This window comes from Scyliorhinus torazame, chromosome 5 (genome assembly GCF_047496885.1).
Source record: "Scyliorhinus torazame isolate Kashiwa2021f chromosome 5, sScyTor2.1, whole genome shotgun sequence".
In the NCBI taxonomy this organism is placed as follows: Eukaryota; Metazoa; Chordata; class Chondrichthyes; order Carcharhiniformes; family Scyliorhinidae; genus Scyliorhinus; species Scyliorhinus torazame.
Window position 1 is genome coordinate 147,328,007 of NC_092711.1, and position 144,179 is coordinate 147,472,185.

Below are 144,179 nucleotides of genomic sequence, written 5' to 3' on the forward strand. Positions count from 1 at the left end.
GGGAGGGAGGCAGCTGATCGATTGTCTCAGTCTCAGTGACAAAGAAGCACCACGAGCTCCTCACACCTGGGGGTGAAGATGGAGGAGACAGGAGAGGGACAGCACTTCAAACTTATGTTGGAGACATTAAAAAGACATGTCACACTACGTTTAACATAAAGCTGATTTATTTATCCTTTATCCAGAATATTAACCCCTAATTGAGCAGGAGTATATTAGCATCAGCAGAAACAGACCCAATGAACACAATTGCATCCTGGATGTTATCCACTGCAGAATCCAATCACAGTAATTACATGTGAACTTGCTGATGTATTAACAGGCTGGACAAACAATCAATCCCTTCCCACACACTGAGGAGGTGAACAGCCTCGCTCCAGCATCAGCACATTGGTGTGTAGTGAGTTGAGCTGATCGCCTGAACCCAGTCCCGTATGAGAGCACCTGAACGGTCGCTTGTCAGTGTGAACACGTGGATGGGATATCAGTTCTCCCAAACCTCTACAGCACTCCCTGGAGGTGAGCGTTCAAACAGGTTATCAGTGTGACTGCGCTGGTGTTTCCGCAGTTTGGATAAATGAGTGAATCCTTCCCCACACTCGGAGCAGGTGAACGGCTTCTCCGCAGTGTGACTGCGTTGGTGTTTCCGCAGGTTGGATAAACGAGTGAATCTTTTTGCACACTCGGAGCAGGTGAACGGCTTCTCCCCAGTGTGAACCCGCTGGTGTGTCAGCAGGTTGGATGAATGAGTGAATCCCATCCCACAGTCAGAGCAGAGGAACGGCCTCTCCCCGCTGTGAACTCTCTGGTGGTTCAGCAGGTTGTATGAATGAGTGAATCGCTTTCCACACTCAGAGCAGATAAATGGCCTCTCCCCGGTGTGAATTCGCTGATGTGTCACCAGAGTGGATGACTGAGTGAATCCCTGCCCACACACGGAACAGTTGAACTGCCTCTCCCCAGTGTGATTGCGCTGATGAGCTTGCAGTTCAGATGGGTATCTGAATACCTTCCCACAATCCCCACATTTATATGGCCTCTCTCCAGTGTGAATGTGCTTGTGTTTCAACAGGCCAGAAAATCGCCTGTAGCCTTGTCCACACTCCGAGCACGTGTACGGTTTCTCCCCATTGTTAACGGTGCTTTTTCCTTCCATGTTCAAAATCTGATGATACTGACTTTACGATGAATTGGGCGACTCTGTCAGATCCTGATGGGAGGTTCAAGTTTCCCGACTGCAAATCCTTCCCTTCGAACACCCTGTCAAATTGATTTAAAACAGAAAAAAAGGGAGTGAGAGAGAACCCACAAAAACAGAAAGGCAGGTTGTGAAATTGAGCTGAATGAATCTGGTCATTTGTGGGGCCGGCACTAGGAAAAGTGACCACGAAAACTGGTGGATTGTTATAAAAACACAACTGGTTCACTAATGTCCTCAGGGAAGGGAAGCTGCCACCTGGTCTGGGCCGAGAGAAGACTCTGGGGGGGGGGGGGGGGGGGGGGGGGGGGAGGGAGGTGGAAGACATTTTTAAAATATAAATTTAGAGTACCCAATTCATTTTTTCCAATTAAGGGGCAATTTAGCATGGCATATCCACCTACCCTGCACATTTTTGGGTGGTGGGGGCGAAACCCACACAAACACGGGGAGAACGTGCAAACTCCACATGGACAGTGACCCAGAGCTGGGATTGAATCTGGGACCTCAGTGCCGTGAGGCAGCAATGCTAACCACTGCGCCACCGTGCTGCCCCAGGGAGGGGGAAGACTTGAGGGAGTGGATTTTATATATCTTAAACTCGACCAGAGCTTTCATGTTACATCCAAAACCCTTCACCTGGAGGTTATGTGAATGCTATCATCTACAAGTGTCCCTCCAAGTCAAAAAACTCCCCGAATTGTCTGACTCAGTACTGGATAAGCAGAAATGCCCTCCATTTAAACATTGGAAAGAGGAAAGCAATCATCTTCAGTTTCTGTTACAAACCCCACTCCCTAGCTATTCTCTCGATTGCAACTCTGAGGCTGAACCAGTCTGTTCATAATCTAGTTGTCAAATTTCATCCCAAACTGAGTTTCTGACTACACAGCACGAACATTGTCTATTTCCACCTCAGTAACATTGTCCCGATTTGCTGCTGCCTCATCCCATCAGCTGCTGAAATTCATTCATTCCTTTGTCACCTCAAACCTTAACTACTCTAATGTTCCCCTTGCCAGCCTCTCAGATTCAACTCCACATAAGGTCACACCAAACTCTGCTGCTTGTGTGCGTATTCACACTAATACCTGTTTATCCAGCACCTGGAGTGACCAACTCCAATGGAGAAACATAGAAAATAGAAGCAGGAGGAGGCTATTCGGCCCTTCGAACCTGCTCCACCCTTCATTATGATCATGGCTGATCATCAAGTTCAATACCCTGATCCCACCTCCCCCCCCCCCCCCCCCCCCCCCACACCCCACCCATATCCAGCCCCAAGAGCTCTATCTCATTCTTTTTTCAACATTTCACAACGTTTTGGCCTCAACTATTTTCTGTTGTAGTGAATTCCACAGATTCACCACTGCCTGGGTGAAGACATTTCTCATCTCAGTCCTAAAAGGTTTACCCCTTATCCTCAAATTATGAACCCTACTTCGGTCTCCCCCACCATCCGGAACATTCTGAATCTATCCTGTCTAATCCTGTTAGAATTTTCTAAGTTTCTATGAGATCCCCTCTCACTCTTCTAAACTCCAATTAATATAATCCTAACTGACTTATTCTCTACTCATATGAAAATCCCGCCATCCCAGGAATCGGCCTGGTAAACCTCCGCTGCTCTCCCTCCATAGCAAGAACATCCTTCCTCAGATAAGGAAACCAAAACTGCACACAATACTCCAGGTGTGGGCTCACCAGTGCCCTATACAACTGCAGTAAAACATCTCTATTCCTACACTCGAATCCTCTCGCTATGAAGACCAACATACCATTTGCCTTCTTTACTGCTTGAATGCCTGCCACTGCCTTGCGAGGTGGGGTAGATGGTGGGAGGTCTTAATGACGAAACCTTTGTCAGGGGGAAATGGGAAAAATCTCTTGAGACTGGACTGTGGAAGGATTGTGGAAACTGGAGCCATGAGCGTTTTAGGGGTGCCAAGTGGATACCATTTACATGGTGGAGGAGGCCAAAGAGTTGTCCAAAAACAAAAATATACTCTTGTAACATTCCAGATATAAATATTTGACTTACACTCTGCCTATTCTACCTGCCAACAGTGTGCACACAGCTCCATCGGACCTCATGCTGTTCCCAGACACTCCATGCTGGTCCCCAACATATAAACACTAAACCTCTGTCCAGCTCCACTCCCCTGAAGCCTACCTCCCTAACCCTAACTACCTGCACAGTCAGAAGTCCCTCTCATCAAACTTCCTCCCCACTCACTCAGAAGCCCTTCAAACCCCCTCCCCTTCTCACTCAGAGGTTCCTCTCTTCAGAAGTGCTCCCCCACTCACTCCAACTGCCCCTGCGTGCTCACAATCTACTTTCCCCAATCTTTGTACCCCATTCCCTGTGGCTATTATTTAGATCCAAAACATTAACTGTTTCTCTCCACAGATGATGCCAGCCCTGCTGAGTTTATCCAGCATTTTGTGTTTTTATTTCACATTAGGGCAGCACAGTAGCACAAGTGGATAGCACTGTGGCTTCACAGCGCCAGGGTCCCAGGTTCGATTCCCTGCTGGGTCACTGTGCGGAGTCTGCACGTTCTCCCCGTGTCTGCATGGGTTTCCTCCGGTTTCCTCTGACCGTCCAAAGACATTCAGGTTAGGTGGATTGGCAATGATAAGTTGCCCTTAGTGACTAAAAAAGGTTAGGAGGGGTCATTGGGGTACGGGGACAGGGTGGAAGTGAGGGCTTAAGTGGGTCAGTGCAGACTCGATGGGCCGAATGGCCTCCTTCTGCATTGTATGTTCTATGTCCTATTACCAACATCTGCAGTATTTTGCTTTAGTTTGAACCTTCTGGGCAACCAATCCGGGAAGCCAAAGGCCAACCAATAAAGGCAGTGAAAGGCCAATCTGGGCAGTGGAATGTTCTCCAGCTGGCTCTTTCCAGCTGTTTCGTTTTGAGGGTTGTCATCATCCGGGTCGCTGGCCCCCTGAAGCCCCGCCCACTCGTCCCGCAAAGCCGCGCGTGCGCATTGCTGCCCACCGAAACAAGATGGCGTGCGCTAACTCGGGCCTGTTCCCGGGAACAAAGCCCTGGAGTAGAAAGTACGGGATCTGCAGGCTTCTTCCGGGTCTTGCAGCCTGAGCGAGTATTTTATAAAGCCTCTGCTCCCTCCTCACCCGGACTCGTCTCCATTCCTCCCTCCGCCACACTGACTCTCACCTACCGAAAAATCTATCTACTGCATCCGCAGGGTTCCGAGCAAAGTGACACTGCGCCTGCGCACATTCACATACGCCGGGGATGCTGGGTAATAACAACACCATTGAAACCGAATCGAGAGTAGAAAATGTTACCTAATTGAAATAATTCTGCTATCTTCTATTTACCAATGTGATTTAAATGGCTGCTCTCCTAAGAGAGTACATTGAGCTTTTAAAGGTTTCCCTCGGCTCCCCTCCAACGTAAAGTAAAGTCTCACTGCATTCAATATCAGAATAACTGGTTCCTCTCCTTATTCCTTGATACTGAATATTTTTTCAAAGCACCTCCCAAAGTCACCACCTCCACTACCTAGAAGGACAAGATGTGGAGATGCCGGTGTTGGACTGGGGTGAGCACAGTAAGAAGTCTCACAACACCAGGTTAAACACGTTTGTTTCAAATCACTAGCTTTTGGAGCACTGCTCCTTCCTCAGGTAGAAGGACAAGGGCGGGAAACACATTGGACTTGCAATTTAACTCCAAGCCACACACCAAGTTCCTTCCCTGTCGCTGGGTCAAAATCCTGGCACTCCCATCCTAACAGTCTGTGATTGTACCTTCACCACATACACTGCAGTGGTTCAAGAAGGTAGCTTGACAGCATCTTCTCAAGGGCAATTAGGGATTGACAATTTTAAAAACTGGCCTGGCTAGAGATTCCCACACCCTGTGACAAAACAAAAATAAAAATAATTCACTGTATTATAGAATGAGGCAGCATAGATGGAAGTTACTTGGCTATCATGTCTGTGCCAGGTCTATGGAAGATCTATCCAATTAATTCCACAACCTAGCTGTCACTGTCAAAACAATATATCTCGCTGTAGCAATGAAAATTATGGAAATGTTTTTTCAATTGGATACTTCTCAGACACACTCACTCTGTGTATTAAGCAGAAATCAAGGGTTCACTGGTTAGTTGTTTTTTTAAATTTAGAGTACCTGATTATTTTTGTCCAATTAAGGGGCAATTTAGCATGGCCAATCCACCTAACCTTCACATCTTTGGGTTGTGGGGATGAAACCCACGCAGACACGGGGAGAATGTGCAAACTCCACACAGGCAGTGACCCGGGGTCAGAATTGGTCCCGGGTCTTCAGACCATGAGGCAGCAGTGCTAACCACTGTACCACCATGCCGCCTGTCTAGTTACTTAAGCATAGTAAAGGGAGTGACAGAATAGATTAATTATGGAGTTACAAAACACATACCATTCAAGTAGGGGCAGCATGAAGACAAGTGGTAGTTGTAGGGAATTCTATAATTACGGGATAGAAAGCATCCTTTGAAAGCAGGATTGAGAGCCCCACATGGTATGTTGCCTGACCGGTGCTAGGGTGAGGGACATCAATAACCAGCTTGAAAGGATATTGGAGAAGGAGGGGGTGGATCCAGTTGTTGTGGTCCACGTTGGGACAAACAACATAGGCAAGACTGGGAAAGAGGACCTGTTGGGGGAATATCAGGCACTAGGAACTAAATTAAAACAAGTCCTCAAGGGTCATAATCCCTGGATCACTATCTGAGCCATGTGCAAATTGGCATAGGGATTAGAAAATTAGGGAAGTAAACACGTGGCTGAAGGAGTGGTTCGGGAAAGAGCGGTTTCATTTCATGGGGCACTGGCATCAGTATTGGGACAGGAGGTATCTGTACCATTGGGACGGTCTCCACCAGAACCGGTCTGGGACCAGTGTCCACATGGAAAAGATAAATAGGGAGGTCACAAGGACTTTAAACTAGCAAGTGGGGCGGGTAGAGAAACGGGAAGTAAATGGTTAATGTAAAGCAAAGCAGCAGGTTAGCACATGGGAAGAACTCAATTGTTATTAATGGAAGGTGCCTCAAAAATAAGGTATTATAACTAGCATTCAAAACAAGACAAATGTGTTGACGGCACAAATCATCGCAAATGAATATGATTTAGTGGCCATTACAGAGACACGGTTGCAAAATGCTCATGACTGGGAGTTAAATATCCAGGTGTATCAGACTATTCGCAAGGAGAGACAGGAAGGTAAGGTGTAGCTCTGATATGTAAGGATGGCATCAGGGTGGCAGAGAGAGATGATATAGAGAAAAAGGTTGAATCCATTTGGATAGAAATTAGAAAATAATAATCTTTATTATTGTCACAAGTAGGCTTACATTAACACCGCAACAAAGTTACTGTGAAAATTCCCTAGTCGCCGCACACTGGCGCCTGTTCGGGTACACAGAGGGAGAATTCAGAATGTCCAATTCACCCAACAGCACGTCTTTTGGAACTTGTGGGAGGAAACAGGAGCATCCGGAGGAAACCTATGCAGACCACAGAGAGAACGTGCAGACTCTGCACAGACAGTGACCCAAGCGGGAATTGAACCTGGGACGCTGGTGCTGTGAAGCAATAGTGCTAACCACTGTGCCACCATGCCGCCCATAGTAAGGAGTAAGGCGAATAGTAAGGAGAAACGTTCACTGATAGGCGTAGTCTATAGGCCACCAAATAATAACATCACAGTGGGATGGGCAATAAACAAAGAAATAACCAATGCATGTAAAAATGGGACGACAATTATCATGGGGGATTTTAATCTACATGTTGATTGGTCAAACCAGTCGGCCGGGGCAGCCTTGAGGAGGAGTTCACCGAATGTATAGTTTTCTCGAACTGTATGTAATATAACCTACGAGAGAGCAAGGTATCCTAGATCTGGTCCTGTGTAATGAGACAGGATTGATTAATGATCTCATAGTTAGGGATCCTCTCGGAAGGAGCGATCATAGTATGGTTGAATTTAAAATACAGATGGAGTATGAGAAGGTAAAGTCAAAAATCAGTGTTTTATGCTTAAACAAAGGAAACTACAATGGGATGAGGGAGGAGTTGGCTAAGGTAGACTGGGAGCAAAGCCTTTGTGGTGGGACAATTGAGGAACAGTGGAGGACTTTCAAAGAGATTTTTCACAGTGCTCAGAAAAAATATATACCAGTGAAACCGAAGGGCTGTAGGAAAAAGGAAAATCAGCCATGGATATTTAAGGAAATAAAGGAGGGTATCAAATTGAAAGAAAAGGCATACAAAGTGGTAAATATTAGTGGGAAACTAGCGGACTGGGAAATCTTTAACGGTCAACAGAAATCCATGAAAAAAGCTATAAAGAAAAGTAAGATAGATTAGGAGAGTAAACCAGCTCAGAATATAAAAACAGACAGCAACGTTTCTACAAATATATAAAACAAAAAAAAGAGTAGCTAAGGTAAACATTGGTCTTTTAGAGGATGAGAAGGGGGATTTAACAATGGGAAATGAGGAAATGGCTGAGGCATTGAACATGTATTTTGTGTCAGTTTCCAGGCATAATCACATTGAATAGCAGAGCTGGCTCGAGGGGCCAGGTGGCCTACTCCTGCTCCTAGTTCTTATAGGTGGGCCTTATATCCAGGTAGACATGCTGATTAGATATCATTTAGACTCCAAACTTCATTCTATCTTGAAATTAAATATACAATTAAAGTAAAGCCATTTTAAAATACTTTCTTTTTTTTTTTTAAAACATGAATTTAGAGTACCCAATTATTTTTTTCAAATTAAGGGGCAATGTAGCATGTTCAGTCCACCTACCCTGCACATTTTTGGGCCGTGGGGGTGAAACCCACGCAAACACGGGGAAAATGTGCAAACTCCACACGGACAGTGACCCAGAGCCGGGATGGAACCTGGTACCTCGGCGCCATGAGGCAGCAGCGCTAACCACTGCTCCACCATGCTGCCCTCCATTTTCAAATTCTAATATTCTCAACACTTTCCTGGGACATTGGAAACCAAAAGTCGAACCACTTTCAGCAGAGCAGCCTTTCCACTTGTCGACACAGTCTTCCCAGTCAAATAACCTGAGGCTCCCTTTAATCATGAACCAATCAGGTCACTTCAGGTTTGATAGCAGCAAAATTCAGAGAAGGTCACGTTACTCCCCCTTAATTCCTCCATTTTAATCAAAATTAAAATCAGTTGTACAATATAACAATCTTAGAACACATCACATTTGTCAGTCAAATACATATTGTTTATACGGAATATGTTTATTATGAGATTTAGGCACTGGAGGCAAAGGGTGGGGGTTTTAAAGAGTAACCTTCCCTTCCTAACTCTGTATGTCTATAGTGTCAGCCGCGGCTCAGTGGGTCGCTCTCTGACCTTGGTGTCAGAATGTTGTGGGTTCAAATCCCAGTTCGGGGACCCGAGAAGAAAAATCAAAACCAATTGTATGAGTGCCATCACCGAGGGAATGCTGCACTGTCAGAGGTGCCGTCTTATGAATGCGTTGTCAAGCAGAGAACCCATCTGCTCTCTCAAGGGGTTGTTAAATAAATTACGGAGCCAACATTTTTGACTTGTCGCCAACTATCAGAATGAACAAGTTGCAGTCCTGGATGTGATTAACAGCAGCAGGAACAGCAGAATCCAACCCCTGTCATCACTTGTGAACCCGCTGGTGTGACAGCAGGTGGGATAACTGAGTGAAGCCCTTCCCATATTCAGAGCAGGTGAATGGTCTCTCCCCAGTGTGAACTCGCTGGTGCCTCAGCAAGTGGGATGAATCAAGGAATTGCTTCCCACATTCGGAGCAGCTAAAAGGCTTCTCCCCAGTGTGGATTCGCTGGTGTGTCCGCAGGTCAGATAGCTGAGTGAAACTCTTCCCACACTCAGAGCAGGTGAATGGCCTTTCCCCAGTGTGAAATCGCTGGTGTGTGAGCAGGTTAGATGAATCAGTGAATCCCTTACCACACTGAGAACAGATGAACGGTCTCTCTCCAGTGTGAAGTCGATGGTGTCTCAGCAGGCTGGATGACTGAGTGAATTCCTTCCCACACTCTGAACAGGCGAATGGCCTCTCCCCCGTGTGAACTCGCTGGTGTTCCCGGAGGGTGAATGAAACACTGAATCCTTGCCCACACTGAGAGCAGGTGAATGGCCTCTCCCCAGTGTGAACTCGCTGAAGTGTCTGCAGATTGGAAGATGTACTGAATTCTTTCCCACATGTGGAGCAGGTGAACGGCCTCTCCCCAGTATGAACACGTTGATGTGTTTCCAGGTTAGATCGGGATTTAAATCCCTTCCCACATCTGGAGCAGGCGACCGGTCTCTCACCAGTGTGACTGTGTCGATGAATTTCCAGCACAGATGGGGATCTGAATCCCTTCCCGCAATCCCCACATTTCCACTGTTTCTCCATGTTCGGGTGCCCTGATATCGCTCCAGGTTAGACAATCAATTGAAGTCTCAAACAAAACATGGGTACGGTCTCTCTCAACTGTGAATGGTGCGGTGATTTTTCACGCTGTCTAACTGGTTAAAGCTCTTTCCACAGTCAGTGCACTGGAACACTCTCACTTGGGTTCCTGTGACTCAGTGCTTTTCCAAACACACAAATCTTTTGAGACAGGCAGAACTTACAAATATTCTTCCTTCTAGGTTCAAAGGCGATTATATTCCGTTCCTGATTAATTGAGTGACACCGTCAGGAGGTGATATTTGTGTTTTGAAATTCTCGTCTAATATCCTGTAAAAGGAGTTTTCAAAATTAATTCACTGTCAGTACAGGATAGAAATTAGAACAGACAATTCTAGTTTCTGCTGAAGATTCTTTCCTCTATCATAAATCACCGTCCCACACACTCTCCCTCCATTCTCACTCTCCTGTATCTAATATTCACCCTCCCAGTTCTCTTGAGGGTGCTGATTCAGGTTGATTGACAGATCCCTGCTTCCTATCCTGGACACAGAAACCCAAAAATCTTTGCGCAGGCTAGCCAGACAGATATATGTCTATATTACTGGACTAAAATGATTAATGTATAGAATTGTTTCAGTTGGTTGAGATACAGGGGATTGTCATTGATCACGACTTTGAAATTGCTGCCTATAAGGGTAGTCAAGCAAAGACAATCAATAATTTCCCAATTAAATTGGATGGGTGATACAAGGTTGCAGAATTGGACCCACTCGAGACTGACAGAATTGCTTGACAGAGTTGGCATCGACTTGAAGTCTGCAATAGACTCCTTCTGTGCTTCAATTACTCTATAACTGGAAATATATAACGCAGCTACAGTACTATATTACTGGAAGACTAGAAATAATAAATATATTTTATTACACAACCATAAACATCTAATTTGTACCAGGGGCAGCACGGTAGCATTGTGGATAGCACAATTGCTTCACAGCTCCAAGGTCCCAGGTTCAATTCTGGCTTGGGTCACTGTCTGTGTGGAGTCTGCACATCCTCCTCGCGTGTGCGTGGGTTTCCTCCGGGTGTTCCGGTTTCCTCCCACAGTCCAAAGATGTGCAGGTTAGGTGGATTGGCCATGATAAATTGCCCTTAGTGTCCAAAATTGCCCTTAGTGTTGGGTGGGGTTGCTGGGTTGTGGGGATAGGGTGGAGGTGTTGACCTTGGGTGGGGTGCTCTTGCCAAGAGCTGGTGCAGACTCGATGGGCCGAATGGCCTCCTTCTGCACTGTAAATTCTATGATAATCTATGATATAACAACACTGGACATATCACCGTCCAATATTAATTTACCGTCCCCCAGATATGGTTCTGGGTTTAGGGAGATAGGGCGGGGGGCGCAGGTAGGTCTAGGTAGGGTGCTCTTTCATTGGGTCGGTGCAGACTCGATGGGCCAAATTGCCTCCGTCTACACTGTAGGAATTCAATGGTTCTGTTCTATTCTATCTCCTGGGAAAACCAGCCCTTTAAATGTGAAGATTGGGAAAGAGACCATCCTTTTAGCCAGAAAAATAAATGTGTCACGCTGAGGGAGCAAAGGATGTCAATGTCTTTAAGAACGAGAGAGACCTGGGCCAAGCTTTCCGGAGTCTGCACCCTCCCTGGATTCACTTCCTTTCCCTTCAGTTGCTGCAAGTGACCAATAGGTGAGAATGAGAAAAGAAATGGAAAGGGGGAGAAAAGAAAGTGTTTTACTCACAGATGTTGGAGACAGGAGGAGGTTTCAGTTTCTGTGACGCAAAATCATTTGCACAACATCCGCGCTCTGATTGGCCGAGGACCAGAGTCCTTCTGGTCCTCCGACATTTCCCATTGGTCAACACCTCAGCTGGAAGGTCCGGGAGTCGGCTCATACCTGCACATGCGCAGCTTCCCCTCTCCCTTGAACATGCGCATCACTGCTTCTGGGCTGGGACGCGAGTGCGCAAGCGCTGTTGTTGAATTGTTTGGATCAAGCACGTTGGGCCTCTTCGTCCCGGAAAAACCGGGGGACAGCGGCGAGGTGAGTGGGAGGCTTTGGAAACAGTTTGTGGATCCGCAAAAACAATGTAATAATTGGTAAGTTCCTGGTTCGGAGCTTCTCCCACCCGGTACCAAGCCCAGGTTAACGATCGCCATCTTTATTCAGCGAATGGAGGATGGTGGCCGGGAATAAATAATTCACTCTGATTGGCTGGAGGACCAGCCGCCTGTTTTAGTCCTCCAGATCCGCCCCTCCGTCCTAATGTACCAGCTGGGGGAAGAGAACAAACAACCAGAATAGGCCCTGCCCCTCATTCACTCTGATTGATTGGAGGACCACGTAACGGCATCAGTCCTCCAGCCCGCCCCTGGACCACTTTGGACTCAAATCAATGAGGATTCTGATCTCTGAGAAGGATGGAAACCCTGGGAGGTGGGCGGGGAAATTTCAAAAACACCCACTGTTGGCCCCCAACTAGACTCATTCATTTTATTTTCAGTCTGCAGACAGGAGGTGGAGAACTGAACCCAGGGAGAGGGAAGGAAAAAAATGGTGGACATGGTGACATGGGTTTGGATTTCAGACCAGAGAGGAGAGAGTGTGTGTGGGATGGGGATTTCCAGCTTTGAGGGAATGAGAGGAAAAATGCTACATAGAAACGAGCGAGAATTGTGTGTTCTGAACTTTTTTTAGAATTTACAGTGCAGAAGAGGGCCATTCGGCCCATCGAGTTGGCATCGGCCATAAGACCATAAGACATAGGAGCGGAAGTAAGGCCATTCAGCCCATCGAGTCCACTCCACCATTCAATCATGGCTGATTTCAACTCCATTTACCCGCTCGTCTCTCCATAGCCCTTAATTCCTCGAGAAATCAAGAATTATCAACTTCTGTCTTGAAGACACTAAACGTCCCGGCCTCCACCGCCCTCTGTGGCAATGCATTCCACAGACCCACCACTCTCTGGCTGAAGAAATTTCTCCTCATCTCTGTTCTAAAGTGACTCCCTTTTATTCTAAGGCTGTGCCCCCGGGTCCTAGTCTCCCCTGCTAACGGAAACAACTTCCCTACGTCCACCCTATCTAAGCCATTCATTATCTTGTAAGTTTCTATTAGATCTCCCCTCAATCTCCCAAACTCCAATGAATATAATCCCAGGATCCTCAGACGTTCATCGTATGTTAGGCCTACCATTCCTGGGATCATCCGTGTGAATCTCCGCTGGACCCGCTCCAGTGCCAGTATGTCCTTCCTGAGGTGTGGGGCCCAAAATTGCTCACAGTATTCTAAATGGGGCCTAACTAGTGCTTTATAAAGCTTCAGAAGTACATCCCTGCTTTGATATTTCAAGCCTCTTGAGATAAATGACAACATTGCATTTGCTTTCTTAATTACGGACTCAACCTGCAAGTTTACCTTTAGAGAATCCTGGACTGGACTCCCTTTGCACTTCAGGATTATGAATTTTGTCATCGTTTAGAAAATAGTCCATGCCTCTATTCTTTTTTCCAAAGTGCAAGACCTCGCACTTGCCCACGTTGAATTTCATCAGCCATTTCTTGGACCACTCTCCTAAACTGTCTAAATCTTTCTGCAGCCTCTCCACCTCCTCAATACTACCTGCCCCTCCACCTATCTTTGTATCATCGGCAAACTTAGCCAGAATGCCCCCAGTCCCGTCATCTAGATCGTTAATATATAAAGAGAGCAGCTGTGGCCCCAACACTGAACCCTGCGGGACACCACTCGTCACCGGTTGCCATTACGAAAAAGAACCTTTTATCCCAACTCTCTGCCTTCTGCCTGACAACCAATCGTCAACCATTGGAAAGAGCACCATACTTAAGGCCAAACCTCCACCCTATCTCCGTAACCCCAACTAACGTTTTGGGACTCTAAGGGGCAATTGTTCATGGCTAATCCACCTAACCTGCACATCTTTGGACTGTGGGAGGAAACCGGAGCACCCGGAGGACACCCATGCAGACACAGGGAGAACGTGCAGACTCCACATAGACAATGACCCAAGCTGGGAATCGAACCTGGGACCATGGAGCTGTGAAGCAATTGCGCTAACCACCATGCTGCCCTAACACCTTTTTGTAAACGCCTTTTACAGGATATTACGAGGGGAAGATTTACAGATGGGAAATTCAAATAAAACTTCACATCAACATTTAACAGTTTCTCTCTTTCATCAGGACCTGAATATCATTGGCCAGTGAATCTGGAAAGATAATTTTTATTCTGTGGGAAAAGATTTTGAACATCTGTGTAACTGGAAAAGCAACGAGACACAGAAATCCGAGTGAGAGTGTTCCAGTGAACTTTCTGGAAAGAACTTTAACTAGTCTCAAAAATTATCGCACCATTCACAGAGGATAGAGCCTGTACCTGTGTTCTGTGTGTGCACAAGGTTTTAACTGATCGTCAAACCTGTAGAGACACAAGCACACCACAATCATGCTGAAAATGGGGACTGTGGGAAGGGATTCAGATCCCCATGTGCGCTGGAGATTCATTACCGCAGTCATACTGGCGAGAGACCATTCACCTGTTCTGACTGCAGAAAGGGTTTCACTCAGTTATCCATCCTGCAAATCTACCACTGAGTTCACACCAAAGAGCAGCCATTTACCTGTTCTGAGTGCAGGAAGAGATGCACTCAATTATCCATCTTGCAAAACTACCATCGAGTCCACACCAGAGAGAGGCCATTTACCTGTTCTGAGTGTGGGAAGATGTTCAGTCATTCATCAGCCCTTTGGAGACACCAGAGAGGTCATACGGGGATGAGGCCATTCACCTGGACTGAATGTGGGTAGAGATTCACTCAGTTATCCAACCTGCTGAGACACCAGCCAGTTCACACTGGTGATAGACTGTTCACCTGCTCTGTGTGTGGAACATGATTCACTCAGTCATCCAACCTGCTGAGACACCAGGGCAGACACACCAACAAGAAACCCTTTAAATGCTCTGATTGTGGGAGTGGATTTAAAAGCTCTGAAGGCCTAATGGTCCAACGGCCCATCCACACTGAGGAGAGGCCGTTCAGCTGCTCTCACTCTGCAAATATTTTCCAAATGTCATTCAAGCTGCTGACACACCAGCGGGTTCACACTGAGGGGAGACGCTTCACAGATTCTGAGTGTGGGAAGGGATTCACTCAGTCATCCAGCTTGCTGCGAGACCAACACAGTCACACCAATGAGACCTTTTAAATGCTTTGATTGTGGTAATGTCTATAAAATCTTAACGCATCCCCCAGTACATTCACACTGGGGAGAAGCCACTCAGCTGCTCTCATTGTGCCAAGAGGTTGAGAAGGTCAACCCCCTGTGGACACACCAACAAGTTCACAAGTGATGACAGTTTCTGCTGTTGTTGCTGCTGTTAATCACATCCAGGACTGAACCTTGTTCACTCTGATACTTGGTGAAGTGGGAGAGTCAGAGGGTTCCTTCCTGCTGGACTGGCCAGTCTCACAACTTTGCTCCCAGTGGGCTGATGCTCTTTGACCCTGGGAGAGCACATTTCCACTGAAATGATCCACAAAAGCTGATGAAGGACATTTATTTCATCCTGGACAGTAAATAGTGCTTTTCCCCTCACTACAGGTAGATCTAAAATAAATACATTTGTCTCTGTTCCATTGAGTCTACAGCATAGGGCCAGGCGAGTCGGCTCAATTTGCCTGTCAGTATTTACGCCCCACATGAGCCTCCACCCACCCCTTTTCATCTCCCCCATCAGTATCTCCTTCTATTCCTTTCTCCCTCACGGTAAGAAGTTTTACAACACCAGGTTAAAAACTTCTTACTGTGCTCACCCCAGTCCAACGCCGGCATCTCCACATCATTTCTCCCTCATGTATGTATCTAGCTTACCCTTCAATGTATTCATGTTGTTCACCTCGACCACTCACTGTGGTAGTGAGTTCCACATTCTCCCCACTCGCTGGGTAAAGCGGTTTGTCATCAAATCCCTATTGGATTATTGAACCCCTTCATCATCTTAAAGACTTCCATCAGGTCACCCTTCAGTCTTTTCTGGAGAAAAGCAGCCCCAGCCTTTCCTGAGGGTAAATGCTCTCAGTTCAGGTATTATTCTTGGGAATCTTTGTTGCATCTTCTCCAGTGCCTCTGTTTCCTTTCTCTAAATGGAGATCACAGATGTTGACAGTGCTCCCAGTGGAGTCTAACCCTGGTTCCAAACATAATCTCCCTGCTCTTCAATTCTGTCCCTCTAGATTGGGACCCTACATGTAACCCTATACCCCCTCATCCTTGTTCTATCAGCTAATGGGAACAGCCTTTCTTTATCCACCTGACCTAAACCTGTCATAATCTTGTCCACCTCTCTCAAATCTCCCCTCAACCTCCTTTGCTCCAAGATCAATAACCCCAGCCTGACATCGACAATAAAGAACAAACAGAATATGTTAATACCTGGGATCAGATGAGAATGTTTAATTTCTGTTTTAAAGATATTGGGATTATATGGTCCTGGACAATAAATGATTGGAATACTTTACCTTGGGTGTGGGTGAATGGAATATATCAATCTGGTATTCACCTATGTTCCAGTGAAATTCTGGAATGTGAAGACAGGATGAATAAGTTGATCACTTTCTCCTGGAAATATTTACATCTTAGCCCATGAACATAAGAAATCCACATTTGAAAGCCCGGCCACTACATGAAATATCAGCACCATAACAGGGGAGATAAGAAAGACAGACACTCACTTTGATCTTCAGAGCATCTGAGAGTTAAGAATATGTGACATGATTTTGGGATACCGGTGTGGGTGTGCAGATGTGATTTGCTACATGTGAAAAATAACAAGCCTAAATTCATGATGAAATGGACTGAAGACCGGGTCCCAAACACACACAGCTACTGGAGACACAGCAGGAGATGAAATGGTTAATGTGGCCAGGGGATTGAGACACCATTGTGACATCATCAAGACATTGACACACTCCAGAGAGAAACTGACTTTAAAACAATCCGGATAGAATTAAACACACTGGACATGGGCAAAGTGGGAGTGAAATTAAAGCGATAATGGGACAATGAAGGGCTTGGGAGAAATAATACGGAGTAAGAACTGTCCACAAAGAGAGAGCTGGGGAATCTTTTACATCCATGTTTGATCTGTTGCTTGAAGCATCTGTCCTTATGAACCAGTAACCTAGAACTCACCGCACAAGAAGAAAATATGGAGTAGATGTTACCCCAGGCGGAGCCATGAACAGAACTGGACAATAATGGAGTGAAATTGAGTGAGGATTTGTGGAAAGTTTTGTAAATTCTTAATGGGATGTGGGAGTCGCTGGACCAGAATTTATTGCCCTTGAACTGAGTGGCTGCTCGGACATTTCAGATTTTAACCGGGTCTCCCCGATTTCTAGTCTCTGCCACAAGGGAAACATCCTCTCCGCATTCTCTCTGTCAATTCCACTCAGGATCTCACGTGCTTCAATAAGATCATCTCTCATTCTTCTTAACTGCAATGGATACAATCCCAACCTGTCAAACCTTTCCTCAGAGGATAACCCCCTCATTCCAGAATCTGAGAGTCAACCTCCTCTGAACTGCTTCTAATGCAATTACCTCATTTCTGAAATAGGGAGACCCAAACTGTACACAGTGCTCCAAGTATGGGGTGGGATTCTCCGTCCTGCAGCGCATCCCTGCCAGCAGCGGGATTCTCCGTCCTGCGACGGGTCCCTGCCAGCAGCGGGATTCTCCATCCTGCGGCGCTTCCCTGCCAGCAGCGGGATTCTCCGTCCTGCGGCGCATCCCTGCCAGCAGCGGGATTCTCCGTCCTGCGACGGGTGCCTGCCAGCAGTGGGATTCTCCGTCCTGCGGCGCATCCCTGCCAGCAGCGGGATTCTCCATCCTGCGGCGCTTCCCTGCCAGCCGCGGGATTCTCCGTCCTGCATCGCATCCCTGCCAGCAGCGGGATTCTCCGTCCTGCAGCGCATCCCTGTAAGCAGCGGGATTCTCCATCCTGCGGCGCATCCCTGCCAGCCGCGGGATTCTCCGTCCTGCAGTGCTTCCCTGCCAGCAGCGGGATTCTCTGTCCTGCGGCGCATCCCTGCCAGCCGCGGGATTCTCTGTCCTGCAGCGCATCCCTGTAAGCAGCGGGATTCTCCATCCTGCGGCACGTCCCTGCCAGCAGCGGGATTCTCCATCCTGCGGCGCATCCCTGCCAGCAGCGGGATTCTCCATCCTGCGGCGTGCACCTGCCAGCAGCGGGATTCTCCATCCTGCGGCGCGTCCCTGCCAGCAGCGGGATTCTCCGTCGTGCGGCGTGTCCCTGCGAGCAGCAGGATTCCCCGTCCTGTGGCGTGTCCCTGCCAGCAGCGGGATTCTCCGTCCTGCAGCGCATCCCTGCCAGCAGCGGGATTCTCCATCCTGCGGCGGGTCCCTGCCAGCAGCAGGATTCTCCATCCTGCGGCGGGTCCCTGCCAGCAGCAGGATTCTCCGTCCTGCGGCGCGGCCTCACCAGCCGCAGGATTCTCCGTCCTGTGGTGCATCCTTGCCAGCAGCGGGATTCACCGTCCTGCGACGTGCCCCCGCCAGCAGCAGGTGTCTCCATCCTGAGGCGCCTCCTTGCCAGCCGCGGGAGTCTCCATCCTGTGGTGTGCCCCGCCAGCAGCAGGATTCTCCATCCTGCGGCGTGCACCCGCCACCCGTGGGATTCTCCATCCTGTGGCGTGCCCCCACCAGCGGTGTTATTCTCCATCCTGCCAGCTGGCCAATGGGGTTTCCCATTAGGGTTCGCTGCCGGCGCAATGGAGAATCCAGCCAGTGGAGAATCCAGCCCATGGTCTCACCCAGGCCCTGTACAACTGCAACAAAACAGCCCAACTTTTATATTCCATTCCCTTTGCAATAAACAACAATATTCCATTCACCTTCCTAATCACTTGCTGTACCAGCTGGAAGGGCCCTTTCTTTTCATAACCTTATTTCCCCCTTTCTTTCATTTCTGCCATTACATTTTTGGTCCATGGATGATTAATGGACAAGTCACTTTAAGGCAAGCAGCCTGTATCTTTAATTCAAGCAGAAGAATCCAGGCGTCTGTGCCGGTTTAAACTGGAGCTGCAGATCCTTAGGCACCAGTGTAAGAATTGGGGTTGGGACTCGGTTTGATTGATTCGCTGGTGGCCAATGAATTGGCCCAAAAGGCTGTGCTCCTATGTAACAGGCGGTGATTGGATCCTATCCCACTGGGATGCTTTTCAGAGACCAAGCTTTCAGTTTGATTCTAGCAACACATGGCAGAACTGATTAACTCTCTCCAGAAAGCAGCTGTGAGTGCTATCTCTCTTCCCAGGTAGCCTGTGGGTGCTGTATTCCTGAAATCATGGAGATCCGAATACAAATCACAAACTGAAAGAAACGTTTGAAAAGAGGTGAGGTGCCTCTCCCGAAAAGTGTGAGTACTGCATTTCTAAACTACAGAGAACCTGAACAAATTAATCTACAGAGAAGATCACTTCAGGCTGTAAACTAAAGACTTTAATCTGCAAGCTTGCGGTGAAGAAAAGTGTGCGAGAAAACATCATTTGAAAAAAGGGATTTCTTTCACTTATGATTTTATCCCTTTCCACCCCTCTGTGTTTGTCTGTCTATGTGTGTCTAGAGGCTGGGGGCAGGTTAAAGTGGGAATTAGGAATTGGCTTATAGTTAATCAGTTGTGTTTGCTGCATATTTTATTATTGTTCTTGTTATAAATAAACAGTAATCGTATTTACATTTGCAACCATGGTGACTGATTACTGAGCAGCCAAGGGCCAAAGACATAGGGTATTTTTATAAGAATTATTGGTTAATTCACTAGTGCTGTGACTCCGGGGCACGTGGGGCTGGAATTGACCGCGCACTAGCCCAGGGTGTCGTAACACGGCAAACTAACTTGTGATTCCTGTACCAGGACACCCAGATCCCTCTGTACCTCAGAGTTCTGTAATCTCTCTCCATTTAAATAATGTTGTTTTATTTAATCCTTTCTGCCAAAGTGGGCACGTTCACATTATGCTTCATCTGTCAATTTGTGCCCACTCACTTAATCTATTTGTTGGCCTTTGCATTCTCCTGAAGTCCACTTGACAAATTAATTTCCAATCCCTCTTTGTGTCATCAGCAAATTTAACCACATTCAACTCATTAATATAAAAATATATATAAATAGTTGCAAGTAGTTGAGGGCCCAGCACTGATCCTTGTGATACTCCACTTGTCACATCTTACCAACCCAAACATGACCCATTTATACCCACTCTCTGCTTCCTGTGAGCTAACCAATCCTCTATATGTTGCCCTCTAGTCTACACCATGAGCTCTTATGTTGTGCAGTGACCTTCGATGTGGCACCTTGGGAAATACTTTCTGAAAACCTAAATAAACCACATCTGCAGGTTTCCCTTTATTGACATCCCATGTTACTCCCTCAAGGAGCCTCAATAAATGAGTCAATCATAATTGACTCCCCGAACCCCATTTTATGTGTCAAAAGAAAAATCATAGGGCCGGCATGTGGCGCAGTGGTTATCATAGAATCATAGAATTTACAGTACAGGTGGCCATTCAGCCCATCGAGTCTGCACCGTCTCTTGGAAAGAGCACCCTACCCAAGGTCAACACCTCCACCTTATCCCCCACCCAACACCAAGGGCAATTTAGCATGGCCAATCCACCTAACCCGCACATCTTTGGACTGTGGGAGGAAACCGGAGCAAATCCACGCACACACGGGGAGAATGTGCAGACTTTGCACAGACAGTGACCCAAGCCGGGAATCGAACATGGGACCCTGGAGCTGTGAAGCAATTGTGCTATCCACAATGCTACCGTGCTGCCCGACTGGGACTGCAGAGTGAAGGACCCAGGTTCGAATCCTGGCCCTAGGTCACTGTTCGTGTGGAGTTTGCACATTCTCCCCATGTCTGTGTGGGTTTCACCCCCACAACCCAAAGATGTGCAGGTTAGGTGGATTGGTCATGCTAAATTGCCCTTAATTGGGAAAAGAAATAATTGGGTACTCTAAATTTATTTTATAAAAAAGAAAAATCAAATCTACTCTTCCCCTCTGGTTCCTTTGCCAATCACCTTAGAGGGACTTGTATTCTGTGAAAGAGCCTGTCAACTCCTCTCACTCACTTTCCCTGAGCTACATCAATCTAATCATGAAAAATCCAGCAAAATCAAATATTGCTACGATTAATTGTTTATTAATGAAACAACATGGTTAAAAAACCTAACAGGAAATTACTTATAGCAAGCAGAGTAAAAGGATGTTCGCAATGTTTAGAACCCAAATGGTTTTTCTGTTCCCGTGATTCCCCACTTTGGACACAGGGGCACTGAATACCGGGGGTCACGTCACTACCAGCCCTGGTCACCCTGTCCTGTGTCCTAATTGGTTGGATGTCCATTTCCCCGTCAGTCCTCCAGCATATTCCGGTCTCTCTTAGTGCGACATCCATGGCAGTTTCCCAACTGGGGTGCAGGCCCCATTGTTCTCAACTAAATTCAGCCCTCAGCTCCATCTCCTGGTTGTCACTGACACGAGAAGTGAGCCAGAAAGCTGCCTGAGGCTCAAATGGGAAGTCAAAACTTGTGGATTAGGATCTCTGTACAGATCAGTAACTTTAAAAAAAAATCAATTCCAAGTCAACAGTTGAAAGGATCACACAACAGGCCTTACGGTTTAATGGGTTTTACTGCAGCAAACAAACCAGAAGCAACATTTTGTTTTTAATTTTTCCAATTAAGGGGCAATTTAGCGTGGCCAATCCACCAAATCTTTGGGTTGGTGGGGGTGTGAGCCACACAGACACGGGGAGAATGTGAAAACTCCACACGGACAGTGACCCGGGGCCGGGATTGAACTCGGGTCCACGGTGCCGTGAGGCAGCAGTGCTAACCACTGCACCACTGCGATGCCTCAGAAGCAACCTTAACGAAACACTATTTTTGCCAGAAACCTACATCTTTATTTATAAAATAGAACTTTTGTCCTTTTACACAATCTAAAATTCCACACCACGGTTATACTTTACTCTGCACCAGAAATCCAAACTGAAGTCGCCGCATTATAGGAAGGATGTGGAAGTATTGGAAAGGGTGTGGAGGAGATTTACCAGAATGTTGCCTGGTATGGAGGGAAGATCTTATGAGGAAAGGCTGAGGGACTTGAGGCTGTTTTTGTTAGAGAGAAGAAGGTTAAGAGGTGACTTAATTGAGGCATACAAGATGATCAGAGGATTGGATAGGGTGGACAGTGAGAGCCTTTTTCCTCGGATGGTGATGTCTAGCACAAGGGGACATAGCTTTAAATTGAGGGGAGATAGATATAAGACAGATGTCAGAGGTAGGTTCTTTACCCAGAGAGTAGTAAGGGCGTGGAATGCCCTGCCTGCAACAGTAGTGGACTCGCCAACACTAAGGACATTCAAATGGTCATTGGATAGACATATGGACGATAAGGGAATAGCGTAGATGGGCTTTAGAGTGGTTTCACAGGTCGGCGCAACATCGAGGGCCGAAGGGCCTGTACTGCGCTGTAATGTTCTATATGTCTCAGAACCAGTCAAAAGTGATGATATAAAGATTGTGGATACATTGATGATCATCTTCCACAATTCTATAGATTCTGGAATGGTTCCTGCAGATGTAAGGTAGCAAATGTCACCCCACTGTTCAGGAAGGGAGGGAGAGATAAAATGGTGAACTACAGAACTGTTAGCCTAACATCAGTATTGGGAAAATACCAGAATCTATTATAAAGGATGTGATAAATGGACACCTGGGTAAGAATAAACATGCATTTAGAGGGCAGCATGGTGGTGCAGTGGTTAGCACTGCTGCCTCATGGCACCGAGGTCCCAGGTTCGATCGCGGCTCTGGGTTACTGTCCGTGTGGAGTTTGCACACTCTCCCCGTGTTTGCGTGGGTTTCACCCCCACAACCCAAAGATGTGCAGGTAGGTGGATTAAAAAAATCAAACATGGATTTCGGAATCGGAAATAATGTTTGATGAATCATTTAGGTTTTTGAGGATGTTACTATCAGAATTGATAAAGGGGCGTCTGTGGATGTAGTTCACTTGGATTTTCAGAAAGCTTTTGATAAACACCCCACAGGAGCTCATAGAATCAACAATCCCTACAGTGCAGGAGGCCATTTGGCCCATCGAGTCTGCACCGACCCTGTGAAAGAGCACCGTACCTAATCACAATACCCCAACCTATCCCCGTAACCCCACCTAGTGACAATTTAGAATGGCCAATCCACCTAACCTGCACATCTTGGGTCTGTGGGAGGAAACCGAAGCACCCGGAGGAAACCAACGCAGACACAGGAAGAATATGCAAACTCCACACAGACAGTTGCCCAAGGTTGGAATCGAACCCCGGTGTCTGGCGTTGTGAGGCATTGTGCTAACCACTGTGTCGCCAGAGGTCAGTTTGCAAAATGAAAACACATGGGATAGGAGGTAATATACTGGCATGGATTGAGGATTGGCTAACAGGCAGAAAACAGAGAGGAGGAATAAATGGGTCATTCTCCCCTTGGCAGGTTGTGACTAGTGGGGTATCACAAAGTTCAGTACTTGGGTCCCAGCTGTTCATAGTTTATACAATGATCTGGATGTGGGAACCAAATATAATATTTCCAAGTTCACAGATGACACAAAGCTGGGTGGGAATGTGTGTTGTGAGGAAGATGTAAAACGGCTCCAGGAGGATTTGGACAGACTTAGTGAGTGGGCAAGGACATGGCAGGTGGAATATAATGTGGAAAAATGTAAGATTATTACTTTGTAGGAGGAACCGATGAGCAGAGTATTTCTGAAATGGTTAGAGATTAGAAAGTGTAGATGTACAAAGGGACCTGGGTGTCCTCATCAATAAGTCACTGAAGGCTAACATACAGGCGCAGCAAGTTATTGGGAAGGCTGACGGGATGTTGGTCTTTATCACAAGAGGATGAGAGTCCAGGAGTAGTGAAGACTTGCTTCAATAGTATAGGACCTTGGTTAGACCCCAGCTGGAGTACTGTGTGCAGTTTTACTCCCCTGACCTTAGGAAAGGTATTATTGTCACAGAGGGAGGGCAATGAAGGTTCACCAGACTTGTTCTGGGGATGGCAGGACTGTCCTATGAAGAGAGATCGAGGAAACTGGGCCTGTATTCTCTAGAGTTTTAAAGAATGGGAGGTAACCTCATTGAAATCTATAAAATACCGAATGGAATAAACAGGGGAGGTGCAGGTGAGATGTTTCCCCTGATTGGGGAGTCCAGAACCATAGAACCTAACAGCGCAGTACAGGCCCTTCGGCCCTCGATGTTGCGCCGACCTGTGAAACCACTCTAACCAGGGGACACAATTTCAAAATAAGGGGGAAGTCACTTAGGACAGGTCTCGGAGGAGACATTTCTTTACTCAGAGGGTTGTCAATTATTTGGAATTCTCTACCCCAGAGGGCTGTGGGAACTCAGTCATTGAGTGTGTTTAAAGCAGAGACTGACAGATTTCTAAATACCAATAACACAAAGGGATATGGGGATAGTGTGGGGAAAAAGGCATTGAAGTGGATGGTCAGCCATGATCGTATTGAATGATGGAGCAGGCTCGACGGGCTGAATGGCCAACTCCTGCTCCTATTTATTGAATGGTGAGCAGGCTCGATGGGCTGAATGGCCAACTCCGGCTCCTATGTTCCAATGATCAAAGATAGGTAGGAAAGTAAATTGTGAAGGGGACAGAAGGAGACGACAAAGTGATATAGATAGGTTAAGTGAGCGGGAAAAGATCTGGCAAATAGAGTACAATGTGAGAAAATGTGAAATTGTCCATTTTGGCAGGAAGAATAATAAAAATTATGTAAATGGTGAGAGATTGCAGAGCTCTGAGATTCAGAGGGTTCTGGGTGTCCAAGAGCATGATTCACAAAAGGCGAGTATACAGGTACAGCAAGTAATTCGGAAAGCTAATAGAATGTTATTGTCTATTGTGAGGGGAATTGAATACAAAAGTAGGGAGGTTATGCTTTATTTATACAGGACATTGGTGAGACCACATCTGGAGCACTGTGTACAGTATTGCTCTCATTTAAGGAATGATGTAAATGTGTTGGAAGCAGTTCAGAGAAGGTTTACTGAACTCGTACCTGGAATTGGAGGCTGGTCTTATGAGGAATGATTGGACAGGCTGGGCCTGTGTCCAATGGATTTTAGGTGACTTGATTGAAGCGTATAAGATCCTGAGGGGCCTCGACAGGGTGGATGTGGAAAGGATGTTTCCTCTTGTGGGAGAATCATTTACGGCAGATGAGAACTTTTTTCTCTCAGAGGGTTGGGAGTCTTTGGAACTCTCTTCCTCAAAGGGCAGTGGAAGCAGAGTCTTTGAATATTTTGAAGGCGGAGCTGGATAGATTCTTGAAAATCAAGGGGGTGAAAGGTTATTGGGGGTCAGCGGCAATGTGGAGTTGAGGTTACAATCAGATCAGCTTAGAACTTATTGAAAGATGGAGCAGGCTCGAGGGGCCGAGTGGCCTACTCCTGCTCCTAATTCGTATGTTATCACATCCTTTATAATAGATTGCAGCATTTTCCCTCAGACTGATGTCAGGCTAATGGGTCTGTGGTTCTCCGTTTTCTCTCTCCCTCCTTAAATATTGGGGTTACATTTACCACCTTCCAATCTGCAGGAACCATTCCAGAATCTATAGAATTTTGAAAGATGATCACCAATGTATCCACGATCTCTACAGCCGCCTCTTTCAGCACTCTGGGATGTAGAGCAGCAGCTTTTGGGGATTTATTAACTTTCAACCACATTAATTTCTCCAGTTCCACTTTTTACAAATATTAATCCTTTTCATTCCCTCGTGCTCACTAATTCCTTGCTTCTCCAGTGTTTTGGGGATAATTTCTGTATCTTCCTCTGTGAAGATAGACATATTGTTTAGTTTCTTTGTCATTTCCTTATTCCCCATGGTAAACTCTCCTCTCTCTGCCTGGAATGGACTCACCTTAGTCTTTGCTAATCTTTTCCTTTTCACATTCCTATAGGAGCTTTTCCAGTCAGTTTTTACGTTTCTCCCCAGTTTGCTCTCATATTCTATTTTCTCCTCATCAGTTTCTTTTGGTCCTCCTTTGCTGAATTCTAAAACAAGTTCCCAATCCTCAGGCTTTACAACTATTTTGGCCACTTTATGAGCCTCTTCCTTTGATCTAATGGAATCTTTAACTTCTCTTGTTAGCCACGGTGGCATCACTTTTCCGGTTGGATTTTTGTTCCCTGAAGGAATCTATATTTGGTGTATGTGTGTGAAATGAAAGTTGCCAAAGTCCCAGAGGACCAGAGGCTGATCTCCCTTTTGAGAGAGAGAGAGAGAGATAACTGGTGATTTAACCTGAGGGTAACCACACCTCAGGCGAGGGGCAATGTTGAGAAGGTGGACCCTTAATGGATAACCTCAGCCAGTACAACAGTTGAACCCCGGCTATTGGAGGCACTCCGCATCATGAACCAGCCATCCAGCCAACTGAGCTAACTGACCCCCCGGTAGATATATAATTCCTTAAATATTAGCTATTGCCTGTCTCCCATTTAATGTGGTTTCCCAGTCCACCTCCGACAACTTGCCCCCCACACCCTGATAGTTTCTTCTGTGCGAAACACCCAGAGAAATTAAACAAAAAAAAACATGTAACCACCAGGGCCCATCTTCATGGCAATGTGGCAGGATTTGGGGGGCATCCAAACAGAAATGCAAACTAAATATCTTCTCACTTCCAAATACCCCTTCACTCTGTGATCCTTGTGAAATTTAAAACAAGGTAGTCGCAACAAGGTTCGAAGAGCATCAGCCCTCTGGAGACAAAGCCATGAGACCGGCATGTCTAACAGAAATAAATCCTGCGACCCTCCCCATTGACCAACAGTTAGAATGAACAAAATGCCGTCCTTGATGTAATTGAAGCAGAAACAATAACAGCAGAATCCAACCTCTGTAATCAACTGGGAACTTGTTGGTGTGTCAGCAGGTGCGATGAATCATGTATTCCCTTCCCACATTGAGGGGTGAACGGACTCTACCCAGCGTGAACTCGCCGGTGTCTCTTTAGGTTCGATAAGTCAGTGAATTCCTTCCCACACTGAGCGCAGGTGAATGGCCTCTCCCCTGTGTAAACTCGCTGATGTGTCCGCAGGTTGGATGAATCACTGAATCCCTTCCCACACTGAGAGCAAGTGAATGGCCACTCTCCAGTGTGAACGCGCTGGTGTCTCTTAAGGTCCGGTAACCGAGGGAATCCCTTCCCACACTGAGGGCAGTTGAACGGCCTCTCCCCAGTGTGAAATCGCTGGTGTGTCTTCAGGCTGGATAACTGAGTGAATCCCTTCCCACACTGAGGGCAGGTGAATGGTCTCTCTCCAGTGTGAACTCGCTGGTGTGTCTTCAGGTCTGACAACTGAATGAATCCCTTCCCACACTGAGAGCAGGTAAACTGCTTCTCCCCAGTGTGAACTCGCTGGTGTCTCTTCAGGCTGGATAAGCGAGGAAATTTCTTCCCACACAGAGAGCAGATGAATGGCCTCTCCCCAGTGTGAACTCACTGGTGTGACTTCAGGCTGGATAACTTGGTGAATCCCTTCCCACACTGAGAGCAGGTGAACGGCCTCTCCCCAGTGTGAACTCGCTGGTGTGACTTCAGGCTGGAGAACTGAGGAAATCCTTTCCCACACACAGAGCAGGTGAACGGCCTCTCCCCAGTGTGACTGCGTCGATGAATCTCCAGCTGAGATGGGATTCTGTATTCCTTCCCACAGTCCCCACATTTCCACGGTTTCCTCATGTTTTGCATCTCCTCGTGTCTCTCCATGTTGGACATGAAGTCTCGTCCACAGACACAACCCGTGTACAGTCTCTCCCCGCTGTGAATGGTGCGATGTGTTTTCAGGCTGTGTAACTGTTTAAAGCTCTTTCCACAGTCAGTGCTCTGGAACACTCTCACTCGGGTGCGTGTGTCTCGGTGCTTTTCCAATCACACTGATGTTTAAAATGTTTGATGCCGACAGATCGGGCAAACATTTCTCCTTCGAGATTCAAAGGCCGATGATATTCAGATCCCAAGTATCGAGTGAGTCTGTAAGACCGAGACGTGACAATTGAGATTTCTGTCTGTAATTCCTCGTCTTCTAAAATCTGTAAAAGGAGTTTACAAAAGTTAACGCTCAGTCCAGGATAGAAGTTCAGAACAGATAATTCTAATTTCTTTGGACCATTCTTTGTTCTCTCTTTCCCCAATACCGCGGTTCCAATACCACAAGACCATAAGACATAGAAGCAGAATTAGGGCACTCGGCCATTCGACTCTGCTCCGTCATTCAATCATGGCTGATACTTTTCTCACCCCATTCTCCTGACTCCTTCCCATAACCCTTGACCCCCTTATTAATCAAGAACCTATCTATCTCTTTCTTAAAGACATACAATGATTTGGTCTCCACAGCCTTCTGCGGCAGAGTTCCACAGATTCACCACCCACTGGCTGAAGAAATTCCTCCTCATCTGTGTTTTAAAGGATCGTTCCTTTAGACTGAGATTGTGTCCTCTGGTTCTAGTTTTTCCTACAAGTGAAAACACCCTCTCCACGTCCACCCTATCCAGGCCTCGCAGTATCCTGTAAGTTTCAATAAGATCCCCCCTCATCCTTCTAAACTCCAACGAAAACAGATCCAGAGTCCTCAACTGTTCCTCATACGACAAGCTCTTCATTCCAGGGATCATTCTTGTGAACCTCCTCTGGACCCTTTCCAAGGCCAGTGCATCCATCCTGAGATACGGGTCCCCAAACTGCTCACAATACTCCAAATGGGGTCTGACCAGAGCCTGATGCACTTATTCCCCATACCTAGTCTCCAGGGAGCGGACAGAGGGACCGAGTTTCGGAGCTGTGAATACAGAAACCTTATCTCGGGGATTCACAGCTGAGTCTCCAGGGAGCAGACTCGGAGGGGCAGAGTATCGGAGCAGTGACTGTAGGAAGGATGAGCTTGCTGACCACTGCACCCTGGTACAGGAGGCCATTCAAGTGGGGGGAGGAAATAGTCGTTGTCGGGGATTCTATAATATCCTTTGGAAGCAGGACCGAGAGTCCCACATGGTATGTTGCCTGCCCGGTGCCAGGGTGAGGGGCATCTCTAACCGACTTGAAAGGATATTGGAGAGGGAGGGGGAGGATCCAGTTGTTGTGGCCCACGTTGGGACAAACAACATCAGCAAGACTCGGAAAGAGGACCTGTTTGGGGAAAATCACGAACTAGGAACAAAATTAAAGAACAGTTCCTCAAGGTTATAATCTCCAAGCCACGTGTAAATTGGCCCAGGATGAGAAAATTAGGGAAGTAAACACGTGGCTAAAGGAGTGGTGTGGGAAAGAGGGGTTCCATTTCATGGGGCACTGGCATCAGTATTGGGACAGGAGGGATCTGTACCGTTGGGACGGTCTCCACCTGAACCGATCTGGGACCAGTGTCCTCGTGGAAAGGATAAATAGGGAGGTCGTCAGGAACCTAACGGCAGCTAATGACAAAACTACAAGTAGTATACTGGTTAAAGCAAAAGTAACTAACAATCAAATAACAAACAAGCAAATAACAAACAAGCAAATAACAAAGAAGCAGTGCTGAGCGAGCGGTCGGGGGAACAGCCCGATTAAGAGTTCTATAGACAAATACACGGAGTGTAAGGAATAAACTAGATGAGCTGCAGACACAAATGCAAGTTGAAGATTATGATGTTGTCGCTATTGCAGAGAATTGGCTGCAGGATGGTCAGGACTGGGAACTAAATATACCGGTTATAAAGTTTACAGGGGGGACAGAGAATATGGTAGAGGACGTGGATCAGCCTTACTGATTAGAAATACTACCACCTCAATGGTGAGCGAGGAAACAATGAGGGGAAAGCATCCAGTGGTGACCATAGGAGTGGAACTGAGGAAGAAAAACAATCTAAAACTGTAATGGGTGTTGTGTATCGATCCCCTCGTAGCAGTTCTGAGGTGCTGGATTGTATAAAGGCAGAAATTTAGCAAGTGTGTAGTAAAGGCAGAGAAGTATTAATGGGGATTATAACTGACACAGATTGGGAGAGGCAGACAAGCACCTGTCAGAAAGGGAGTGAATTTCTGGAATGTGTCCGGGATAGTTTCTGGGTCCTCGGCGCTGGGAGGTGGCAGTGCTAACCCCTGCACCACCCTGCTGCCCCCTCATCTGCCCATGAACCAGCAAATCCATATTGTCCTGTAACCTAAGGTCTTGTTCCTCACTATTTACCACACCACTAATTCCTGTGTCAGCTGTTAACTTCCTAATTATACCTCCTGCATTCACATCCAGATCACTGATGTGTACTACAAACAACAAGTGACCCAGCACTGATCCCTGCAGAACACCATTGGACCCAGGCTTCCAGGCACAAAAACAACCTTCAAACATCACCCTCTGCCTCCTACGACTAAGCCAGTTTTGGATCCAGTTTGCCAAATTGCCCTGAATCCCCTGGGCTCTTACCTTCTGCATCAGCCTCCCATGTGAGAATTTGTCTAAAGCCTTACTAAAGTCCATGTCGACTACATGAACCGCACTACCCTCATCTACAACCTAGTCACTTCCTCAAAAAATTCAATCAAATTTGTAAGACATGCTCTCCCTTGTTTAATCCTTGCCTCTCCAAGTGGAGATTAATTCTGTCCCTCAGAATGTATTGCAGTAGTTTCCCTGGCAGTGAAGTTAGACTCACTGGCTTGTAACTTCCTGGTTTGTCCCTACTTGCCTTCTTGAATAATGGCACCACATTAGCTGTCTACCAGTCCTCAGACACCTCTCCTGTGGCCAGAGAAGATTTGAAAATGTTTGTCAGAGCCTCTGCAATCTTCTTCTTTGCCTTCCACAACAGCCTGGGTTACATCTCATCTGGCTTTGGGTATTTATCCACTTTCAAACCTGGTGAAACTGTTCATACCTTCTCCCTCTCAAAGTCAAGTTGTTCAAGCAAATCACAATGTGCCTCCGTGATTTCTATACCTACATCATCCTTCTCTGTAGTGAACACAGATGCAAAGTACTCATTTAAAACCTCACCTGTATCTTCCAGTTCCATGCACACATTGCCACATTGGTCCCTACTCCTACCCTAGTCAACCTCCTGCCCCAAATATACTTATAAAATTTTGTTGGATTTTCCTTTATTTTGTCCAACAGTTCATTTCCAAGCTCCCTCTTTGCTCTCCTAATTCCTTTCTTAAGTAATCCTTTGCACTTTCTATGTTCCTCCAGGACATCCACTTTGAGCCCTCGGTATCTGTGATAAGACTCACCTTTAATTCCTTACCCAACCCTGGATATCCCTTGACATCCAGGGTTCCCTGGACTTATTGCTCCCATCCTTCACTATCATGGGAACACAGAATCATTGAATTTACAGTGCAGGAGGAGATCATTTGGCCCATCGAGTCAGCACCGGCCCTTGGAAAGAGCACCCCACTGAGGCCCACACCTCCACCCTATCCCCGTGACCCCACCTAATCTTTTTGGACACTAAGGGCAATGTAACACGGCCAAACCACCTAACCTGCACATCTTTGAACTGTGGGAGGAAACCGGAGGAAACCCATGCAGACACGGGGAGAACGTGCAGACTCCACACAGACAGTGACCCAAGCCGGGAATCGAACCTGGGACCCGAGAGCTGTAAAGCAGCGGTGCTAGCTACCGTGCCGCCATGTGCCTTTTGATTGAACCCCACTGCTCTGATGTAGATTTTTCTACAAGTGGCTGCTCCCAGTTAACGTTGTACAGATCCTGTCTTATTTTTAAAAATTTGCCCTCCCCATTCTGCAACGGATGAGACCCCAACCTCAAATTCAGATGTTTCAATTTTATTGGCTTGCTCTTCCTGGGCTTCCCATGAGCGAATTCAATGTATCCATTTCAAGTTTGACTATGTTGTTAGTCAGTTCCCCAATACTTTGGGGTGTGTGAGCTGCATTGTTATCCTCCTGTTTTTATAGAATCTAACCCTCTTTCCCCACTCACTATGTGAACATGTTGACTGGTTGTTGAATTGCTGACATTTCATCTGGAGGCTGTGCTCCCTCAGATATCCTGTTCTGAATGAATTCTCAATGTCTGGTTGTATTTCTGCGGCAATATCTCTTGTTCTCTGGGCCCATTTCCCGCCAGTTTTTCTGCTGCTTTCATTGTTTGAAAAATGGTGAAAAGAAAAGTAATAAAAATATTGACATTTGCGGGTGTCTGGCGGGAGGTGCGCGGCTTCCCTTCCGACAGGGAGTCAGGGAGCCGCTTCAGCTCTTTCCGTGCAGCCTGGTCGGTGCGCAGGGTCTGACGGGGGGACAACCCAGTCAGTGACCTTCCCCTCCAACCGAGCCCGGGGCTGCGCATGTGCAGGGAAGAAAGGAAGCTGCGTGTGCGCGACGGAGCGCCCACCCCTGACCTCCCTGTGACATTTTGACCAATGGGAAGAGCTGGAGGACCGGAAGGTCTCTAGTCCTCCAGCCAATCAGCACGCGGGCTTTGTGTAAATGATTGAACTTCACACAGACTGAAACCTCCTCCTGTCTCCAACATCTGGGAGTAAAACACTTTCTTTTCTCCCCCTTTCCATTTCTTTTCTCATTCTGACCTTCAATTGGTCACTTGCAGTAACTGAAGCGAAATGAAGTGAATCCAGGGAGGGTGCAGACCCTGGAAAGCTTGGCACAGGTCTCTCTCTTAAAGACATGATGTGGAGATGCCGGCGTTGGACTGGGGTGAGCACAGTAAGAAGTCTTACAACACCAGGTTAAAGTCCAACAGCTTTGTTTCGATGTCACTAGCTTTTGGAGCGCTGCTCCTTCCTCAGGTGAATGAAGAGGTATGTTCCAGAAACATACATATATATATATATATATATAGACAGATTCAAAGATGCCAGACAATTTGAAAGAAAGGTTGAATCAGATGTAAAGGTGTTACAGTTAAATAAAGGTAACTACAGGGACATGAGGGAGGAACTGACGAAAATCGACTGGGAGCAGACCCTAGTGGGAAAGACAGTAGAACAGCAATGGCAGGAGTTTCTGGGAGTAATTGAGGACACAGTACAGAGGTTCATCCCAAAGAAAAGAAAGGTTATCAGACAGGGGATTAGGCAGCCATGGCTGACAAAGGAAGTTAGGGAATGCATCAAAGCAAAAGAGAAAGCCTATAATCTGGCAAAGAGTAGTGGGAAGTCAGAAGATTGGGAAGGCTACAAAAACAAACAGAGGATAACAAAGAGAGAAATAAGGAAAGAGAGGATCAATTATGAAGGTAGGCTAGCCAGTAACATTAGGAATGATCGTAAAAGTTTCTTTAAATACATTAAAAACAAACGGGAGGCAAAAGTAGACATTGGGCCGCTCCAAAATGACGCTGGTAATCTAGTGATGGGAGACAAGGAAATAGCTGAGGAACTAAATAAGTACTTTGCGTCAGTCTTCACAGTAGAAGACATGAGTAATATCCCAACAATTCAGGAGAGTCAGGGGGCAGAGTTGAATATGGTAGCCATCATAAAGGAGAAAGTGCTAGAGAAACTAAGAGGTCTAAAAATTGATAAATCTCGAGGCCCAGATGGACTACATCCTAGAGTTCTAAAGGAGATAGCTGAAGAAATAGTGGAGGTGTTAGTTATGATCTTTCAAAAGTCACTGGAGTCAGGGAAAGTCCCAGAGGATTGGAAAATCGCTGTTGTAACCCCCCTGTTCAAGAAAAGAACAAGGAAAAAGATGGAAAATTATAGGCCAATTAGCCTAACCTCGGTTGTTGGCAAGATTCTAGAATCCATTGTTAAGGATGAGATTTCTAAATTCTTGGAAGTGCAGGGTCGGATTAGGACAAGTCAGCATGGATTTAGTAAGGGGAGGTCGTGCCTGACAAACCTGTTAAGAGTTCTTTGAAGAGATAACAAATAGGTTAGACCAAGGAGAGCCATTGGATGTTATCTATCTTGACTTCCAAAAGGCCTTTGATAAGGTGCCTCACGGGAGACTGCTGAGTAAAATAAGGGCCCATGGTATTCGAGGCAAGGTACTAACATGGATTGACGATTGGCTGTCAGGCAGAAGGCAGAGAGTTGGGATAAAAGGTTCTTTTTCGGAATGGCAACCGGTGACGAGTGGTGTCCCGCAGGGTTCAGTGTTGGGGCCACAGCTGTTATCTTTATATATTAACGATCTAGATGACGGGACTGGGGGCATTCTGGCTACGTTTGCCGATGATACAAAGATAGGTGGAGGGGCAGGTAGTATGGAGGAGGTGGGGAGGCTGCAGAAAGATTTAGACAGTTTAGGAGAGTGGTCCAAGAAATGGCTGATGAAATTCAACGTGGGCAAGTGCGAGGTCTTGCACTTTGGAAAAAAGAATAGAGGCATGGACTATTTTCTAAACGGTGACAAAATTCATAATGCTGAAGTACAAAGGGACTTGGGAGTCCTAGTCCAGGATTCTCTGAAGGCAAACTTGCAGGTTGAGTCCGTAATTCAGAAAGCAAATGCAATGTTGTCATTTATCTCAAGAGGCTTGGAATATAAAAGCAGGGATGTACTTCTGAAGTTTTATAAAGCATTAGTTAGGCCCCATTTAGAATACTGTGAACAATTTTGGGCCCCACACCTCAGGAAGGACATACTGGCACTGGAGCGGGTCCAGCGGAGATTCACACGGATGATCCCAGGAATGGTAGGCCTAACATACGATGAACGTCTGAGGATCCTGGGATTATATACATTGGAGTTGAGGAGGTTGAGGGGAGAGCCAATAGAAACTTACAAGATAATGAATGGTTTAGATATGGTGGACGTAGGGAAGTTGTTTCCATTAGCAGGGGAGACGAGGACCCGGGCACAGCCTTAGAATAAAAGGGAGTCACTTTAGAACAGAGATGAGGAGAAATTTCTTCAGCCAAAGAGTGGTGGGTCTGTGGAATTCATTGCCACAGAGGGCGGTGGAGGCCGGGATGTTGAGTGTCTTTAAGACAGAGGTTGATAAATTCTTGATTTCTCGAGGAATTAAGGGCTATGGAGAGAGAGCGGGTAAATGGAGTTGAAATCAGCCATGATTGAATGGTGGAATGGACTCGATGGGCCGAATGGCCTTACTTCCGCTCCTATGTCTTATGGTCTTAATGCTTGGAATGCGAGCATTAGCAGGTGATTAAATCTTTACAGATCCAGAGATGGGGTAACCCCAGGTTAAAGAGGTGTGAATTGTGTCAAGCCAGGACAGTTGGTAGGATTTCGCAGGCCAGATGGTGGGGGATGAATGTAATGCGACATGAACCCCATATCCCGGTTGAGGCCGCACTCATGTGTGCGGAACTTGGCTATAAGCTTCTGCTCGGCGATTCTGCGCCATCAGTCTCGCGGCAGACACGGAGGAGTTCATCAGGCAAATGAGGCTCTGGGAATTCTTCCATAGACCCCAAGAGGCCAACAGCGAACACAAGCAGACTACCAATGAACCAGAACAGCAGACCGAGAGATCTGCGGTGCGGCAACCGAAGAGGAAAGAGTCGAATTGGACCCCTCCAGAATGCTGCTGCCCTCGACTCGACATGTATGCTCAAGCCGTCAGGAGTCGCGTCAATGCCAGATTCATCAGTCGCATTCACAAGACAGCCCCGAACGTCACCCAAGCACAACACAATGCCATCCGCGCTCTCAAGACCAACCGCAGCATCGTCATCAAACCAGCAGACAAAGGGGGGGCCACTGTCGTACTGAACAGAACGGACTACTGCAAAGAAATGTACCGACAACTCAACAACCAGGAACACGACAGGCATTACCTGCAGATGCAACCAAGGAACACACCCGCCAACTCAATAGACTGATCAAGACCTTGGATCCAGACCTTCCCGCGTTGGAGATCTCTACTGCCTCCCGAAAATAGACAAGGCCGACACACCAGGCCATCCTATCATATCAGGCAATGGGACCCCGTGTGAGAACCTCTCTGGCTACATCGAGGGCATCTTTGAAACCCATCGTACAAGGAACGCCCAGCTTCTGTCGTGATACGGCGGACTTCTTACAGAAACTCAGCATCCATGGACCAATTGAACCAGGATTCCTCGTCACAATGGACGTCTTGGCACTCTACACCAGCATCCCCCATGATGACGGCATTGCTGCAACAGCCTCAGTACTCAAACACCGTTAACTGCCAATCTCCAGACGCAATTCTGCAACTCATCAGCTTCATTCTGGATCACAATGTCTTCACCTTAGACAACAAGTTCTTCATCAAGACACACGGAACAGCCATGTAGACCAAATTCGCACCTCAATATGCCAACATCTTCATGCACAAGTTTGAACAAGACCTCCTCACCGCACAGGACCATCAACCAACGTTATACACCAGATACATTGATGACATTTTTTTCCTTTGGACCCACAGCGAAGAATTATTGAAACGACTACATGATGACATCAATAAGTTCCATCCCACCATCAGACTCACTATGGACTACTCTCCAAAATCGGTTGCATTCTTGGACACACTCATCTCCATCAAGGACGGTCACCTCAGCCCTTCGCTTTACCGCAACCCCACGGATAACCTCACGGTGCTCCACTTCTCCAGCTTCCAGCCTAAACATATTAAAGAAGCTATTCCCTATGGACAAGCCCTCCGTATACACAGGATCTGCTCAGATAAGGAGGAGCGTAACAGACATCTACAGATGCAGAAAGATATGCTCGTACGAACGGGATATGGTGCTCGACTCATCGATCGACAGTTCCAATGCGACATAGCAAAAAAAACGCACCAACCTCCTCAGAAGACAAACACGGGACACAACAGACAGAGTACCCTTCGTCGTCCAGTATTTCCTCGGAGCGGAGAAACTACAACATCTTCTTCACAGCCTTCAACATACCATCAATGAAGACGAACATCTTGCCAAGGTCATCCCCACACCCCCACTGCTTACCTTCAAACAACCGCGCAACCTCAAGCAAACCATTGTTTGCAGCAAACTACCCAGCCTTCAGAACAGTGACCACGACACCACACAACCCTGCCATGGCAATCTCTGCAAGATGTGCCAGATCATCGACATGGGTACCACCATTACACGTGAGAACACCACCCACCAGGTACACGGTACATACTCCTGCAACTCTGCCAATGTTGTCTACCTTATACGCTGCAGGAAAGGATGTCCCGAAGCACGGTACAGTGGCGAGACCATGCAGACGCTGCGACAACGGACGAAGGGGCATCACGCAACAATCGCCAGGCAGGAATGTTCCCTTCCAGTCGGGGAACACTTCAGCAGTCAAGGGCATTCAGCCTCTGATCTCTGGGTAAGCATTCTCCAAGGCGGCACGGTAGCATTGTGGATAGCACAATTGCTTCACAGCTCCAGGGTCCCAGGTTCGATTCCGGCTTGGGTCACTGTCTGTGCGGAGTCTGCACATCCTCCCCGTGTGTGCGTGGGTTTCCTCCGGGTGCTCCAGTTTCCTCCCACAGTCCAAAGATGTGCAGGTTAGGTGGATTGGCCGTGATAAATTGCCCTTAGTGTCCAAAATTGCCCTTAGTGTTGGGTGGGATTACTGGGTTATGGGGATAGGGTGGAGGTGTTGACCTTGGGTAGGATGCTCTTTCCAAGAGCCGGTGCAGACTCGATGGGCCGAATGGCCTCCTGCACTGTAAATTCTATGAAAGCGGCCTTCAGGACGCACGACGATGCAGAATCGCCGAACAGAAACTTATTGCCAAGTTCCGCACATAAGAGTATGTCCTCAACCGGGACCTTGGATTCATTTCACATTACATTCACCCCCCACCACCTGGCCTGCGTTTGCGAAATCCTACCAACTGTCCTGGCTTGAGATAATTCATATCTCTTTAACCTGGGATTACCCCTCTCTCCAGATCTGTAGACTTAATTACCTGCAAATGCTCGCATTCAAAGCATTGTCTTGCATCTTTGACTTTGTCTATATATATATATAATATATATGTTTCTGGAACCTACCTCTTCATTCACCGGAGGAAGGAGCAGCGCTCCGAAAGTGATTTGAAACAAACCTGTTGGACTTTAACCTGGTGTTGTAAGACTTCTTACTGCGCTCACCGCAGTCCAACGCCGGCATCTCCACATCACTGTCTTAAAGAGAGATACTTTAAGAGAGAGTGAGAGACCTGGGCCATGATTTCCAGAGTCTGCACCTTCCCTGGATTCACTTCCTTTCCCTTCAGTTGCTGCAACTGACCAATTGAAGGCCAGAATGAGAAAATAATTGTTTTATTCACAGATGTTGGAGACAGGAGGTATCAGACAGTGTGAAGCTCAATCTCCAGTCACACAAAGCTCGCGGTGATTGGCTGGAGGAGGAGAGTCCTTCCGGTCCTAACTCTTCCCATTGGTCAACGCCTCAGCAGGAAGGTCAGGGGATGGGCTTTCCCTCGCCTCTCTCTCTCTCTTGGACATGCGCAGTCCCGGGCCGGGGGGAGGGGAAATAACCGAGAGGCTTCTCTCTGGCCGGAGATGTCAGCCGGTTGCCTGGAAACCTTGTCTGGGGAGGAGCGGGAACAATGAGTGGGGCGGAGCTGGTGTGTCTGCGCGCCGGACCTGCGCACTGGACTTTGAGACGTCACCGCGGATTCCTCTGCGTGCGCCGGAAAGTTGTTGACCAATGGGGCGAGTTAGTGAACCGGAAGGACTCTCTTCCCCATCCAATCAGCTTCCCCGTTGTCTGAATACGGAAGCTGGACACTGAGCAAAACTGGGGCCTCACACAGACTGAAAACTTCCTCCTGTCTCCAACATTTGTGAGTAAAACAATTTCTTTTCTCCCCCTTTCCATTTATTTTCTCATTCTGAAGGGAAAGGAAGTGAATCCAGGGAGGGTGCAGACTCTGCAAAGCTTGGCCCAGGTCTCTCTCTTAAAGACATTGACATCCTTTGCTCCCTCAGCTTGACACATTTGTCTGGCTAAAAGGAAGGTCTCTTTCCCAATGTTCACAATTCAAGGGCTGGTTTCCCCAGAAGGTGGCTGACATTTAAGGGGCAGTAAATTAATATCAGACAGACATGTTTTGGATTGGATTGGATTGGTTTATTGTCACGTGTACCGAGGTACAGTGAAAAGTATTTTTCTGCGAGCAGCTCAACAGATCATTAAGTACATGAGAAGAAAAGGGAATAAAAGAAAATACATAATAGGGCAACACAACATATACAATGTAAAAGAGAGAGGTTAGTAATAATGTTAGGTTCAGAATTAAATTTTAAAAGATTAGAATGAGTATAAGTTAAGTCAAAAGTTGATCAGTTTGTGAGAGCTCGCAGAGAGTCGCCTCGCTCCGGCGCCATCTTGGTAAAGCCAAGTGTGTTTTGTGTTGTTATATGGGACAGATTAGATATATTATTTATGGTTCTGTAATACAGTACATTTATTATTATTTCCAGTTGTGTAATATTGTACTGACGCTATGTTATATATTTCCAGTCATCTCTTCCCTCAGAGGGTTATTAGTGTCAGGATTTCTCTTCCACAGGGACCAGTGGGGTGTGGGGGTCATTGAATATATTCACGGATGAGGTGGACAGATTTGTAATGAGTTGCTTTTTAAAAATTCATTTTTTAAACAATGAGTGCAACAGAGTGACAGAAAAAATGGTGGAAAATGGGCACAGAGAGGAACAAGAGATATTGCCAACATAAATCCAAGCAATACACTGCAAATTTAAAAAAAAAAAATTTTAATAAATGTTTTCATTCCAGGTTTTTCAATAATTTTACAAAACACTCCAAAAAGGAAAATAATACGAAGAAAACAGGGCAATATGCCAACAAAACAAAATAACTTAACCCTCTAAACGATTAACAATTTAACACCCATCTCAAAGCAAAATGGGACATGCGGCCCTTACAAAAAGCAAAAGAAATCAGCCCGCCCCCCTCCTCCTCCTCCACCCCCCCTCCCCCCAGGTTGCTGATACTGCTGACCTCCCCCTAACGTTCCGCCAGAAAGTCAAGGAACGTTGCCACCGCCCGGAGAACCACTGCCAGGACCCTCGCAAGGCAAACTTTATCTTCTCCAACCTAAGAAACCCCGCCATGTCATTGACCCAAGCCTCTACGCTTCGGGGCTTCGCGTCCCTCCACATTAACAAGAGTCTTCTCCGGGCTACCAAGGAGGCAAAGGCCAGAACTCCGGCCTCTTTCGACCCCTGCACTCCCGGAGCATCCGATACCCAAAATATTGCTATCCCCCAGCTCGGTTTGACCCAAGTATCCAAGACCTTGGACATAGCATTTGCGAAGCCCTTCCAAAATTCCGTAAGCGCTGGGCATGTCCAAAACATATGGGCGTGGTTTGCTGGGCTCCCTAAACACCTCATATACCTGTCCTCTACCCAAAAAAACGTACTCATCCTCGCCCCCTGTCATATGCACCACTTTAAGCTGGATCAAGTTGAGCCTGGCGCAAGATGAGGAGGAATTGACCCTGCCCAGGGCATCAGCCCACAGGCCCTCATCCAGCTCCTCACCCAGCTCCTCCTCCCACTTGCCCTTCAGCTCCTCCACCGAGGCTGCCTCCGCCTCCTGCAGCTCCTAGTATATCTCCGATATCTTGCCCTCCCAGACCCACATGCCCGAAACCACCCTGTCCTGTATCCTTTGGGCCGGCAGCAGCGGGAATTCCCCTACCTGCTTTCTCACGAATGCCCGAACCTGCATATACCGAAAGGTATTTCCCGGAGGTAACCCAAATTTCTCCTCCAGCGCCCTCAGACTGGCAAAAGTCACATCGATTAATAAATCCCCCATCCTTTTAATTCCCGCTCGGTGCCAGCTTAGGAAAACACATTGCAGAATTAATTTGGAACAGGATATTTGAGGGACCAGAGTCTCGAGATGAAATGCCAGATCAATTGAACAACCAGTTAACAGGTTAAAATAGTGAGTGGGGAAAGAGGGTAAGATTATATAAAAACAGAGGATAACAATTCAGTTTGTAAAATATTACAAACAGACTAACAGCATATACAAATTAAAATGAATAACACAACATAGATGACATAGAACTCCTATAGTGCAGAAGGCAATTCACCCCTCAAGTCTGCACTGAGCCTCAGAAAGAACACTTCACTGAAGCCCACTCCCCATTCTATCCTCGTAACCCGGTGCATTGATCATGGTCAACCCACCAAACCTACACATCTTGGACACTAAGCGGCAATTTAGTGTGACCAATCCACTTTAGCACAGTGGAACCACCCTTTCGGCAATGGCACCACTCGGTTCTGCCATGATTAACGCTCGGATAATAGAAGAAAGATGATGGATAATAAGCACACGGCACATCTACCATAACTGAGATAAGATAATACGAGTCCCTGGAACACTCGAGGAGAAGAAGAAGACATTCAATCGGTGCTCACAGAATAACAACTCCCTTCAACAGGATAAAAGATAACAAATTCAGACACCAACACCATGATAGGGAAAGAGTCCGGATTAGAGCCTGAGTTAGTCTGAGCTGCAAATCATTGCTCCAATCCTTGCCCTTCGAGGATTTAGCGAAGGCCAAGGCAGTAGTCGGATTATTGAAAGACTTGACGGAGTTGTCAGATACAATTTACAGGGTCACAGAATAAAGCAACATAATTCACTGTACGGTGAGGTGGGAGCCAGGTCCTACCTCACCTGACCCGTCTCCAGGACCCTCTGGTGACCTTTCAAGTTGTGGAAGTGAAAGACTACAGGCCTGGGATGAAAACATACCCCGGCCTCAAAGACAGGATCCGATGCCCTTTCTAATTTGAATCGCTCAGGCTTCACATCCAGCTTGAGAAAACGTGGCAGCCGGTCCTTGAAGAACCTAACGGGAGCCTCACCCTCCACACCTTCTGGCAGGCCGACGACTTGGATGTTCTTTCTCTGACCCTCGGTTCTCCAGGAGTCCACCACACCACTCAGCCAGTATTCCAAGGATTAAATTCTTGCCTCTGCCGAGGAGGCATCTTGCTCAACATTCTGGATTCTCTCCTCGGGATCATCGAATCTCTTCATGGCGTTTCGCAGCGTGGCCTCATGAGCTCACAGATATTGAGTCAGCACACTCAGCCTCTGGTCAATAACACGGAGAATGTCGCTGACATAGATCGGCCAATGATCCCACAGAATAGACGAGCAGGCTCGATGGGCCGAATGGCCAACTGCACTCGTATTTCTTATGAACTCTGCGCCTAGGATAGGAAGCAGTGAGCATGGATCTGTCAATCAGCCTGAATCCGCACCTTCAGGAGAATTGGGAGGGTGGATATTAGATACAGCAGAGTGAGAATGGAGGGAGAGTGTGTGGGACGGAGATTTACAGCTTTGGGGAATGAGAGAGGAAAGAATGTTCTCTAGGAACTAGAATTGTCTGTTCTGAATTTCTATCCTTTACTGACAATTATGTCTTTTGTAAATTGTTTTTACAGGATATTTGAAGAGGAGGAATTACAGACAGAAATCCCACCTCTCGAACTAACAGAGTCTCTCAATTCCTTGGAACTGAATATCACCGGACATTGAATCTAGAAGGAGAAATGTTTGTCTTTTCTGTCGGCTTCAAAAGATTTTAAACATCATTGTGACTGGAAAAGCACCGAGACACACACACCCGAGTGAGAGTGTTCTGGAGCACTGACTGTGGAACGAGCTTTAACCAGTTACACAGCCTGAAAAAACATCGCACCATTCACAGCAGGGAGAGATCGTACACGTGTTCTGTGTGTGGACGAGGTTTCAACTGATCCACAAACCTGGAGAGACACGAGGACACCCGGACCCTGGAGAAACGGTGGAAATGTGGGAACTGTGGGAAGGGGTTCAGGTTTCCATCTGCACTGGAAGCTCATTGGCGCATTCACACTGGGAACAGGCCGTTCACTTGCTCTCAGTGTGAGAAGGGATTCACTCAATCATCTGCCCTGCAGAAACACCAGCGAATTCACACTGGGGAGAGGCCGTTCACCTGCTCTCAGTGTGAGAAGGGATTCATTACTTCATCGAGCCTGCTGTCACATCAGCAAGTTCACACTGGGGAGAAGCCGTTTACCTGCTCTCAGTGTGAGAAGAGATTCACTCGGTCATCCCACCTGCAGACACACCAGCGAGTTCACACTGGGGAGAGGCCATTCACCTGCTCTCAGTGTGAGAAGAGATTCACTCAATCATCCGACTTGCAGAAACACCAGCGAGTTCACACTGGGGAGAGGCCGTTCACCTGCTCTCAGTGTGAGAAGAGATTCACTCAATCATCGAACCTGCAGAAACACCAGCGAACTCACACTGGGGAGAGGCCGTTCACCTGCTCTCAGTGTGAGAAGGGATTTGCTCAGTTATCCAGCCTGCGGACGCATCAGCGAGTTCACACTGAGGAGAAGGCGTTCACCTGCTCTCAGTGTGGGAAGAGATTCACTCGGGCATCCCACCTGCAGACACACCAGCGAGTTCACACTGGGGAAAGGCCGTTCACCTGCTCTCAGTGTGAGAAGAGATTCACTCAGTTATCCAACCTGCGGACGCATCAGCGAGTTCACACAGGGGAGACGCCGTTCACCTGCTTTTAGTGAGAGAAGGGATTCAGATATCCAGACACCCAGCAGGAACATTGGCGAGTTCACACCTGGAAGAGGCCATTCACCTGCTCTGAGCAGGGGAGACATTTAATTATCCGGAGAGACTAGCGAGTTAATTCTGGGGAGAGACCATTCATCTGCTCTCAATGTGGGAAGGGGTTTTGTGATTCATCGTACCTGTTGTGACTCCAACAAGTTCACAATAAATTACAGATGTTGGCTCCGTTGTTATTGTTTCTGCTCTCACTGACATCCAGGACTGCATTTTGTTCATTCTGACATCTGGTGAATGGTGATGATTGGAGGGTTTCTTTCTGCTGGACTGGCCGGTCTAACACCTCTGCCTCCGGTGGGCTGACCATTTTTGAGCCTCGTTGCGATTATCTGGTTCCAAGTTTGACGAGGAGCACAGAATGAAAAGGTGTTTGCACGTTGGAAGATATTTAGTTGGAAAGCAGCCATGTTGCCATGAAGATGGGCTATGGTGGTTACAGGGTTCTTTTGCCTAATTTATCTGGGTGTTTCCCGCAGAACGAAACTGTCATGGTCTGGTAGATTGGGAACTTACAACAACAAAAAACACGGAAAGTGGCAATGCAATTGGATAGGTTAGCTAAGAAGGCATACAACATGCTTGTTCAGCATGGTGGCATAGTGGTTAGCACAATTGTTTCACAGCTCCAGGGTCCCAGGTTCGATTCCCAGCTTGGGTCGCTGTCTGTGCAGAGTCTGTACATTCTCCCCGTGTGTGCGTGGGTTTCCCCCGGGTGCTCCGGTTTCCTCCCGCAGTTGAAAGATGTGCAGATTAGGTGGATTGGCCATGCTAAATTGCCCTTAGTGACCAAAATTGCCCTTAGTGTTGGGTGGGGCTACTGGGTTATGGGGATAGGGTTGAGGTGTGGGCTTAAGTAGGTGCAAGAGCCGGTGCAGAATCGATGGGCCAAATGGCCGCCTTCTGCACTGTAAATTCTATGATTCTATGCTTGTCTTCATTGGTCGGGGCATTGAGTATAAAAATTGGCAAGTCATGCTGCAGCTGTACAGAACTTTAGTTAGGCCACACGTGGAATATTGCCGTCAATTCTGGTCACCACATTACCAAAAGGATGTGGAGGCTTTGGACAGAGTACAGAGGAGGTTTACCAGGATGTTGCCTGGCCTGGAGGGGATTAGCTGTCAGGAGAGGTTGGATAAATTCGGATTCGAAACTCGAGCGACGGAGGTTGAGGGACGACCTGATAAAAGTTTACAAAATTCTGAGTGGCACAGACAGAGTTGATGGTCAGAAGCTTTTCCCAGGTTGGAAAAGTCAATTACCGGGTGACAGAGGTTTAAGGTGCGAGGGGCAAAGATTTTTAAAAACATTTTATTGAGGCATTTATGCTTTTCTTACAATAAGCGATACAAATGTAAACATAGTTCAGTGCGTAAACATCCCTCCATCTCCCACAGCTCACGCCTACTCTAGACACAAAATAGCCTAACACCCCCCTATCCCATCACCCCCCACCCCTTTATTGCCTCTGCTGGCAGTTTAGTTTTCTCTAAAGAAGTCGATAAACGGCTGCCACCTCCGAACGAACCCTAACGTTGCTCCTCTCAGGGTGAACTTAATTTTCTCAAGTCTACGAAACCCAGCCATGTCTCTGACCCAAACCCCTGATTTTGGGGGCTTCGAGTCCCTCCATGCTAACAATATCCGTCTCCGGGCTACCAAGGAGACAAAGACCAAGACGTCAGCCTCTCTCGCCCCCTGAACTCCCGGATCTTCCAAAACTCCAAAAATCGCCACCTCTGGACTCGGCGCCACCCTTGTTTTTAGCACAATGGACATGACATCCGCAAATCCCTGCCAGTGTCCCCTAAGCTTCAGGCATGCCCAAAACATGTGGACATGGTTTGCAGGCCCTCTCGCGCACTTCACCCACCTGTCCTCTATCCCAAAAACCTTGCTCATCCGGGACACCGTCATGTGTGTCCGATGAACCACCTTGAATTGTATCAGGCTGAGCCTGGCACATGATGAGGACGTGTTGACTCTGTTCAGAGCATCCTCCCACAGACCCGCCTCTACCTCTCCTCCCAACTCATCTTCCCATTTACGCTTTAGCTCACCTAACTGGGTTTCCTCCCACTCCATAAGTTCTTTGTAAATTTCTGAAACCTCCTTCTCCCCCACCCCCGTTCCAGAAACCACCTTGTCCTGTATCCCCTGTGGCGGTAGAAGGGGAAAGGTCGAAACCTGCCTTCGCGCAAAATCCCTTATCTGCAGATATCGAAACCCATTCCCTCGCGGCAATTCAAACTCCTTCTCCAAATCCTCTAAATGTGGAAAGCTTCCATCAATAAATAGATCCCCTAGCCTCTCAATCCCTGCTCTCTGCCGCCTCTGAAGCCCCCCATCCAGCCTCCCCGGGACAAACCAGTGGTTGCCACAAATTGGAGCCCACACCGATGCTCCCCCCACTCCCGTATGTTTCCGCCACTGCCCCCAAACTCTCAGAGCCGCCACTACCACTGGGTTTGTGAAGTATCGGGCTGGGGAGAACGGCAGAGGGGCCGTTACCAATGCCCCAAACTTGTGCCCTTACATGATTCTGCCCCTACCCACTCCCACACTGACCCTTCCCCCGCTACCCACCTCCTGATCATGGCTATATTTGCCGCCCAGTAGTAGTTACTAAAGTTCGGCAGTGCCCCCCCCCCGGCTCCATTCTAACAGCACCTTCTTTACTCGCGGGGTTTTACCCGCCCACACACAACCAGAAATCACCCTGTTCACCCGCTTAAAAAAGGCCTTTGGTATAAAAATAGGGAGGCACTGGAAAACAAACAGAAATCTCGGGAGGACCGTCATTTTTACGGTCTGTACCCTCCCCGCCAGTGACAACGGGAGCATGTCCCACCTCCGAAAGTCCTCCTCCTTTGTTCATCTAACCGGGTCAAATTTAATTTATGTAACTGCTCCCATCCCCGTGCCACCTGAATTCCCAAGTAACGGAAACTCCCACCATTTTAAACGGCAGCTTCCCAAGTCTCCTCTCCTGCCCGCTCGCCTGGATCACAAAAACCTCGCTCTTACCCATCTTCAATTTGTACCCCGAGAACCGGCCAAATTCCCCTAAGATCCGCAAAATCTCCCCCAACACCCCTAACTGGTCAGAAATGTATAGGAGGAGGTCGCCTGCATATAATGACCCTGTGTTCCACTGCATGGCCTCCATTCCCTCCATTGCTTCTACAATCCCGATCGGGGCTCCCAACCCCTCAACTAACCCTTCCTCCACCTTCGGAAACTCCAACCCTTCCAAAAACTGCCTCATCCCCTCCACCCCAGCTGGGGGTTCCGACTCATACAGCCGACTATAAAACTCCTTAAACACCCCATTCACCCCCGCTGGGTCCAAGATCGTGTTCCCCCGTCTGTCCTTCACTCTTCCTATCTCCCTGGCCACCTCCCTCTTCTTTAGCTGGTGTGCTAGCATCCTACTGGCCTTCTCCCCATACTCATAAACCGCCCCCCTCGCCTTCCTCAGCTGCCCTACCGCCTTCCCTGTGGATAACAGACCAAACTCCATCTGCAGCTTCTGCCGCTCCTTCAGGAACCCTGCCTCCGGGGCTTCAGAATACCTTCTGTCCACCTGGCGTACTTCCCTAACCAGCCTATCTATCTCCACCCACTACACCTTCTTCCCATGAGCCCGTATCAAAATTAGCTTCTCCCTAACCACTGCCTTCAGCGCTTCCCAAACAGCTGCTGCCGAAACCTCCCGTGTCATTTATCTCCAAATAATTCTGGATGGCCTCCCTCACCCACCCGCACACCCCCTCATCCGCCAACAATCCTACATCCAATCTCCAGCGCGGTCGCTGACCCTACTTCTTGCTCACCCGTAGATCCACCCAGTGTGGGGCATGATCCGACACAACAATCGGCAAATACTCGGTATCCACCACTCCCGCCAGCAAAGCCTTGTTCAAAATGAAAAAAATCATCCTGGAGTACACTTTGTGCACGTGGGGAAAAAAGAGAATTCCTTCGTTCTTGGCCGTCCAACACCCACCTCATAAACTTTGCGCCGTCCCAATTTGGTGCGTGAATATTCACTAATACCACCGGCATCCCCTCCAGCTTCCCACTCACCATGATATACCTACCCCCTGATCCGCCACTATATTCCCGACCTCAAATGACACCCGCTTATTAATCAAGATCGCAACCCCCTGAGGGGCAGCATGTGGTGCAGTGGTTAGCACTGGGATTGTGGCACTGAGGACCCGGGTTTGAATCCCGGCCCTGGGTCGCTATCCATGTGGGGTTTGCACTTTCTCCCCATGTCTGCGTGGGTTTCACCCCCACAACCCAAAGATGTGCAGGTTTGGTGGATTGGCCACGCTAAACTGCCCCTTAATTGGAGAAAAATGAAATTGGTTACTCTAAATTTATATTTAAAAAAAGATCGCAACCCCCCTAGTTTTCGAGTCTAGCCCCGAATGAAATATCTGCCCGACCCACCCGTTCCTCAGCCTAGTCTGATCCACTACCCTCAGGTGTGTCTCTTGTAACATTGCCATGTCCGCCTTCAACCTCTTCAAATGCGCGAACACACGAGCCCTCTTGACCGGCCCATTCAGCCCTCTCGCATTCCATGTGATCAGCCTGGTCGGGGAGCACCCACCCCCCACCGCCGATCAACCATCACCCTTCTTAGGCCAGCCCACCAACACTCTACTTTCTCAGAAGACTAAGGAAATTTGGCACGTCAGCTACGACTCTCACCAACCTCTACAGATGCACCATAGAATGCATTCTTTCTGGTTGTATCACAGCTTGGTATGGAGCCTGCTCTGCCCAAGACCGCAGGAAACGACACGAGGTCGTGAATGTAGCCCAGTCCATCACACAAACCAGCTTCCCATCCATTGACTCTACAATTTCCGCTGCCTCGGAAAGGCAGCCAGCATAATTAAGGACCCCACGCACCCCGGACATACTCCCTTCCACCTTCTTCCGTCAGGAAAAAGATTCCAAAATTTGAGGTCACGGATCAACCGACTCAAGTGCACTGTGCGCCCTGTCCACCTCCAAGGGTCGAGTAAGCCTTCCCCCAGCAGATCCTCGAACATACGCGCTACATATGCCCCTGCGTCCGAACCCTCAATGCCCTCCGAGAGGCCAACGATCCTCAGGTTCTGCCTGTGTGACCTGTCTCCAGATCCTCCACCTTCTCTTGCAGCCTATTCTGATGGTCCCTCATCAGCTCCACTGCCATCGCGGTTAGCTGGTCCTCTTGCTCAGCCACCGCCTCTTCCACCTTCTGGATCGCCTGTCCCTGGGCTTCCAATCTTTGCCCCACCCGGTCAATCCCCGTCTTAATCGGGTCCAGGTACTCTTGTCTTTGCTTGGCGAAGCTCTGCTGAAGGAATTTCACCAGCTGCTCCATTGACCACTGGGCCGGCAATCCCAGTCCCTGAGCCTCCGCCATGTTTTCCTGTGCAGTCTTCACTCCCTTCTTTGCCCAATAGTCTCCCCTTTCCAGACCACTTCTGATCCACGTCTCCATAAACTGGCAGGGGATTCTTCTCCTCTACCTCACCAGTCTCCAATTTTACCGATCAAATCCCCAATAAGTCGGGAAAAGGTCCCAAAGGTCCACCACGAGCGGGAGCTACCAAATAAGTGACCTCTCACTCCATGGCTGCCACCTGAAGTCATCTTTGCCTTTCTGAAGCAACAAGAAGATGGACGCCTGCCCCATCGTTTGCGGCAAGGCACCACTGTCTATTGCGTCCTTGAACATTAACCATCAAAGGCGCCAGCTTATCCTTAAATCTTTTATAAAATTCAACTGGGAACCCATCTGGCCCCGCAGCCTTCCCTGCCTGTATCCTCCCAATCGCCATCTTCACCTTCTCCACCCTTATCAGCTCCTCCAACCCTGCCCTCTCCACCCCCCTCAACCTCAGGCACTCTAACCCACCCCAAAACTCCATCATCTCCCACTCCTTATACAAGTCCCGATCTGTTATTAATCTGTTCCAGAGCCACCACCAGCTCCTCCATCCTGTCCCAAACTATCTCCCTTGCTGCGGCCTCCCTACGTAGCTGACCTACACTCTGCCTTCCCCCGAGACTCAGACAGCCCCACTACCCTTCTCAGCTGATGCACCTCTTTCCCTGTGGACAATAGGTCAAACCTCGCCTGCAACTCCTTACTCTTTGCCAGGAGCCCCGGGTCCAGGCCCCCCACGTACCTCCCATCCACCTCCAAAATCTCTTCCATCAGTTGTTGGCGTTTCTCCCTCTCCTTCCTATCCACCTTGGCCTGAAACAGGATCACCTCCCCCCTTATGACCGCGTTCGGAGCCTCCCAAACCACCAATGAAATGCTGAGCAGAACCTGAGTTGACACATTTAACCACAATGTCTGAAGAATGGATCTGTGGTTAGAAGAAAGATGTCATTCGACAGTTCGAAGTAGAGTAAATTTGACCTGTGTGGTACACGGGTCAGAAGGAGAATAAGAACCAAGCATCGAAGATTCCGTTTCAGCGACGACCGAGGATCAGCCGGGACAAATGGGTGATGGCTCAGAGAATAGAACAGACCGCCAAGAGGAATGTGGCCAATTCAGTTCAAAGGGGTAATATCTACTTATGTTTGAAGCTCTGACATCACCTCGGTCAGAGTTTCCCCGGTGAGGGGAGCGGCCCCACCCGATGACCCAGCCCCCGCCACCTTCCTTCCTGCAGGACTCACAGCAGCACTCGCTGGCGGACCTTCGCTCGCCCCCTTCTTTCCAGCACCTTTCCTCTGGGACTTCGACATTCGTCAGCCTCCTTATGACGTCCCTCAACAACTCATCTAAAAACTGACCCAAAACTGGGCATAAACATCCAAAAGTCAGAGACTCTGGCAGGAGCCATCTAACATGTGACATCCAACGACATGTTGTCACCGGAAGTCCCCGGAATACCAGCATCAACATATTAACAACAGGCCATTCATCTGCTCTGTCTGTGGACAGAGCTTCTCTCAGTCAGGCAGCCTGCTGGCACTGGGGACAGGACATTGAAAAATGCTCCAGGAGTGGGATGGAATTCAGCCAATCCTCCAGCCTGTTGACACACCAGCGAGTTCAAACTGGGGAGCTGCTGTTTCCATGTTCTCTGTGCGGATAGAGAGTCACTCACTCATCCCACTTCCTGACACACCAGCGACTTCATATTTGACTGCAGGGGTTGGGCTCTGCTGAGGGGAATATTCACTCCATCTGAGCCCCTCAGAATTACACACAACTCAATTCAATCTCCCCTCAGCCTCCTCTGTTCCAACGAGAACAACCCCAGCCTCTCCAATCTTTCCTCATAGTTAAAATTCTCCCTCCTGGGTAACATCATCATAAATCCCCTCTGCAGCCTCTCTCGTGTGATCACATCCTTCCTGTAATGTGGTGATCAGAAATGTCCACAGTGCTCCGGCTGTGGTCTAACTGGTGTTTGATCCAGTTCCAGCACAATCTCCCTGTTCTTATATTCTTGGCCCTCGGCTACCAAAGGAAACTATCCCACCTGCCTTCCTTTTTTTAAATATAAATGTAGAGTAACCAATCATTTTTCTCCAATTAAGGGGCAATTTATTGTGGCCAATCCATCTACCCTGCGCATCTTTGGGTTGTGGGGGCAAAACCCACGCAAACAAGGGTGAATTTCATTTCATTTTCATTTCATTTTTCATTTGCATTTCATTTCATGTGCAAACACCACACGGACAGTGACCCAGAGCTGGGATCAAACCTGGAACATCGGCGCCGTGAGGCAGCAATGCTAATCACTGTGCCATCCTGCTGCCCCTACCTGCCTTCCTAAGCATTGAAGAGAGAGAGAGGCAGCAGAGGGAGAGAGAGGCATTGAAGATAAGAGCACCAGAGACTTCGAGAGGAGAGAGAGAACAGAGAGACAGAGGGCGAGAGAGGCACCAGAGAGAGGAGCGCCAGAGAGTGGGAGAGACCCTAGTCAGTAACAAAAATAAGTAATGAAATTGAGTTCAGACACAGATATGCATGAACTGACACCACTTTATTCACAGATTAACAGAGCAAACATTGTACTTGAATCAATGTTATTCACTTTTGGAATTGAATGAATTAAGGGTCAGATTAATTATATCACCCCCAGTATCAGATAGGTCTGTTTGATACAGAACAGGGTTAAACCCAGTGTCCAATATTACAGGTCTCTGTGGCTGTTGGATGCCTGGTTTCACAGTACAGCTGACAAACCCACAGCTTCAGTTAACTTGTCTCCCCAGGGTCTGTTTCTAAACCCTCATCACAACATATTACTTGGTTAGCTATTGTTTATATCATCATGGTCAGACAGCTCACACAAAGCTCAATCAGAAACTATGGTTCTTTCTACTGATTCCAGCTCCTACAAGGGGTCACAGCATCTCCAGCCCTCAGCTCTGTTACTGGGCTGTCACTGACATGAGCAACAGAGAGACAGCAAGTTTCCTGAGGCTTAAATGGGAAGTTGAAACTTGTAACTCAAGATCAACTGTGTAAGATCTCTGAAAAGATCAGTAACTTCAAAAGGTAAATTCTAAACGAGTTAATTCTGGGGAGAGACCATTCATCTGCTCTCAATGTGGGAAGGGGTTTTGTGATTCATCGTACCTGTTGTGACTCCAACAAGTTCACAATAAATTACAGATGTTGGCTCCGTTGTTATTGTTTCTGCTCTCACTGACATCCAGGACTGCATTTTGTTCATTCTGACATCTGGTGAATGGTGATGATTGGAGGGTTTCTTTCTGCTGGACTGGCCGGTCTAACACCTCTGCCTCCGGTGGGCTGACCATTTTTGAGCCTCGTTGCGATTATCTGGTTCCAAGTTTGACGAGGAGCACAGAATGAAAAGGTGTTTGCACGTTGGAAGATATTTAGTTGGAAAGCAGCCATGTTGCCATGAAGATGGGCTATGGTGGTTACAGGGTTCTTTTGCCTAATTTATCTGGGTGTTTCCCGCAGAACGAAACTGTCATGGTCTGGTAGATTGGGAACTTACAACAACAAAAAACACGGAAAGTGGCAATGCAATTGGATAGGTTAGCTAAGAAGGCATACAACATGCTTGTTCAGCATGGTGGCATAGTGGTTAGCACAATTGTTTCACAGCTCCAGGGTCCCAGGTTCGATTCCCAGCTTGGGTCGCTGTCTGTGCAGAGTCTGTACATTCTCCCCGTGTGTGCGTGGGTTTCCCCCGGGTGCTCCGGTTTCCTCCCGCAGTTGAAAGATGTGCAGATTAGGTGGATTGGCCATGCTAAATTGCCCTTAGTGACCAAAATTGCCCTTAGTGTTGGGTGGGGCTACTGGGTTATGGGGATAGGGTTGAGGTGTGGGCTTAAGTAGGTGCAAGAGCCGGTGCAGAATCGATGGGCCAAATGGCCGCCTTCTGCACTGTAAATTCTATGATTCTATGCTTGTCTTCATTGGTCGGGGCATTGAGTATAAAAATTGGCAAGTCATGCTGCAGCTGTACAGAACTTTAGTTAGGCCACACGTGGAATATTGCCGTCAATTCTGGTCACCACATTACCAAAAGGATGTGGAGGCTTTGGACAGAGTACAGAGGAGGTTTACCAGGATGTTGCCTGGCCTGGAGGGGATTAGCTGTCAGGAGAGGTTGGATAAATTCGGATTCGAAACTCGAGCGACGGAGGTTGAGGGACGACCTGATAAAAGTTTACAAAATTCTGAGTGGCACAGACAGAGTTGATGGTCAGAAGCTTTTCCCAGGTTGGAAAAGTCAATTACCGGGTGACAGAGGTTTAAGGTGCGAGGGGCAAAGATTTTTAAAAACATTTTATTGAGGCATTTATGCTTTTCTTACAATAAGCGATACAAATGTAAACATAGTTCAGTGCGTAAACATCCCTCCATCTCCCACAGCTCACGCCTACTCTAGACACAAAATAGCCTAACACCCCCCTATCCCATCACCCCCCACCCCTTTATTGCCTCTGCTGGCAGTTTAGTTTTCTCTAAAGAAGTCGATAAACGGCTGCCACCTCCGAACGAACCCTAACGTTGCTCCTCTCAGGGTGAACTTAATTTTCTCAAGTCTACGAAACCCAGCCATGTCTCTGACCCAAACCCCTGATTTTGGGGGCTTCGAGTCCCTCCATGCTAACAATATCCGTCTCCGGGCTACCAAGGAGACAAAGACCAAGACGTCAGCCTCTCTCGCCCCCTGAACTCCCGGATCTTCCAAAACTCCAAAAATCGCCACCTCTGGACTCGGCGCCACCCTTGTTTTTAGCACAATGGACATGACATCCGCAAATCCCTGCCAGTGTCCCCTAAGCTTCAGGCATGCCCAAAACATGTGGACATGGTTTGCAGGCCCTCTCGCGCACTTCACCCACCTGTCCTCTATCCCAAAAACCTTGCTCATCCGGGACACCGTCATGTGTGTCCGATGAACCACCTTGAATTGTATCAGGCTGAGCCTGGCACATGATGAGGACGTGTTGACTCTGTTCAGAGCATCCTCCCACAGACCCGCCTCTACCTCTCCTCCCAACTCATCTTCCCATTTACGCTTTAGCTCACCTAACTGGGTTTCCTCCCACTCCATAAGTTCTTTGTAAATTTCTGAAACCTCCTTCTCCCCCACCCCCGTTCCAGAAACCACCTTGTCCTGTATCCCCTGTGGCGGTAGAAGGGGAAAGGTCGAAACCTGCCTTCGCGCAAAATCCCTTATCTGCAGATATCGAAACCCATTCCCTCGCGGCAATTCAAACTCCTTCTCCAAATCCTCTAAATGTGGAAAGCTTCCATCAATAAATAGATCCCCTAGCCTCTCAATCCCTGCTCTCTGCCGCCTCTGAAGCCCCCCATCCAGCCTCCCCGGGACAAACCAGTGGTTGCCACAAATTGGAGCCCACACCGATGCTCCCCCCACTCCCGTATGTTTCCGCCACTGCCCCCAAACTCTCAGAGCCGCCACTACCACTGGGTTTGTGAAGTATCGGGCTGGGGAGAACGGCAGAGGGGCCGTTACCAATGCCCCAAACTTGTGCCCTTACATGATTCTGCCCCTACCCACTCCCACACTGACCCTTCCCCCGCTACCCACCTCCTGATCATGGCTATATTTGCCGCCCAGTAGTAGTTACTAAAGTTCGGCAGTGCCCCCCCCCCGGCTCCATTCTAACAGCACCTTCTTTACTCGCGGGGTTTTACCCGCCCACACACAACCAGAAATCACCCTGTTCACCCGCTTAAAAAAGGCCTTTGGTATAAAAATAGGGAGGCACTGGAAAACAAACAGAAATCTCGGGAGGACCGTCATTTTTACGGTCTGTACCCTCCCCGCCAGTGACAACGGGAGCATGTCCCACCTCCGAAAGTCCTCCTCCTTTGTTCATCTAACCGGGTCAAATTTAATTTATGTAACTGCTCCCATCCCCGTGCCACCTGAATTCCCAAGTAACGGAAACTCCCACCATTTTAAACGGCAGCTTCCCAAGTCTCCTCTCCTGCCCGCTCGCCTGGATCACAAAAACCTCGCTCTTACCCATCTTCAATTTGTACCCCGAGAACCGGCCAAATTCCCCTAAGATCCGCAAAATCTCCCCCAACACCCCTAACTGGTCAGAAATGTATAGGAGGAGGTCGCCTGCATATAATGACCCTGTGTTCCACTGCATGGCCTCCATTCCCTCCATTGCTTCTACAATCCCGATCGGGGCTCCCAACCCCTCAACTAACCCTTCCTCCACCTTCGGAAACTCCAACCCTTCCAAAAACTGCCTCATCCCCTCCACCCCAGCTGGGGGTTCCGACTCATACAGCCGACTATAAAACTCCTTAAACACCCCATTCACCCCCGCTGGGTCCAAGATCGTGTTCCCCCGTCTGTCCTTCACTCTTCCTATCTCCCTGGCCACCTCCCTCTTCTTTAGCTGGTGTGCTAGCATCCTACTGGCCTTCTCCCCATACTCATAAACCGCCCCCCTCGCCTTCCTCAGCTGCCCTACCGCCTTCCCTGTGGATAACAGACCAAACTCCATCTGCAGCTTCTGCCGCTCCTTCAGGAACCCTGCCTCCGGGGCTTCAGAATACCTTCTGTCCACCTGGCGTACTTCCCTAACCAGCCTATCTATCTCCACCCACTACACCTTCTTCCCATGAGCCCGTATCAAAATTAGCTTCTCCCTAACCACTGCCTTCAGCGCTTCCCAAACAGCTGCTGCCGAAACCTCCCGTGTCATTTATCTCCAAATAATTCTGGATGGCCTCCCTCACCCACCCGCACACCCCCTCATCCGCCAACAATCCTACATCCAATCTCCAGCGCGGTCGCTGACCCTACTTCTTGCTCACCCGTAGATCCACCCAGTGTGGGGCATGATCCGACACAACAATCGGCAAATACTCGGTATCCACCACTCCCGCCAGCAAAGCCTTGTTCAAAATGAAAAAAATCATCCTGGAGTACACTTTGTGCACGTGGGGAAAAAAGAGAATTCCTTCGTTCTTGGCCGTCCAACACCCACCTCATAAACTTTGCGCCGTCCCAATTTGGTGCGTGAATATTCACTAATACCACCGGCATCCCCTCCAGCTTCCCACTCACCATGATATACCTACCCCCTGATCCGCCACTATATTCCCGACCTCAAATGACACCCGCTTATTAATCAAGATCTCAACCCCCTGAGGGGCAGCATGTGGTGCAGTGGTTAGCACTGGGATTGTGGCACTGAGGACCCGGGTTTGAATCCCGGCCCTGGGTCGCTATCCATGTGGGGTTTGCACTTTCTCCCCATGTCTGCGTGGGTTTCACCCCCACAACCCAAAGATGTGCAGGTTTGGTGGATTGGCCACGCTAAACTGCCCCTTAATTGGAGAAAAATGAAATTGGTTACTCTAAATTTATATTTAAAAAAAGATCGCAACCCCCCTAGTTTTCGAGTCTAGCCCCGAATGAAATATCTGCCCGACCCACCCGTTCCTCAGCCTAGTCTGATCCACTACCCTCAGGTGTGTCTCTTGTAACATTGCCATGTCCGCCTTCAACCTCTTCAAATGCGCGAACACACGAGCCCTCTTGACCGGCCCATTCAGCCCTCTCGCATTCCATGTGATCAGCCTGGTCGGGGAGCACCCACCCCCCACCGCCGATCAACCATCACCCTTCTTAGGCCAGCCCACCAACACTCTACTTTCTCAGAAGACTAAGGAAATTTGGCACGTCAGCTACGACTCTCACCAACCTCTACAGATGCACCATAGAATGCATTCTTTCTGGTTGTATCACAGCTTGGTATGGAGCCTGCTCTGCCCAAGACCGCAGGAAACGACACGAGGTCGTGAATGTAGCCCAGTCCATCACACAAACCAGCTTCCCATCCATTGACTCTACAATTTCCGCTGCCTCGGAAAGGCAGCCAGCATAATTAAGGACCCCACGCACCCCGGACATACTCCCTTCCACCTTCTTCCGTCAGGAAAAAGATTCCAAAATTTGAGGTCACGGATCAACCGACTCAAGTGCACTGTGCGCCCTGTCCACCTCCAAGGGTCGAGTAAGCCTTCCCCCAGCAGATCCTCGAACATACGCGCTACATATGCCCCTGCGTCCGAACCCTCAATGCCCTCCGAGAGGCCAACGATCCTCAGGTTCTGCCTGTGTGACCTGTCTCCAGATCCTCCACCTTCTCTTGCAGCCTATTCTGATGGTCCCTCATCAGCTCCACTGCCATCGCGGTTAGCTGGTCCTCTTGCTCAGCCACCGCCTCTTCCACCTTCTGGATCGCCTGTCCCTGGGCTTCCAATCTTTGCCCCACCCGGTCAATCCCCGTCTTAATCGGGTCCAGGTACTCTTGTCTTTGCTTGGCGAAGCTCTGCTGAAGGAATTTCACCAGCTGCTCCATTGACCACTGGGCCGGCAATCCCAGTCCCTGAGCCTCCGCCATGTTTTCCTGTGCAGTCTTCACTCCCTTCTTTGCCCAATAGTCTCCCCTTTCCAGACCACTTCTGATCCACGTCTCCATAAACTGGCAGGGGATTCTTCTCCTCTACCTCACCAGTCTCCAATTTTACCGATCAAATCCCCAATAAGTCGGGAAAAGGTCCCAAAGGTCCACCACGAGCGGGAGCTACCAAATAAGTGACCTCTCACTCCATGGCTGCCACCTGAAGTCATCTTTGCCTTTCTGAAGCAACAAGAAGATGGACGCCTGCCCCATCGTTTGCGGCAAGGCACCACTGTCTATTGCGTCCTTGAACATTAACCATCAAAGGCGCCAGCTTATCCTTAAATCTTTTATAAAATTCAACTGGGAACCCATCTGGCCCCGCAGCCTTCCCTGCCTGTATCCTCCCAATCGCCATCTTCACCTTCTCCACCCTTATCAGCTCCTCCAACCCTGCCCTCTCCACCCCCCTCAACCTCAGGCACTCTAACCCACCCCAAAACTCCATCATCTCCCACTCCTTATACAAGTCCCGATCTGTTATTAATCTGTTCCAGAGCCACCACCAGCTCCTCCATCCTGTCCCAAACTATCTCCCTTGCTGCGGCCTCCCTACGTAGCTGACCTACACTCTGCCTTCCCCCGAGACTCAGACAGCCCCACTACCCTTCTCAGCTGATGCACCTCTTTCCCTGTGGACAATAGGTCAAACCTCGCCTGCAACTCCTTACTCTTTGCCAGGAGCCCCGGGTCCAGGCCCCCCACGTACCTCCCATCCACCTCCAAAATCTCTTCCATCAGTTGTTGGCGTTTCTCCCTCTCCTTCCTATCCACCTTGGCCTGAAACAGGATCACCTCCCCCCTTATGACCGCGTTCGGAGCCTCCCAAACCACCAATGAAATGCTGAGCAGAACCTGAGTTGACACATTTAACCACAATGTCTGAAGAATGGATCTGTGGTTAGAAGAAAGATGTCATTCGACAGTTCGAAGTAGAGTAAATTTGACCTGTGTGGTACACGGGTCAGAAGGAGAATAAGAACCAAGCATCGAAGATTCCGTTTCAGCGACGACCGAGGATCAGCCGGGACAAATGGGTGATGGCTCAGAGAATAGAACAGACCGCCAAGAGGAATGTGGCCAATTCAGTTCAAAGGGGTAATATCTACTTATGTTTGAAGCTCTGACATCACCTCGGTCAGAGTTTCCCCGGTGAGGGGAGCGGCCCCACCCGATGACCCAGCCCCCGCCACCTTCCTTCCTGCAGGACTCACAGCAGCACTCGCTGGCGGACCTTCGCTCGCCCCCTTCTTTCCAGCACCTTTCCTCTGGGACTTCGACATTCGTCAGCCTCCTTATGACGTCCCTCAACAACTCATCTAAAAACTGACCCAAAACTGGGCATAAACATCCAAAAGTCAGAGACTCTGGCAGGAGCCATCTAACATGTGACATCCAACGACATGTTGTCACCGGAAGTCCCCGGAATACCAGCATCAACATATTAACAACAGGCCATTCATCTGCTCTGTCTGTGGACAGAGCTTCTCTCAGTCAGGCAGCCTGCTGGCACTGGGGACAGGACATTGAAAAATGCTCCAGGAGTGGGATGGAATTCAGCCAATCCTCCAGCCTGTTGACACACCAGCGAGTTCAAACTGGGGAGCTGCTGTTTCCATGTTCTCTGTGCGGATAGAGAGTCACTCACTCATCCCACTTCCTGACACACCAGCGACTTCATATTTGACTGCAGGGGTTGGGCTCTGCTGAGGGGAATATTCACTCCATCTGAGCCCCTCAGAATTACACACAACTCAATTCAATCTCCCCTCAGCCTCCTCTGTTCCAACGAGAACAACCCCAGCCTCTCCAATCTTTCCTCATAGTTAAAATTCTCCCTCCTGGGTAACATCATCATAAATCCCCTCTGCAGCCTCTCTCGTGTGATCACATCCTTCCTGTAATGTGGTGATCAGAAATGTCCACAGTGCTCCGGCTGTGGTCTAACTGGTGTTTGATCCAGTTCCAGCACAATCTCCCTGTTCTTATATTCTTGGCCCTCGGCTACCAAAGGAAACTATCCCACCTGCCTTCCTTTTTTTAAATATAAATGTAGAGTAACCAATCATTTTTCTCCAATTAAGGGGCAATTTATTGTGGCCAATCCATCTACCCTGCGCATCTTTGGGTTGTGGGGGCAAAACCCACGCAAACAAGGGTGAATTTCATTTCATTTTCATTTCATTTTTCATTTGCATTTCATTTCATGTGCAAACACCACACGGACAGTGACCCAGAGCTGGGATCAAACCTGGAACATCGGCGCCGTGAGGCAGCAATGCTAATCACTGTGCCATCCTGCTGCCCCTACCTGCCTTCCTAAGCATTGAAGAGAGAGAGAGGCAGCAGAGGGAGAGAGAGGCATTGAAGATAAGAGCACCAGAGACTTCGAGAGGAGAGAGAGAACAGAGAGACAGAGGGCGAGAGAGGCACCAGAGAGAGGAGCGCCAGAGAGTGGGAGAGACCCTAGTCAGTAACAAAAATAAGTAATGAAATTGAGTTCAGACACAGATATGCATGAACTGACACCACTTTATTCACAGATTAACAGAGCAAACATTGTACTTGAATCAATGTTATTCACTTTTGGAATTGAATGAATTAAGGGTCAGATTAATTATATCACCCCCAGTATCAGATAGGTCTGTTTGATACAGAACAGGGTTAAACCCAGTGTCCAATATTACAGGTCTCTGTGGCTGTTGGATGCCTGGTTTCACAGTACAGCTGACAAACCCACAGCTTCAGTTAACTTGTCTCCCCAGGGTCTGTTTCTAAACCCTCATCACAACATATTACTTGGTTAGCTATTGTTTATATCATCATGGTCAGACAGCTCACACAAAGCTCAATCAGAAACTATGGTTCTTTCTACTGATTCCAGCTCCTACAAGGGGTCACAGCATCTCCAGCCCTCAGCTCTGTTACTGGGCTGTCACTGACATGAGCAACAGAGAGACAGCAAGTTTCCTGAGGCTTAAATGGGAAGTTGAAACTTGTAACTCAAGATCAACTGTGTAAGATCTCTGAAAAGATCAGTAACTTCAAAAGGTAAATTCTAAACCCAGTGAACAAACTAAAGAATCATAAGACAAAAACTTCAAGTTTATGACTTTTACTGCAACATACAAACTAGAAGCAACAATGCCTAAACACTATTTTTATAGGGAATTTATCGCTTCAACTATAAACAGAACGTTGCCCTTTTACTTTTAAGACAATCAAAAATCACACTCCATGGTTACGTCGCTGAAGTTGTCACTCAATTCTCCTGGAACCTGCCCAATGTGATTCTTCGTTCCTGTGTTTACTTCCATTCTATTCCTTTGCCTGACTGGCAATCCTTAACTCCAGAAGTGTCTTTTGCAGTGTTGGTTCTCCTGATGATATTCAGGTCCTGATAAATAATAATAATAATCACCCGGAGGAAACCCATGCAGACACGAGGAAAACGTGCAGACTCCGCACTGTGACCCAAGCCGGGAATCAAACCTGACACCCTGGAGCTGTGAATCAACAGTGCTAACCACCGTGCCACCATGCTGCCCACAACCAAGTGACTCTTCCAAATCCTGAAGTCTTTTTTTTTCGGTAAATCATCTAATATCCTGTAAAACAAATGGAAATTAAGAACAGACAATTCTAGTTCCTATGAAACATTCTTTCCTCTCTCATTCCTCAAAAGCTGTAAATCGCCATCCAACACACTTTCTCCATTCTCACTCTGCTGTAATATTCATCCTCCCAATTCTCTAAAGGTGCTGATTCAGTCTGACTGACAGATCCCTGCTCCCCGTCTTGGAGAGGCCTGAAAATCTCCATGCAGACTGCCAGACAGAAATATGTCTATGTTACTGAACTCAAAATGTGTGCAACATACAGACGGGATTCACTTCCTTTCTCTTCAGTTGCTGCAAGTCACCAATGTCCCCTCAGAATGAGAAAATAAATGGAAAGATAAAGTAGACTTGGAGCGGCTGCTGCCTCTTGTGGGGCATTCCAGAAGGAGTGGTAATAGTCTTACGATAAGAGGTAGCAAATTCAAAACAGAGTTGAGGAGAAGCTGCTTCTTCAAAGGGCTGTGAATCTGTGGAATTCACTACCCCAGAGTGCGGTGGAGCTGGGACAGTAAGTAAATTTAGGGAGAAGTTAGACAGATTTTTAATTGGGTTGAAGGGTTCTGAAGAACTCTCAGGACAGTGGAGATAAGGCCAGGATGAAATCAGCAATGATCAAATGGCGGAGCAGACTCGATGGGCCAAATGGCCTAATTCTGCTCCTATATCTTATGACCTTATGAAAGCGGCAGACATTGATTTGCTCCCAGATGTTGCCCAGAGGAGGAAGTTTTAGTCTGAAACTCATTGTCCAACCTCCACATTGTGACATCACAAAGGAGCTCGTCCTCTAATTCAACCAAAAGGAATAAATCCGTTCCGCAGTGACGTCACTGCATTTGAGTGCACCCGCCCGGCGCGCGGATACAGGAGCCCCGCCCCCGTACATTTTTCTCCCCTCCCCGACCCACCCTCAAGACAAGGTTTCCAGGCAACCGGCTGACAGTTCCGGTTATCGATGACTCCCTCTCTCCCGACCCGGGACTGCGCATGGTCTCAGGGAGAGGGGACTCTACGCATGTGCAGAGGGAGCTCACCTCCGGTGACACTGCTGAGTTGTGACCAATAGGAAGGTTGGAGGACCGGAAGGACCCTGCTCCTCCGCCAATCAGAGCTCCCACATTGTCTCAATGCGGAAGCTGGACATGGAGGTTTCTGCCGAGCAAAGCTGTTGTTCCTCCAACCCTGAATGAGCTTGAGCTTCACACAGACTCCTGTCTGCAACATCTGTGAGTAAAATACTTTCCTTTCTCTTCTCATTCTGACCTTCAATTGGTGACTTGCAATAACTGTAGAGAAAGGAAGTGAATTCAGGGAGGGTGCAGACTCTGGAAAGCTTGGCCCAGGTCTCTCTCGCTCTCTCTCAAAGACATTGACATCCTTTGCTCCCTCAGCTTGACACATTTATTTGTCTGGCTAAAAGGATGGTCTCTTTCCCAATGTTCACAATTAAAGGGCTGGTTTCCCCAGGAGATGGCTGACATTTAAGCGGACAGTAAACAGGACATATTCAACCCAGCCAATTCCTTCCCTATCAGTTTATTTCCATCATCAGCAAACTGACGGAAGGAGTCATCAACAGTGCAATCAAATAGCACTTTACTGAGCAATAACCTGTTCGTAGACGCTCAGTTTGGGTTCCGCCAGGGTCACTCAGCTCCTGACCTCATTACAGCTTTCAAACATGGATGAAAGAGCTGAATGCCAGAGGTGAGGTGAGAGTGACTGCCCTTGGTATCAAGGCAGCATTTGACCGAGTATGACATCAAGGAGCCCCAGCTAAACTGGAGTCAATGGGAATTGGGGAAAACTCTCTGTTGGTTGGAGTCATACCTGGCACAAAGGAAGATGGTTGCGGTGGTTGGAGGTCAATCATCTCAGTTCCAGGAGTTCCTCAGGGCACATTCCCAGACCCAACCATCTTTAGCTGCTTCATCAATGACCTTCCTTCCATCATAAGGTGAGAAGTGGGGATTTTTGCGAATGACTGCACAATGTTCAGCACAGTTCGCGACAAGGTGACTGAACAGGTAGACGAGGGTAGAGCAGTTGATGTGGTGTATATGGATTTCAGCAAAGCGTTTGATAAGGTTCCCCACGGTAGGCTATTGCAAAAAATACGGAGGCTGGGGATTGAGGGTGATTTAGAGATGTGGATCAGACATTGGCTAGCTGAAAGAAGACAGAGGGTGGTGGTTGATGGGAAATGTTCAGAATGGAGTACAGTCACAAGTGGAGTACCACAAGGATCTGTTCTGGGGCCGTTGCTGTTTGTCATTTTTATCAATGACCTGGAGGAAGGCGCAGAAGGGTGGGTGAGTAAATTTGCAGACGATACTAAAGTCGGTGGTGTTGTCGATAGTGTGGAAGGATGTAGCAGGTTACAGAGGGATATAGATAAGCTGCAGAGCTCGGCTGAGAGGTGACAAATGGAGTTTAATGTAGAAAAGTGTGAGGTGATTCACTTTGGAAGGAATAACAGGAATGCGGAATATTTGGCTAATGGTAAAGTTCTTGAAAGTGTGGATGAGCAGAGGGATCTAGGTGTCCATGTACATAGATCCCTGAAAGTTGCCACCCAGGTTGATAGGGTTGTGAAGAAGGCCTATGGAGTGTTGGCCTTTATTGGTAGAGGGATTGAGTTCCGGTGTCGGGAGGTCATGTTGCAGCTGTACAGAACTCTGGTACGGCCGCATTTGGAGTATTGCGTACAGTTCTGGTCACCGCATTATAGGAAGGACGTGGAGGCTTTGGAGCGGGTGCAGAGGAGATTTACCAGGATGTTGCCTGGTATGGAGGGAAAATCTTATGAGGAAAGGCTGATGGACTTGAGGTTGTTTTCGTTGGAGAGAAGAAGGTTAAGGGGAGACTTAATAGAGGCATACAAAATGATCAGGGGGTTGGATAGGGTGGACAGTGAGAGCCTTCTCCCGCGGATGGATATGGCTGGCATGAGGGGACATAACTTTAAACTGAGGGATAATAGATATAGGACAGAGGTCAGAGGTAGGTTCTTTACGCAAAGAGTAGTGAGGCCGTGGAATGCCCTACCTGCTACAGTAGTGAACTCGCCAACATTGAGGGCATTTAAAAGTTTATTGGATAAACATATGGATGATAATGGCATAGTGTAGGTTAGATGGCTTTTGTTTCGGTGCAACATCGTGGGCCGAAGGGCCTGTACTGCGCTGTATTGTTCTATGTTCTAACTCAGATAATGAAGCAGTCCAAGTCCAAATGCAGCAAGACCGGGACAGTATCCAGATGTGGGCTGATAAGTGGCAAGTTACATTTGTGCTATACAAGTGTCAGGCAATGACCATCTTCTACAAAGGAGAATTTAACCACCGCCCCTTGACATTCAGTAGCATTACCATCACTGAATCCCCACAACCAAGATCCTGAGGGTTACCATTGATCAGAAACGGAACTGGACCAGTCATATTAATACGGTGGCCACCAGGGCAGGTCAAAGACTACAGCGAGTAACGCACCTCCTGACCCCCAAAGCCAGTCCCCAAACCATAACAAGGCACAAGTCAGGCGTGTAATAGAATAATCACCACTTGCCTGGTTGAGTGCAGCTCCAACAACACTCAAGATGCTGCTCTACACCATCCAGAACAAAGCAGCCTGCTTGACTGCTCCCCATTCCACAAATATTCGCCACTGGAAAACTGTGGCAGCCGTGTATACCATCTATAATGTGCACTGCAGTAACTCACCAAGGTTCCTCTGACAGCACCTTCCAAACCCACAACCACTACTATCTAGAAGGACAGGAGCAACAGATACCTGGGAACCCCACGACCTGGAGGTTCGCCTCCAAGTCATTCACCAGACGGACTTGGAAATATATCGCCCTTCCTTCATTGTTGCTGGGGCGACATCCTGGAACTCCTTCCCTGACAGCACAGGAGATGTACCTACAACTCAAGGACTGCAGCGGTTCAAGAAGGCAACTCATCACCACCTTCTGAAGGGTAACTAGGGATAGCCAATAAATGCTGGCTGAACCAGCGACTCCCACATCCCGTAAATGAATTTTTAATTTTTTTATATTGGACAGAGATATATCTAGTGTTATATGGAATGTATTAGATATATTATTGATGGTTCTGTCATAAAATACATGTATTATTATTTCTATTTGTGTAATATAGTGCTGTACCTACATTATATATTTCCAATCATACAGTCATTGCAGCACTGACAGAATCCATTTGGTAACTCAAGTCAATGCTGACTCTCTGTACAGCAATCCAGTCAGTCCCATTCCCCCTCGATATCCCTGTTCACCTGATAGTTTATTTTCTTCATATTTTATTTTGAATTATTGATCATCTCGACTTCCACAACCCTTGTGGGTAGTGGGTTCCTGTTCATGACCACTCCATGACTAAATAAAATTCTTCCTCAGGATCTCCCTATCTCTAATCAGTAAATGTATTTAGATAGAGAGTCTCTACTCTTGTACGGGTTGTAATGAGTTTAGATTTGTTGATCAGCATCAATCAGCACCTTCATAAGAATTGGGAGGGGAAGGAAGTGAATCCAGTCTGTACATTACACACATTTATCGTCCAGTAACATAGACATATATCTGTCTGGCAGCCTCTGTGTCCAGGACAGGAAGCAGTGAGCATGGATGTGTCAATCAGCCCGATTCAGTGTCTTCAGGAGAATTGGGAGGGGGAATATTAGATACAGCAGAGTGAGAATGGAGGGAGAGTGTGTGGAATGGAGATTTAGGGAATTTGAGGGAAAGAGAGAGAGCAAACAATGTTCGATAGAAACTAGAATTGTCTGTTCTGAATTTCTAGCCTGTACTGACAGTGATGACTTTTGTCAAATCTTCTTGCAGGAAGTTAGAATAAGAGGGGCTTGAGGCCGATATCTCAAACTAAATATCACGTCAAGAACTGACTAAGTCACACAATTCTTGGGAACCGAATATCATCGGTCTTGAATCTAGAAGGAGAAATGTTTGTCTATTCTGTCTGCTTCAAAAGATTTTAAACATCAGTGTGACTGGAAAAGCACTGAGACACACACACACACGTGTGAGACTGTTACAGAGCACTGACTGTGGAAAGAGCTTTAACCAGTGACACAGCCTGAAAAAACATCACACAATTCACATCAGGGAGTGACTGTACACGTGTTCTGTGTGTGGACGAAGCTTCAACTGATCGTCCAACGTGGTGAGACGCAAGATCACCCGGACCATGGAGAAACCATGGAACTGTGAAGACTGTGGGCAGCGATTCAAAGGCCCGTTCGGGCTGGAAAGGCATCAACGCAGTCACATTGGAGAGAAGCCGTTCACCTGTTCTGTATGTGGGAAGGGATTCACAGCCCCACATGAGCTGGAAAGGCATGAACGGAGTCACACTGGAGAGAAGCCATTCACCTGCTCCCAGTGTGGAAAAGGATTCACTGACATTGGCAACCTGCGGAGACACGAACGAGTTCACACTGGAGAGAGGCCATTCACCTGCTTGGACTGTGGGAAGGAATTCACTCGGTTATCCCACCTACAGAGACACCATCGAGTTCACACTGGGGAGAGTCCATTCACCTGCTCGGTGTGTGGGAAGGGATTCACTCAGTTACCCAACCTGCTGGTCCACCATCGGGTTCACACCGGGGAGAGGCCATTCACCTGCACTGTGTGTGATAAGGGATTCACTCGGTTAGCCCACCTGCAGACACACCAGCGAGTTCATACTGGGGAGAGGCCATTCACCTGCACTGTGTGTGGGAAGGGATTCAGTCAATTATCCAGCCTGCTGAGCCACAATGTCACTCACACCAGTGAGAGACCCTTTAAATGCTCCGACTGTGGGAGTGGGTTTAAAAGCTCTCAGGTACTGATGATCCACCAGCGCATTCACACTGAGGAGAGACCGTTCAGCTGCTCTCACTGTACAAAGAGTTTTAGAACCTCATCAAATCTGATGAAACACAAGCGAGGTCACACCTAACAATGAAGCAGAATACCCGGAGGCCTTGTTCATTGTGGCCGTGGACTTTAACCAGGCCAACCTCAAGAGTGTACTGCCAAAATTCCACCAACACATCTCCTGTCCCGACAGGGCCCCCAACATCCTTGACCACTGCCACACAAACATCAAGGGCGCCATCCATCCATCCCCCAACCACACTTCAGAAAATCGGACCACAAGACGGTGCTCCTTCTCCCGGCATACAAGCAGAAACATAACGGGAGAATCCGATTAAGAAGGTCGTGCAATGCTGGTCTGCGGCAACGGAAGAGCTCCTGCGTGTCTGCTTGGAGTCAGTGGACTGGTCCATATTCAAGAACTCAGCAGCCAACCTAAACGGGTATGCCAGCACCATCACAGACTTCATCAGCAAGTGGGTAGAAGATTGCGTGAAGAAGGTAGTACGTACGTTACCCAACCAGAAACCATGGTTTAATCGGGAGATTCACTCCCTGCTGAAGGCCACATCTGAGGAGTTCAAGACAGGTGACCCTGACCTTTCCAAGAAATCTAGGTGCGACCTCTGCAAAGCGAACAGGGTCATCAAAAGACAATACCAGACTAATTCATTGCATTCTATGTTCACTTCAGGAAACCAACAAACCTTTGTCAACTGCCCCAGCAGCCTTGGGCACACCCATACCCACCGTCACAGCCTCCAAAGTCAGATTGGCCTTCTTGAAAGTGAACCCTCGGTAAGCGGTGGGTCCTGACAGGATCCCTGGTCGAGCAGCCAGGTCCTGCACGGACCAATTGGCGGATGTGTTTCCGGACATCCTCAATCTCTCCCTACTCCGTTTCAAGGTTCCCACCTGCTTCAAAAAGACCACCATCCATACCGGTGCCAAAGGAGAACCAGGCAACATGCCTCAACGACTACCATCCGGTGGCCTTGACATCGATCATTATGATGTGCGTCGAGAGTTTGGCCATGAGACACATCAACACCAGACTCCCAGAGTGCCTTAATCCACTGCAATTTGCATACCACCGCAACTGGTCCACCGCAGACGCCATGGCCCTACCTGTCCACCGCAGATGCCACCGCCATCTCCCTGGCCCTACACTCATTCCTGGAGCATCTCGACAACAAGGACTCCTATGTCAGACTCCTATTCATTAACTACAGCTTCGCCTTCAACAGCATAATCCCAGCCAAGCTCGTATCAAAACTCCAAAACTTAGGACTTGGCTCCTCCCCCTGCAACGGGATCATCGACTTCCTGACCCACAGATGACAATCAGTAAGGATAAGCAACAATGCCTCCTTCGCGATAGTCCTCAATACCGGTGCTCCACTAGGCTGCGTACTTAGCTCCCTACTATACACCCTGTGTGGCAAAATGTGGCTCAACCTCCACCTACGTGTTTGCTGATGACACAACCGTATTGGATCGGATCTCAATCAACAACGAGTCAGAGTACAGGAGGGAGATAGAGAACCTAATGGTGTAACGACAACAGTGTCAGCAAAACTAAGGAGCTGGTCATTTACTTCAAAAAGCAAAACATCGTACATACCCTTGTCTGCATCAATGGGGCCGAGGGGGAGATGGTTGACAGCTTCAAATTCCTAGGTGTGCACATCACCAACAATCTGTCCTGGTCCACCCACGTCGATACTACCACCAAGAAAGCACAACAGCACCTATACTTTCTCAGGAAACTAAGGAAATTCAGCATGTCCACATTGAATCTTACCAATTATTACAGATACACCATAGAAAGCATCCTATCTGGCTGCAACACAGCCTGGCATGGCAACTGCTCGGCCCAAGACCGTAAGAAACTGCAGAGAGTCGTGAACACAGCCCAGTCCATCACACGAACCTGCTTCCCATCCATTGACTCTGTCATGGCTGATATGTTCCCAGTGCCCCGTTCTATCCCTGCAGCCCCGCAGTTTAGTTCCCTCAAATGCCGATCCAATTTCCATTTGAAATCCTGCATTGTCTTCATTTCCACACAACACCTGCCCCTCACAGGCAGTGAGTTCCAGGTCATTACCATTCGCCGCATCAAAATATTCCCCGCCCCTCCAACTCGATTTTCAAATTTGCTGATGAGACCCCCATAGTGGGTCGGATCTCAAACAATGACGAGATAGAGTACAGGAATGGTACAGAGAATCTGGTGAACTGGTGCGACGACAATAATCTCTCCCTCAATGTAAACAAAATGAAGGAGATTGTCATCGACATCAGGAAACGTAGTGGAGAACATGCCCCTCTACATCAATGGGAACGAAGTAGAAAGGGTCGAGAGCTTCAAGTTTTTAGGTTTGCAGATCACCAACAACCTGTCCTGGTCCCCCCCATGCTGACACTATAGTTAAGAAAGCCCACCAACGACTCTACTTTCTCAGAAGATTAAGGGAATTTGGCATGTCAGCTACGACTCTCAACAACTTTTACAGATGCACCATAGAAAGCATTCTTTCTGTTTGTATCACAGCTTGGTATGGATCCTGCTCTGCCCAAGACCACAGGAAATTACAAAAGGTCGTGAATGTAGCCCAATCCATCACGCAAATCAGCCTCCCATCCATTGACTCTGTCTAGAATTCCTGCTGTCTCGGAAAGGCAGCCAAGATAATTAAGGACCCCACACACCTCGGACATACTTTCTTCCACCTTCTTCCGTCAGGAAAAAGATACAAAAGTTTGAGGTCACGTACCAACCGACTCAAGAACAGCTTCTTCCATACTGCCATCAGACTTTTGAATGGACCTAGCTCGTATTAAGTTGATACTTTCTCTACACCCTAGCTCTGACTGTAACATTATATTCTGCAGTCTCTCCATCCTTCTCTATATATGGTATGCATTGTTTGTACTGCATGCAAGAAGCAATACTTTTCACTGTACACCAATACATGTGACAATAAATCAAATCAAATAAACCTAGCATAATCTTGTCCACTTCTCTCAAATCTCCCCTCGACCTCCTTTGCTCCGAGGTGAACAATCCCAGCCTGACATGAACAAACAAACAGAATATGTTAATACCTGAGATCGAACGGGAATGTTTAATTTCTGTTTGAAAGATACTGGGAATATTGTCCTGGACAATAAATGATTGGAATGTTTACTTGGGTGTGGGTGAATGGAATATATCAATCTGGTATCCTCCTACGTTCTAGTGGAAGTCTGGAATGTGCAGACGGGATGAAAAAGTTGATCACTTTCTCTTGGAAATATTGACATGCTTTTTAAAAAACAAAATAGAGGACCCAATTATTTTTTTCCAATAAAGGGGCAATTTAGCGTGGCCAATCCAGCTGCCCATCCTTTGGGTTGTGGGGGTGAGACCGACGCAGACACGGGGAGAATGTGCAAACTCCTCACAGACAGTGACCTGGGGCCGGGATCGAGCCCGGGTCCTCGGCGTCTTAAGGTAGCAGTGGTGACCACCGTGCCACCCAGATATATTTACACCCTGGCCCATGAACTTTATTTTAAAGAAATCCACATTTGAAAGCCCGGCCACAACATAAAATATCAGTACATGACGACCAGACAGGGTTTGTTAAAGGGAGACAATTGAATGCCAATATACGAAGGTTGCTGGGGGTGATGATGATGCCCCCACCGGAGGGGGAGACGGAGATAGTGGTGGCGATGGATGCAGAGAAGGCATTCGATAGAGTGGAGTGGGACGATTTATGGGAGGTGCTAAAGAGATTTGGGTTTAGAGAGGGGTTCATTAGATGGGGTTGTCTCCTGTACGGGGCCCCGGTGGCAAGCGTTGTTACAAATAGGCAACGATCGGATTACTTCCGATTACATAGGGGTACAAGACAGGGGTGCCCCCTGTCCCCGTTACTGTTCGCGCTGGCAATCGATCCATTGGCCATAGCGCTGAGGGACTCTAAGAAGTGGGGGGGGGGGGGGGTGCTCAGAGGGGGAGAGGAACATTGTGTGTCATTATATGCAGACAATTTGCTGCTATATGTGGCGGACCCAGTAGAGGGGATGCCAGAGGTAATGCAGACACTCAGGGAGTTTGGAGAGTTCTCGGGATATAAATTAAATATGGGAAAGAGCAAACTTTTTGTAATGCACCCCGGGGAACAGGGCAGGGGGATAGATGATCTGCCGCTGAGGAGAGTAGCAAGGAATTTTCGATACCTAGGGATTCAGGTGGCCAGGAACTGGGGAACCTTGCATAAACTTAACTTGACGCGACTGGTAGAGCAGATGGAGGAGGACTTTAAGAGGTGGGATATGGTGCCCCTGTCATTGGCGGGCAGGGTACAGGCGGTTAAAATGGTGGTCCTCCCGAGGTTTCTTTTCGTGTTTCAGTGCCTCCCCATCCTGATTACAAAGGCCTTTTTCAAAAAAGTAGACAGGAGCATTATGTGCTTTGTGTCGGCTGGAAAGACCCCGAGGGTAAAGAGGGGGTTCCTGCAGCGCAGTAGGGACAGAGGGAGACTGGCACTGCCGAGTCTGAGTGACTACTATTGGGCCGCCAATGTGTCTATGGTTTGTAAGTGGATGAGGGAAGAAGAAGGGGCGGCGTGGAAAAGGCTGGAGATGGCGTCCTGTAAGGGAACAAGTCTAAAAGCGCTGGCGACGGCGCCGTTACCATTCTCCCCGAAAAGATACACCACAAACCCAGTGGTGGTGGCGACTTTGAAGATCTGGGGCAGTGGAGACGACACAGGGGAGTGACGGGTGCCTCGGTGTGGTCCCCGATAAGGAACAACCACAGGTTCGTCCCGGGGAGGATAGATGGGGGATTTCAATCTTGGCAGCGAGCAGGAATTAGGAAGTTGAAGGACTTGTTCGTGGACGGGACATTTGCGAGTTTGGGAGCATTGGTAGAAAAATACAAGTTGCCACCAGGGAATGCTTTCCGATATATGCAAGTGAGGGCATTTACGAGGCAACAGGTGAGGGAATCTCCGCAGCTCCCGACGCAAGGGATCCAGGATAGAGTGATTTTGGGGGCATGGGTTGGTGAAGGTAAAGTGTCCGAAATATACAGGGAGATGAGAGACGAGGGGGAGACGATGACGGAGGAGCTGAAGGGAAAATAGGAAGAGGAGCTGGGGGAAGAGATTGAGGAAGGGCTGTGGGCAGATGCCCTAAGCAGGGTAAATTCCTCGTCCTCTTGTGCCAGGCTTAGCCTGATCCAATTCAAGGTGCTACACAGGGCGCATATGACGGGAGCAAGACTGAGCAGGTTTTTTGGGGTGGAGGATAGGTGTGGGAGGTGCTCGGGAAGCTCGACGAACCACACCCACATGTTCTGGTCATGTCCGGCACTGCATGAGTTCTGGGTGGGTGTGGCAAGAGTGATCTCAAAGGTGGTGGGGGTCCGGGTCAAACCAGGTTAGCTATATTTGGGGTTGCAGAAGAACCGGGAGTGCAGGAGGCGAAAGAGGCCGACGTTTTGGCCTTTGCGTCCCTAGTAGCCCGGCGAAGGATTCTACTTATGTGGAAAGAAGCGAAACCCCCGGGCGTGGAGGCCTGGATAAACGACATGGCAGGGTTCATAAGACTGGAACGAATAAAATATGCACTAAGAGGATCGGCTCAGGGGTTCACCAGGCGGTGGCAACCGTTCCTTGACTATCTCGCGGAGCGATAATGGAAAACAGGAATGACAGCAGCAGCAACCCAGGGGGGAAGGTGGGGGGGTTATTTACACAGTGTTTATTCTGTGTTTTGTTTTTTGTTCTTCTCTTTCTTTTTATGCTAGTTGTTTATATTTACTTCTTCTGTATTATTTTTTCCTCATTTGTTGTTAGTTTAATATATTATTTAAATAACGATCAATGTATATTTTATCACTACGTTGTAAAAATGGAAAATTTTTGATTGAAAAACTTTAATAAAATATATATTTTTTTGAAACATAAAATATCAGCATAACAGGGCAGATAAGAAAGACAGACACTCACTTTGATCTTTTCATCAGAGCATCTGAGAGTTAAGAATATGTGACATGATTTTGGGATACCGGTGTGGGTGTGCAGTTGTGATTTGTTACATGTGAAAAACACAAGCCTAAATTCACGGTGAAATGGACTGAAGACCGGGTCCCAAACGCACACAGCTACTGGAGACACAGCAGGAGATGAAATGGTTAATGTGGCCAGGATATTGAGACACCATTGTGACATCATCAAGACATTGACACACTCCAGAGAGAAACTGACTTTAAAACAATCAGGATAGAATTAAACACACTGGACATGGGCAAAGTGGGAGTGAAATTAAAGCGATAATGGGACAATGAAGGGCTTGGGAGAAATAATACTGAGTAAGAACTGTCCACAAAGAGAGAGCTGGAGAATCTTTTACATCCATGATTGATCTGTTGCTTGAAGCATCTGTCCTAATGTGCCAGGAACCTGGAACTCACGGTGCTCCTTCAGGAGAAAAGATCGAGTAGATGTTACCCCAGGCGGAGCCAGAACAGAACGGGAAAATAACTGAATGAAATTGAGTGAGGCGTCAGAGAGAGTTTTCCTCCCCCTCAAGGTGTGGACTGTAAGAATCCTGGAGAACCCCCTACTTCAGGTTTTCTTGCTAATTAGTGAACATTAAATTTAATTCTATGACTGGCTGTGGATTTATTTTGAATTTGATTGTTCCACTTCTCCTATTTTTATTCCTGTTGTGATTACGCTCTGGGTAAGGATGGTTGACAGGTGACAGGATGGGAAATTGTGGTTTGGGTCTTCACTGACCAAATGTTTTATTGATGGTGTAAAAGGGACCAAACTCCAGCAGAAATTGAGCAGAGCTGAGAACAGACGACTTGCTGTGTGGGAACAGGGAGATAAACAGCTCCCAGAGGACAGCGAAAACAAGAGGGCCTGGAATCCTAGTCAACACCTCGGTATCAAGGCCACCATGTTTTCACTGCTTCGCATGGGAATGCTGACTCCCTGTACCGGGGACGGAGCGTGGGGAAGACAATTGTTTGAGAGTTTGACGTGGCTTGGGCGGGTACAGATGGTTCAATGACAGGTTTTGTAATTGGTCCATGTGTAAGGAATCTTTTTAAAATCCTTCTCTGATCCATGACTCCCTTTCTATTACTGTCTTGCTGGTTGCTGCACCATTGCAGATTCTGGGTTTGAACAACAGACTTTGGAAACCCCCCGGCTGCAAGCTGTTAGTTGAACTGGCCAAAGGGATTCCCCTCTGTGCTGTGTGGTAGGGTCCCGTGATGTAATTTTGATGGACTTGACTAGCAGTCAATCAGATCTTCTAAAATTCGGAGACTTACCCCATTCTTCATTGTGATTGGTGGAACCCTTCAGAAACCTCTGAAGGGAAGGCGAGAAGAAGACACAATCTCCATTTTAATTCACTTGTATTTACACCTGGAAGGCAGCACACAGCAAGTCTGGACTCTCTCTATTACCTCTCAGCCTGGCAATTTCTAAATGCTTCCAGCCAGCCCATTAAATGCCACTAGAAGCTAAAGCAGATCTCTCTCAACCGAGGGCTTGTGACCAAATACCTTCCTCTTTCTGCACAACCTGGGAGCTGTTGCCAAATTGTCATTTCTGTTCTGATTTTGCAACTGTGAGGCCAGAGCTCTGAGTTTTCTCTCACCTGTTGAACTCCTCCTGAGGGTTCACGATAAAGAGAGGGGCCATTGAAAATCCATTTAAAACTCTCATGTTGAGACATTCAGTGAGGCTGGTCATCCGTCTGGTGGTCCATCAATGACCCCGACTACACCACTCCCTGGGGAAGAGAGATTCACAGACTCATAGACCCCACAAAGAAATATCCTCATCTGTGCCTTAAATGGGAAATCCTTTTTAAATGTAGTTCTAGTCTCTGCCACAAGGGGGAACATCCTCTCCGCATTCTGTCAGTTCCACTCAGGATTTCACGTGTTTCAATAAGATCATCTCTCATTCTTCTAAACTGCAATGGATACAGGCCCAACCTATCAAATCTTTCCTCAGAGGATAACCCCCTCATTCCAGGAATCCGGAGTCAACCTTCTCTGAACTGCTTCTAATGCAATTATCTAATTTCTGATATAAAAAGACCCAGCTGTACACAGTGCTCCAAACATGGTCTTACCAAGGCCCTGTTCAACTGCAGCAAAACATCTCTCCGTTTATATTCCAGTCCCTATGCAACAAATGACAATATTCCATTGACCTTCCTAATCACTTGCTGTACCTGCAAACTAACTTGTGATTCCTGTACCAGGACACCCAGATCCCTCTGTACCTCAGAGTTCTGCAATCTCTCTCCAATTAAATAATGTTCTGTTTTATTTAACCCTTTCTGCAAAGTTCACATTTTCCCAAGTTATGGTCCGTCTGTCAATTTGTTCCCACTCACTTAACCTATTTGTTGTCTTTTGCAGACTCCTCAAGTTCACTTCGCAAATTACATTCCTACCTGTCTTTGTGTCATCAGCAAATTTAGTCGCCATACATTCAACCCCATCATCCAACTCGTTCATATAGATTGTAAAATAGTTGAGGGCCCAGGACTGATCCTTGTGACATTCATCGCATCTTACCAACCCAAACGTAACCCATTTATACCTACTCTCTGCTTAATGTGAGCTAACCAATCCTCTATCCATGCTGATGTTTTTCTCTCCTCCCCCACCCCCACGTGCCACCAAGAGCTCTTGCTATGTGTAATCAGCAGCATGGTAGCATAATGGTTAGCACTATGGCTTCACAGCACCAGGGCCCCAGGTTCAATTTCCAGCTTGGGTCACTGTCTGTGCGGAGTCTGCACAGTCTCCGCGTGGGTTTCCTCAGAGTGCTCCGGTTTCCTCCCACAAGTCTTGAAACATGTGCTATTAGATAATTTGGACATTCTGAATACTCCGTGTACCCGAACAGGCGCCGGAATGTGGTGACTAGGGGCTTTTCACAGTAACTTCATTGTGGTGTTAATGTAAGCCTACTTGTGATAATATAGATTAATATTAAAACCTTTGATGTGGCACCCTGGCGAATACCTTCTGGAAATCTAGATAAACCACATCTACAGGTTCCCCTTTCTTGACATCCCTTGTTACTTCCTGAAAAAGACTCGATAAACGAGTCAATCACGATTGACTCTCTGAACCATATTTTTAAACATGGTGTCAAAATAAAACTAAAATCTGCTCTCCCCCTCTAGCTCCTTTACCAATTAGCTTAAGAGAGACTCACATTCCGTTAAAGAGCCTGTCAACATTCATCTTGAGGAAGATGTAAAACGGCTACAGGAGGATTTGGACAGACGTAGTGAGTGGGCAAGGACGTGGCAGTTGGAATATAATGTGGAAAAATGTAAGATTATCACTTTGGTAGGAGGAACCGATGAGCAGAGTATTTCTGAAATGGTTAGAGATTAGAAAGTGTAAATGTACAAAGGGACCTGGGTGTCCTGGTCAATAAGTCACTGAAGGCTAACATACAGTTGCAGCAAGTTATTAGGAAGGCCAATGGGATGTTGGTCTTTATCACAAAAGGATTTGAGCACAGGAGTAGTGAAGACTTGCTTCAATAGTATAGGACCTTGGTTAGACCACAGCTGGAGTATGTGTGCAGTTTTACTCCCCTTGCCTCAGGAAAGATAATGTTGCCACAGAGGGAGTAAGGAAGGTTCACCAGACTTGTTCCAGGGATGGGAGGTGTTGTGTCTATAAAACCTCAGACACTTTATTAATCAAATGTTCTACCCAAGTATCTTTATTGACCAGGTAAACAAAGGGCAACGGAGTGTATAAATCACATAACTTTATTCCACAAGCAGTAAAACAGTTACTCTTAAATTATCCCACTAATTACAGTCCCAAGATTCTCAATAGTACCCGAGCCGATGGACTCATTCGAGCTGCGGGTTTGATTCTGTATCTCAATCTCCTCGGGGTCTTCTTCCGAGAAGATGGGTCTCGCCGCTGCTTCTTTCCGTCTCTGGTCAGTCGTCTCGATTACCTCAGAGTCTTCACTGCTGGGCGGTCCGAGGGTTCGATCGTTATGCCCTTTCTGTGTCCTTCCAGAATGTTCTCTGACCCAGCCGATGAGGTCACAGGGTGGGAGTGGCACCACCCAATGGAGTTACCAATGGCCACTCAGCAGGACACCGGAAAGCTGTCCACAGGAGTCCATTTCCCGGTGCATTGTTTGTTATGTAACTTTGTCTATTCAAAACAATCAATCGATGAATAGAGCCAATTATCTCTTGATTGGTGATTGATGGAGCAGAGCAGCTCCAGACATGTGCTGACAGCTTGTCGGAGTTCAGTGTATTCAGGCTGGTTGCTGGAGCTGGCTGTGGCTCGATTTAAAATGGCCAATTTTTAATTTAAAGTGTCTGATTTTATCGAGTCTAAAATACAGGCCACGGCACATTTTACCACCGAGGACTGTCCTATGAAGAGACATTGGGGAAACTGGGCCTGTATTCACAGTTGTCTGTGCTAGATTGGGAAATTACAATAAATGGTATGACGATAGACAGGCAATCACAAGTATTTGAGGAATTGTTACATATTTACATAAAATATAGACTCCTTAATAAACAAAAATCCAACAGAGGTTTTGCAACCGTGGCAGACAAGCAAAGTGAAAGATTGCATTAGATCAAAGGAAGAGGTTCATAAAGTGGCCAAAATCATAGTAAACCTGAGGATTGGGAACTTGGTCCTCCTTTGCTGAAAACCAAACCAAGAGACTTCATGGAGGATACAGAAATTTCCCCCAAACATGAGAACACCAAGGGACTAGTGAGAATGAGGAACTGAAAGAGATTAGTAATCATGAAAAACTAGTACTGGAGAAATTAATGTGGTTTAAAGTTAATAAATGTTTTTTTTCCCCTGTATGGAATGATCTGTCTGGACTGTACGTTGGACAATACTTTTCACTGTACCTCGGTACACGTGGCAATAAAAAAATAAATCAGAAATCTCCAAAAGCTGATGCTCTACCCGAGTGTTGAAAGAGGCGGCTGGAGAGACAGTGGAAACATTGGTGATCATCTTTCAAAATTCTCTAGATTGGAAGCTGGTAAATGTAAGCCCACTATTTAAGGAGGGAGAGAGAAAACAGGAAACCACAGACCACAGGGGATGGCAGAACTGTCCTATGAATAGAGATTGGGGAAACTGGGCCCGTATTCACTAGAGCTTTGAAGAATGAGAGGTGATCTCACCGAAACTTAAGATACTGAAAGGAATAGACAGGGTAGGTGCAGGTGAGGTGGTTCCCCTGGTTGGGGAGTCTAGAACCAGGGGACACAATTTCAAAATAAGGGGAAAGCCACTTAGGATTGGTCTCGGAGGAGATATTTCTTTATTCAGAGGATTGTGAATCTTTGGAATTCTCTACCCCAAAGGGCTGTGGAAGCTCAGTCATTGAGTGTGTTGAAAGCAGAGACTGACGGATATGGGGATAGTGTGGGGAAAAAGGCACTGAAGTGGTTGATCAGCCATGAGCGTATTGAATGGTGGAGCAGGCTCGATGGGCTGAATGGTCAACTGCTGCTCCTATGTTCCAATGATACAAAGATAGGTAGGAAAGTAAATTGTGATGGGGACATAAGGAGGTTACAAAGGGATATAGATAGGTTACATGAGTGGGAAAAGATCTGCCCAATCGAGTATTATGTGGGAAAAAGTGACATTATCCATTTTGGCAAAAAGAATAAAAAAGCTTATTATCTAAATGGTGAGAGATTGCAGAGCTCTGAGACTCAGAGGGATCTTGGTGTCCAAGAGCAGGAATCACAAAAGGCGAGTATACAGGTACAGCAAGTAATTAGAAAAGCTAATAGAATGTTATTGTTTATTGCGAGGGGAATTGAATACAAAAATAGGGAGATTATGCTTCAGTTATACAGGACATTGGTGAGACCACATCTGGGCACTGTGTACAGTATTGCTCTCATTTAAGGAATGATATAAATGTGTTGGAAGCAGTTCAGAGACGGTTTACTGGACTCATACCTGGAATTGGAGGCTGGTCTTATGAGGAATGATTGGACAGGTTGGGCTTGTGACCGATCGAGTTTAGGTGACTTGATTGAACCGTACAAGCTCCTGAGGGGTCTTGACAGGGTGGATGTGGAAAGGATTTTTCCTCTTGTGGCAGGATCTAGAAATTGGAGTCATTTTAAAGTTAAAACTTGCCCATTTAAGGCAGAGGAGAACTTTTTTTCTCCGATGGTTGTGAACTCTCTTCCTCAAAGGGCAGTGGAAGCAGAGTCTTTGAATATTTTTGAAGGCAGAGCTGGATAAATTCTTGCCAAGTAAGAAGGTGAAAGGTTATCGGGGGTTCAGCAGGAATGTGGAGCTGAGGTTAAAGTCAGATCAACCGTGAATTTATTGAATGGTGGAGCAGGCTCGAGGGGCCGAGTGGCCTACTCCTGCTCCTAATTCGTATGTTATCACATCCTTTATAATCGATTGTAGCATTTTCCCTCCTACTGATGTCAGGCTAATGGGTTTGTGGTTCCCCGTTTTCTCTCTCTCTCCTTAAATAGTGGGGTTACATTTACCACCTTCCAACCTGCAGGAACCATTCCAGAATCTATAGAATTTTGAAAGATGATCACCAATGTATCCACTATCTCTACAGCCGCCTCTTTCAACACTCTGGGATGTAGAGCATCAGCTTTTGGGAATTCATTAACTTTCAACCAATACTACATTTTCTCTAATACTAATCTCTTTCAGTTCCTCCTGCTCACTCGTCCCTTGGGAGTATTTTTTGGACAATTTCTGTATCTTCCTCCGTGAAGACAGACACACATTGTTTAGTTTCTCTGCCATTTCTTTATTCCCCATTATAAACTCTCCTGTCTCTGCCTGGAATGGACCCACATTGGTCTTTGCTAATCTTTACCTTTTCACATTCCTGTAGGAGTTTTTCCAGTAGTTTATTATGTTTCTCACCAGTTTGCTCTCATATTCTATTTTCTCTTTATCTGTTTCTTGGTCCCCCTTTGCAGAATTCTAAAACAAGTTCCCAGTCCTCAGGCTGACTGCTATTTTGGCCACTTTATGAGCCTCTTCCTTTGATCTAATGGAATCATTAACATTTCTTGTTAGCCACGGTGGCATCACTTTTCATGTTGGATTTTTGTTCCCTAAAGGGATCTATATTTGGTGCATATATCTGCAATGAAAGTTGCCAAAGTCCCAGAGGACCATAACCTGATCTCCCTTTTGAGAGAGAGGGAGCGAGAGCGAGATAACTGGTGATTTAACCTGAGGGTAACCACACCTCAGGCGAGGGGCAATGTTGCGAAGGTGGACCCTTCATGGATAACCTCAGCCAGTACGACAGTTGCACCCCGGCTATTGGAGTCACTCCGCATCATGAATCAGCCATCCAGCCAACTGAGCTAACTGACCCCCCCCTGGTAGACATATAAAAATTCATTAAATATTAGCTATTGCTTGTCTCCCATTATACCAATTAATGTGGTTTCCCAGTCCACCCCAGACAACTTGTCCCTCGTGCCCTGATAGTTTTGTTCTGTGAGAAACACACAGATAAATTAAACAAAAAAACCATGGTCTGGATTCTCCGACAACCAAAAAGTCGGCGCCCCCCCGGCACCGATGCTCCGTCCAGTGGGGGACTAGCAGCTGCACCACGTAAAGCCCCGGGCATTACCTGCCAATACGGACGCAGAATGGTCGGGTCTGTTGCCCGCATGCGGCGGCTGCGCCGTATAACGTGGTGCCGGCCACGCACGGACCTGGCCTGCCAAAAACTGTCCCTCTGTAACCCCCCCTCACAACCGCCGGACCACCCCCCACCAATCCCCCCTGCCAGCAAAATGGCTCCCCCTCCCCTGACTGTGGCGGTGCTTGAATCCGCCATTTGTGAGGGGGCAGAGCATCAGAAAAATGGAACCGCCCCCGATTTTGGGGTACAAATGGATTCACCGGCCGATCGCTGATCGCGTTTTCCGCGTCAACAATGGGAGCATCTCGCTCGAAGTAACTACCAGGGCCCATCTTCATGGCAATGTGGCATGATTTTGGAGGATCCAAACAGAAATGCAAACTGACTATCTTCTCACTTCCAAACACCCCTTCGCTCTATGATCCATGTGAAATTTGCAACAAGGTTCAAAGAGCTTCAGCCCATTGGAGGCAAAGCCGTGAGTCCAGCAGAAAGAAACCCACTGACCCTCCCCATTGACCAATTGACAGAATGAACAAAATGCCGTCCTGTGTGTTATTGAGAACAGAAACAATAACAGCAGAATCCAACCGCTGTAATCACTTGAAAATGAAAATCGCTTATTGTCACAAGTAGGCTTCAAATGAAGTTACTGTGAAAAGCCCCTAGTCGCCACATTGCGGCACCTGTTCGGGGAAGCTGGTACGGGAATTGAACCGTGCTGGTGGCCTGCCTTAGTCTGCTTTCAAAGCCAGCGATTCAGCCCTGTGCTAAACAGCCCCTTGGCAACATGTTGGTGTTTCAGCAGGTGTGATGAATCATGGATTCCCTCCCCACATTGAGAGCAGATGAATGGCCTCTACCCAGTGTGAACCTGCTAATGTGTCTGCAGGTGGGATGGATCACTAATTGCCTTCCCCTACTCAGAGCACGTGTTTGCCTTCTCCCCAGTGTGAACTCGCTGGTGTCTTTTCAGGTTCGATAAGTCAGTGAATTCCTTCCCACACTGAGAGCAGATAAATGGCCTCTCCCCAGTGTGAACTCGTTGGTGTGACTTCAGTCTGGGTAACCGAGTGAATCTCTTCCCACACTGAGAGCAGGTGAACGGCCTCTCCCCAGTGTGAACTCGCTGGTGTCTCAATAGGTGGGATGAATCTCTGAAGCCCTTCCCACACTGACAGCAGGTGAATGGCCTCTCCCCGGTGTGAACTCGCTGGTGTATCCGCAGAGTGGATAACTGAGTGAACCCGTTCCCGCACTGAGGGCAGGTGAACGGCTTCTCCCCAGTGTGAACTCGCTGGTGTTTCTTCATGCTGGATAATTGAGTGAATCCCTTCCCACACTGAGAGCAGGAGAATGGCCTCTCCCCAGTGTGAACTCGCTGGTGTGAATGCAGGTTAGATAACTGAGTAAATGCCTTCCCACAGTGAGAGCAGGTGAATGGCTTCTCCTCAGAGTGAATTCGCTGGTGTGACTTCAGGCTGGAGATTTGAGTGAATCCCTTCCCACATTGAGAGCAGGTGAACGGCTTCTCCCCAGTGTGAACTCGCTGGTGTTTTTTCAGGCTGGAACACAGAGTGAATCCCTTCTCACACTGCGAGCAGGTGAATGGCCTCTCCCCTGTGTGAATGCGTCGATGAATCTCCAGCTGAGATGGGATTCTGTATCCCTTCCCACAGTCCCCACATTTCCACGGTTTCTCCATGTTTTGGATCTCCTCGTGTCTCTCCAGGTTTGACAATCAGTTGAAGCCTCGTCCACACACAGAACATGTGTACGGTCTCTCCCCGCTGTGTCTGGTGTGATGTTTTTCACGCTGTGTAATTGTTTGAAGCTCTTTCCACAGTCAGTGCTCTGGAACACTCTCGCTCGGGTGTGTGAGACTCGGTGCTTTTCCAGTCACACTGATGTTTAAAATCTTTTGATGCCGACAAATTGGGCAAACATTTCTCCTTCTAGATTCAAAGGCCAATGATACTCAGATCCCAAGGTATCGAGTGACTCTGTAAGACCGAGACGTGACAATTGAGATTTCTGTCTGTAATTCCTCCTCTTGTAATATCTGTAAAAGGAGTTTACAAAAGTCAACACTCAGTACAGGATAGAAATTCAGATCAGAGAATTCTAGTTTCTATGGAATATTCCTTCCTCTCATTCCCCAATACCTCGCCTCCAATACCTATTCCCCATACCTATTAGAATTTCCACAACACCAGGGATTCTACAATTAGGGGAACTGATAACATCCTTTGGAAGCAGGACCGAGAGTACCACATGGGATGTTGCCTGCCCGGTGCCAGGGTGAGCATCATAACTTGCCAGAAGTCCCGAAAAAATGAATAGTCGATAGAGGACAGGGACTTAATACAATTAACATAACTATACCAAGAGCCGGTGCAGACTCAATGGGCCGAATGGCCTCCTTCTGCACTGTAAATTCAATGATAATCTATGATTAATCTAGGACAAAGGTTCGGCACAACATCATGGGCCGAAGGGCCTGTTCTGTGCTGTATTTTTCTATGTTCTATGTTCTATGTTCTATATACCATCACTAACGAGGAAACTAATGGGACTAAAGAGCGCCAAATCCCCAGGACCTGACGTTTCCATCCGAGGGTGTTAAAGGAAGTCGGGGAGCACATTGTAGATGCCCTAACTAGAATCTCCCATATTCCTAGATTCAGGAGTAGTCCCTCTGGATTGGAAAACTGCACTTGTCACTTTTTAATGAGGGGGAAAAGGGGAAACCCGGGAATTACAGACCAGTTAGCCGAACATCTGTGGTGAGGAAATTGCTGGAGTTTATAATCGGGGATGGGGGTAACTGAACACTTTGAACATTTTCAGTATATCAGGGAGAGCCAGCAGGGATTTGTGAAGGGAAGCTCATGTCTAACTAATCTTACTGAATTCTTTGAAGTGATGACAAAGGTAGTGGACAGGGGAATGTCTATGGATGTCATTCATATGGACTTCCAGAAGGCATTTGATAAAGTTCCACACAAGAGATTGTTAGCTAAGATGGAAGCCCATGGAGTTTGAGGGCAGATTATTGACCTGGTTTGGAAATTAGTTGAGTGGCAGGAGAGAATGGGGATAATGGGTATTTAGTGAGGGGCAATGAAGAATCCAACACCGAGTTGTAGAGACAACAAAACGTATTTTATTTATCATTAACTATCTACACAGCTCCAGTAGTACTCTACTGGGTTCTCTCTCGTCGGTCCAAGGCGATATTGACAGACTAGGTGAATGGCCAGAATTGTAGCAGATGGAATTGAATGTAAGCAAATGTGAGGTTATCCATTTTGGACTTTCTAAAGTAGAACAGAGATGAGGAGACATTTCTTCAGCCAGAGAGTGGTGGGTCTGTGGAATTCATTGCCACAGAGGGCGGTGGAGGCCGGGATGTTGAGTGTCTTTAAGACAGATAAATTCTTGATTTCTCGAGGAATTAAGGGCTATGGAGAGAGAGCGGGTAAATGGAGTTGAAATCAGCCATGATTGAATGATGGAGTGGACTCGATGGGCTGAACGGCCTTACTTCCGCTCCTATGTCTTATGGTCTTATGGGGTGGAACTTAAAGGAGAGGATGGCGGGTGGGAGAGGGGAATGGAGGTGGAAGCCCCCTGTAAGGCTCCACATGGAACATGCGAGGACTCAATGGACCGGTGAAGAGATCTCGGCTCTTTGCACACCCGAGGAGTTTAAAAGCGGAGGTGGTCTTTCTGCAGCAAACACACCTCCGCGTGAAAGACCAGGTTAGAACATAGAACATACAGTGCAGAAGGAGGCCATTCGGCCCATCGATTCTGCACCGACCCACTTAAGCCCTCACTTCCACCCTATCCCCGTAACCCAATAACCCCTCCTAACTTTTTTGCTCACTAAGGGCAGTTTATCATCGCCAATCCACCTAACCTGCACGTCTTTGGACTGTGGGAGGAAACCGGAGCACCCGGAGGAAACCCACGCAGACACGGGGAGAACATGCAGACTCCGCACAGCCAGTGACCCAGGGAGGAATCGAACCTGGGACCCTTGTGCTGTGAAGCCACAGTGCTAACCACCTGTGCTACCGTGCTGAGGAAGGGATGGGTGGGTCAGGTTTTTCACTCCGGGTCCGATTCAAAGTCGGGGGGGGGGGGGGGGGGGGGGGGCAATTTTAATGAGCAAGAAACCAGGTTTGTGAGTGTGAAGGAAGTGAGGGACCCGGGTGGGAGATATGTGATGGTGAGCGGGGTGTTAGAAGGGATGCTACTGGTATTGGTGAATGTGAATGTGTATGCACTGGTCTGGGATGATGTGAGTGGGGTATTAGAAGGGACACCGGTGGTATTGGTGAATGTGTATGCACTGAACTGGGATGATGTGAGTGGGCTATTAGAAGGGACATCGGTGGTGTTGATGAATGTGTATGCACTGAATTGGGGTGAAGTCGGTTTTATGAGGGGGTTGCGGGCAGCGATCCTGGACTTGGCGATGCACCAGTTGATTATGGAAGGAGATTTTAATTGTGTCCTAGAACCGAGGGGTAGATAGATTGAGCCCCAGGTCAATGGGCAAAACACGAATGGCAAAGGAGCTGGGCAGGTCTATGGAAAAGAGGGGAAGGGTGGGCCCATGGAGCTTCAAGAACCCAGGGGGAAGGGAGTCTTCCTATTCTCACAGGTTTATAGGGTGTATTCATGAATCAACTTTTTTATGGTGAGCCGGGAGGTTTTGGTTGAGGTGGAGGGGGCAGAGTTAACGGGGATAGTAATCTCGGACCATGCGCCCCACTGGCTGGAGATTCAGCTTAGATTGGGACGGGAGCAGAGGCCAGGGTGGAGGCTCGATTCGGGGCTGTTGGCAGAGAGAGGGTTTTGTGACAAAGTGCGGGCTGTGATTGAAGATTCTGTAGAATTGAACCAAAACAGGGAGGTGTCGGCGGCCACTTTTTGGGAAGCGCTGAAAGCGGTGGCCCGCGGGGAGATGATCTCATTCAAGGCACATGCGGATAGGGAAAGGAGGGAGGAATATGAACGGCTAATGAACGAGGTAGTGGAGGTAGATAGGGAGTACCCGAGGGTGCCCAACACGGAGGGATTGGTGAGGAGGAAAATATTACAGAGGCAATTTGATAGGGTGACGACAGGGAGGGCGGTAGGACAGGTGCGTAGGGCCAGGGGGATGGAGTATGAATAAGGGGATAAGGCGAGTCGAATGTTAGAGCATCAGTTACGGAGGCAGGCTGCGTCCAGGGAAATATTGAAGACATGGACTGGGGCAGGGGATGTGGTGTCGGAGCCGGGGTAGATAAACGAGGCGTTCAGGGATTATTATAAGGAGCTGTACAGGGCGGACCCGGGGGTGAAGAGGGGACATGGGGCGGTTTTTAGATGAACTGGAGTTTCCACAGTTGGAGGAAGAGAAGAGGCAGGCACTAGGGAAGCCCGTGGGGCTGAGGGAGATATTGGACAGTATAAGGGGAATGAAAGTCGGGGAAGGCCCCGGGGCCCGATGGCGACCCGGCGGAATTTTATAAGGCGTTTGTGACGGACCTGGCACCACATCTCCTGGGGGAGTTTAATGAGGTGCTGGAGAAGGGGAGCTGCCGGAGACGATGACATCGGCAACAATCACGTTAATACCAATAAAGGGGAAGGACACGTTGGAATGTGGGTCGTATAGGCCCCTGTCTCTGTTAAATACGGATGTGAAAGTACTGGCTACGTTGGGGTGGGAAGGATGGAAGGTTGTGTCCTGGGGGTGGTTGCGGAGGAACAAACAGGCTTCGTAAAGGGCAGCTTTCTAATAATATAAGGAGGCTGTTAAATGTGATCATGACCCCGTTGAGAGCCCAGGTGCCAGAGGTAGTGGTGTCCATGTATGTGGAGAAGGCATTCGGCTGGGTGGAATGGTGGTTCCTGTTGGAGGTCCTGGGAAGGTTTGGGTTTGGGCCAAAGTTTGTGGTATGGGTGCCTGTTATATGTGGCACTGATGGCGAGTGTGCAGACCAATGACATGGGTTCACAGAACTTTGAACTGCACAGGGGAGCAAGGCAGGGGTGCCCGCTTCCGCCGTTGCTGTTTGCGCTGACTATAGAGCCTCTGGCAATGGCTCTTAGGGGGTCGGCAGAGTGGCGAGAGATTACGAGGGGACGTAGGGAGCATCGGGTGTCGCTATACGCAGACGACCTACTATTGTATGTTTCTGACTCACTGGAGAGCTTGTAGAGGATCATGGGCCTGTTGGGGAAGTTTGGGGCGTTCTCGGGATACAAGTTAAATTTAGGGAAAAGTGAAGTCTTCCCGGTGAATGAGTTGGGTCGGTGAGTCAATCTAGAGGGGATGCCATTTAAGGTAGTCGGAGACAGGTTTAGATACCTGGGGATTCAGGTAGCGAGGAAAAGGGCGAAGCTACACAAATGGAACTTAACAAGCTGGTGGAGGAGATTAGGAAGGATCTGAAGAGGTGGGACATGCTGCACTTGACTTTGGCAGGGAGGGTCCAACTGGTGAACATGAACATTCTGCCGAGGTTCCTGTTCATATTCCAGACACTCCCGATCTTTGTACCCAAGGCCTTCTTTTGAAAACTGGATATGATTATTTCAGACTTTGTATGAGCAGGGAAGGTGCCCAGGGTTAAGAGACCGAGGCAGAAGGGAGGGTTGGCGTGCCAAACTTGCTACATTATTACTGGGCAGAGAATGTGAGGCGACGGTTGGAAGGAGAAGGGGTAGAATAGGTTAGGATGGAGGAAGAAACCTGTAGGGGGTCCAGCTTGAGGACTATAGTGACGGCGGCACTGCCAATGTCGCCAAGGAAACACTGGGAGAGCCCTGTCGTGTAGTCCATGGTGAAGATCTGGAACCAGCTGAGGAGGCACGTTAGGATAACGGGGATGTCGGTGTTAATGCCATTGTGCGAAAACCATGGTCCTTAAGGAGAAAGTCGACATAGCTTTATTACAGGAAACTCATCTGGATGATGAGAAACACTTTAAATTGAGGCGGGATTGGGTGGGGCAGGCTTTTTGCCTCCGTTTCATCAAGTAGCAGGGGTGTGGCAATCCTTATTAATAAAAATATCCCTTTTAAGGTTGAAACCTGCACCAAGGACAAAGGAGGTCGATATGTGATCATTAGAGGTTTGGTGCATGGAGATGTTGTTTCAATAATGAATGTTTATGGATCCCCGAATTACTCCCTGGAGTTCATTACAAAAGCTTTTGTGGATTTTGCAGAGTTAGCTTCAACTAACTCTTTTGTGGTTGGTGACTTCAATGGCCACTTAAATCCTCTGGTAAATAAGCTCCCGGTTACCAGGAACCCCCCACGCTGCAAACTAGGGCATTGGCCTCGGCTTATGAGGAGGTGGGGAATGTGGATGTTTGGAGAACTTTGCATCCGTGGGGAGGAGATCTTACCTTCTTTCCAGCCCCACATCAATGCCATCCCAGAATTGACAACATTTTTATGTCAAGGACCATCCGACATCTGGTGTCCTCTTGCATCGTCGTGAACATCGATTGTGGACCATCCCCCGTTTCTCTGGAATTCTACTCGAGGGCTCACCCCCAGGTCGAGAACATGGAGGTCAGATGCCTCCCTGAGAAGAGATACTTCATTTACTACGCATTTTAAGTAAGCGTTTGAGTTCTTCCTCCCGGTTAACTCGACCCCTGGTACTCCCCCCTCCATTTTATGGGAGACATGTAAAGTTTATCCTCAGAGGCTGATCATTTCTTCCACTGCTAATAAAAAGCACAGGATGCTGAAGAACCAGCAGGGTCTGGCGGTTTGTTTCACGAAGGCCAAGCAGAATTATAAGGAGATCTTGAATAAGCTGTCGCTGAAGGAGGTTAACACGGCAAGAGTGGCTATTGATGCAGCAGGTCGAGAAATGTTTGTGAGGCAGACGTTATACGAATTTGGGAATAAACCGAGCAAATACATGACCTGTTTGACAAAGAAAAAGGCCGACATTGGAACAATTTCCTCTGTGCGGCTTAGGAGAGGGGCGGCTTAGGAGGGAAAAGGGTTGTGAGGACAGAGGAGATAAACAGGGATTTGGGGAATTCTATACAGGATTATAAAGTCTGTGAAGTCTGGTGAAGTGTTGCTGGATATGGAGCATTTATTCTCTTCCCTGAAGCTTCCGGGGGCCTCAGAAAGCCAGTGTGAGCCTCTTAATGCTCCCCTCTCTAGGGAAGAGGTGTCAAAGGCCATGAAGGAGCTGCAGCCGGGTAAAGCACCGGGACCTAAATGGGTGTGGATGTGAGTTTTATCGGGTGCTTGAGGATTTGTTGTTGGACCCATTGATGGGTATGTATTGTCACTCTTTTGACTCTGGGATGATGCTGCCACCGACTCTTCGGGAGACTACTATCTCTTTGATTCTGAAGGACCCAGAGGAGTGTGCCTCTTATTGGCCAATATCTCTTTTGAAGCTTGACTTCAAATTACGATCTAAAGTTTTGGCGCGAAGGCTGGAGAACATCCTTCCAACAATCGCGCGGGGGGTGGGGGGGGGGGCGCAGACTGGGTTTATAAGGGGGAAGATTTTCTAGCAGTAACAATGTTGGAAGGTTGCTGAATGTGATTCAGACTTTTCAGAAATACACAGTGGATGGGATGATGATCTCCTTCGATGCAGAGAAAGCTTTTGCTCGAGTCGATTATCTGGTGCATATGGTTCGAGGCTTTGGATTGGGTGAGGATTATATCCATAAGACCATAAGACATAGGAGTGGAAGTAAGGCCATTCGGCCCATCGAGTCCACTCCACCATTCAATCATGGCTGATTTCAACTCCATTTACCCGCTCTTTCTCCATAGCCCTTAATTCCTCGAGAAATCAAGAATTTATCAACTTCTGTCATAAAGACACCCAACGTCCCGGCCTCCACCGCCCTCTGTATCGAGTAGATTCAATTGTTAGATTAAAGGTAAAGTCGCCAAGGTCCCAGGTGACCATAGGCTGCTTTCCCCATTGAGAGGTATATCTGACTGGTGGTGATTTAACCTGAGGATCAACACAACTCAGGCACGATACAAGGTTGAGAATTGAAGCCTCCCTCTGCATCACAAACCAGCTGTCCACACAACTGAGCTAAACCAGTCCCTGTTATATTACAGTCTGGTCAGGGGCAGGGCTCATGGGTAGTTTATAGTTGTCGTATTTGAGATTCGGAGAGGGTCAAAACAAATAAATGTGTCAAGCTGAGGGAGCAAAGGATGTCAATGTCTTGAAGAGAGAGAGACCTGGGCCAAGCTTTGCAGAGTCTGCACTCTCCCTGGATTCACTTCCTTTCCCTTCAGTTGCTGCAAGTGACCAATTGAAGGTGAGAATGAGAAAATAAATGGAAAGGGGGAGAAAAGAAAGTGTTTTACTCACAGATGTTGGAGACAGGAGGAAGGTTCAGTCTGCGACGTCCAAGCTCCATTCACACAAAGCCCGCGCGGATTGCCTTGGAGGACCAGAGTCCTTCCGGTCATCCAACCCTTCCCATTGGTCAACGCCTCAGCAGGAAGGTCAAGGGTGAGCTTTCCCTCGCACATGCGCAATCTCTGCTCTCCCTCGGACATGCTCAGTCCCGGGGTGGGGAGAGGGGAATCACCGAGAGACTTCTTGTTCTGGCCGCAGCCGGTTGCCTGGAAACCTTGTCTCGAGGCGGGGGAACAATGAGTGAGGCGGAGGAAGGTTGTTGACCAATGGGAAGAGTTGGTGAACCGGAAGGACTCTCTTCCACCATCCAATTAGTTTCCCGTTTTCTGAATGCGGAAGCTGGACAATGAGCAAAACTGGGGCCTCACACAGACTGAAAACTTGTTTTTGTCGCCAACATCTGTAAGTAAAACAGTTTCTTTTCTCCCCCTTTCCATTTATTTTCTCATTCTCACCTTCAATTGGTCACTTGCAGCAAGTGAAGGGAAAGAAAGTGACTCCAGGGAGGGTGCAGACTCTGCAAAGCTTGGCCCAGGTCTCTCTCTCTCTTAAAGACATTGACATCCTTTGCTCCCTCAGCTTGACACATTTATTTGTCTGGCTAAAAGGATGGTCTCTTTCCTAATGTTCACAATAAAGGGCTGGTTTCTCCAGGTGATTGCTGACATTTAAGGGGACAGTAAATTAATACCAGACAGAGGCATGTCTTATATGGTACACATCAGATATATTATTTATGGTTCTGCGATAAAGTGCAATCCAGTCATCTCTTCCCTTGGAGGGTTATTCGTCTCTGGATTTCTCTTCCACAGGGACCAGTGGGGTGTGGGGTCATTGAATATATTCACGGATGAGTGGACAGATTTTTAATAACTTATGTTTTAAATAATTTTTAAACAATGAATGCAACAGAGTAACAGAAAAAATCGTGGCAAATGGGTACAGAGCGGAACAAGAGATATTGCCAACATACATCCAAGCAACACATTGCAGAATTAATTTGGAACAGGATATTTGAGGGAGCAGAGCCTCGAGATGAAATGCCAGATTAATTGAAGAACCAGTTTACAGGTTAAAGTCGTGAGTGGGGAAAGAGGGTAAGATATATAACAATTCAGTTTGTAAACCCCAAAATATTACAAGCAGACTAACAGCATAATCAAATTAAAATGAATAACACAACACGGATAACATAGAACTACCGTGCAGAAGGCCATTCGCCCCTTCAAGTCTGCACTGAGCCTCAGAAAAAGCATTTCACTGAGACCCATTCCCCATCCTATCCTCGTAACCCGTTGCATTGATCATGGTCAACCCACCTAACCTACACATCTTTGATACTAAGGGGCAAATTAGCGTGATCAATCCACTTTCACTGCACATCTTTTGACAGTGGGAGGAAACTGGAGCACCCGGAGGAAACACACAAAGACACGAGGAGAATATGCAAACTCCACACAGACAGCCACCCAAGGCTGGAATTGAACCTGGGTCCCTGGCTCTGAGGTAGCAGCACTAATCACTGTGCCCTACTCCCGGCCTAAGTTGAATTGAATTCACTCATGGAAAGCCCAGGAGGAGCAAGTCAGTCAAATGTAGGAGTCCCATCCTTTACCCAATGCATAAGACTCAGAATGAATCACGGACATTAAAAATTGCATGGAGATGCATTCCATAATCAGCCTATGCCAGTTTTGGATCGAGGGAGAACTGACTGGTCTGCTTCTGTATTGAGCCTGATGAATGTTGGCTCCATCCTAACTCAATCCCTTATGAACCTAAGACGAGAGGCCAATTGATGAAGCCTGATTTTCGGAAGACCATACCCTCCCTTATCTTGGTGATTGGAGCTGAACAAACATTTTGTTCCAGGTAGAGTTATAGATGTTTACAGCATGGAACCAGGCCCTTCTGCCCAGCTTGTCCATGCCGCCCAGTTTCTATCACTAAGCTAGTCCCACTTGCCAGCATTTGGCCCATATCCCTCTGTACCCACCCTGCCCATGTAACTATCTAACTGCTTTTTAAAGGACAAATTTGTACCCGCCTCTACACTGCCTCTGGCAGCGCATTCCAGAAGTTCACCACCCTCTGTGTGAAGAATTTTCCCCTTTGGTCTCTTTTGTATCTCTTTCCTCTCACCGTAAACCTATGCCCTCTAGTTCTAGACTCCTCTACCTCGGGGAAAAAATGTGGGCTATCTCCTTTATCTATGCTCCTCATTATTTTATAGACCTCTATAAGATCACACCTAAGCCTCCTACACTCCAGGGAAAAAGTCCCAGCCTCTCCTTATAACTCAGAACATCAAGTCCTCGCAGCATCCTGGTAAATCTCTTTGCACTCTTTCGTGTTTAACATTATTCTTTCTATAATAAGGTGACCAGAACTGAACACAGTATTCCATGTCCGGTCTTACCAATGTCTTGTCCAATTTCAATAAGACATCCCGACTCCGGTATTCAATATTCTAACCAATAAAACTGAGCATACTGAATACCTTCTTCACCACCCTGTCCACCTGCGACTCCACCTTCAAGGAGCTATGAACCTGTACTCCTAGATCTCTTTGTTCTGTAAGTCTCCCCAACTCCCTACCATTAACTGAGTAGGTCCTGCCCTGATTTGATTAATTTCCCTAACAACTCTGGTTGACAGTAGTATAGGCAGCATCTGCAGAGGGTACAACAGTCTGGGCAACACATTTTAATGAAGGGGATCCTCCCTCACCATGAAATCGGAAGAGCCGACCACCGGGCAAGGTCCCACCTAATAGTCACCATCAGCTGTGGAAAGTTGGCCCCATAAAGCCGTCATTGATCGGTTTGGGCTGGTTTAGCTCAGTGGGCTAGACAGCTGGTTTGACATAGACATAGAACAAACAGTGCAGAAGGAGGCCATTCAGCCCATTGAGTCTGCACCGACCCACTTAAGCCCTCACTTCCATCTTATCCCCGTAACTCAATAACCCCTCCTGACCTTTTTGGTCACGAAGGGCAATGTTTCATGGCTAATCCACCTAACCGGCACATCTTTGGACTGTGGGAGTAAATCGGAGCACCCGAGGAAACCCAAGCAGACACGTGCAGACTCCGCACAGACAATGACCCAGCGGGGAATCAAACCTGGGACCCTGGCGCTGTGAAGCCACAGTGCTATCCACTTGTGCCACCGTGCTGCCCCTAGGCTGCAGAACAAAGGTCCTTTGTCAAACAGGCCAAGTATTTGCTCGGCTTATTCCCAAACTCGTACAACTTCGATCTCACTAACTTTCAACTTTTCTTGACCTGCTGAGTAAATAGGGAGTTCAAAGCCACTCTTGCTGCGTGAACCTCCTTCAGCAATAGCTTACTCGGGCCCTCCATATAATTCTCTTCCACCATCGCCAAACAAACCTCCAGAAGCCGCTGGTTCTCCAGCATCCTGCACCTTTTATTAGCAGTTTAAGAAATTATCAGCCCCCGAGCATAAACCGTAAATGTCTCCAACAAAATGGAGAAGGAAATACAAGGAGTCGAGTTAACCAAAAGGAAGAACTCAAACTCTTCCCGAAAGTGCATAATAAATGAACTCAGGGAGGCTCCAAACCTCCACATTCTCGACCTGGGGGTGAGCCCTCGAGCAAAAACTCCAGACAAACGGGGGAAGGTCTGCGATTACGATGCTCCCTGTGGTGCAAGTGGACACCAGGTGTAGGATCGTCCTCGGCACAAAAAAAGTTGTCGATTCTAGTCTGACATTGCTGTGAGGCTAGAAAGAAGGTAAAATCTCTGCTCCTCAGGTGCAAAGTGCTCTAAACATCCACATAACCCACCTTCTCACGGTTATGATCCCGGACTAGACCCCAACAGTGGCTCGGATACTGGGCACAAACCCCAATATTTTATTTGTGTTTTGTCAGACTGTGAGTAAAGGATACCTCACTCCAGGAGTGATTTCACACAAAATAGGGCCATGCTATGTGAAAACAAACTTTATTATTGACACAATATTCAAATATATAACATCACACCAGAAAACAGCTGACAATTAGCCCTTAAACAATGCTAATCAATACAGTGAATACAGTAACCCTTAACTGCTACCTTTATTCCCACTCAAACAGCAAAAACACATCTCAGCTCTCAATCCACCGTTAAACACAGTTAGCCCTCAGCAATACCTGCTTTATACAGATGTTCTTTGAGAAAGAGAGATCTTGTGTCACCGCTTTAAAGACAAGATCTCAAACCTGTTAGAACCATGAAGAAACTTGGGAAGCTGTTTCAGCTTGTTTCAGCTCGCCTTCTAACGACACTCTTCTGAACTGCTTGGAAAGGAACTGCTAATCTAGCGCCAGACATATATTTTCAATTGAACTGAGATGCTTGACCTCTGCTCACATCTTGAACTAATTCTCAACTAAAAGACTGCTTTGCTGCAAAAAGCCTGAAACTGTGGCTCCTCCCAGTACTGATACCATCTTACCAAGCTGAAATCTAATTAACTCCACAGGGAATCCCCTTCATCCAAACAACATTCCATTAGCCTACGTTTTTTACGATGCTTTAATTACACCTCTAACTACAAAACTTAGTTGTCCTTCAAAATAAATAAATTTAGAGTACCCAATTCTTTTTTTTCCAATTAAGGGGCAATTTAGTGTGGCCAATTCACCGACCCTGCACATTGTTTTACATTGTGGGGATGAGACCCATGCTGGCACAGGGAGAATGTGCAGACTCCACACGGACAGTGACCCGGGGCTGGCATCAAACCCAGGTCCTCGGCACTGAGGGGCAGCAGTGCTAATCACCGCCACCGTGCTGCCCCCGGCAATGAATTCAAAGACAATGTGGTGAAGCTTTGGGATTCTCTACCCCAGAGGACTGTGGAGCCTCAGTCATCAAGTATTTTTAGACCGAGAGTGATTGGTTTCTCGATATTGAAGATATCGAGGGATATGGGGGATAGTGTGGAAAAATGGTGCTGAGGTAGATCGGCCAATGATCCCATTGAATGGTCGAGTAGGCTCAATGGGCTGAATGGCTGACTGCAGCTCCTATTTGTTATGATCTGTGTCCAGGACAGGATGCAGTGAGCAGGGATCTGTCAATCAGACTGAATCAGCACCTTCAGGAGAATTGGGATGCTGAATATTAGATACAGCAGAGTGAGAATGGAGGGAGAGTGAGTGGGATGGAGATTTACAGCTTTTGGGGAATGAGAGAGGAAAGAATGGTCCATAGAAATTAAAATAACCTGTTCTGAATTTCTATCCTGTACTGACAGTGATGTCTTTTGTAAACTCTTTTTACAGGATGTTAAAAGGATAGGATTTACAGACAGAAATCTCAAACATCATGTCTAGATCTGATAGAGTCACTCGGTTCATCGACCATTAAATCTATGAGAAATGTTTGCCAGACCTGTTTGCTTCAACAAAGTTTAACCATCAGTGTGACTGGAAAAGCATCGAGACACACACACCTGAGTGAGAGTGTTCCAGAGCACTGACTGTGGAAAGAGCTTTAACCAGTTACACAGCCTGAAAAAACATCACACCATTAACAGCGGGGAGAGACCGTACACGTGTTCTGTGTGTGGACGAGGCTTCAACTGATTGTCCGACTGGAGAGACACGAGGAGACCCAAAACATGGAGAAACTGTGGAAATGTGGGGATTGTGGGAAGGGATACAGAGCCCCATCTATGCTGGAAGTTCACCGACGCAGTCACAGTGGAGAGAGACCGTTCACCTGCTCTCAGTGTGGGAAGGGATTCATTCAATTATCCCACCTGCAGAAACACCAGCGGATCCACACTGGGAGGAGACCATTCACCTGCTCTCAGTGTGAGAAGGGATTTACTGAGGTATCCAATCTGAGGAAACACCAGCGAGTTCACACCGGGGAGAAGCCGTTCACCTGCTCGCCGTGTGGGAAGGGATTCACTGCGTTATCCAGCCTGAAGTCACACCAGCGAATTCACACTGGGGAGAGGCCGTTCACCTGCTCTCAGTGTGGGAAGGGATTCACTTATTTATCCAGCCTGCGGAAACACCAGCGAGTTCACACTGGGGAGAAGCCGTTCACCTGCTCTCAGTGTGGGAAGGGATTCACTCAGTTAACCAATCTGAGGAAACACCAGCGAGTTCACACTGGGGAGGGACCATTCACCTGCTCCCAGTGTGGGAAGGGATTCACTCAGTCAAGCAGCCTTCAGACACACCAGCGAATTCACACTGGGGAGAGACCATTCACCTGCTGTCCGTGTGGGAAGGGATTCACTCAGTCAAGCAGCCTACAGACACATCAGCGAGTTCACACTGGGAGGAGACCATTCACCTGCTCTCAGTGTGGGAAGAGATTCAGTGATTCATCCAACCTGCAGAGACATCAGCGAATTCACACAGGGGAGAGGCCTTTCACCTGCTCTCAGTGTGGGAAGGGATTCTGTGTTTCCTCGTCCCTGCTGAGACACCAAAAAGTTCACAATTGATTACAGTGATGGATTCTGCTGTTATTGTTTCTGCTTCAATTACATCCAGGACTGCATTTCGTTCTCTTCTCTTTCTCTCGGATTCTGAGACAGGAAAAATGATGCAACCGTGGCAAACAAGAAAAGTTAAAGATTCCATTAGATCAAAGGAAGAGGCTCATAAAGTGGCCCAAATAGTAGTAAGCCTGAGGACTGGGAACTTGTTTTTGAATTCAGCAAAGGAGGACCAAGGAACTGATGAAGAGAAAATAGAATATGAGAGCAAACTGGCGAGAAACATAAAAACCGACTGGAAAAGCTCCTATCGGAATGTGGAAAGGAAAAGATTAGCCAATGGGTCTGTGGTTACCCGTTTTCTCTCACCCTCCTTAAATCGTGGGGTTACATTTACCACCTTCCAATCCAGGAACCATTCCAGAATCTATAGAACTTTGAAAGATGATGACCAATGTATCCACTCTCTCTCCAGCCGCCTCTTTCAACACTCTGGGATGTAGAGCATCAGCTTTTGGGGATTTATTAACTTTCAACCAATACTACATTTTCACTAATACTAATTTCTTTCAGTTCCTCCTGCTCACTAGACCTTGGAGTATTTTTAGGACAATTTCTCAGGGGAGGAAGAAGCTCCTTCACCTGATGAAGGAGCTGCGCTTCGAAAGCTAGTGATTCGAAACAAACCTGTTAGACTTTAGCTTGGTGTTGTAAGACTTCTTACTGTGCCCACCCCAGTCCAACGCCGGCATCTCCATATCATAAATCCAGGTTAATTATTATTATCCAGGTGTCCATTTATCACATCCTTTATAATAGATTCTTGTATTTTCCCAATACTGATGTCAGGCTAACAGATCTGTAGTTCACCATTTTCTCTCTCCCTCCCTTCCTGAATAGTGGGGTGACATTTGCTGCCTTCAATCTGCAGGAACCATTCCAGAATCTATAGAATTGTGGAAGATGATCATCAATGTATCCACTACCTTTATATCATCACTTTTGACTGGTTCTGAAACACTTAAGTTTGGATTTCTGGTGCAGAGTAAAGTATAACCGTGGAGTGGAATTTTAGATTGTGTAAAAGGACAAAGTTCTATTTTATAAATAAAGATGGAGGTTTCTGGCAAAAATAGTGTTTAGTTAACGTTGCTTCTAAGGCATCACAGTGGTGCAGTGGTTAGCACTGCTGCCTCACGGCGCCGAGGACCCGAGTTCAATCCTGCCCCGGGTCACTGTCCGTGTGGAGTTTGCACATTCTCCCCGTGTCTGCGTAGGTCACACCACCACAACCCAAAGATGTGCAGGATAGGTGGATTGGCCACGCTAAATTGCCCCTTAATTGAAAAAATTAAAAACAAAATGTTGCTTCTAGTTTGTTTGCTGCAGTAAAAGCCATAAAACCTTAACTCCTGTTGTGTGATCCTTTACATTGTTGACTTGGAATTGATATTTTTTTAAAGTTATTGATCTGTACAGAGATCCTAATCCACAAGTTTTGACTTCCCATTTGAGCCTCAGGCAGTTTTCTGGCTCACTGTTCTTGTGTCAGTGACAGCCAGGAGATGGAGCTGAGGGCTGAATTTAGTTGAGTATAACGGGGCCTGCACCCCAGTTGGGAAACTGCCATGGGCGTCGCACTAATAGAGAGACAGGAAGGTGCTGGAGAACTGACTGGGAAATGGACGTCCAACCAATTAGGACACAGAAGGAGGTGACCAGGGCTGGTAGTGACGTGACCCCCCGGTATTCAGTGCCCCTGTGTCCAGCGTGGGGAGTCACGGGAACAGAGTAAAGAGAAACCACTTGGGTTCTGAACATTGTGAACATCCTTTTACTCTGCTTGCTATTTATCCTCAAGTAATTTTCTGGTTTTTTTAACCATGTTGTTTCATTAATAAACAATTAACAATAAAAATATTTGATTTTGTTGGATTTTTCATGATTAGATTGATGTAGTTCAGGGAAAGTGGGTGAGAGGTTGACAGGCTCTTCTTAAAAAATATATTTATTAAAGTTTTTTAACACAATTTTTCTCCCTTACAAACAATAACCCCCCCCCACCCCCGTAACAAAAAAAAACGAGAAATCGCGCAGAGCAAGATATATACATGGCAAAATGATATATTTACGCAGCTTTGTACACTGGCCCTCACCAGTACGTGCCGGTTTCCCCAACCCTTCATGTTATCTCTTGCTCATCCACCCTCCCAGGCAGTACCCCCTCTCCACCCCCCCCCCCCCCCCCCCCCCCCCCCCCAGGACGTCCCCCCGTCCACCCCAAGGTTGCTGCTGCTGCTGACCGACATTCCTCTCACGCTCCGCGAGATAGTCTAGGAACGGTTGCCACCGCCTGTAAAACCCCTGCGCAGACCCTCTCAAGGCGAACTTAATCCTCTCCAACTTTATGAACCCAGTCATATCATTTCTCCAGGCTGGGGGGCTTCGCCTCCTTCCACATTAGCAAGATCCTTCGCCGGGCTACTAGGGACGCAAAGGCCAGAATGCCAGCCTCTTTCGCCTCCTGCACTCCCGGTTCGTCCACTACTCCAAATATTGCTAGCCCCCAGCTTGGCTAGACCCGGACTTTCACCACCTGAGATATTGCTCCCGCCACTCCTCTCCAGAACCCCTCCAGTGCCGGGCACGACCAAAACATATGGACATGGTTTGCCGGGCTCCCTGAGCACCTTCCACATCTGTCCTCTACCCCAAAGAACCTACTCAACCTCGCCCCCGTCAAGTGCGCTCTGTGGACCACCTTAAATTGTATCAGGCTGAGCCTGGCACACGAGGAGGAGGAATTAACCCTACCTAGGGCATCAGCCCACAGACCTTCCTCGATCTCCTCCCCCAGCTCCTCCTCCCATTTACCCTTCAACTCTTCTACCAGCGCTTCCCCCTCTTTCAACTCCTGGTGTATTTCCGACACCTTGCCCTCCCCGACCCATACACCCGAGATCACCCTATCTTGAACTTCTTGTGCCGGGAGCAACGGGAATTCCCTCACCTGTCGCCTCACAAAAGCCCTCACCTGCATATATCTAAAGGCATTTCCCGGGGGTAACTCAAACTTCTCCTCCAGTGCCCCTAGGCTCGCAAACGTCCCGTCGATGAACAGGTCCCCCATTCTTCCAATCCCCGCCCGATGCCAGCTCTGGAACCCCCCGTCCATCTTCCCTGGGACAAACCGGTGGTTACCCCTGATTGGGGACCACACCGATGCTCCCATTGCACCCCGGTGCAGTCTCCACTGGCCCCAGATCCTTAGCGTTGTGGCCACCACCGGGCTCGTGGTATACTTTGTCGGCGAGAGCGGCAGCGGTGCCGTCACCAACGCCCCATTTGCTGCCCAGTAGTAGCTCCCAGGTTTGGCAGTGCCAACACTCCTCGGTCCCTACTGCGTTCCAGGAACCCTCTCCTTACTCTCGGGGTCTTATTCGCCCACACAACCCCATAATACTCCTGCCTACTCTCTTAAAAAAGGCCTTAGTGATCACGATGGGAAGGCACTGAAACACAAACAGAAACCTCGGAAGGACCACCATTTTGACCGACTGCACTCTACTAGCAAGCGAGAGCGGTAACATGTCCCATCTTTTGAAATCCTCCTCCATTTGCTCCACCAACCTCGTCAGATTCAGTTTATGTAGGGTCCCCCAACTCCTGGCTATCTGGAGCCCCAGATACCGAAAGCTCCCCTCCGCCCTCCTCAGCGGTAGGTCCCTATCCCTCTTTCTTGGTCCCCCGCCTGTAATACAAAGAGCTCACTCTTCCCGACATTGAGCTTATAGCCCGAAAACTCCCCAAACTCCCTTAGAGTCTGCATGACCTCCACCATCCCCTCCATTGGATCCGCCACGTACAGCAACAGGTCATCCGCATATAGCGACACCCGATGCTCTTCTCCCCCTCGGACCACACCCTTCCATTTATTAGACTCCCTCAATGACATGGCCAATGGTTCGATCGCCAATGCAAACAACAGGGGGGACAAGGGGCACCCCTGCCTCGTCCCTTGGTACAGTCGAAAGTACTCCGACCTCCGCCGGTTCGTCACTACACTCGCCATCGGGGCTCTGTAAAGGAGCTTAACCCAATTGATAAACCCTACCCCGAACCCAAACCTGCGCAGCACCTCCCAGAGGTACTCCCACTCTACTCGGTCAAAGGCCTTCTCCGCGTCCATAGCTGCCACTATCTCCGCCTCTCCCTCCTCCGATGGCATCATTGTCACGTTTAAGAGCCGCCTCACATTGGTGTTTAGTTGCCTGCCCTTTACAAATCCCGTCTGGTCCTCGTGGATTACCCCCGGGACACAGTCCTCGATCCTCGTGGCCAGCACTTTTGCCAGCAACTTTGCATCCACATTGAGGAGCGAGATCGGCCTGTACGATCCACATTGCAGTGGGTCCTTGTCCCGCTTTAGGATCAAAGAAATTGTCGCTTCCGACATTGTCGGGGGCAGGGTCCTCTCCTCTCTTGCCTCATTAAAGGTCCTCACCAGTAGCGGGGCCAACAGGTCTGCGTACTTCCTGTAGAACTCCACCGGGAATCCGTCCGGTCCCGGGGCCTTCCCCGCCTGCATGCTCCCCAACCCCTTGCTCAGCTCCTCCAACCCAATTGGTGCCCCCAAACCAGCCACCTCTTGCTCCTCCACCCTCGGGAATCTCAGCTGATCTAGGAATCGTCTCATCCCCTCTTCCCCCGCTGGGGGCTGGGATCTGTACAGCTCTTCATAAAAGGCCTTGAATACCTCGTTTATTTTCGTCGCACTCTGAACCGTGGCTCCCCTTCCATCTTTGACTCCCCCTATTTCCCTCGCTGCCATCCTCTTACGGAGCTGGTGTGCCAGCATCCGACTAGCCTTTTCCCCATACTCGTAGGTCGCCCCCTGCGCTTTCCTCCACTGTGCCCCCGCCTTCCCTGTGGTCAACAGGTCAAACTCCGTCTGGAGCCGTCGTCTTTCCCCAAGTAATCTTTCCTCTGGGGCCTCTGCGTATCTCCTGTCCACTCTCAAAATCTCCCCCACTAACCTCTCCCTTTCCATACCCTCTGTCTTCTCCCTATGAGCCCTAATGGAAATTAGCTCTCCCCTGATGACTGCCTTCAACGCCTCCCATACCACCCCCACCCGCACCTCCCCGTTGTCGTTGGCCTCCAAGTACCTTTCGATACACCCCCTCACCTTCCCACACACCACCGCCAGCAGTCCCACATCCAGCCGCCACAACGGGTGTTGGTCCCTCTCCTCTCCCAGCTCCAGTTCCACCCAGTGTGGGGCATGGTCCGAAACGGCTATAGCCGAATATTCCGTCCCCTCCACCCTAGGGATGAGCGCCCTACCCAGAACAAAGAAATCTATCCGGGAGTAGGCTTTGTGTACATGGGAGAAGAAAGAAAATTCCCTGGCCTGCGGCCTTGCAAACCGCCATGGGTCCACTCCCCCCATCTGATCCATAAACCCCCTTAGTACCTTGGCCGCCGCCGGCCTCTTTCCAGTCCTTGATTTGGAGCGGTCTAGTGCTGGATCCAACACTGTATTGAAGTCCCCTCCCATTATCAGGCCTCCTATCTCCAGGTCCGGAATGCGCCCCAACATGCGCTTCATGAATCCTGCATCATCCCGGTTCGGGGCGTATACGTTTACCAACACCACCCACATCCCTTGCAGCCTACCGCTCACCATTACATATCGCCCTCCATTGTCCGCTACAATAGTCTTGGCCTCAAATGACACCCGCTTTCCCACCAATATTGCCACCCCTCTATTCTTCGCGTCCAGTCCCGAGTGGAATACCTGTCCTACCCATCCCTTTCTTAGCCTGACCTGGTCCGCCACCTTTAGGTGTGTCTCTTGGAGCATGGCCACGTCTGCCTTCAGTCCCATGTAACATTTTCTGCGCGTGATTGACCCCCTATATACAACAACCATCACACATCAAACCTCAAACATCCCCCCTACCCTCACAAACCCTCAATTAGAGTCCAACTTTTCGGCATGTACAAAGGTCCACGCCTCTTCAGGCGTTTCGAAGTAATAGTGTTGGCCCTCGTATGTGACCCACAGTCGCGCTGGCTGCAGCATTCCGAATTTCACTTCTTTCCGGTACAACGCCGCTTTGGCCCGGTTGAAACCCGCTCTCCGCTTTGCAACCTCTGTGCTCCAGTCCGGGTATATTCGGATCTCTGCATTGTCCCACTTACTGCTCCGCTCCTTCTTGGCCCATCTCAGGACCCACTCTCTGTCCGTGAACCGGTGGAACCTCACCACCATCGCCCTTGGCGGCTCATTTGCCTGGGGCTTCTTCACCAGCACCCGGTGTGCCCCGTCCAACTCCAGCGGCCTCGAAGGGGCCTTTGTGCCCATCATCGCCTCAAGCATCGTGCTCACGTATGCCCCGGCATCAGCCCCCTCCACTCCCTCAGGGAGACCCAGGATTCGCAGATTCTTTCTCCTCGACCTGTTCTCCAGGTCTTCGAGTCTTCCCGCCCACCTCTTGTGTAGCGCCTCGTTCTGCTCCACTCTCACCGCCAGGCCCACGAGCTCGTCCTCGTTCTGACTGACTCTTTTCTGTACCTCCTGGATCTTAGCTTCGTGGACCTTCTGGGTGATCTCCTCGAAGCAGCGCTTGATGAACTCCTGCAGCTCCCCTTTGTCCCTGGCCGCCGCCATTTTGTTTTCTTTCCCTCGCTTCTCCCGTTGCTCCAGTGCCGCTCCTTTGGCCGTTACACTTCTGGTCTGTTTAAAAAGTCTATGGAAACTCCTGAAAAAGGTCTGATAGTCAGTTCCAGACGGGAGCTTCCGAATGCGCGACCTACTCCTCCATGGCCGCCACCGGAAGCCTCGTCCCTGCTTCTTCAATGGCCCTGGTAGATCTTTTCACAGTTGTTCCCTCTGCTGCTAGAATTCACCTTTGATAGAGTCAAGTCAGATTGCAGCTTTAAGCTTGCCCTTCCCCCGTCTGCATGCTGGAAGAGGCTTTTGTCTAAACCTGCAGCCAAAGCCAAATCTTTTACTGTCTCTGCCGGGTCTGGTAGCCAAAAGACACAACATTCCTGGGGGACGCTGTCAGGGAAATGCTGCAGTCTTCTTGCCACACCGGGAAATGTCAAACAAATGCCGTGGGGGCCCTGTAAAAGAGCCCAAAAGTCCGTTCCAAGCGGGAACTACAGAATATGCGACCTAGCTCTGCATAGCCGCACCGGGAAGTGTTGACAGGCTCTTTAACAGAAAGTGAGTCCCTCTAAGGTGATTGGCAAAGGAACCAGAGGGGTAGAGGAGATGTGATTTTTCTTTTGACATGCAAAATGGGGTTCAGGAAGTCACTTTTGATTGACTCATTTATTGAGGCTCCTTGAGGGAGTAACATGGGATGTCAATAAAGGGGAACCTGCAGATGTGGTTTGTTTACATTTCCAGAAGGTATTTCCCAAGGTGCCACATCAAAGGTCACTGCACAACATAAGCGGTCATGGTGTAGACTAGAGGGCAACATATCAGCAGGGATAGAGGATTGGTTAGCTCACAGGAAGCAGAGAGTGGGTATAAATGGGTCATGTTTGGGTTGGTAAGATGTGACAAGTGGAGCATCGCAAGATCAGTGCTGGGCCCTCAACTATTTACAATCTATATTAATGAGTTGGATGCGGTTAAATTTGCTGATGACACAAAGAGGGATTGGAAATTAATTTTTCAAGTGGACTTGGAGAATGCAAAGGACAACAAATAGGTTAAGTGAGTGGGAACAAATTGATAGATGGAGCATAACCTGGGCAAATGTGAATGTGTCCACATTATTTAAATGGGAGAGAGATTGCAGAACTCTGAGGTACAGAGGGATCTGGGTGTCCTGGTACAGGAATCACAAGTTTGCCGTGTTACGACACCCTGGGCTAGTGCGCAGTCAATTCCAGCCCCACGTGCCCCGGAGTCACAGCACAAGCGAATTGACCAATAATTCTTATAAAAATACCCTATGTCTTTGGCCCTTGGCTGCCCAATAATCAGTCACCATGGTTGCAAATGTAAATACGATTACTGTTTATTTATAACAAGAGCTAAAATAAAATATGCAGCAAACACAACTGATTTACAATAAGCCAATTCCTAATTCCCACTTTAATCTGCCCCCAGCCTCTATACACACACACAGACAGACAAACACAGAGGGGTGGAAAGGGATAAAATCATAAGTGAAAGAAATTCTTTTTTTCAGATGATGTTTTTTAGCACACGTTTCTTCACAGCAAGCTTGCAGATTAAAGTCTTCAGTTTACAGCCTGAAGTGATCTTCTCTGTAGATTAATTTGTTCAGGTTCTCTGCAGTTTAGAAATGCAGTACTCACATTTTTCTGGAGAGGCACCTCACCTCTGTTCAAACTTTCCTTTTAGTTTTTGGTTTGTATTCAGGTCTCCATGGTTTCAGGAATACAGCACCCACAGGCTACCTGGGAAGAGAGATAGCACTCACAGCTGCCTTCTGGAGAGAGAGTTAGTCAGTTCTGCCTCTTGTGCTGCTAGAATCAAGCTGAAAGCTTGGGACTCTGAAAAACATCCCAGTGGGATGGGATCCAATCACCGCCTGTTACCTAGGAGCACAGCCTTTTGGGCCAATTCATTGGCCACCAGCGAATCAATCAAACCGAGTCCCAACCCCAATTCTCACACTGGTGCCTAAAGATCTGCAGCTCCAGTTTAAACCGGCACAGACGCCTGGATTCTTCTGCTTGAATTAAAGACACAGGCTTCTTGCCTTAAAGTGACATGTCCATTAATCATCCATGGACAAAATGTAACAGCAGAAATAAAAGAAAGGGGAAATAAGGTTATGAAAAGAAAGGGCCCTTCCAGCCGGTACAGCAAGTGATTAGGAAGCTGAATAGAATATTGTTATTTATTGCAAAGGGACTGGAATATAAAAGTTGGGGTTTTTTGCTGCAATTGTACAGGGCCTTGGTGAGACCATGGGCTGGATTCTCCACTGGCAATTCTCCATTGCACCGGCAGCGCACTCACACCCGGGGATTTCCAGACGACGTGGAGCTGGCAATAATGTGAAACCCCATTGGCCGCTGCTGGCGGGGGCGCCGCAGGACGGAGAATCTCACCCCATATTTAGAGCACTGTGTACAGTTTGGGTCTCCTTATTTCAGAAATGAGATAATTGCATTAGAAGCAGTTCAGAGGAGGTTGACTCCCAGATTCTGGAATGAGGGAGTTATCCTCTGAGGAAAGGTTTGACAGGTTGGGACTGTATCCATTGCAGTTGAGAAGAATGAGAGATGATCTTATTGAAACACGTGAGATCCTGAGTGGAATTGACAGAGAGAATGCTGAGAGGATGTTCCCCTTGTGGCAGAGACTAGAAATCGGGGAGACCCGGTTAAAATCTGAAATGTCCGAGCAGCCACTCAGTTCAAGGGCAATAAATTCTGGTCCAGCGACTCCCACATCCCATTAAGAATTTACAAAACTCTCTCCACAAACCCTCACTCAATTTAACTCCCATATTTTCCAGTTCTGTTCTGGCTCCGCCTGGGGTAACATCTACTCCGTATATTCTTCTTGTGCGGTGAGTTCTAGGTTACTGGTGCATAAGGACAGATGCTTCAAGCAACAGATCAAACATGGATGTAAAAGATTCTCTAGCTCTTTTCTTTACCCCCGGCCAACTTGTGGACAGTTCTTACTCAGTATTATTTCTCCCAAGCCCTTCATTGTCCCATTATCGCTTTAATTTCACTCCCACTTTGCCCATGTCCAGTGTGTTTAATTCTATCCGGATTGTTTTAAAGTCAGTTTCTCTCTGGAGTGTGTCAATGTCTTGATGATGTCACAATGGTGTCTCAATCCCCTGGCCACATTGACCATTTCATCTCCTGCTGTGTCTCCAGTAGCTGTGTGTGTTTGGGGCCCGGTCTTCAGTCCATTTCACCGTGAATTTAGGCTTGTTATTTTTCACATGTAACAAATCACATCTGCACACCCACACCGGTATCCCAAAATCATGTCACATATTCTTAACTCTCAGATGCTCTGATGAAAAGATCAAAGTGAGTATCTGTCTTTCTTATCTGCCCTGTTATGGTGCTGATATTTCATGTCGTGGCCGGGCTTTCAAATGTGGATTTCTTATGTTCATGGGCCAAGATGTAAATATTTCCAGGAGAAAGCGATCAATTTCTTCACTCCCGTCTACACATTCCAGAATTTCATTGGAACATAGATGGATACCAGATTGATATATTCCATTCACCCACACCTAAGGTAAATATTCCAATTCATTTATTATCCAGGACAATATAATCCCAATAACTCTCAAACATAAATTAAACATCCCCGTCCGATCCCAGGTATTAACATATTCTGTTTGTTCTTCATTGTCAATGTCAGGCTGGGATTGTTCACCTTGGAGCAAAGGAGGTTGAGGGGAAATTTGACAAGATTAAGACAGGTTTAGGTAAGATGGATAACGAACAGCTGTTCCCGTTAGCTGATGGGACAAGGACGAGGGGGTATCGGGTTATATATAGGGTTCCAATCTAGAGAGATAGAATTGAAAACAGGGAGGTTATGTTCAACTTGTTTAGACCCAGGGTTAGACTACACTGGGAGCACTGTCAACATTTGTGATCTCCATTTAGTAAAAGGAAATCGAGGCATTGGAGAAGGTGCAACAAAGATTCACAAGGTTAATACCAGAACTGAGAGCATTTCACCCTCAGGAAAGGCTGGAGCTGCTTTTCTCTAGAAAAGAGAAGACTGAAGGGTGGCCTGATGGAAATCTCTAAAATTATGAAGGGGTTCAATAATCCAATAGGGATTTGATGACAAACCTCTTTACCCAGCGAGTGGTAAGAATGTGGAACTCGATACCACAGCGAGTGGTTGAGGTGAACAGCATGAATACATTGAAGGGGAAGCTAGATACATACATGAGGGAGAAAGGAATAGAAGGGCCAGATTTCAGGTTTAAGGGAAGAGATTAATGGTGGGAGGTGGGAGGTGGGGGGGATGTGAGGGGGAATATTTTGATGCAACGAATGGTAATGACGCTGCCTGTGAGGGGGTTGGAAATGAAGACAAGGGAGGATTTAAAACAGAAATTGGATTGACATTTGAGAGAAATTAACTCGCAGGGCTACAGGGATAGAATGGGGCAATGAGACTCTCTGGTTGGCTCCAGAGCCAACAGGGAATCGATGGACTGAATGGCCTCCTTCTCTGTCCTCATGACTCAAATCTAAAGAGAACAATTTCAGCTGCTCCAGTCTCTCCAACTCACTGAAGTCCCTCCTCCCTGGTGCCATTCTCGTAAATCTCCCCTGCACCCTCTCTGAGAACTTCAAATCTTTCCTAAAGTGTGGAGCCCATATATAGTAAAAGGAAATCGAGGCACTGGAGAAGGTACAACGAAGATTCACAAGAATAATACGAGAACCGAGAGCATTTCACCCTCAGGGCTGCTTTTCTCTAGAAAAGAGAAGACTGAAGGGTGACCTGAGGAAAGTCTTTAAGATTATGAAGGGGTTCAATAATCCAATAGGGATTTGATGACAAACCTCTTTACCCAGCGAGTGGTGAGAATGTGGAACCCGCCACCACAGTGAGTGACTGAGGTGAACAGCATGAGTACATTGAAGGGGAAGCTAGATACATACATGAGGGAGAAAGGAATAGAAGGATATGCTGATGGGGGAGATGAAGAGGGATGGGCGGAGGCTCATGTGGAACATAAATACTGACAGACACCAATTGAGCCGACTGGCCTGGCCCTGTGCTGTAGACTCAATGAAACAGAGACAAATGTATTCATTTTACATCTACCTAAATGGGGGGAAAAACACCATTTACTAACCAGGATAAAATAAGTGCCCATCATCAGCTTTTGCCGATCATTTCAGTGGAAATGTGCTCTCCCAGGTTTGAAGAGCATCAGCCCACTGGAAGCAAAGTCATGAGATTGGCCAGTCCAGCAGAAAGAAACCGTCCGACCCTCCCACTGCACCAAGTGTCAGAATGAACATGGTTCAGTCCTGGGTGTGATTAACAGCAGCAATAACAACAGAATCCAACCCCTGTCGTCACTTGTGAACTCGCTGGTGTCTTAGCAGGTGTGAAAATTGAGTGAATCCCTTTTCACACTCTGAGCAGGTGAACGGTCTCTCCCCAGAATGAGCTCGCTGGTGTCTCATCAGGTTGGATGAATCTCGGAATCGTTTCGCACACTCAGAGCAGGTGAACGGTCTCTCTCCAGTGTGAACTCGCTGGTGTGTCAGCAGTGCAGACGAATCTCTGAATCCCTGCCCACAGTCAGAGCAGATGAATGGCCTCTCCCCAGTGTGAGCTTGTTGATATTTCAGCAGGTTAGATGACGTTCTAAACCTTTTTGTGCAGTGAGAGCAGCTGAATGGTCTCTCCTCAGTGTGAACTTGCTGGTGTGTCAGCAGGTTGCATAAATAAGCAAATCCCTTCCCACAGTCAGAACAGGTAAAGGGCCTCTCCCCGGTGTGAATCCACTGGTGGGCCAACAAGGTGGATGAATCTCTGAAACCCTTCCCACACTCAGTGCAGGTGAACGGCCTCTCCCTAGTGTGAATTTGTTGGTGCCTCTGCAGTTTGGATAACTGAGCAAAACCCTTCCCACACTCTGAGCAGCTGAATGGTCTCTCGACGGTGTGAACTCGCTGGTGCGCCAGCACGCTGGATAACTGAGTGAATGCCTTCCCACAGTCAGAGCAGATGAATGGCTCTCCCCGGTGTGACTGCGTCGATGAATTTCCAGCTTCGATGGGGATATGAATCTCTTCCCACATTCTCCACATTTCCATGGTTTCTTCATGGTGCAGGTGTCCTTGTGTCTCCCCATGTTAGACCATCAAATAAGGTTCACACCGAACAAATGTGGCTCCAAATGATAATTTTTTTTTCAAGCTGTGTAAATGGTTAAAGCTGGAACACTCTCACTCGGGTGTGTGTGTGTGTGTCTTGTTGCTTTTCCAGTCACACTGATGTTTAAAATCTTTTGAAGAACACAGAACAGTCAAAAACCAAAGAGAAAATGCTGGAAAATCTCAGCAGGTCTGGCAGCATCTGTAGGGAGAGAAAAGTGCTAATGTTTCGAGTCCAGATGACCCTTTGTCAGAACAGTCAAATATTTCTCCTTCTATATTGAAAAACTGATGATTTTCAGGACCTGAAAAATTGAGTGACAGTCAGATTTTGATGTGATATTTCATCTTAGTTTCCTGCTTGTAAATCCTCCCCTTGAAGTATCCTGTAAAAAGAGTTTCAAAATTCATCACTGTCAGTGCAGGATAAAAATTCAGAACAGACAATTCTCCTGAAGGTGCTAACAGATCCATGCTCACTGCTTCCAGTCCTGGACACAGATTGAAAATCTTCATGTAGGCTGCCAGACTGATATATGTCTATATATTTGGTTTAGATCAGTTGGCTGGACAGTTGGTTTGTGATACAGAGGTGGTTAAATTCCTGTGCTGGCTGAGATTATTCATGAAGGCCGCACCGTTTCAACTTTGTCCCTCGTCTGAGGTGTGGTGATCCTTAGGTTAAATCACCACCAGTCAGTTCTAGCCCTCAAAATAAAAATATGTTTAATGGATAGGATTGTTTCAGTTGTTTAAGATACAGCAGAATGTTCCTGCAAGGCCACAGTTGAAGGCCAGAATGAGAAAAGAAATGGAAAGGGGGTGAAAATAAAGTGTTTTACTCACAGATGTTGGAGATAGGAGGAGGTTTCAGACTGTGTGAAGCTTAATCTTCATTCACACAAAGCCCGCGCTCTGATAGGCTGGAGAGCCAATGTCCTTTCGATCGGTCAAAGCTTGCTATTGGCTCCCCGCCACCAAAGAACAACGGGCTACGGAAGTCATGTGGCCCTGGAAGCACTTTGACCTCCAGATGCGCCGATCATTTGGCCAATGTAAAAGGTCCATTCCCTGCACATGCGCCATTTCACATCTCCCTTGGACATGCGCAGTTCCAGGCCGCCCGCGCGCCGGTAGAGCGGTTTCTCCAGCGCGGGGGATTGTGGGAATTATAGCTGCCATTTTCATCCAGAGCCCAGTCTCCAAACTCCTGGGACTGGGATGAAAAGGGGGCAGTGACCCCGGCCCTGACACAAAGCACATGTCGTTCGTCACTGGATTTGATTGTGACGTCTCCCTTAGAAAACAATTTGTTAATCGAGTGGGTAATCCAGCAAGGCTGAACAAGGTCTTTAGGGACTTTTATAGGAAGCTGTACACTTCGGAACCACCCGGGGGGGGGGGGGGGAATGAGCCGATTCCTGGATGGACTAGCCTTCCCAAGAGTGGGGAGGGGGTTGGTGGACGGACTGGGGGCCTTGGTCAGGATCAAAGAGGTATTGGGGGCCTGAAGGTCATGCAGTTGGGTAAAGCCCTGGGGCCGGACGGGTATCCGGTGGAGTTTTACAAATAATTTACCAGGATAGTGGGGCCGGTGCTGGTCAGGGTCTTCAATGAGGCAAGAGACAGAGGGAGTTTACCCCTGACGATGTCGCAGGCCACCATCTCGCTCATTCTGAAACGGGATAAGGACCAGGAGGCCTGTGGGTCATACAGGCTGATCTCTTTGATCAACGTAGATGCCAAGTTACTGGCCAAGATTTTGGCGACCAGAATTGAGGACTGTGTACCGGATGTAATTGTGGAGGACCAACCGGGTTTGTAAAGGAGAGGCAGCTGGTGGCCAACATAAGAAGGCTGCTCAACATGATTATGATGCCCCCAGAGAGAAGGGAGGGAGAGATAGTGGTCGTCATGGATGCTGAAAAGGCTTTTGACCGGGTCGAGTGGGATTATCTGTGGGAGGTACTAGAACGGTTCGGGTTCGGGGCGGGATTCATCGACTGGGTTAGGCTATTGTATCAGGCCCCGGAGGCAAGTGTAAGGATGAACAGGAAGACATCGGACATTGTTAGTCAAGGACAGTATTACGGTGGCAGAAAGGATGTTTGATGAGGACTCGTCTACTGAGGTAGTATGGGCTGAGGTTAGAAACAGGAAAGGAGAGGTCACCCTGTTAGGGGTTTTCTATAGGCCTCTGAAAAGTTCCAGAGATGTAGAGGAAAGGATTGCAAAGATGATTCTGGATAGGAGCAAAAGCAACAGGGTAGTTGTTATGGGGGACTTTAACTTTCCAAATATTGACTGGAAACGCTATAGTTCGAGTACTTTAGATGGGTTCGTTTTTGTCCAATGTGTGCACCAGGGTTCCCTGACACAGTATGTAGACAGCCCAACAAGAGGCGAGGCCATATTGGATTTGGTACTGGGTAATGAACCAGGACAGGCGCTAGATTTGGAGGTAGGTGAGCACTTTGGTGATTGTGGCCACAATTTGATTACGTTTACTTTAGTGATGGAAAGGGATAGGTATATACCGCAGAGCAAGAGTTATATCTGGGGGAAAGGCAATTATGATGCGATGAGGCATGACTTAGGATGCATCGGATGGAGAGGAAAACTGCAGGGGATGGGCACAATGGAAATGTGGAGCACTTGTCAAGAGGAAGAAGGAGGCTTATGTAAAGATGAGACATGAAGGTTCAGTTAGGGCGCTCGAGAGTTACAAGTTAGCTAGGAATGACCAAAAGAGAGAGCTAAGAAGAGCCAGGAGGGGACATGAGAAGTCTTTGGCAGGTAGGATCAAGGATAACCCTAAAGCTTTCTATAGATATGTCAGGAAAAAACGAATGACTAGGGTAAGAGTAGGGCCAGTCAAGGACAGTAGTGGGAAGTTGTGCTTGGAGTCCGAGGAGATAGGAGAGGTGCTAAATGAATATTTTTCATCAGTATTCACACAGGAAAAAGACAATGTTGTCGAGGAGAATACTGAGATTCAGGCTACTAGACTAGAAGGGCTTGAGGTTCATAAGGAGGAGGTGTTCGCAATTCTGGAAAGTTGAAAATAGATAAGTCCCCTGGGCCAGATGGGATTTATCCTAGGATTCTCTGGGAAGCTAGGGAGGAGATTGCTGAGCCTTTGGCTTTGATCTTTAAGTCAACTTTGTCTACAGGAATAGTGCCAGAAGACTGGAGGATAGCAAATGTTGTCCTCTTGTTCAAGAAGGGGAGTAGAGACAACCCCGGTAACTATAGACCAGTGAGCCTTACTTCTGTTGTGGGATAAATCTTGGAAATGTTTATAAGAGATAGGATGTATAATCATCTGGAAAGGAATAATTTGATTAGAGATAGTCAACACGGTTTTGTGAAGGGTAGGTCATGCCTCACAAACCTTATTGAGTTCTTTGAGAAGGTGACCAAACAGGTGGATGAGGGTAAAGCAGTTGATGTGGTGTATCTGGATTTCAGTAAAGCATTTGATAAGGTTCCCCACGGTAGGCTACTGAAGAAAATACGGAGGCATGGGATTCAGGGTGATTTAGTAGTTTGGATCAGAAATTGGCTAGCTGGAAGAAGACAAAGGGTGATGGTTGATGGAAATGTTCAGACTGGAGTCCAGTTACTAGTGGAGTACCACAAGGATCTGTTTTGGGGCCACTGCTGTTTGTCATTTTTATAAATGACCTGGAGGAGGGAGTAGAAGGATGGCTGAGTAAATTTGCAGATGACACTAAAGTCGGTGGAGTTGTGGACAGTGCGGAAGGATGTTACAAGTTACAGAGGGACATAGATAAGCTGCAGCGCTGGGCTGAGAGGTGGCAAATGGAGTTTCATGCAGAAAAGTGTGAGGTGATTCATTTTGGAAGGAATAACAGGAAGACAGAGTACTGGGCTAATGGTAAGATTCTTGGCAGTGTGGATGAGCAGAGAGATCTCGGTGTCCATGTACACAGATCCCTGAAAGTTGCCACCCAGGTTGAGAGGGTTGTTAAGAAGGTGTACGGTATGTTAGCTTTTATTGGTTGAGGGATTGAGTTTTGGAGCCATGAGGTCATGTTGCAGCTGTACAAAATTCTGGTGCGGCCACATTTGGAGTATTGCGTGCAATTCTGGTCGCCGCATTATAGGAAGGATGTGGAAGCATTGGAAAGGGTGCAGAGGAGATTTACCAGAATGTTGCCTGGTATGGAGGAAAGATCTTATGAGGGAAGGCTGAGGGACTTGAGGCTGTTTTCGTTAGAGAGAAGAAGGTTAAGAGATGACTTAATTGAGGCATACAAGATGATCAGAGGATTGGATAGGGTGGACAGTGAGAGCCTTTTTCCTTGGATGGTGATGTCTAGCACGAGGGGTCATAGCTTTAAATTGAGGGGAGATAGATATAGGACAGATGTCAGAGGTAGGTTCTTTACTCAGAGAGTAGTAAGGGCATGGAATGCCCTGCCTGCAACAGTAGTGGACTCGCCAACACTAAGGGCATTCAAATGGTCATTGGATAGACATATGGACGATAAGGGAATAGTGTAGATGGGCTTTAGAGTGGTTTCACAGGTCGGCGCAACATCGAGGGCCGAAGGGCCTGTACTGCGCTGTAATGTTCTATGTTCTACTGTAGACTGCACCATGGGACAAGACAGGGCTGCCCTCTCTCCCCACTGCTGTTTGTGCTGCCATAGAGCCACTGGCAATTGCACTGACAGCTTCTAGCAATTGGAAAGGGCTGGTCCCGGGGGGGGGGGGGGGGGGGGGATCTTCGTCTCATTATACGCGGATGATCTGCTGTTATATGCATCGGACCCAATGGTGGGGATCAATGGTATTATGTCAACCCTGAGGGAATTTGGCCGGTTCTCCGGATACAAACTGAACATGGCAAAGAGCAAATTGTTTGTAATTCAGGCGAGCGTGCAGGAGAGTAGGCTGAAGGGGTTGCCGTTCAGGCTGTTGGGGGAGAGTTTCCGATATTTGGGGATTCAGGTGGCATGGGACTGGGGCAGTTGCATAGGCTCAACCTGTCCTGATTGGTGGAAAGAGTGAGGGAGGAGGTCCGGAGGTGGGATGTGCTCCCACTGTCATTGGCGGGGATGGTGAGGATGATTCTCCCGCGGTTCATTTGTTTTTCAGTGTCTCCCGATCTTTATCCCGCGGTCCTTCTTTAAGAGGCTGAATAAAATTATTCTTGGATTTGTATGGGCAGGGACGTCCCCGCGGGTGAAGAGGGTGATGCTTGAAAGGAACAGAGAAGGGGGGCTGGCGTTGCCGAACTTCAGCAACTATTACTGGGCAGCCAACATAGCGATGATAAGGAAATGGATGGTGGGTGCGGAGTTTGTTTGGGAGCGGATGGAGGCTGCTTCGTGCAGGGGCACTAGCTTAGCAGCCCTGGTCATGGCGCCTCTGCCGCTTTCGCCAGCACAGTACTCCACCAGCCCGATAGTGGTGGCGGCTCTTCGGATCTGGGGCCAGTGGAGGAGGCATGTAGGGGAGGTAAGAGCATCGGTGTGGACCCCAATCTGCGGTAACCACCGATTTGCCCCGGGGACCATGGACAGGGGGGGGTACCGACTGTGGAGGAGGGCGGGGATTGTGAGGATGGGGGATCTGTTCCTGGAAGGGAGCTTTCCGACCATGAGGGCGCTGGAGGAGAAGTTTAGGCGGACGAGAGGGAACGACTTTAGATATTTGAAGGTGAGGGATTTTGTACGCAGACTGGTGCCGTCTTTCCCACGTCTCCCACCGAAGGGGAGGCAGGACAGGGTAATTTCTAGGGGAGAGGTGGAAGAGGGTAGAGTTTCAGACATCTACAAGGAGCTAATGGGAGCTGAGGATACGCAGACCGAGGACCTGAAGTGAAAGTGGGAGGAGGAGCTTGGGGGGCAGCTGGAGGACGGTATTTGGGCAGAAGCCCTGAGCACAGTAAACACGACCGCAACATGCGCCAGGCTCAGCCTGATCCAGTTTAAGGTCGTGCACTAGGCCCACATGACGGTGGCACGGATGAGCAGATTCTTCGGGCTGGAGGACAAGTGTGCTAGATGCGCCAGAGGGCCAGCTAACCATGTACACATGTTCTGGTCGTGCCCTAAACTCAGTGGGTATTGGCAGGGATTCGCAGATGTTATGTCCCGGGTATTGAAAACTGGGGTGGTAATGAGCCTGGAGGTGGTAATCTTTGGGGTTTCAGAGGACCCGGGAGTCCAGGAAGAGAGGGAGGCCGATATTCTGGCCTTTGCTTCCTGGTAGCCCGGCGACGAATACTGTTAGCATGGAGGGATTCAAAGCCCCTGAGGGCTGAGGTATGGCTATCAGACATGGTGAGCTTTCTTGACCTAGAGAAAGTCAAGTTCGCCTTGAGAGGTTCGCTACTAGGGTTCGCCCAAATGTGGCAGCCATTTATTGACTTCTTCGCAGAGGAATAAGCGTCAGCAGGGGGGGGGGGGGTAGAGTAGAGTAGGGGGATATTGAGGCAGGTCTGTGCATGAACAGAGCTGTGGTTTGCAATTGGTTTAATGTGTAATTTGTGTCTTGACTTCTTTTTTTGTTTGTACTGTACAATGTCAATTTTCATATATGCCTAAAATACCTCAATAAAATTGTTTGTTAAAAAAAAAAATTGGTGTGAGTGACATTGTGGCGAAGCAAGTGATGACCGAGTGAATCTTTTCCCAGTCGGAGAGGTGAACGGGCGCTCCCCAGTGTGGCCTCGCTCGTGTTTCATCAGGTTGGATGAGGTTCTAAACCTGTTTGTGCAGTGAGAGCAGCTGAAAGGTCTCTCCTCAGAGTGAACACGCTGGTGGGACATCAGTAGCTGGGAGCTTTTGAAATCCCTCCTTCAGTCAGAGCATTTAAAGCGCCTGCTCTTGGTGTGAGTGACATTGTGTTTCAGCAGGCTGGATAATTCAGTGAATCCCATATCACACACTGTGCAGATGAACGGCTTCTCCCCGGTGTCATGTGAGAGTACTTTGAAGACATGGATGTTTAAGCAATGTACCTTTAAGAAAACAGTGATGTCAGAGAGTGGGTGGGGCTGAGGTCAGGTCAGCCATTTTGCAGGATTTTAATTTCAGTTTTGAAAAGAGCTGTGTGTGTGTCTGTGCTTTGCAGTGAGCTGGATCTCTGCAATGAAAGACTATCTCTGGATCATTTGGGTGATTTAAACTTATGATAGTGAAGCCTTTAACCTGATGTGATTTTGTTTAAAGGTGTTAAGTCACTTGGAAGTTAAGTCTCTTGGAATTTGAAGGAACATTTTAAGGAATTATTTACTGTTGCAATATTTTCTGAGTTATCTTTGAAGTAAGGGGTGTTAAGAGATCCAATGTTTATTGAAGATGTTAAGTTGAGTTCATGGAATAAACAGTGTTTTGTGTTTAAAAACCCACGTGTCCATAATTGTAATCCCACACCCAGGGAAAAAGCCGTGTGCTAGGAAAAGCAACAAATCCATTAAAGGGAGAGGTTGGTTGAACTCCATGATACATTTTGGGGTTCTGAAAACGCCTCGCCCTTAACAATTGGGGGCTTGAGGGGGATAAAAGTCTAACTATTGGATTGGCTTTTGTGAACTTAAAGACAGTGAAGGATTGTTCTATTTCCGGTGTGGTATTTTAGTTTAAGTGGGGAGTGTGTTGTGAACAATGGCTCTTTCAGAGGCTCAGAAGTTTTTGGGGGTGGAGAATGTCACACGTAGTACTTTACGGACAGAAACGAAAAGCAGACTGTTAGATTTGGCAAGAACATTGCAGTTAACATTACCTGACAAAATGCGAAAAGATGAGGTAATTATGGCGGTGGTTAAGCATTTAAAGTTGCCTGAGATAGAGTTTGACTCATTGGAAATGGCAAAAATTCAGTTGCAAATTAAACAAATGGAACATCAGAAAGAATTAAAGCGGCTGGAATACGAGAGTGAGAGAGAGGAAAAAGAAAGAGAAAGAGAGAGAGAGGAAAATGAAAAGGAGAGAGAAGAAAGGAGAAAAGAAAGAATAGCCCTAGCAGAACAAAGAGAAAGGGAGATACAGATCAGGGAAAAAGATAAAGAGAGGGAGTTTGAACTTCAGAAAATGGCCATGAAACATGACAATCAGTTAAAATTGGCAGACGTAAAGGGAAACGTACAGTTGGATGATAATGATGAAGATAGTGAGAAAGAGCATCATAGTCGAAGGCTTGGTGGGAATCTATTTAAATATGTCCAAGCATTGCCAAGGTTTGACAAGAAGGAAGTGGAAGCCTTTTTTATTTCATTTGAGAAGGTAGCTAACCAAAGAGGGATAGGGGACCTACCGCTGAGGAGGGCGGAGGGGAGCTTTCGGTATCTGGGGATCCAGATAGCCAGGAGTTGGGGGACTCTACATAAACTGAATCTGATGAGGTTGGTGGAGCAAATGGAGGAGGATTTCAAAAGATGGGACATGTTACCGCTCTCGCTGGCGGGTAGAGTGCAGTCGGTCAAAATGGTGGTCCTTCCGAGGTTTCTGTTTGTGTTTCAGTGCCTTCCCATCGTGATCACTAAGGCCTTTTTTAAGAGAGTAGGCAGGAGTATTATGGGGTTTGTGCGGGCGAATAAGACCCCGAGAGTAAGGAGAGGGTTCCTGGAACGCAGTAGTGACCGAGGAGGGTTGGCGCTGCCAAATCTGGGGAGCTACTACTGGGCAGCAAATGTGGTGATGATCCGCAAGTGGGTTATGGAGGGAGAGGGGGCGGCATGGAAGAGGATGGAGATGGCGTCCTGTAAAGAAACGAGCCTGGGGGCGTTGGTGACGGCACCGCTGCCGCTGTCGCCGACAAAGTATACCACGAGCCCGGTGGTGGCGGCAACGCTAAGGATCTGGGGCCAGTGGAGACGGTACCGGGGTGCAATGGGAGCATTGGTGTGGTCCCCGATCAGGGGTAACCACCGGTTTGTCCCGGGGAAGATGGACGGGGGGTTCCAGAGCTGGCATCGGGCGGGGATTGGAAGAATGTGGGACCTGTTCATCGACAGGACGTTTGCGAGCCTAGGGGCACTGAGGAGAAGTTCGAGTTACCCCCGGGAAATGCCTTTAGATATATGCAGGTGAGGGCTTTTGTGAGGCGACAGGGGAGGGAATTCCCATTGCTCACGGCACAAGAAGTTCAAGATAGGGTGATCTCGGGTGTATGGGCCGGGGAGGGCAAGGTGTCGGAAATACACCAGGAGTTGAAAGAAGAGGGGGAAGCACTGGTAGAAGAGTTGAAGGGTAAATGGGAAGAGGAGCTGGGGGAGGAGATCGAGGAAGGTCTGTGGGCTGATGCCCTAGGTAGGGTTAATTCCTCCTCCTTGTGTGCCAGGCTCAGCCTGATACAATTTAAGGTGGTCCACAGAGCGCACTTGATGGGGGCGAGGTTGAGTAGCTTCTTTGGGGTAGAGGACAGAGGTGGAAGGTGCTCAGGGAGCCCGGTGAACCATGTCCATGTGTTTTGGTCATGCCCGGCACTGGAGGGGTTCTGGAGAGGAGTGGCGGGAGCAATATCTCAGGTGGTGAAAGTCCGGGTCAAGCCAAGCTGGGGGCTAGCAATATTTGGAGTAGTGGACGAACCGGGAGTGCAGGAGGTGAAAGAGGCCAGCATTCTGGCCTTTGCCTCCCTAGTAGCCCGGCGAAGGATCTTGTTAATGTGGAAGGAGGTGAAGCCCCCAGCCTGGAGGCCTGGATAAATGATATGGCTGGGTTCATAAAGTTGGAGAGGATTAAGTTCGCCTTGAGAGGGTCTGCGCAGCGGTTCTACAGGCGGTGGCAACCGTTCCTAGACTATCTCGGAAGGTCGGTCAGCAGCAGCAGCAACCTTGGGAGGGGGGGGCGTGGAGGGGACGTCCTGGGAGGCGGGGAGGGGGGGGAAGGGGGGACTGCCTGAGAGGGTGGATGAGCAAGAGATAACATGAAGGGTTGGGGAAACTGGCACGTACGGGTGAGGGCCAGTGTACAAAGCTGTGTAAATATATCATTTTGCCATGTATATATCTTGCTCTGCGCGATTTCTTGTTTTTTTTTGTTACGGGGGGGGGGGGGGGGAGGGGGGGTTTATTGTTTGTAAGGGAGAAAAATTGTGTTAAAGAACTTTAATAAATATATTGGAAAAAAAAAGAGAAGGTAGCTAAACAAATGAAATGGCCACAGGACCTGTGGGTGTTACTGATTCAAACAAAGGTGGTGGGTAGAGCTAGTGAAGTGTTTGCATCATTACCAGAGGAGGTATCTAGAACATATGAGGAGGTGAAGAAATCCATCTTAAGTGCATATGAGCTAGTGCCTGAAGCCTACAGACAAAGGTTTAGAAATTTAAGGAAAGAATTTGGTCAAACATACATGGAGTTTGAAAGGATCAAACAGAGTAATTTTGATAGGTGGATAAGGGCTTTGAAAATAGACCAAACGTATGAAGCTCTCAGAGAAATTATACTTTTGGAGGAGTTTAAAAATTCAATTCCTGATGTAGTGAGAACTCATGTGGGAGAACAGAGGGTTAAAACTGCGAGATTAGCAGCGGAAATGGCAGATGATTATGAATTAGTTTATAAATCAAAGACTGGTTTCCGACATCAGTTTCAGACGGTGAGGGATAGAAACTGGGGACATGAGAAATACTCAAGTGGTAAAGGTAAAGGTGATCTGATGGGAGACAATAAAGAGAGTGTACCTCAGATTTAAAAAGAAATCCAGGAGGGTGGAAAAGAAAGAAAAAGTTTCAAATGTTTTCACTGTGTTAAACAAGGCCATGTAAAGTCACAGTGTTGGTGGTTGAAGAAAAGCACTGGGAAGGCTGATGTGGTAAAACAGGATAAGACAGTGGGGTTTGTTAGAGTGGTAAAGGGAAACGAAAGAGGTGCAAACGATTGTACAGCCTGTTCAAGAAGTAATTTTAAGAAGGTGCCAGATGTATTTAAAGAATTTACTTGTGTGGGTAAAGTTTACTCATGTGTATCAGGAGGAGCAGGTAAAGAAGTCACAATTTTAAGAAATACAGGGGCTAGTCAATCTTTAATGGTAAGAGATGAGGAATTATGTAGTTTGGGAAGAATGTTGCCAGAAAAGGTGGTGATATGTGGAATTCAGGGTGAGAGGAGTAGCGTTCCATTATATAAGGTAAGGTTGGAAAGTCCAGTGAAGAGTGGTGAAGTGGTAGTAGGAGTAATAGATAAACTATCTTGTCCAGGAATAGTTTATCTTGGATAATGATATAGCTGGATCGCAGGTAGGAGTGATGCCTACTGTGGTTGATAAGCCAGTGAAAAATCAGACAACTGAACTGTTTAAGCACGAATATCCTGGGATTTTTCCTGATTGTGTGGTAACAAGGTCGCAAAGTCACAGGTTAAGACAAGAGGAGTGAAGATGAAGTTGAAATGCAATTATCAAAACGATTTTTGATCAGATGGTTGAAAAAAAACAAGAACAGGTGGAGGATGAGGCGGATATTTTTAGTTCAGGAAAATTGGCCGAGTTACAACAGAAAGACATAGAAATAAAACGGATATATCAGGAGGCATATACGGAAGGGGAATCTGAGGGTATATCAGAGTGTTATTACCGTAAAAATGATGTCTTGATGAGAAAATGGAGACCTGTACATATGCAGGCGGATGCAAAGTGGGCAGAAGTTCATCAAGTGGTATTGCCAGTAGGGTGTAGAAAGGAGGTGTTGCGAGTTGCACATGAGGTACCAGTGGGCGGTCATTTGGGAATAAGGAAAACTCAAGCTAAAATCCAGAAACATTTTTATTGGCCTGGACTACATAAAGGTGTAGTTAAATTTTGTCAATCATGTCACACATGTCAAGTGATAGGGAAACCTCAAACAGTGATAAAACCTGTGCCCTTAATACCCATTCCAGCATTTGAGGAACCTTTTACAAGGGTCCTAATCGATTGTGTAGGACCGCTTCCTGAAACAAAAAGTGGGAATCAATATCTTTTGACTGTAATGGATGTGTCTAATAGGTTTCCAGAGGCCATTCCAGTACGTAATATTACAGTGAAAAGGATTGTGGAGGAGTTACTTCAATTCTTTACCAGATATGGACTACCCACAGAAATTCAATCGGATCAAGGAACGAATTTTACTTCAAAGTTATTCAAAGAAGTTATGGATAGCTTAGGAATAAAACAATTTAAATCAACTGCGTACCATCCAGAATCGCAGGGAGCATTAGAAAGGTGGCATCAGACATTAAAGACAATGTTGAGGGCATATTGTCAAGATTATCCAGAGGATTTGGATAAAGGAATCCCATTCGTATTGTTTGCAATTAGGGATGCACCTAATGAATCTACCAAATGTAGTCCTTTTGAACTAATTTTTGGTCATGAGGTAAGAGGACCACTTAAATTGATTAAGGAAAAATTGGTGGGTGAGAAATCGGAAATTACACTATTGGGTTATGTGTCAAATTTTAGGGAACGATTAAATAGAGCAGGTGAATTGGCTAGACAACATTTGAAAGTTGCACAAAATGTGATGAAACAGGTAGCGGACAAGAAATCCAAAGTTCGTAGTTTTGCCAATGGGGATAAAGTTTTAGTGTTGTTACCAGTGGTAGGGGAGCCTTTAAAAGCTAGGTTTTGTGGACTGTATCAGATTGAAAGGAAATTAAGTGAGGTGAATTATGTGGTAAAAACACCAGATAGAAGGAAGACTCACCGAGTGTGTCATGTGAATATGCTTAAAAGGTACTTTGAAAGGGAAGGAGAGAAGAAGGAGGTTTTAATGATTCTAACTCAAAGTGACAAACCAAATCCAGATGACTGTGAATTTGACATACCTGAAATTATATTGGAAAATGAGGATGTTCTTAAAAATTGGGATGAATTGTTAAGTTACCTTCCAGAGGAAAAACAAACTGACCTGAAAGAGTTATTGATATCACATGGGCAAGTTTGTAGAGATAAATTGGGAAGTACTAAAATGGCTATACATAATGTAGATGTGGGAAATGCTGTTCCTATCAAACAACATCCATATAGACTTAATCCTTTAAAATTGGCACAGGTTAACAGAGAGATTGAGAGTATGCTGAAGAATGGCATAATTGAAGTGGGTTGCAGCCATAGTGATGGTACCAAACCAGAAGGTACCCAATAGTTGTGTGTGGACTATAGAAAGATGAATGCAGTTACAAGAACGGACTCTTATCCTATCCCACGTTTGAAGGATTGCATTGAGAAAGTGGGACAATCTGCTTTTATTTCCAACTTCCAGACATTGAAAGAACATTTAAAACATCGTATGGAGTTCTTCGTTCGACTTCAGGAGGCGGGTTTGGTGATGAACCTAGCCGAAAGTGAATTTGGAGAAGCCCGAATCATTTTCCTTGCGGAGTTTCCGATACCCTCAAGACGGAGGGAAATAATGCGATTTCCTAGCATGAGTGGATTTGATTGAACAGCTGTGCAAAAGTTTTGTGGCGTGAATACTCCACTGATGTAATTGCTGAAGAAACGTAAAAAATTTCAATGGACAGCGGACTTTCAACAGGCATTTGACTGCCTGAAAGCTGTGATCACCAATGTTCCTGTATTGGAGAATTGCAAGAGACTCTGTGGTCAGATTGAACTAAAGTATCTGATTCTGAAGGGAAATGCCAAGGAGTAGAGGAATGGATGGATCGTGCAGAGACTTAGTTCAAAGAGACTGTCAATCGAGAAGGTTTTCGGTTGGAGGAAGAAGAACAAAGAAAAATGGACGATATTATTACACCTGTCTGAGTGTGTTGTTTTCTTTAAATGAAAATGTATATTTACTGTGTACATTTCTTAGTGGGATGGTGCAAAAGTGAAAAATGAAACCATCTTGAAGTTGATGGGGGTTTTTTTTCTTGGGGAGAGGTGTCATGTGAGAGTACTTTTAAGACATGGATGTTTAAGCAATGTACCTTTAAGAAAACAGTGATGTCAGAGAGTGGGTGGGGCTGAGGTCAGGTCAGCCATTTTGCAGTTTAGTTTTGCAGGTTTTTAGTTTCAGTTTTGAAAAGAGTTGGGTGTGTGTCTGTGTTTTGCAGTGAGCTGGATCTCTGCAATGAAAGACTATCTCTGGATCATTTGGGTGATTTAAACTTATGATAGTGAAGCCTTTAACCTGATGTGATTTTGTTTAAAGGTGTTAAGTCTCTTGGAAGTTTGAAGGAACATTTTAAGGAATTATTTACTGTTGCAATATTTTCTGAGTTATCTTAGAAGTAAGGGGTGTTAAGAGGTCCAATGTTTATTTAAGATGTTAAGTTGAGTTCATGGAATAAACAGTGTTTTGTGTTTAAAAACCCACATGTCCATAATTGTAATCCCACACCGAGGGAAAAAGCCGTGTGCTAGGAAAAGCAACAAATCCTTTAAAGGAAGAGGTTGGTTGAACTCCATGATACATTTTGGGGTTCTGAAAACACCTCGCCCATAACACCGGTGTGAACTCGCTGATGGTTCTGCAGGTGGGGTAACCGAGTGAATCCCTTATCACGCACAGTGCAGATCAATGGCCTCTCCCCGGTGTGAACTCTCCGGTGTCTCTGCAGGTGGGCTAACTGAATGAATCCCTTCCCACAGTCAGAGCAGGTGAACGGCCTCTCTCCAGTGTGAACTCGTTCGTGTCTCCGCAGGTTGACAATGTCAGTGAATCCCTTTTCACACTGAAAGCAGGTGAAAGACCTCTCCCCAGCGTGAATTCGTTCATGTTTCCGCAGGTTGCCAATGTCAGTGAATCCCTTTTCACACTGAGAGCAGGTGAAAGGCCTCTCTCCAGTGTGAACTCTCTGGTGTCTCTGCAGGCTGGATAACTGAGTGAATCCCTTCCCACAGTCAGAGCCGGTGAATGGCCTCTCCCCAGTGTGAACCCGTTCGTGTCTCCGCAGGTTGCCAATGTCACTGAATCCCTTTTCACACTGAGAGCAGGTGCAAGGCCTCTCTCCAGTGTGACTGCGTTGATGCCTTGCCAGCTCACACAGGGCTGTGAATCCCATCCCACAATCCTCACATTTCCATGGTTTCTCCATGGTCCGGGTTATTTTGCGTCTCATCGCGTTGGACGATCAGTTGAAGCCTCGTCTACACACAGAACACCTATACAGTCTCTCCCTGCTGTGAATGATGGAGTATTTTTTCAGGCTGTGTCACTGGTTAAAGCTCTTTCCACAGTCAGTGCTCTGTAACAGTCTCACACGGGTGTGTGTGTCTGTCTCAGTGCTTTTCCAGACACACTGATGTTTAAAATCTCTTGAAGCAGACAGATGATACAAACATTTTTCCTTCTAGATTCAAAGGCCAATGATCTCCGGTTCCCAAGAATTGAGTGACTCAGTCAGTTCTTGACGAGATATTTAGTTTGAGATATCGGCCTCAAACCCCTCTCGTTCGAACTTCCTGTAAACAGATTTTACAATAGTAATCATTGTCAGTACAGGATAGAAACTCAGAACAGACAATTCTAGTTTCTATCGAACATTTTTTCCTCTCTCTTTCCCTGAAATGCTCTAAATCTCAATCCTACACACTCTCCCCCCATTCTCACTCTGCTGTATCTAATATTCACCCTCCCAATTCTCCTGAAGGTGCTGATTCAGGCTGATTGACAATTCCAAGCTCACTGCTTCCTGTCCTGGACACAGAGACCTGAAAATCTTCATGCAGGCTGCCAGACAGGTATATGTCTATATTACTGGATGAAAAATGTGTGTAATATACAGACTGTATTCACTTACTTTCCCTCACAATGTTCCTGAAGGTGCTGATCAACAAATCTAAACTCACTAAAACCTGTACAAGAGTAGAGAATCTCCATAGAAGTACATTTACTGATTAGAGATAGGGAATTCTGAGGAAGAATTTTATTTAGTCATGGAGTGGTCATGACAGGGAACTCACTGCCCACAAGGGTTGTGGAAGTCCAGATGTATAATCTAAAATAAAATAGGATGGTCACTTGAAGAAAATAAGCTTGCAGGGGAACAGGGATATCGAGCAGGAATGGGATTGAGTGGATTGCTGTCCAGAGAGTCAGCATTGACTTGAGTTGCCAAATGGATTCCGTCAGTGCTGCAATGACTGTATGATTGGAAATATATTATGTGGGTACAGTACTATATTACAAAACTAGAAATAATAATAAATGTATTTTATTACAGAACCATCAAGAATATATATAATACATACCATATAACAACACTAGACATATCTCTGTCCGATATTAAATTTTTTAAAATTAATTTGCGGGATGTGCACAATGCTGGTTAGGCCAGCATCCCGTACCAGCCTCCCCGAACAGGCGCCGGAATGTGGTGACTTGGGGCTTTTCACAGTAACTTCATTTGAAGCCTACTTGTGACAATAAGCAATTTTCATTTCATCTCATTTGTTCCCCATCCCTCGTTGGCCTTGCGAAGTAGTGTCGAGTTGCCTTCTTGAACTGCTGCAGTCCTTGAGGTGTAGGTACATCCCCTGTGCTGTTTTTTTTTTCATTTGTCTTTTATAAATTTTGAGTACCCAATTCATTTTTTACAATTAAGGGGCAATTTAGTGTGGCCAAACCACCTACTCTGCACATCTTTGAGTTGTGGGAGAATGTGCAAACTCCACAAGACAGTGACCCAGAGCCGGGATTGAGTCTGGGACCTCGGTGCCGTGAGGCAGCAGCGCTAACCACTGCTCCACCATGCTGCCCTACATCCCCTGTGCTGTTACAGAAGGAATTCCAGGATGTTGCCTCAGGGACAGTGAAGGAATGACAATATATTTCCAAGACAAGGTGGTGAGTAACTTGGAGGAGAACCTCCAGGTGGTGGGGTTCCCAGGTATCTGCTGCTCTTGTCCTTCTAGATGGTAGTGGTTGTGGGTTTGGAAGGTGCTGTCTGAGGAACCTTTATGAGTTAATGCAGTGTATCTTGTAGATGGTATACATAGCTGCTATTGTTTGTCGGCGGCGGAAGGTTTGAATGTTTTTGGAAGGCGACGCATCAATCAGGCTGCTTTGTCCTGGATAGTGCCGAGCTTCTTGCGTGTTGTTGGAGCTGCACACATCCAGCAAAGTGGAGCGTATTCCATTACACTCCTGACTTGTGCTTGTAGATGTCTGGTGGGCAGGCTTTGGGGCATCAGGAGGCATGTTACTCGCCGTAGGATTCCCAGCCCTTGATCTGCCCTGGTAGATACAGTATTAATATGGCTAGTCCAGTTCAGTTTCTGATCAATGGTAACCCCCAGGACGTTGGTTGTGCGGGTTTCAGTGATGGGAATGCTACTGAATGTCAAGAGGTGCTGGTTAGATCCTCTCTTGTCGGAGATGGTCATTGCCTGGCACTTGTGTGGTGCGAATGTAACTTGCCACTTATCAGCCCAAGTCTGGATATTATCCAGGTCTTACTGAATTTGGACATGGACTGCTTCATTATCTGAGGAGTTGAGAATGGTGCCGAACATTGTGCAGTCATCCGCAAACATCATCACTTCTCACCTTATGATGGAAGGGAGATTATTGATGAAGCAGCTGAAGATGGTTGGGCCTAGGATACTGCCCTGAGGAACTCCTGCAGTGATGTCCTGGAGTGGAGATCATTGACCCCCAATCACCACAACCATCTTCCTTTGTGCCAGGTATGACTCAAACCAGTGGAGAATTAGCCCCTGATTCCCATTGACTCCAGTTTAGCTGGGGCTCCTTGATGCCATACTCGGTCAAATGCTGCATTGATGTCAAAGGGAGTCACCCTCACCTCACTTCTGGCATTTAGCTCTTTCGTCCAAGTTTGAACCAAGGCTGTAATGAGGTCAGGAGCTGAGTGACCCTGGTGGAACCCAAACTGAGCGTCCAGGAGCAGGTTATTGCAGAATAAGTGCCACTTAATAGGACCTTTGATGACTCCTTCCATCACTTTGCTGATGATGGAGAGTATTCCAATAGGGAAGTAATTGGCTGGGTTGGATTTGGCCTGTTTACTGACCTCTTAAATGTCAGCCATCTCCTGGAGAAACCAGCCCTTTAATTATGAACATTAGGAAAGAGACCATCCTTTTAGCCAGACAAATAAATGTGTCAAGCTGAGGGAGCAAAGGATGTCAATGTCTTTAAGAGAGAGAGAGAGAGAGACCTGGGCCAAGCTTTGCAGAGTCTGCACCCTCCCTGGATTCACTTCCTTTCCCTTCAGTTGCTGCAAGTGACCAATTGAAGGTCAGAATGAGAAAAGAAATGGAAAGGGGGAGAAAATGAAGTGTTTTCCTCACATATGTTGGAGACAGGGAGAAGTTTTAGTCTGTGTGCAGCTCAAACTCACTCAGGGTTGGAGGAACAACAGCTTTGCTCGGCAGAAACCTCCATGTCCAGCTTCCGCATTGACAATGGGGGAGCTCTGATTGGCGGAGGAGCAGGGTCCTTCCGGTCTTCCAATCTTCCCATTGGTCACGACTCAGCAGTAAGTTCAGCGGAGGTGAGCTCCCTCTGCACATGCGCAGAGTCCCCTCTCCCTGAGACATGCGCAGTCCCGGGTCGGGGGAGAGGGAATCATCGTTCGCTGGAACTGTCAGCCGGTTGCATGGAACCCTTGTCTCGAGGATGCGCAGGGGAGGGGAAAAATGGACCGGGGCGGGGCTCCCGTATCCGCGCGCGGGGCGAGTGCACTCAAATGCGGAACGGATTTATTCCTATTGGCTGATTTAGAGGACGAGCATCTTTGTGATGTCACAATGTGGCGGTTGGACAATGAGTTCCAGACTAAAACTTCCTCCTCTGGGCAACATCTGGGAGCAAATCAATGTCTCCCCTTTCATAAAGTCATGAGATATAGGAGCAGAATTAGGCCATTTGGCCCATCGAGTCTGCTCTGCCATTTGATCATCGCTTATCTCATCCTGGCCTTATCTGTACCGTCCTGAGAGTTCTCCATAACCCTTCAACCCGATTAAAAATCTGTCGAACTCCTCCCTAAATGTGCTCACTGTCCCAGCTCCACCACACTCTGGGGTAGTGAATTCCACAGATTCTCAGCCCTTTGAAGAAGCAGTTTCTCCTCAACTCTGTTTTGAATTTGCTCCCTCTTATCCGAAGACTATTACCTCTCGTTCTCGAATGCCCCACAAGAGGCAGCAGCCGCTCCAAGTCTACTTTATCTTTCCATTCATTTTCTCATTCTGAGAGGACATTGGTGACTTGCAGCAACTGAAGAGAAAGGAAGTGAATCTTGTCTGTATGTTGCACACATTTTGAGTTCAGTATTCTAGACATATTTCTGTCTTGCAGCCTGCATGAAGATTTTCAGACCTCTGTCCAGGACGGGAAGCAGTGAGCATGGATCTGTCAGTCAGACTGAATCAGCACCTTTAGAGAATTGGGAGGTTGAATATTACATACAGCAGAGTGAGAATGGAGGGAGAGTGTGTTGGATGGCGAATTACAGCTTTTGAGGAATGAGAGAGAAAGAATGTTTCATAGGAACTAGAATTGTCTGTTCTTAATTTCCATTTGTTTTACAGGATATTAGATGATGATTTACCGAAAAAAAGACTTCAGGATTTGGAAGAGTCACTTGGTTATGGGCAGCATGGTGGTATGGTGCTTAGCACTGTTGCTTCACAGCTCCAGGGTGCCGATTCCCGGCTTGGGTCGCTGTGTGGAGTCTGCACGTTTTCCTCGTGTCTGCGTGGATTTCCTCCGGGTGCTCCGGTTTCCTCCCACAAGAACCGAAAGGCTGTTAGGTAATTTGGACATTCTGAATTCTCCCTCAGTGTACCCAAACAGGGGCCGGAATGTGGTGACTAGGGGCTTTTCATGGTAATTTCATTGCAGTGTTAATGTAAGCCTATTTATGACAATAAAAATTATTATTATTTATGAGGACCTGAATATCATCAGGAGAACCATCACTGCAAAATACACTTCTGGGGTTAAGGATTGCCAGTCAGGCAAAGGAACAGAATGGAAGTAAACACAGGAACGAAGAGTCACATTGGGCTGGTTCCAGGAGAATTGAGTGACAACTTCAGCAACGTCACCATGGAGTGTGATTTTTGATTGTGATAAAAGTGAAAGGGCAACGTTCTATTTATAGTTTAAGGGATACGTTCCCTATAAAAATAGTGTTTAGCTTTTGTTGCTTCTAGTTTGTATGTTGCAGTAAAAGTCAAAGTTTTTGTCTTATGATTCTTTAGTTTGTTCACTGGGTTTAGAATTTATCTTTTGAAGTTACTGATCTTTTCAGAGATCTTACACAGTTGGTCTTGAGTCACAAGTTTCAACTTACCATTCAGCCTCAGGCAACTTGTTGTCTCTCTGTTGCTCATGTCAATGACAGCCCAGTAACAGAGCTGAGGGCTGGAGATGCTGTGACCCCTTGTCGGAGCTGGAATCAGGAGAAAGAAGAACCATAGTTTCTGATTAAGCTTTGTGTGAGCTGTCTGACCATGATGATATATACAATAGCTAACCAGGTAATATGCTGTGATGAGGGTTTATAAACAGACTCTGGGTCGACAAGTTAACTGAAGCTGTGGGTTTGTCAGCTGTACAGTGGAACCAGGCGTCCATCAGCCACAGAGACCTGTAATATTGGACACTGGGTTTAACCCTGTTCTGTATTAATCAGACCTATCTGATACTGGGTTATTGTGATATAGTTAATCTGACCCTAAAGTCATTCAATTCCAAAAGTGAATAACATTGATTCAAGTACAGTGATTACTCTGTTAATCTGTGAATAAAGTGGTGTCAGTTCATGCATATCGGTGTCTGAACTCAATTTCATTTCTTATTTTTGTTACTGACTAGGGTCTCTCCCATTCTCTCTCTCTCCTCTCCCCTCTCCGTTCTCTCTCCTGCCTCTCTCAGTCTCTGGCGCTCCTCTCGCTGATGCCTCTCTCTCCCTCTGCTGCCTCTCTTGCCCTCTGTCTCTCTGTTCTCTCTCTCTCCTGTCTCAGTCTCTGGTGCTCCTCTCTTCTCTTTGGTGCCTCTCTCTCCCCCTCTGCTGCCTCTCTCTCTCTCTTCAATGCTGAGGAAGGCAGGTGGGGGCAGCACAATGGCACAGTGGTTAGCATTGCTGCCTCACAGCGCCGATGTTCCAGGCTTGATCCCGGCTCTGGGTCACTGCCCATGTGGAGTTTGCACATGAAATGAAATGAAAATGAAATGAAATTCACCCTTGTTTGCGTGGGTTTTGCTCCCACAACCCAAGGATGCGCAAGGTAGATGGATTGGCCACAATAAATTGCCCCTTAATTGGAAAAAATTAATTGGTTACTCTACATTTATATTTAAAAAAAGTAAGGCAGGTGGGAAAGTTTCCTTTGGTAGCCGTGGGCCGAGAATATAAGAACAGGGAGATTATGCTGCAACTGCATCAAACACCAGTTAGACCACAGCCGGAGCACTGTGGACCGTTCTGGTCACCACATTACAGGAAGGATGTGATCACACGAGAGCGGCTGCAGAGGGGATTTATGATGATGTTACCCAGGTTGGAGAATTTTAACTATGAGGAAAGATTGGAGAGGCTGGGGTTGTTCTCATTGGAACAGAGGAGGCTGAGAGGAGATTGAATTGAGTTGTGTGTAATTCTGAGGGGCTCAGATAGAGTGAATATTCCCCTCAGCAGAGCCCAACCCCTGCAGTCAAACATGAAGTCGCTGGTGTGTCAGGAAGTGGGATGAGTGAGTGACTATCCACACAGAGAACATGTAAACAGCAGCTCCCCAGTTTGAACTCGCTGGTGTGTCAACAGGCTGGAGGACTGGCTGAATTCCATCCCACTCCTGGAACATTTTTCAATGTCCTCTCCCCAGGAGCTGTGGAGGGTGACGGAGGTCAATAAAAGGCTCAGAGCTAAGGTAGGGGACCTGCAGAACTGGTCAAGGACGCAGAATTTGAGCATTGTGGGCTGCCTGAGGAGTGGAATGCCTGAGGCCGACTGAGTATTTTGCAAAGATTTTTGCAGAGCTGATCGGGGAGAGGGAAGAACCCTCCGCTCTGAGTTGGACAGGCCACATCGGTCACTAAGGCCGAAGTCTGGAGTGAATGAGCCACCAAGGGACGGTTATAGTCTGCTTCCATAGCTACCACGTGAAGGAGAAGGGTTTGAGCTGGACAACCTAGCAATGCCATGTAGACACCCTGGCAGTGCCACCCAGGTGCCAGCCTGGCACTTCTGGGTTGCTCAGATATCACTGTCAGGCTGGTAGGGGCACTGACAAGGTACCACATGGGCAGTGCCAAGGTGTCAGGCTGGCATTTTGCTCGCACCGGGGATCAAGCCCAGGGGTGCACTGCCCATGTGAGGTGGTGTGGAGAGGCCCGAGGACCCCCTTATAGGTGAGCTGGGACATTGGGGGGTCCGGGGGTCATGTCAGGGGGTCGAGAGCTCGGGACACCATTTAAAAATGGCATCCCGATCTCATCCTGCATTGAGGAGATCCTCAGTGCAGGAATAATGCTAAGTGCAGCCTCGGGTGGCATTCCCCATCAGAGCTGTAAAAAAGAGCAGAATGCCATTAGTTAGCGGATGTGAAGTGGGAAGGTGTTGGTAGATACCAAGATCTGATGGAGGAGTTCATGAGAAGGCGGGCGGCCTTTGGACGGGTGAAGGTGGCATTGTACGGCAGCAGAGTAAGATTTGGAGTGGTCTATCCAGCAAAGCTGAGAGTGACTCATAACTCAAAGACTTTTATTTTGAGGCGGTGGAGGTGGCGGAAGCATTCGTTCAGGCTGAAGGACTGAGACTGAGATGAGAGTTGGGATTTGGTCTTGGTTGGTGCGGACGGGGATTGTGTTCTCTTATTGAGGGTTTTCTATTTGATTGGGGTTTTGTTTATGTCTCTTAAATGGGGGGTGGGGGAGTTTATCTATGTGTGTTGTGTTTTTTTCCATAAGGTGCGGTTCTGTATTGTTTCTTGGTTTCAGGGAGGTGGGTTTTGAGCACGTGGGGCTGGGTTACTGAGGGGGGGATGAGGGGACTCTGGCAGGGGTCACCACACGAGGAAACGTAGGTTGGCTAGTGAACAGGAGTGTGGTAGGGGAGGGGCCGCGGTCATTGGAGCCTGGGCAAACAGGTTTCAATGGACCTGGAAGGTGTGAATGGTGGGTGGAGGGGATCGATACTGGGTGAGGTGTTTGCAACAGGAAGTGGATGGGGGGATTCTGGGAGTGGGGAGTAGATCGACAATAACAAAAGGAGGGGGCGGGGCAGGGTCCTGCCAGATGGGCAGGGCCTGGGGTATTGGTAATGGTGGATAGAATGGGCGGGGGTGAGAGATCCCTGGTCCGAATGATGATGTGAAACTTGAGGGGGTAGTACATAGAATATACAGTGCAGAAGGAGGCCATTTGGCCAATCGAGTCTGCACATACCCACTTAAGCTCTCACTTCCACCCTATCCTTGTAACCCAATAACCCCTCCTAAGCTTTATTTGGTCACTAAGGGCAATTTAACATGGCCAATCCACCTAACCTGCATATCTTTGGACTGTGGGAGGAAACCGGAGCTCCCGGAGGAAACCCACGCAGACACAGGGAGAACATGCAGACTCTGCACAGACAGTGAGCGAGAGATTTTGAGCATTTGAAAAGTTTAAAAGCTGATGTGGTGATGCTGAGGAGACACATTTAAAGGTGAAGGGTCAAATGAGGCTTAGGGAGGGGTGGGTGAGTCGGGTGTTTCATTCAGGGTTTGATACTAGGGCTCGGTGGGTGATGGTCTTGGTGGGCATGAGGGTAAGGTTTCTAATGGAGAAGGTGGTGGCGGACCAAGGGGATAGGTTCTTAATAGTGATGGGTGCATTGGAGGGGAGCTGATAAGTGTATATTATCCCAATTGGGATGATGCGGGGTTTGTGAAGAGAGCGCTGGGTTCCATCCCGGATCAGGATACCGATAAGTTAATAGGGGGGATTGGAACACAGCGCTGGAGCCGAGGTGGACAGGTCCCAACCGTGCTCGCTGACCCAGTCGGGGTGGGGGGCGGGGGGGCGGAGGCATTGGCAGGACTCATGAGGGAGATGGGGGTCGGGGGGGTGGTGTGGACCTGTTGGGATTTTTACACCTGAGGGATAGGTATTATTCGTTTTCTCCCCGGTGCACAAGGTGTTTTCAAGGACTGACTTTTTTGTGGTGGGAAAGATACTTTTGGCCGGAGTTAAGAGGGCAGAATACTCACCAATTGTGATCTTGGATCACCCTCCACATTGGATGGATGTGGTATTGGAGAAGGGGGCAGCCCAGAAGCTGGGGTGGAGGATGGATGTGAGGTTGTTGGTGGATCGGAGCTTCTGTGACAAGATAGGGAAGGTGATTGAGGAGTATGTGGGGTTCAATTGCACAATGGAGGTTTCACATCAGTGCTTTGGGAGGCTCTGAATGTGGTGGTGAGGGGGGAGGTGATCCTGTTTAAGGCCAAGGTGGATAGGAAGGAGAGGGAGGAACACCAACAACTGATAGAAGAGATTTTTGGAGATGGATGGGAGGTAAGCGGGGAACCCAGGGCTCCTGGCAAAGAGGACGGAGTTGCAGGCGAGGTTTGACCTATTGTTCACAGGGAAAGAGGTGCATCATCTGAAAAGAGCGAGAGGGGGCAGACTATGAGTATGGGGAGAAGGCAGGGCGTTTGTTGGTAGTTCAGCTCCGTGGGGAGGCCACGGCAAGGGAGATAGTTCCGGTGCGGGACCGGATGGGGAAGCTGGTGGTGGCTCCAGAACAGATTAATAAGGTGTTTGAGGAGTTCTATAGGGACTTCTATAAGTCAGAGGCACCAGAGGAGGAGCAGATGAGGGAGTTTCTGGGTGGGTTAAAGTCCCCAGGGTTTGAGGAGCCGATGGAGGCAGAGGAGGTGAAGGTGGCGATTGGGAGGATGCAGGCAGGGAAGGCAGCAGGACCAGTTGGGTTCCCAGTTGAATTTTAGAAAATATTTAAGGATAGGCTGGAGCAGCTGATGGTGGAAATATTCAAGGACGCAATGGACAGTGGTGCCTTGCCGCAAACGATGGTGTAGGCCTATATCTCATTGTTGTTTAAGAAGGGCAAGGATCCAGTGAAGTGTGGGTTGTGCAGGTCCATACCTCTGCTTAATGTAGACGTCAAAATTTAGGCTAAGCGATTGGCATTAATATTGGAGGGGTGCCTTCTGAAGGTGGTTGGGGAGGATCAGATGGGGTTTCTAAAGGACAGACAGTTGTCCTCGAATGTGACGAGGCTGTTGAATGTGGTGCTTTCTCTGGCAGAGGGAAGAGAGACGAAGGTGGTGGTGGCGTTAGATGCGGAGAAGGTGTTTCATCGGGTGGAGTGCAGTTATTTGATGGTGGTATTGGAGAAGTTTGGGATTGGACTGAAGTTTGTGGCTTGGGTACAGCTGTTATATAGGGAGCCGATGGCGAGTGTGTGCATGAATAGTATGAATTCAGGGTACTGTGCATTGCACTATGGTACGAGGCAGGATACCTCATGTCCCCCCTTCTGTTTGTATTGACTAGAGTGTCCTTGGCCATTGCGCTGAGGAGTTCAGGGTTGTGGAAGGGGATAATGAGGAGGGGGGGATGGTGCATAGGGTGTCCTTATATGCAGATGACTTGTTGCTGAGAGTAAATGCCTTGGCTTCATGCGCAATGCTGGGGCCTTTATAGCTGAAGATAGTGTATATGGCGCACCTTACAAAATCTAGGATGAGCTGACTGTTTGAAGAGGTGGAGGATGTCTGTGAGCGATGTGGGAGGTGTCCTGCGGACCATGTGCATATGGTTTGGTCCTGCCCGAAGCTGGAGAGGTTTTGGAGGATGGTGTTCAGCACCATTTAGGGGGTTCTACGTGTGGACATGGAGCCCGGTCCCCTAGAAACCATATTCAGGGTGTCGGACTGGTCGGAGCTGTAGGCGGGTGCTGGGGCAGGAGTTTTGGCCTTCACTCACAGGTGGGGCTTGTTGGGGTGGATGTTAGCTTCTCCAACCTGTGCCTTGGAATGGTGGGGAGACCTGTTGGAGTTTTTGACCCTGGAAAAAGTGAAATTTGCTCTAAAGGGGGTGTTCTACACTTGTTGGGGTTTGTTGAATTAGTAATTTGCGGAGTTGGTTACAGATGATTGCTGAGGGGGGGATTGGGGAGAGGGGGACAACCTGGGCCTTGGTGGGTTAGGGTGTTTGTGGGGTTGTAGTAAACTGTAAAAATTTTGAAAGTTTGTGGAATAAAATACTTTAAAAAACGATATTGTTCAGTTCCAGTCGGATTACAGTTGTCCATCACTAAACTGGATGATTAGTTGAAGCCACAGACTCACAGCTGAAGCCTTTACCACAGATACAACAGACAAACATTTCACCTTCCACAAAGGCCAATAATATCCAGGTCCTCTTGAATTGAATGACTCCATCAAATTGTGACTTGAAGTTTGGTTTGTGGTTCCTGTCTGCATATGCACCCTATTAAATCATTCGAAGTAAAGGGTAGAAAACTGTCAATTCTAGTTGGCATAAAATATTCATCTCCCTCTCAAACTATAAATCTCTGACCCCACACATTCTCATTGTAACACTAATTCATTCCAATATCCACATCCTGTTTCTCCCCAATTCTGCTCCCCTGAAGGTGCTGACACTCAGGTTCAGTCTCACCCTCATCTATTGTCCTCGCCAACATGTCATCCAGGAGGAGGGCGTAGAAGGATGGGTGAGTAAATTTGCAGATGACACTAAATTGGTGGAGTTATGGACAGTGCGGAAGGATGTTACAAGTTACAGAGGGACATAGATAAGCTGCAGCGCTGGGCTGAGAGGTGGCAAATGGAGTTTCATGCAGAAAAGTGTGAGGTGATTCATTTTGGAAGGAATAACAGGAAGACAGAGTACTGGGCTAATGGTAAGATTCTTGGCAGTGTGGATGAGCAGAGAGATCTCGGTGTCCATGTACATAGATCCCTGAAAGTTGCCACCAAGATTGAGAGGGTTGTTAAGAAGGCGTACGGTGTGTTAGCTTTTATTGGTAGAGGGATTAAGTTTTGGAGCCATGAGGTCATGTTGCAGCTGTACAAAACTCTGGTGCGGCCGCATTTGGAGTATTGCGTGCAATTCTGGTCGCCGCATTCTTGGAAGGATGTAGAAGCATTGGAAAGGGTGCAGAGGAGATTTACCAGAATGTTGCCTGGTATGGAGGGAAGATCTTATGAGGAAAGGCTGAGGGACTTGAGGCTGTTTTCATTAGAGAGAAGAAGGTTAAGAGGTGACTTAATTGAGGCATACAAGATGATCAGAGGATTGGATAGGGTGTACCGTGAGAGCCTTTTTCCTCGGATGGTGATGTCTAGCACGAGGGGACATAGCTTTAAATTGAGGGAGATAGATATAGGACAGATGTCAGAGGTAGGTTCTTTACTCAGAGAGTAGTAAGGGCGTGCAATGCCCTGCCTGCAACAGTAGTGGACTCGCCAACACTAAGGGCATTCAAATGGCCATTGGATAGACATATGGACGATAAGGGAATAGTGTAGATGGGCTTTAGAGTGGTTTCACAGGTCGACGCAACATCGAGGGCCGAAGGGCCTGTACTGCGCTGTAATGTTCTATGTTCTATGTTCTAGATGTTTAAATCTTTACACCTGAAGACGTTCAGAGGGATATGGCATAAGGAAGTGCTGTGGGTTTTGGCAAAGTTTGGTATCATGACCGGTACAGGCTTGGAGGGCGGAAGGGCCTGTTCCTGTGCTGTTTTGTTCTTTGTTCAATCAAATCCAGCGACTACCCACATGTCACTGCGACCCCCCCTCTTTCCATCCCAGTCCCTGGAGTTTGGAGACTGGGCTCAGGATGAGTAATGGCGGTCGGAACTCCCACATTCCACCGCGCCCGGGAAACCGCTCTATCGGCCGAGCGGACGTGTGGCCCGGGACTGCGCATGTCCGAAGGAGAGGTGAGCTGCGCGTGTGCAGAAAGAACCCGCCCTCTGACTTCCGACTGAAATGTTGACCAGTGGAGAGAGTCAACGAACCGGAAGGACTTTGGTCCTCCAACCAATCAGAGCGTGGGCTTTCTGTGGACGAACATTGAGCTTCACACAGACTGGAATGCCCTCATGTCTCCAACATCTGTGAGTAAAACAATTTCTTTTCTCCGCCTTTCCATTTCTTTTCTCATTCTGACCTTCAACTGGTCACTTGCAGCAACTGAAGGGAATGGAAGTGAATCCAGAGAGGGTGCAGACTCTGCTAAGCTTGGCCCAGGTCTCTCTCTCTCTTAAAGACATTGACACCCTTTGCTCCCTCAGCTTGACACATTTATTTGTCTGGCTAAAAGGACGGTCTCTTTCCTAATGTTCACAATTAAAGGGCTGCTTTCCCCAGAAGATGGCTGACATTTAGGGCAACAGTAAATTAATATCAGACAGAGATATGTCTAGTGTTGTTATGGTACAGATTAGATGTATTTGTTTGATTCTGTAATAAAGTATATTTATTACAATTTCTAGTCTTGTAATATAGTACTGTATCTATGTTATATATTTCCAGACATAGAGGCTGCATTCTCTGTCCCGCTACACCCATTTTCTGGGTGCTAGCAGCGGGATGCTCTGTCCCGGCCGACGGTCGATGGGGTTTGCCATTGTGAGCACCCCCACGCCATTGGGTAATCCACGGGCGTGAGTGCACTGCCGGCGACATGGAGGATCCTGCCAAAGTCATTACGGCATAGAACAGGTCCATTCAGTAACTTGTCCATTCCGATTCTGTAGACCGATACAATCAATCCCATTTCCCCTCAATATCTCTGTTCCCCAGAAGTTTATTTCCTTCATGTACCCATTCAATTTCCTTTTGAAATTGTTAATCATCTCTGCTACCATCAGGGCGGCACGGTGGCATAGTGGTTAGCACTGCTGCTTCACGGTGCCGAGGACCAGGATCATTATCCGTCTGGAGTTTGCACATTCTCCCCGTGTGTGTGTAGATCTCACCCCCACACCCAAAAAGATGTGCAGGTAGGTGAATTGGCCACGCTAATTTGCCCCTTAATTGGAAAAAAATGAATTGGATACTCCAAATGTTTTTTTAAAAATCACTGCTACCACCAACCTCAGAGGCAGGAATTTACAGCTTTTGGGGAACAACAGAGGAAAAAAATATTCCACCGAAACTAGAATGATCTGTTCTTTATTTCTATCCTGTAGTGATGACGTTTGGAAACTCATTTTACAGGACATCAGAAACTGAGGATTTGCAGACAGAAATCTCAAATTAAATCTTAGATCAAGATCTGACAGTCACTTGATTCATTTGGGGCAGCACCGTAGCATAGTGGTTAGCACAGTTGCTCCACAGCTCCAGGATCCCAGGTTTGATTCCCGGCTGGGTCACTATCTGTGCGGAGTCTGCACGTTCTCCCCTGTCTGCGTGGGTTTCCTCCGGGTGCTCCGGTTTCCTCCCACAGTCAAAAGATGTGCGGGTTAGGTGGATTGACCATGCTAAATTGCCCTTAGTGTCCAACAAATGTTGTGGGGGTTTCGGGGATAGGGTAGATATGTGAGCTTCAGTAGGGTGCTCTTCGTAAGGGCCGGTGCAGACTCGATGAGCCGAATGGCCTCCTTCTGCACTGTAAATTCTCTATGATCAGGACATGATTATCATTGGCCTTTCAACCTAGAAGGAAAAATGTTTTTACTGTTCTGGCTTCTTCAAAAGGCTTTAAACATCAGTCTGACCAGACAAAACTACCAAGACCCAAAACTACCAAGACTGTGGAAAGAGCTTTAACCAGTTACACAGCCTGAAAAACCATCGCACCATTCACAGTGGGGAGAAACGGTACTCACGTTCAGTGTGGATAACTCAGCTGATCATCGAACCTGAAGATATCATCGATCATGAAGAAACCGTGGAAATGTTGGGACTGTGAGAAGGGATTCTGCTACCCATCGGTGCTGGAAACACATTGACGTGTTCACTCTGGGGAGAGGCCGTTCACCTGCAGTGTGTGTGGGAAGGAATTCTCCCAATTAACCAACCTGCTGACACACCACAGAGTTCACTCCGGGAAGAGGCCGTTCACCTGCTCTGTGTGTGGGAGGGGATTCTCTCAGTCATCTAGCCTGCTGAGACATCAGCGAGTTCATACCGGTGAGAAGCCATTCACCTGCACCGTGTGTGGGAAGAGACTAACTCAGTCATCCAGCCTGCTGAGACACAATGTCACTCACACCAATGAGAGACACTTTAAATGTTCTGACTGCGGGAGTGGGTTCAAAAGTGCTGCAGATCTGATGATTCACCAGCGCATTCACACTGAGGAGATTTCACACTGGGGAGAGGCCGTGCTCTCAGTGTGGGAAAGGATTCACTCAGTTATCCCACCTGCAGGCACACCATGTCACTCACACCAATGAGAGTGGCAAAACCTTTAAATGCTCTGACTGCGGGAGTGGCTTCAAAAGCTCTCTGGAACTGATGTCCCACCAGCGCATTCACACTAAGGAGAGACCGTTCAGCTGCTCATTCAGCTGCTCTCTCAGCTGCACACTGCGGCAACACCAGTGAGTTCACACTGGGGAGAGGCCATTCAGCTGCTCCCAGTGTGGGAAGAGATTCACTCAGTTATCCAGCCTGCAGACACACCAGCGAGTTCACACTGGGGAGAAGCCATTCACCTGCCCTCAGTGTGGGAAGGGATTCACCCAGTTATCCAGTCTGCTGAGACACCAGCAAGTTCACAAGTCATTGTGAACTGGGCAGCACAGTAGCAGAGTGGTTAGCACAGTTGCTTCACAGCTCCAGAGTCTCCGGTTCGATTCCTGGCTTGGGTCACTGTCTGATTCTATGATTCATTGGAGGAGTTAGATTCTGCTGTTATTGCTGCTGTTAATCACATCCAGGACTGAACCATGTTCATTCTGACACTTGGTGAAGTTGGAGGGTCGGAGGGTTTCTTTCTGCTGGACTGGCCGGTCTCACAACTTTGCTCCCAGTGGGCTGATGGTCTTTGAGCCTGGGAGAGCACATTTCCACTGAAATGATCCACAAAAGCTGAGGAAGGACATTTATTTTATCCTCGACAGTAAATAGCATTTTCCCCCCACTACAGACAGATATAACATAAATACAGAAAGAACTGGAAAATGCAGCAGGTCTGGCAGCATCTGTGGAAAGAGGAGAGGGTGCGATCTCATGGAAAAGTTTCAAAGTGTTATTTGTGGCTGGTTTGTTGTGGGTTTCTCCCCGACTCTGTCGGCGAGTTCTCCGCCGCTATTTAACCACATTTAGTCGCTTTTTTGGGCCCTGGGGAATTTCTCCCTGGTCAGGCCCACACTGAGAATTATCTTCATCACTGGGGAGCTGAACTCGCCGGTCAGACCGGCTTCGCACAGCTCGGCCCACCGTTTGGAAAGGGTGGCCCTGAGTAAGTGGTGCAATGGTTAGCACTGCCGCCTCACGGTGCTGAGGTCCCAGGTTCGATCCCGGTCCTGGGTCACTGTCCGTGTGGAGTTTGCACATTCTCCACGTGTCTACATGAGTCTCACCCCACAACCCAAGGATGTGCAGGGCAGGTGGATTGGCCACGCTAAATTGCCCCTTAATTGGAAAACAAAATTGATTTGGATACTTTAAATTTATTTAAGAAAAAAAGAAAAGATGCCCCGATCTGTGCTTGAAGGTTCCCATACCCCGACCCACGAGCAATGTCACTCCCCACACACTTGGTGTTATCCTACACCCTCCCAAGTGAGGACCCCCACTGTGGGGTTTCCGAGGACCTCCATTTTCAGGGCTTCCCATGTCTGTGTGGACCAGTACTGAACAGCGCCTGGCTGGGGTTTCCCTGGTGACGCCGGTCAATGCTGGGAGCTGATAGATCCTGGGTTTTAAACCCAGATAAGTGTGCGAGGCTCGATCCCGCCCATTGTGGGCGAGATCCTGATCGCGACGGCTTGCGAGATCCGGTTAGATCTCATGAGGCATATCGCCTGTCGGGAAGCCTGGGGGAAGCCTCTCCCAGCATCTACTGGCCGCACGGCGTTCCTGTTCTGGGTTTTAAATAGGGTGGGGATTCTGGAGCGAAGCACTGCACAGGGTCAACTCTACCTCCAGATGCGCGAGGCTCAACCTAACGCAGCTAAAAGTGGTACATAGAGCCCACTTGACCAGAACCCAAAGTACAGCTGGTAGATCACACCCAGAGTTAACGTTTCATGTCCAGTGTAACTCGACTTCAGAACTAAAGAGAGGGAGAAATGTGATGGGTTTAATGCTGGTGAGAAAGGGGGAGGGTCAGGTAGAACAAAAGGGAAAGTCAGGGATTGGTTAGAGGGTGGGTGAGATTAAATGACAAAAATGTCCTGGAACAAAAGGCAAACGGAGAGGGAATGATTGCGGTAAAGAATCAAAGCATTGGTCCAGAGGAATGGCAGAATAAAGGACAGCTCTGTCTGGAAGCAAAAAAACATGAAAACAAGGTGCAGACTGGCACTCAGCAAAAAATCAAATTAAAATGGAGGAGAGAGTTCAGGGTGTGAAGTTGTTGAACTCAATGTTGAGTCCAGAAGGCTGTAAAGTGCCTCAACGGAAGATGTGGGGCTGTTCGTCCAGCTTGTGTTGGGCTTCTCCGGAACATTGCAGCAGGCCGAGGACAGAAATGTAAGCCTGAGAGCAAAGTGGTGAATTCTAATGGCAGCAAGCGGAAGGTCAGGGTCATGCTTGTGGACTGAGTGGAGGTGTTCCACAAAGAGGGCAGGGAACCACAATTAGAAGAGCTACTGGATGCAGATATCCTCGGCAGAGGGAACTGTAGTTCCATGTACGAACCACTGCCAGAGAGGACCGACACTGAACTGGACACGACAAGGGGAAAATGGGAGAAAGTGGTGGGGTTCGAAATAGGGTGGGGATTCTGGAGCGAAGCAGTGCACAGGGTCAACTCTACCTCCACATGCGCGAAGCTCAACCTAACGCAGCTAAAAGTGGTACATAGAGCCCACTTGACCAGAACCTGAATGAGCAGCTTCTTCCCGGAGGTGGAGGATAGATGTGAACGGTGCCAAGGAGGCCCAGCCAACCACGGCCACATGTTCTGGTCTTGCTCCAGACTTGTTGGGTACTGGACAGCCTTCTTCGAGCCAATGTCCAAAGTGGTGGGGATGAGGGTGGAGCCATGCCCGAAAGTGGCGGTTTTTGGGGTATCAGACCAGCCAAGTCTATTCTTGGGGAGGAGGGCGGATGCCCTTGCCTTTGCCTCCCTGATCGCCCGCCGGAGAATCCTGTTCGGCTGGCGGTCAGCAGCACCACCCAAAGCTGCAGACTGGCTGTCTGACCTCTCGGAATCTCTCCCAAGGGAGAAAATCAAATTCACCATCCGTGGGTCGGAAGAGGAATTCCACAAAACATGGGAGCCATTCACCCGACTGTACCGAGACCTGTGTGTGGCCAACACATAAATGGATAAATAGCCAGTGCCAGGGAGAAATAGCCAGGACAAAACAAAAAGAGGAAAGCGAGGGAGGGCCATGGTGGGCTGGGGTGCAAGGTGAGGGAGCAAAACCCAGCAAGAAAGAATGGGGGGCATCAGTGAAGAAGTGGGGGGGAGAGGGGAGCTGGGGGGAGGGGGGTCATGGAGAGGGGAGCTGGGAGGGGGGTCAGTAGAGAGGAGCTGGGAGGGAGGGGAGTCAGTAGAGAGGAGCTGGGAGGGAGAGGGGGGTCAGGGAGAGGGGGTCAGGGAGAGGGGAGCTGGGGGAGGGGGGGGTCAGGGAGAGGGATCTGGAGGGAGTGGGGTCAGGGAGAGGGGAGCTGGGGGAGGGGAGCTGGGAGGGAGGGGGTGGTCAGGGAGAGGGGAGCTGGAGGGGGGGAGTCAGGGAGAGGGGAGCTGGGGGGAGTCAGGGAGAGGGGAGCTGGGGGGGGGGGGTCAGGGAGAGGGGAGCTGGGGGGAGGCGGGGTCAGGGAGAGGGGAGCTGAGGGGAAGCGGGGTCTGGGAGAGGGGAGCTGGGTGGGGGGGGGTTTAGGATGCTGAGCCAGACGGCGACAGACTGTAAATAGAGAAACCTAAGAAGAAACCTTTGTGACTGTACAATAAATGACAACAAAAGGCAATGTATACAATATTGAAAATGCCAATAAAAAGATTTGTTTTAAAAGAGGGCAGGGAACAGGCTACAGATGAGTTCAAGAGAAACTATTTGTATCCAGAACATTGTGAACATCCTTTTACTCTGGTTGTCTTTGATCCTCAAATCATTTCCTGTTTTTTAACCATGTTCTGCTTCATAAATAAACTTTTATCAGTAAAAATATTTGATTTTTCTGAACTTTTCATAATTAGATTGATGCACATTAGGGAAAGTGGGTGAGGGGTTGACAGGCTCTTTAACAGAAAGTGAGACCCTCTGAGGTAATTGTCAAAGGAGCCAGAGGGGGAGATGAGATTTTATTTTATTTTTTGACACAGTGAGTTGTTCTGATCAGCCTGAATTCAATAGTATCTTTCCAAAGGAGAAATACTTGAAAGGGAAGAATTTGCAGGGCTGTGGGGAAAGGGCAGAGCAGTTGGATGAATGGGAGAGTCCTTTCAAAGAGATAGCAGGGGCACGATGGGCTGAATGGTCTCCTCCTGCAGCCTGTGAATCTGAGCCTCCTGCTTTTGTGCAGGTTAAAAGGGACAGATTTCATTGCAGCCTCTTCCCTGTATATGTATTTAAAGAGACGGGTTTCTCTTCAGCTCTGAGTGACCGATATAA

The 144,179-nt window shown here is 47.8% G+C and overlaps 1 protein-coding gene and 1 long non-coding RNA gene across 2 annotated transcripts; one reads left to right on the forward strand and one right to left on the reverse strand.

Annotated features, from left to right (window-relative positions):
• Positions 1 to 1,122: 1,122 nt before the first annotated feature.
• Positions 1,123 to 90,365, reverse strand: LOC140417960 (uncharacterized). The gene is given in 8 exon segments (XM_072501391.1): positions 1,123 to 1,260; positions 9,197 to 9,674; positions 26,798 to 27,745; positions 49,554 to 49,842; positions 58,158 to 58,343; positions 79,912 to 80,021; positions 81,626 to 82,765; positions 90,092 to 90,365. Coding segments are annotated over 7 exon segments (2,832 nt in total). The 5' UTR covers positions 82,409 to 82,765; positions 90,092 to 90,365; the 3' UTR covers positions 1,123 to 1,222.
• LOC140421976 (uncharacterized) lies at positions 38,176 to 43,628 on the forward strand. Its single transcript, XR_011947190.1, has 2 exons — positions 38,176 to 38,594; positions 42,259 to 43,628. It is a non-coding gene; the product is annotated as an uncharacterized lncRNA (long non-coding RNA).
• Positions 90,366 to 144,179: the final 53,814 nt, after the last annotated feature.